The sequence below is a fragment of the Cinclus cinclus genome, chromosome 1 (assembly GCF_963662255.1).
Source record: "Cinclus cinclus chromosome 1, bCinCin1.1, whole genome shotgun sequence".
Taxonomy (NCBI): domain Eukaryota; kingdom Metazoa; phylum Chordata; class Aves; order Passeriformes; family Cinclidae; genus Cinclus; species Cinclus cinclus.
Window position 1 is genome coordinate 71,587,031 of NC_085046.1, and position 117,131 is coordinate 71,704,161.

The 117,131-nt window shown below is 38.7% G+C and overlaps 2 protein-coding genes across 2 annotated transcripts; one reads left to right on the forward strand and one right to left on the reverse strand.

Annotated features, from left to right (window-relative positions):
• Positions 1 to 9,739: 9,739 nt before the first annotated feature.
• C1H5orf22 (chromosome 1 C5orf22 homolog) lies at positions 9,740 to 21,805 on the reverse strand. The gene is made up of 10 exons (XM_062499509.1): positions 21,695 to 21,805; positions 19,191 to 19,336; positions 17,241 to 17,390; positions 15,119 to 15,326; positions 14,867 to 15,076; positions 14,184 to 14,246; positions 13,082 to 13,203; positions 12,150 to 12,216; positions 11,414 to 11,553; positions 9,740 to 10,243 (listed from the first exon to the last, which is right to left on the reverse strand). Exons 1-10 carry the CDS (start codon positions 21,797 to 21,799, stop codon positions 10,111 to 10,113), a joined length of 1,344 nt encoding a protein of 447 aa, XP_062355493.1. The 5' UTR covers positions 21,800 to 21,805; the 3' UTR covers positions 9,740 to 10,110.
• Positions 21,806 to 22,681: 876 nt separating this feature from the next.
• On the forward strand, positions 22,682 to 92,987 carry DROSHA (drosha ribonuclease III). Its single transcript, XM_062499523.1, has 32 exons — positions 22,682 to 23,581; positions 24,713 to 25,567; positions 28,402 to 28,494; positions 29,412 to 29,643; positions 30,176 to 30,317; positions 32,691 to 32,845; positions 35,828 to 35,908; positions 37,641 to 37,727; positions 37,834 to 37,920; positions 40,800 to 40,871; positions 42,444 to 42,525; positions 43,713 to 43,787; positions 47,074 to 47,243; positions 51,869 to 51,993; positions 55,369 to 55,468; positions 58,418 to 58,525; positions 63,389 to 63,496; positions 65,872 to 66,010; positions 66,679 to 66,739; positions 68,643 to 68,702; positions 70,653 to 70,752; positions 72,996 to 73,098; positions 76,093 to 76,163; positions 77,240 to 77,284; positions 80,020 to 80,177; positions 81,725 to 81,830; positions 85,414 to 85,555; positions 86,512 to 86,594; positions 86,708 to 86,811; positions 88,833 to 88,925; positions 89,723 to 89,769; positions 92,711 to 92,987. The coding sequence occupies exons 2-32, from the start codon at positions 24,720 to 24,722 to the stop codon at positions 92,839 to 92,841; spliced, it is 4,008 nt and encodes a 1,335-aa protein (XP_062355507.1). The 5' UTR covers positions 22,682 to 23,581; positions 24,713 to 24,719; the 3' UTR covers positions 92,842 to 92,987.
• Positions 92,988 to 117,131: the final 24,144 nt, after the last annotated feature.

The following is a 117,131-nucleotide window of genomic DNA, read 5'->3' on the forward strand; positions in this document are numbered from 1 at the left end:
GTAGTAGGTTAGTTCCCCTAGAAACTTTGGGTTAGAGGACCTAACAGTTCTCCCTCAATTTTTTGGAGGTCAATGAAACAACTTGATTCTTTCTGTTTGTTGCTTGGGATGTCTTTGTTCCTGAAAGCTGCTCTAGTGAGAGTCTGGAGTCTGACTGGGCTTCCAGGCTGCATTACCCTGCTTAACCCATACGCTGAAATGCTTCTGCCTGAAAAGACAGGCATTAAGTACCATTCAACCTCATCAGGAATTAGAAGATTTAGTATGCAAAGTCTCTGCATGATTGAAGTTCTCTAACTTCAGAAATACTGGCCAATCCCCTAATTAATAGTGAGGAGCAGAAGTGAAGAGTATATACCATTGTTCAAGGGCATGAAAAGCAGGCAGAGAAATTTATGACCAAAAATGATAAAGTAGTACAAGAAATAAAACCTTGAATATAATTAATATGAGAAAAATCTCAGTGACAAGGGCACAATGCACACATTTTGCAAACAATAGCTCATTTTTCCTTTCTATTAGGAATTTAGTGGTACATGACATTGACTGTCTTAACTATAAAATACATGAAGACTCTTTTGTGAAACAATCTCAGGTTAATTCCCTTCATGGAATAGAACAATAAAATAATTTGGTTTAGGAGGAGCATATAAAGGTCTTCCAGTTCAACATCTCTGGAAAGACCAGGACACCTTAAACTTGTTCAGGTTGCTCAGAGCCACATCCAGTCTGACCTGGAAATTTCCAAGTAGGGGACACATAAGCAGTATTTATACAGTGTCAGGGTCTTTTCTGCCCCTCCCTCCACTCAACCAGAGAGGAGGCTGACTTTCAAGCAGCTCCTGAGACCCACACCACAGCTTCTTCACTCTCTTTTGCTTTTCTCTTCTCACCATGTCACACATCCTCTTCATCAGCTACCACTTGTTACAGCCCCTAAACACCACCTCTGCCTCATGTAACTTCCAATTCAGCTGCTGAACTCCCTGGACCCTCAGTTATATGAGTTACCCAGTAGAAGCAGAGCTTGGGGCATCTCTCTTTGAAAGGTCTGTCACCATTCTTAATTTGCCATATCCTTTTTATCAGAGAAATGTTAAAGTATGTACACATTTAATGAAGTGAAAAAAGACTAAAAAGAGTGCTATAACTAGTTACATTGAACTGGGAAACAGAAAAAAATTCATACCCCCTGGGTGAAGCTGCTGTTGCCCTTACAGCAAGTGCTTTAATGATGGCAATTACTTAGTAGCTAGACATCCCTAAATGGCACACCGGGCACTGCAAGTAGAAGTAAATGAAGCATTAAGCTACTCATTGAAAAGCCTTTCGTTTTCTCAAGTCAGCAAAGAAGTATGTGATTGTATAAGACCAAAGAAAGTAATTTTATCTACAGATCTAGAAGCATCCACATGATCAGAAAAGGAAAGCCTGACATAAACTAGCACAACAATTTAATACTCCAGGAGAATGAAGAATAAGTTTATATAATTTTTCTGATCTCTTCCCAAATTTTGTGTCTCAGTGTGCAATTAAAAACTAGTGGAAAATAAATTTCCTGTACATAGATATTACAGATTACTTAATTTTGTAGGAGGTAATGTCCAGCCCTTTAAAATTTCTTGAAGTCCCAGGTTTCACTTTGCAAGACAAATTGGTGAGACAACCTTTAGCAACTGTTTTATTTTCCAATAAAAAAGCCTTCTGAAGTATCAAAATGGCTCCAATTGCAAAAGGATCATGCTGGTTATGACCTTCATTTAACCCATAGAAAATAACTCGTCTGCAATAAAGAGCTGATTCAGATGGTTTTGCCTTTGCTGCTGCTGTTGCTAAGATGCCCAAGATGCATACTGTCTTGATTTTCCTCAGACATCACACAATTTATTCTCAATCTCCAGCAATGTGAAACTCATCAATTGCAGATTACCTGGAAAACACTGTGTAAGAGTCCACATTTTTTTTCTAGCATCTCACTAGTCAATTGTTAGAAAACCTCCAAGCTTAGTAAAAGTATATTTAGAGATAAGTGACATCAAAGCATGTCTTTCTCACAGGCTCAGTGTCGCATGGAAGTGTCTTATCTTGGGCAAACTGTGTTTCAGAGAACAGCTGTGTCCATTGCACATGTTGTTGCTGATCTTGATCTTAACTTTGTTTTCTGGAGCTGTCTTTGGTTCCAAAAACCTCTGGTTTGGTGATCCGTTAATTTCTCTTTCACCTCTGTTAATCCACCCCAGAATTTACTAGAAACAGATCAACAGAGCTGGCCAGCACTCATCTGAGGAAAGGGAAGATAGAGAACAACAGTCACACTCAATCCCACCATAGGGTGGTGATAAATGGTCTCATTTCTTTAGAAAGCTACACATTTTTGAGAACTTCTCTCGCTCTGCTCCAGACCAAATTGTTTCTCTTGGTCTTCTATCTATGGATGAACAGGGTTTTAAAGTGTTTATCACATCCCTTTGCATAATGGTTTATTACACAGGGCAGGTAAGTATCTCTGTCACTGTCTTTTCCTTCCAGAACTGGAGAATCATCACCAAAATCCTCTGTTGTCTTGAAATCTTTCTCAGTTTATGATGTAATTAAAGCTTCCAGACTGTAGCTGGAATTATTTTTCTTCCCCATCAAACACCAATGTGACTTGTGTGTGTGAGACTATATAGAATTCTTGCTCCTGGGAAAAAATAGAAAATTGTTTTGTCCAGAAATTTCTTCTCAGGCTTATGCTTTGCAACTGGAAAATCAGGTTTTTTTTCCAATATGCCAAATGTGGACAACATGTTGTTTTTCTTTTGTGTTTCATTTTACATTCTTATCACCTAAAGAAAGGAAATATGTTTTCCTTCTCTATAGCTATCCTTGTATGAAAACAAATATATATACAAATTGACCTTTACCAGCAGACTGATCACATCTAATGTTATTCCAGCCTCAGGAAATACATAATTCTGAAAATCAAAACTGTACCATCAAAGCATAGCCACAGCATTACAGTCCTGCTGGCCATGGGGAGAACTCTAAGAGAATAAACAAATTTAAGATAATGTCAAAGGTATTTAGTAGTCATCTTTCATAAACAGCTTATTATATCCTGTATTTTCACTGCTAAATCACAAGTACACAAAGAATCATGGACACAAAAATTTTGCAGTAACAAACATGACAAATAATGGAATTACATTTCCCTCTTCCTCTTCTTCTTTACTCAGTGGAACACTCACTGTGATTGTGAAGGTTCAGTGAAGAACAAGCTGATGAAGATTGATGTATTTCTAAAATTAGTCTTAATAAAAGATGCACTGCTGTGCACTGTATCATTACAGATTGTGAGTACAGTTACAGTGGACACTGATGTACACATCAGGGTTTGCAGTGTACAAATTCCAGCTGTGGAACTTAGCTAGAGGTTATTCTAGAACCAGACACCATTAAGCTGTTGATAACTCTTCATAATGCTTTCTATGGGCAAATCTCTAAAGACATCCATGACATACTTGTCATACCTGCCTTATGTTTGCAAGTTAAATTACATATTTACTTGTCTTAAATGATTCATAATATGCCATATAATACATTGATCACCTTCTTTGTATACCTAGGTATAAAAAGTGCTGCCACTTGCCCATGACAGGATGTGAAGGAGAATCTGGAAAAAAAAATTAAAGTCTGGTGTTGAGTTAAAAACAGTTTCATAATTATAAAAAATGAAAATATAAGGATGATAATAATAACAATCATGACAACAAAAATAATACTAAAGGAGAGGAAGAGAGAGAGACCTAAAACCCAATAGAAAAAAATTGTACACAATCCTATACACAATTGCTCAGCACCTGCTTGCTGATACCCAGCCTGTCCCTGGGCATCAATCAGACTCTTTTCTGTGTAACTCTTCCAGTTTGTATCCTAGGCATGACATTCTGTGTTATGGAATAGCCCTTTGACCATTTCAGGTCAGCTGTCCCAGGCATAGTCTTGTTCTTAGCTACTGTTTGGAATTTGTTTTTTAAATACATTTTTCTTCTGAAGTATGCATTTGGAACATTTTGATCTTATTTCAATTAATATAACTAATTTTTCAGATTAAATTAATTATATTCATACATTTCTTTAATCTTGCAAAAAAATTAGACTGCACATGGAAGCAAATACATTAAAAACATAAACAATGTTGACCAACCCAGTATGAAAAATTTTTACAGATTAATGTAATTACATATAAAAATGCAAAAGTTTCATTCTTGCCAGTGAAACAAAGACAAGGTCAATTTTTTTAGTTATTTAAACAACAATCACCAATTATTAATTATAAAATTTGGCATCAAAAATCAGACATCAAAATACAAAAGGGAGAAATGGAAATTTGAGGAAATATCTTTGGCAGGTAGGGGAGAGATGTAAGGCACAAAATAAAGAGATTATAGATCACATTTACATTTAGAATTTTCTCCTAAAATAACTTTAAGTAGGCAGAGTCTCTTTTGTTTCCAATCAATTTTCAAACATTTATTGACCTGTGCCAGGCATTTACCAGGATATCCTCAGAAACCTGATGAATAACAGGCAGCAGCAAAACCAACCATCCTAGTGGGAATTCATCCCCAACAGCATTCAGTGCTTTAAAGGTGTTTCTTCTCCATGAGTCCAGTCCCAGGTATTTTGTTCACTGAACGATCCTTCTTTTCAGCTGTTGGCCATAATTATGAGGACCTTCTGGCAACAGGCTTAAGCATCATAGCTATATAAATAGTTTCTTAGTAAGACTTCTTGTTTGATGATTTTAGTGCAACTTGCTCTGCATTGTGCACAAGGTTATGATTTGAAGAACGATACGTAACACTGGCATTAGAGGTGGCTAAAGTAGAATGCTTAATACCATAGCATTAAGGGCTTAGAGGTGTTTTGTGCCTTATGTGTTTTTAAAGCTTATTATTGATCTGCTGTCTAGAGAGAGAAAATATCAAAAGAATCAAAGGCTTAGAAGGAAAAAAGGAGAAAACCAAGGCAAGAAGTAGATTCAACAAAATCAAAGAATGAGTACGTGGGAGGAGAGGGAACAGATTTTTGTTACTAGGATTTCTAGCCTCCTTGAAATCTGACACACTGGGAAAAAAAGGAAACTGCTTCTGTACTTCTTCAATGTCTAATGATTCATGGAGTAACTTGTTAGAAAAGAAGCAGCATCCATAACCTCATCAAAGGCAGAACTTTTAATCTACAGATTTTATTCTGTCATATTTCCTATAAAAGCCAGAGTACCGTATGTATTTTACAAATGTAAAAAATGTATTGCAACTTACAAACAAGGAAACTAAAAGTCTTATCATGGAAGTATTTCTGTCTGACCTGGTATTGTTACTGCATTGACACCTCTGGACTATCTGGGAAATGGAAGTCACTAATGCATCGCTTTTGACTTGCACTTCTAAGGAGTGCTTATGAGCTAGCTTTGAGCAGTGCCATATTTACTTCAAGTAAAATAGCACTTAGAGGTATGGAAACAAAACAGGCATATTCTGACTTCAGCTACAGACATTTCTAAAATGCCACTTATAAAAACAAATAAAAGATCAGGATTTACTGAGGAGGGTCAGGCAGGTCTCAGTTTAATGACTGGCCTAGAGTCAAAGTAGGGAGTCACTCAGAGAAGCTACTGATCTTACTGTAACAAGGGAGCATCTAAGTCTGGGCAATTGGAATTACACAAATGATACCAGAAGGTCAGTGTTAGTGGGAATTGGGTAGCTGGTGACTTGCACTTAAAGTGAGAAAATAAATAAAGTTGAAGTAAAGAGAAGAAAGTCCCAAGGCAGGCTTTGATATATTGAAGTCAGGTATTTGAGTTAGATTGGCAATTAGTATTCAGAGCTGAGCAAAATCAAGCAGCAGGGCGGGACCTGGTGCAGGGCACTGTGTTCCAGAAGGCTTTTGTGCACCTTGGAGTCTTATTAAAGTTGTGTTGTCCAAAGCATATTTAGAAGCAATTACAAGAATGGCTGGAAGAGATGCTGGGTGGCAAGCAGAGTACAAAGGACATAAACACTAGAAAAGAACATAGTACAGTGATATTCAGTATAATATTTGCTCCATATTAGTAATTCTTCTGGGAGATATTTCTGGACTGTACATTGTGACACTGTACATTGAATAAATCAAAGATTTAGTACTGCCTAGGGCAGGCAAGGGATGGACATATTTTAGACCTGTTTTGGGAGACCTAGCCCTAAGTCTGCAAAAATGGACCTAATTCTGTAAAATAGTGAAAGACAAACACAAATTAGTACATATTTGTTTTGCCAAGGACATTGAGTAAAACTGTATGCTAACAATTCTGCTAAAGGCATGAAATCCACAAGAATGCAGCCCAGAAGACAGTACAATCCCCTGTGGTAGAAGATATGCAAAACCATCAGGACATTCATGGAAGCTGCTGAAAATACATAACTAGCATTTAGCAAGGGAAGGCTGGAATGATTTCTCTCTCCAGTGAGATGGCTTCTTCCTTGAGAGGCTAAGTATCCATGTTTGAAATTATTTATGCTCAAAGGAAATTTCAATAAAACTGTAAAAATAATAACCAACCACTTCACAAAATCAGACAAAAATTCAGACCAGAGCCACTTCTTGAATGCTTGGGACTATGGTGAGTAAAGCTTTCCTTTGCAGATGAAAGCTTCCTTATCTCAGGATAAGGAGAGAGGAAGGAGGTGGGAGTCCCTTTAAGTCTGCAGGGATGTGAGCACCAGTGATGGAACCCAGCACCTTCCAAAGCTGTGCTTGTGACAGAGAAGCAGGGCAGACAGTAACCCACAGCCTTGAAGACAAGTAAGGAATTAAAATACCTTTGGGGGTCTGATATGATTCTCCCTTGGAGTCACTGTAGACCTAAGCCAGACTGCCTCTCTCCCAGGACTGGTCTGTGGCTGAACATGACGACAGTGAGGGAATTTGTGCTGAAGCAGGAGCTGGGTCCCTAACTTACTATCTACACTGGGGCGTGGGAGCTGCGCTTCTGCTGTGCTGACAGAGAATTTCCTCTTGCAAGAGACACTGAAAGCTGAAGGCAGAAAGCTGATATCTTTCATCCTTCTTCCTGAGTGGTTGGGATTTGCAAAGGGTTTGTGCCACTGATGGGGACAACAGGGTCCATGAAACAGAACAGGAGGGGATCTTCCAGTGCTGTTCCTTGGATGCATAAGGAGAAAGGACCCATAGTCTCATTCTCCTTTAAATAGTTGAAGAACTGTTTAGGTTGGAAAATACCTCTAAGATCATTGAGTCAAATCATTGACTGCCAAGTTCACCATTAAACCATATCTCTAAGTGCCACATAGGCAGGGAAGGGTCTCTTTCCCCAAGACTGAGCTTGCTGGAGAATGATCTTCCTCCTCAGTAGCAGCAGAAAGGAAACATTTATGGAGTTGACACTTCAGCCCCCACAGTCCAGCTCTGACCAAGTCTAGGGTGACTGACTCACCGCATCATTACCAGCAGACAAGAAGGGACAGAGCTGCCACAGACACTGAAACAGAAGCCCCAAGGAGGGGAAGAAATGGTAACAGAACACAGTAATCTCTACCATCTGACTCATCCCCATTCATTCTTCTTGGAAAAGCTCATTTTGTTCCACAGTGGTAAGCTGGGAATCCAAAGAGCAGCTGGGGTGCAGAGCTGATGATGCACAGGGAAGGTGGAGGCTGTTCACTGTATCTGGTTTAAGGCCCTATTTCATGTCTGTTAGTTTTACTGTTTATATCAAAATGCTCAGGTTGATGGTGCATCTTGGAAGCTGAGTCACAATTACAACAGAACTATCTCTACAGCCAAGGAATATCTGCAAATGCCCTCCAGAGTGGGCATCCTTACCCCTCTATGCTGCCAAAGGGAGTAGCAGAGCAGGAAGAGGCATCTAGACACAAGAGACAATATTAAGCTGCTGACTTACATGGTGCTGCTATGCTAATATGCTCAAGCAGCTTTATTTCTTATGGGCCTTAATGTCCCATGCTTGCAGTGCTGATTAGAGGAGCTATGCATTGTGATTTCACTGTCTTCTGCAACATACTTGCTGAAATAAGCTGAGAGGAAAATGAGGCAGACACAGGGAATAGAGGATTTGTGCATTCGGTTAATAAATAAGCCATGTAGGGCAGAAGCAAGAAATGAGACGCCTGTTTCTGGCTTGGCTTGATTACTTTTCACTAAAGTAAAAAACAACCTTGCAAGTATCTTTAATGTAGAAATTAATGTCTTTGTTATTATGTGAGACTGGAGTTTTCTGGCATATACACAGCCTGTGTTAGTAAGAGATTTCAGATCACAACAATTTGACATTCATAAACAAAAACTATGCTTGAAAGGAAAATTTCTTATATAACTTAGATAACTGATAGACAGTTCAGGATGTTACCTTGATTCTGCACAACCGCAGTGAACACGTGTGCATGAGCCAGCATAGGCAGGGCACAGGAACAACCACGAGACCACAGATAAAATGGAAAGAAGCAAATTTAGTTTTGTTACCTCAGCTAACAAGGCACCCCAGAGCAGCACCCAGGCAGAGATGCAAGCACTGTTGAGTTTGGTCCACACTAAAGATTCCCCCACTTGGATCCCTCAGCCCTGGCTGCCAGGCAGTGATTTGCCCTCCCTTGCCCAGGCTTGCCCCAAGGAAAACAGGCTCTCACCTACCCACCCAGAAGGGGTTCAGCCATGCCCCACATGGGTTTATTTCATTTTCTGCAACCTTATGCAAAGTCCAGCACAAAGGACCTTTTAAAAAAACCCTAATCTTTACACAAGCAGCACACAATGTGACTGCACTTCATTGCTGTATGCAATTATGGCTCTTTATAATGTATAAAGCATTAAGGAAATTGGGTCCAAGGCTAAGCAAATCCTTGTGCCAGACATGTCACAAAAACGCAAATAAGACGGATCCATGGTCATGGAATTTATTCTATTGGAACAAATATTTTAAAGGAATAATATATTTACAATCAGCAATATAGTCTTTTATATCAACAGCAGAAGCAGTAAAAAACTGTAAAAGTACACAAAGTCTCTGTAAAGCAAAGAGTAAAGTTAGCAAATAAACTCCGTTATTTCAGAAGAAATTAATAGCAAAATTTATTCCTAATAAAAGACAGTATTATAGGTGGCATTTTGCCTTTCCTGTTGCAGTTTCATTCCCAATAAACCCTGTGGGGCTTTTTCCTCTGAAAGTGCCAGTTTTCTCTGTAACTATATTGATTCCTAAATTAAATAATTCTAAAACTGTTAGTTCTTAAACAGCAATACTGAACTGAGTGAAAACCTGGTACAGAATGTTTTGCTGCTGACTTCAGTGAAGCAAAATCTTGGTTTCTGAAGAAGCCATCAATTCCTTACAGGATTTAAAACACAGAAGCATGCACATGCACACACACTTTTTACCCTCAAAAGTATGTAAAAGTGAAAATATGAAGCCCAGTGTCTATACATTAGAGTTATTATCTAAGCCACCAATAAAATACTCCAAGGCAAAATAAGACAATATTAGTGAAACAGAAAATAAGCATAAATTATATTCTGTGGATGGGGAAGAAGCCATGAGCTGCTCTAGTAAAATGAGAGTCATCTTAAGCACAACAGATAGAAAAGATCACTATTTAGACCTAGAATTTTAAGGGCATTTTTAAGACCAGTTTTTAAGATATAATACAACTCAGGAGCAAATCTGTTACTGAATTACAAAAAAATACATAACAGAAAACAAAAATTTTAAGAAATTATATATTTTATTTTTTTTTTTACAGAAAAAAGAAATGGGACAAAACCCTTTAATTTATAGACAAAAAGCTGTTTCTCTTGCGCAAATTTTAAGTCAAAAGACAGTAAAAATAATAATTACAGCCCTAACCTGAACAAAGCCAAACAGCCAAACTGACAGTCAGTTCAGATGCAGCTGACTTGGAGACAGCAATGCAACCCAAACCCTAGCTGGCTCAGCTTGGGTTCTAGTGCCACCTGCTGAAATAACAGCAGTTTTCCCTTTGCAATCACAGCTAATGAAAAATTTAAATTAATCCTCTGCATTAGACAGCAACACATGAAGAAAGGTCATGAGGAAGATGAAGTGCTTGAGTAATCTAAGTGCACATCCAGTGAACCATACACTGAATGTAGTAAATTGAGAACCTTCCCTTGAATGACGTCAACCTGCTCTGAAGGGCAGTAGTCATCCAAACTCGAGCTGTTAAAAAAAAAAAAAAAAAAAAAAAAAAAAGTAGTAGCATGAGAATTCAGATATCACCACCATAACCACATTGTGTATTCCTGCAATGCTCTGTGGCTAGGGTGAAGCTTCTTTCAAACTGTGGCAAGTTTTGCCTCCCAGTATCCCTTTGAAGCATAGTGCTGCGCTTCTCATCACTACACTTCAATAGAAAGTCTGCAGCAGATCAGGAACATGATCTAATCTTTCTAGCTCTACTCTCTTCCTGAATCTGGCACAGAAAACACTGGCAGACTAAGTTCAAGCAAATGATCTAATTAAAGGACACGTGGAAAATTTAGATTGAAACATCAAAATGCTACTGGTAAAGCAGGCAGGAAAACTTGAAAAGCAGATCTTCACAATACCTAGCATATAGCATTTTTTACAGTATCTATTAATGAACTTCAAAAAGTACTAATATAAACCGACTTGCTGATTTTTTTTTCTGTTAAGATCTACAGAGAGACAGTTCTGGTTTCACCACAACAGTGGATAATAACCCTGCAAATGGCACAGGATATAGTTTTGTTTTATTGCAGGCATTAAGTCTAGTAGTTGTTGTTGCAAAAACTAGTTTCATATCAGCTCCTGCTATTGTTGCCAGCCCTTTAAGGGCACAATTAATATTTTTTGACTGATTAAATTCAAGTAATTTGTCAAGAGTCACACCGTGGTCTTCAAATTAGATTTTTTTCAGGCCAGTTATTTGGTTCTTGCAGGTCCCTGGCGTCAAACTCCATTCTGTTATTCTAAATAACACCCTTACAGTCCTGGAAGCCTAACTTTTACCCCAGAATAAAGTGTTACTAGAGCTTTGAAGACTATAAATGCCTTTCAGCCTACTAGATGAAAACTCATTCCAGCAAAAGTTTCACTGAAAGAAAGAAATCCTATCTGTAGTACAATAAACCATAGAGCAAGAAAAAGGAAGGTGGGATTTCAGCCCAAGCCAGCTTTTGCTCTAATTAGCTGAAGTAACACAAGTAGAGATGTATGAACTCCAGCGACAGATATCAATCCCAACACACAGGGCCTCATCACAGTCTTTATATAACCTGTGCTGAAGCACTGTAAGGCTTCCACTTCAACAGAGCTTCGTGAGCACAGCCTGGACATTTTAAAGTGAGAGTATCTGCACAGTCTTACCGAGCAATTGTCACCAGTGTGGGCTTGGGCAGATCTGTCAGTAGAACTTTAATGGATTGTATGAGGCCTTCGATCTCTTCTTCAGTGCTAACATGGTGAGGAAGCTCCACATAATCACAGGTCAGACCAGCTTGATGGACCTGTGGGTAAATTACAGAGAGATCTGATTTCTGTTGATGAATTATCGATTCAGCTTATGCATGTAGAAAGTCTTTACGTTACCATCCCTAGCCCATCAGGTAACTTGCACCTCTTCAGGCAGCGGTGTTTTTCACCCAGCTTGTTCTTTAAACAATTAAAATTCTGTAGTTAGTGTGGATTATTTCATTATCTCCAGGATATTTGTATTTCCTCCTATGAATTCAGATTATGCTGCAGCCCTTGCAGATGACATAGTTCTGATATATTATAAATAGGTCCTTATTTTAAGTTCTACAAAGATCAACAGACTGGTGAAATTTAGCCTCCATTCATGGGATGCAGCCCAAGACATCATGGTCCTGGAAGACCACACTAAAGTTGCCTAAATATAGACAGACAAGCAGACTAGAATTTTAGCAGCTTTGAAAGGAAAAGCTGGTCTACGTAATAAGACATAAAACCCAAGGAAAATTACTGAAATCGCACAAAGTCCTGAATCAAGAAGCAAGTCTGAAAGGAAGTATGACTTTCCCTCCCTGTTGAAGCTATGCTTTTGACATGTGTCTGCTTTCTGCTCTTTTTCTTTGTCACCTACCATTTCGTAGTCTGGGCTTTCCATCCTGGTTTTCAAACTGTGAACTAGTTGAACAAGTGGCTTCATTCTGGAAGTTAAAGCAAAACCAAAATTTGTGATGAACATTTGGAAACATTTATATACTTTAAGTGGTTCGGGGGAAAAAAAGGGTGAGGAAAAAAGAGGGAAGTAGAAATTATGGCCTAGGATTTGAAAAGGAAATTTGCTCCTCTGTGTCATCTTGCACCGGCAAAAATTATCAGTAATATTGTACTGTTTCACCAGGTCTTTCTTATAAAGTCCCTGTATTTATAACTGCCTCTGGCAAGTCCTTTTTGCGCTTCTTTTAGCATAGCTTCCTCGGAGGAGAAGCTGTTGTAGCTCAAAAGTCCAATGAACTTTATAGGAAATACTTCTTGTCACTGTTACAGAGGTCATACAATAACTGCTGCATTGGATGTGGAAAATGAGTGATTTCTCTAGAAAGGAAAAACTCAGACTTTCCCTGTCTCTCTTCATTTGAGAACATCTAGCTTAAAAGCAGAGTGACACAGTTTGCATATTTAGTGGAGACTGCTGCTTAGATACACTTCCATTAACTTCCATTTTTCCAAAGCAAGCAGAACCTTTGGGAGCACCAAGGAACTGCTTCTCTATGTCCTCCTTAGTTTGTTGCCTTTTTTGAGAGCTCTGCTGGTGACCAAGGTTTTAGTCACCAAATATGCCTCCATCCATAGACACTTGCATGCAGCTGTACAAGACGGAGCCTCCAAAGCTTACAGTGGTGCTGAAGAGAGTAGAATGCCTTTCCTTTTGTTTTGTCTCTTTCTCCTCTAGAACTAAAGGAAAACGTGTATACTTGCATAGATCCTACCCTTTTCTGTTATCAAAACACTGGACTAATCAGTTCTCAAACTTCTACTTGCAATTTAGGCCCCTCAGAAATCTCCTACCCAGGATATGAAGCCCATTTCTGTAGGGTTTCTTCATCGTCACTGTCACACAAATCCGCAAATGCTGCTTCCAGATCTTCCAACTGATGAACACGGTTTTCAACACAATCCAGCAACTCTTCCTTTAAATAAGCATATACAAAGGTATGTTAGGAAAAACAGAAGTAAGAACATCATGATTTATCCTATGATTTAAATTCCATAATGATTGATCTACTGGATGTGGGGAACCAGAAAAAAACAATTCATTCCTACAGCACATTCTTTTCCAAAGGATCGTAACAAACACTTGCAGAAATTGTTATACCTTCAGGATAAATCACCTCACTTTGTTCAGTTTTTCCCACCATAAATTTTAAAAAGCCACCTTTTAAATATGTACCTGTTTTTATTCCTGACTGACTAAGAAATATAAAAATCAATCTGCCAATATACAACTTATTTTTATTTCTTTATTCACATGTACTAATTAGGTTTCATTTACTTGTGATAATTAAATGTGTTGACTCTCTCTGTATTAGTGTTCAGACGAGATTATGAAAGCTTGTATTTCCATGTTTTAGAAGCATACAGCACATAACATGAAAAGTACATTACAGTGGCATAATACCATCCTTTCTACATCTGAACAAAAAGGTAAAATACCAATTACACACTCATCACAGCTCTGACAATTAAGAAAGAGCAACAAGGAAAGGAAGGGGAGCACCTGGTGGTAGGGAAAAAAAAAGAAAAAAGAACCAGCCATCAAAAAACCAAAAAAGAAACACCCCACCAAACCTAAGCCCTGTTAAGCCATAAAAAAACCCAAGTTTGCTGGTGACTTACTATATTTTCATTCCTTCCATGCCAATTATCATCTGTTCACAGAAACAAATTCTCACTCCCATTCTAAATATTTATGCAATTCACATGTTTAATCAAAACATTTAATAGAAGAAAATTCCCAAGATGCTGCTGATTAGCATTCAGCTGCACAGCTTAATGTGAGGCCACTTCATTAATCACCTTTGATAGGTTCCTTCCTGTTGTCCTAACTCATTTTCATTGGGTAAACAAAAAGAATCATTCCTTCATACATTCCACAAGGAAGCAATCATACCTCTGCTGCATTTTTATGTGGCTTCTTGAAATTGTACAGCTCTTGCAAAAGCTCATATTCTGTCTTTGAAAAAGAAAAAAAAAGAGGAAGAAAATGACTGTTCAAATGACAAACCCAGTCCTCAAAACCTTTCTTCTTCTTCAAAAAAAAGATAATTTCCCTACTCTAGTACTGCAGACAATAATGAGCCTAACTGCCTCCCATCAGGACAAGCTACCACTCTTTGGATAATCAACACTACTGTGCCTTTTGAAAGGCAGTCTCCTGATACCATCATGGCTTTCTAAGCACAGGTTATAGAGGGTAAAAAATGACAGTCTCTCATCCCCCGCTGATGAAGCTTGCTGTGGGTATTTGGAAGGTAACCTCTGGAAACCCAAACATAGCTTTTATGTCCCAAGCAACAAAAAGTTGAGCATATCCCTGAGTTTGAACGCACACTCAATATTGATTCAGAGTGTAAGAAACTCCCCCTATTTGGTGGTTGTAATTTTTTACCACATACACTCCCTTAGAAATATTTCTTTAAAAAGGATAAATCTCTTCAAAATATTACCATGAATCATTAACCATAATCAACTAATCTGCTAATTTAATATAGATGAGAGTTTCTCCATAGACATAAATACTAAGGCTGGGACACTCTTGTGAGCGGTATGAGGCTACTCGATTTCCATACTTACCTGTGTGTACATTTCCTTAAATGGATTTTTAACTGAAAAAAAATCTAAGTCGATGTCCAAAACATATGCATCCCCTTTCTGCAGTACTCGGCAGACATCTTTAACAATGTCCCTCATTGGGCATTCACTGTTTTTCAGACAGCTTGAAGCTGAGCCCTCTGCCAAGGTTTCTGCCCCGCTCAGGGCACCTGCATTTTGTATTTCTTTTTTCTTCACACTCGGGATCATGTGATCAAAGTCGCCAGGAGTCACTGAAGAGGCAGAAGTGGCACTTGCTGTGTCATATGTATTTAGCTTCAGTCTTTTAGCAGATGCTACTTCACCATTTCCTTCACGGCTGTTGGATGATTCCATAGGATTGATGAGAATGACGTACAAATTTAAAGGCTTCTGGTTTTCCAGCTGATCAGCAGGAACGTAAAGACCATCACTTAAGAAGTAATTATCTTTGCCTGTAACCCTACAATTGACAATAACTCACAGTAAATACACATGTTGGCAAAGAGTTCAGGAGAAAGCATTTTATACTTCAGAGATTCAGAGAAGAATGGATAGATATTTGATGAGTAATGAAAACAATAAAACTGTGTAGACAAAATTATTTCTTTTAAGCCTCAGGTTTAAATGATATTTAAGTTTTTTCGAGTTCTTTACTGTGGAATATATTAAAATTCACTCTATATTTTTTGATATCCCCACAAGATAAAAGAAATAGATATAAGAAAAAGATAATGCATTATGTGCTTCTAAGATTAATTTGAAATTGAATTACATTTTAAAGACAACATAATATTGCAAACCTATGGATATTTTGTCTTGGTTTTATAATTTTCTAGGAAAATTATGATAGTTGGGTTTGAAAAGTGCCCTGAAATGCATATATAGTGACTTAGTGAAAGTACAGTATTATGGATTTATAAGTAGAATTTCACTTTTTATATCCCCCAAGATTCCCTAAGTGATAAAGATGGTAACTAGAGGATAAATAGCTAACTATCAGTTGAATCCACTTAAAAATTCCACAAAACAACTAACCAGCCAAAAGCAACACTAAAACTTCTGCTTACAGTGAAAATTTTCAGTGAGAATTTTCAACCTGTATTGCAGTACATTAAATCTTAAGAATTATAAACTCAAATTACAAATAAGATTAAGAATTGTGAACTTCTGCTTGTTTATGGTAAAGCCCCATTTGAATACAGAGTATCACCACTAATCAACCACAAGGACAAATAATTTCCTAAGCAGGAGAAATTTGGAGCTTAGTTCCCCAGTGTTTTGTTGATGGATTACCCTCAGTTTGTCAAGGTGAGAGGCTGGATTACAACTCCATCTTTTTGACAAGACATTCACAGCACATCTTCCCAGAAATTCTGCAGGGTTCATCATGAGCTCATGGTACCTCAGTGTCCACTAATGAAAAGGTTGTATCTATTGTCTATCCATTTCTTGTCATCAAAACTTTTAGGACATGTTTTTATGAGGACTCTTTCCCTTTCTTCCTTCGTGGTTTTGGTAAACCAAGAACATGAAGAAAATGTACCCAACTGGCTTCAAAAGGAAATCTGAAATGTTGTTTTCATGACTGCTAAGGCCACTAATGAGAGAGCTATTCAACCATCATGAATTATTCCTACATACTGGATAAATGATTAAATGCAACAGAAAGCACCAGCTTTTTTAAAAAAACCCTCAATATAGTTTCCTTCAGGCTTCAGAATTAGAATTGCAGAGCTTTAAGTGTTTTATTTAAGGTGGCAAAACAAAGCATTTCTCTGCTGTTTTCTGTTAAATTTGCTTCAAAAGATTTATTCTGCTATGCTCACAAGAGACATGATTTGCAAATATCCATTAAAACTGCACAAAATCACAACACTATGAATATGGTGAATGCAAAATTATTATAGACGGCATCCTGCAGAATGATGAGGGGCTCTGATTCAAAGTTGAATAACAGAATAATTAAGATTCTAAGAGACAACTGAAGGCCTAGTCAAACATCTGATCAAAGTAGAACTGACTTCAAAGCTAGACGAAGCTGCTCAGGTCAATTTTCCTTTATCAAATGATGGAGAATTCACTAGCTTGAGTACCTGTTTCAATACTTAACTAGATCAACTTCAAAAAAAACAAAAAAAACCTCCAAACAAAAAAACCCACCCCACACTAGAAGAACAGTCATGGCTGATACCAAACAACAATTTTACTAGCTAGACCAAAGACTAAATTGATGTAAGTGCAACTGCATTAGGTTCTAAGAAAATTATAAATACAAATTAAATTTCCACCTTTATCCAAGAAAACAAAAAAGACTCCACTGAAAAGCTACAGAGACAGCTTTTATATTACTACTATATGTCAACAAACAATTTACCTGATTGTTGTTGTTGATACATCCTTTCCAATTAGAAAATTGTGTTCCCCTTCTGAGATCTGCTGAGCCCAGCACGGGTGAAGCCACACTACTTGGGAAATATGGCCAGCATAAACAGCAGGCATAATCCAGTTTTCAATACTTAATTCACTATAATCAGTAGAGAAAGACAGAAGATAGCAATGTTACTTTACCCATAAATAAAAATGGTCAAGAACACCACAAACACCTTGTATCTTGAAGGCTCCCATGGAAATCATCTAAAATTAGTACTCCATGTAAGGGTAACATCACCAAAGAAAGAAAGGGAAATCTTCATTCATAAGACAAACCAACAATGCCTGTAGTAGGCATAAAAAAGTTAGGACATGGAATCAGCTTCACTCTTAGCATGGCATTTTGATTATAAACTCCTTAGTGGTGGACCTGGCAGCGTTAGGTTAGTGGTTGGAATCAATAATCTTAGAGGCCTTTCTGACCTTCATGATCCTGTGATTCTACACCCTTTTTCTCTTGCTACAATAGACAGAGAAAAGTGCAAGGAACATCATCAACTTTGCTCTAAACAACTTCAAACTGAACTCACGGAAGTGTTAAGATTGTAAAATGCTCCAAGTATATTTAAAATGTCATCCCAGTAATTAAAGTGAGTCAATCCACAGGACTGACATCTTTCCTCATTATCAAGATCCTATTTATTTAGGTGTATGATGCCAACTGCATTCTGGGCTGCAGCAAAGAAGCGGGATGAGCAGGTCACAGGAGGGAATTCTGACCCTCTGTTCTGCTCCTGTGAGACCACCTGGAGTGCTGCATCCAGCTCTGGGCACCCCACATAACAATTACATGGACCTGTTCAAGCAGGTCCAGAGAAGGCCACAAAGATAATCAGAGGGCTGGAATACCTTTTCTATGAGGATGGATTGAGAAAGTTGGGGTTGTTCAGCCTGGAGGCTGCACAGAGACCTTACAATACCTTCCAATACCTTAAAAGGGACTGCAAAAAAAAGCTGGAGTCTTTTTACAAGGCATGCAGTGATAGGACAATGGTTTAAATTGAAAGAGCGTGTGTTTAGATGAGATATTGGGAAGAAATTCTTCACTCTGAGTATGGTGAGGCACTGGAACGGGCTGTCCAACCAGTTGTAGGTGACCCATGTCCAGAAATGTTCCAGGCCAGGTTGGACAGGGACCTGAGCAACCTGGTCTAGTGGAAGGTGTCCCTGCCCATGGAAGGAGAGCTTGAACTAGCTGATCTTTAATGCTCCTTCCAACCCAAAGCATTCTGTGATAAAGTCCACAAAAACTTTTAGTCATCCAACAAAGAGAACAAAAATATTGACTATGGCTAAGGTGATTCAAGTATACCAAATGCATCAGCCTGTAATTGCTGTAAATCACCGTAATACTGAAGCAAACAGTATTTATTTTAAAACAGGAAGAGTAAAACAATAGCAGAGATCACTGTGGCTTATTACCTATCTACCTTAGATGGTGGGGGAAAATATTGGTCTTTATGATTGCAATAGGAGTATCTTGTTCTACTTCACATATCCAGCATGCCAACAAAGCATGTGCTATTTCAATCTCAAAGTTGGTTTTTCAGTGTGAAGAGAAAGGATTGTATTATAACTACAGCTCTTCAGGCAAAGCGTCCATGCAGAGTGCTTTCCTGTTACCCAGAGGAACTATTTGGGATAGCACCATCACACACTACTGAGCAAATACACAAAGCAAACTCGTCCATCTTAAATTGTTTGGGATGCAATCTAACTTTCAGCATTAAAAAATAAAGTTTCACCAAAAGTGAGAAGACAAAAGATACAACTTGAATCTGACTTATAGTTCTTTAGTTCATCCTTCCTATACAGTCATGCCAATATTCACTGTGAATCAACAGCAGCAAGTAGTAGATTTAAAGTCTACTCTGATGCAGCACCCAGGACTTACCTAAAAAGAGCTTCTTTGTCAAATACGGTGTCCGCAGGCATATTCACAGGAATAAGCAGGTCTGGATGGGAATCAAGATGAACAAAACTGATGTTACTGGAAGGAAGATGCTTTGAACCAATGGCACGATAGATGAAAGGCAGCACCTAAAAAGCAACATGAATGAAAACTTTTTAATGATAACCAGTGGGCTGAAAAAGGCAATGGCTTTAGCAGCAAAACCACCAGTACCACTTTTATTCCTTTAGAATTTGGATTAGAGGGAGGAGGAGACACAAAACAATACAAAGGGGAAATAACTTCAGTGGCAAGACAACTCATGAACAGTAATCATTATAAGACCATGTGCTCCAGATGAGAAACTGCTGAAGAGTCACAGCTTTACACCCTTTTTCCTTATTTATAGGAAGTCTTGTTTGCAGTAGCTCTTCTCACTAGCCATTCAACTAATTTCCTAGATTTTTTTTTTTCCCGATTTACAACTAAGCCCTAGGAATGCCTTTCCTCTTCTGCATATCATTGCCCGTGGATTTCTTTTCCCATTCTATAAAGCTTCCTCACCATGCACTGGTGCTATGGAGATAAAAACAGTTTGCTTCTTACATTCTTTAAGTTAACTGATATAGACTAAAAGCTGACCCCACCATGATTTAAACTTTAGCTGACCATTAAATCTATTCTTCTTAAAGAATTAATTCCTAATCCCTCCATGACTGTTTGCAATAGAGATTACCTTTCTCAACTGCCCAACTTTATTCCCTGATGAAGTTCTTCACTCAGAAGTGTGAACAACATGAGGTGAGGCAACTCACCAATTTACAGCACAGCAAACTGCTGAACTGCAATAACACAGGGTGGTAAAAATGAGAAAACTGATGGCTGATCACTCTTACTCAGAGCTGCAGTACACGGAGTCTCTTCCACTGTTAGAGGGCATCAACAGCCTTGGCTGCCAGAACAAATCCAACAAGCATTGTGAATCACAGCCCTGTTATATGGGGAATGTGAGGACTGTAAGAAGCAACAAAAATTATGTGTGACCTTTATATTACAACAGCAGCTGAGCTTTTTTTTGGCATAAAACTGATTAAGATGACAAACCCTGCATACTGTATAGGCATAACCATAAAACATATGTATATTATTGCAATAGTAGATAAGATTAAAAACAACATGGATTCCCTGACCCATGGCTTTTACTTCTTTGTAAAAAAGAAGCAATCTGGCCTACCAATCAACCTACAGTATTTTCAATTAAAACTGAAGTGTCACCTCAGGTTAAGTGCAACTACTGGTTGCAAGAGACACAACAGACTAAATTCTCTAACCTTGCAAGTTCCCCTGATTTGTATTAAGAACAAAATTTCCTTCATGACAGCTGTTGTTAATAATCAGTGCATGATGCAGCTACTGACAACTTGCTCTGGAGGAACATCACTGGCAGCAAGGCTGATATAAAATTTTCTGTGAGGTTCTTACACTTTGGGACAAAAAGCCATTTATGCTTTATTCAAGATAGACCCCACACTCCTATACTGAAAACATTTAAAATTAAATATTTTGTATTAATGGAACTTTAAGATAATTGCAAACAGAAATATCGAGACTAAAACAAGCAATCAATAAGAGGCATTATCTCAGAATTCCTACCACAGTGACACTCTAAGTCCTTAGCTACCATGAAAAATCAACTATCACAGCATCATATATTCAGTGAGTCTTAGCAAAAATGAACTGCATTAAACTATTTACAAATTTGTAACATTTTAATAAACTTTACGAATATCTTCCCTTTGCAAAGAATCTAGTAAAGAAGCTGTTATTTTTGGATTAAAGCCTCAGTTTATGAGATTATTAAAAAACCCATGGGAAACCAGAAAGAGCACTTCAAAAGCAATTTCTTCTTCACTCCCTTTTTCAATGACTCCACGAAAGAAAGAAAAGCTCCAGATTTTTAACATTTCTCGCCAAGAGGGAGTCAATATACGTGTTGGGATGGGATTGTATTTTACTTATCCTCTGCTGACATGTCATATACCGGGTAGGGTTGAGTTCCCAAGCATCGCACTAATAGCTAGCAAATTACAACAGCAGTGTAACGTAGGTATTAGTTCCTTTAAACCACAGCAATTAATGATACAAATAAGACACAACAGTCAGCAATAACTACTTCAAAAGATGCCAAAATGCGATCGTGACAATAAGTAGTTTCGGGAGCGAAGATCAGGTCACCTGGGCACTGAAGTTCACTGATGCTTCAGCAGCGGAAGGGAAGGCAGGATCAGGGTTTGCGCGCGGCTGCGGAGGGCAGGGCCGCTCCCAAGGAAGCACACACGACGGGAGAGCGCATCTCCCGGGGAGCTCCCGGCCACCGCCCCGGCCGCCTCTCTTCGCTTCCGCCCGCCACACTGAGCATCCGCGCCACGGACAAACACGAACAGGAACAAACGAAACCCCTGCCGAGAGAGCCCCCATCCCCCGGCAGCCCAGCGCCGGACACTCACATCCTGGTGGTCCTCCACCACCCACACGGGCAGGGCCGGGTAATGCCGCCGGGAGTCCCCGCGGGGCCGGGACGCTCCGTCGGGCCCCGGCTCCGCTCCGCTCATGCCGCCGCTGCCTTCGGGCGGGCGGCGCTTCCGCCCGCAGCGCCTCCCACCGCTTTCCTGTTCCGGAGCCGGGGCGCTGCGGGCAGCGCCGGGCTCGGCGGCGGCGAGGGCGCCAGGTGGGCTCGGCGTGCCGGGCTGCCCGCGGAGGGGCGGCGGGGCCGCCTTCGGGCCGCTCCGCGCTGCTCGCGGTGCTCCGCAGGGGCTGGGGCCGGGGCCGGGACCGGGGCGTGACGGGGACGCAGGTCCCGGGATCGGGGGCTGGCGGGGCCGTGCGGCCGAGCAGAGCCGGGAGCGGGGAGCGGGGAGCGGGACCCGGCCGGGGGCGGCTCAGCGCTTCTCCCGCTCCGTGCTCCCGTCCCCCCGGGCCGTCGGGAGGCGGCGGTGGAGTGAGGATGGGTGGTACTGCATGGGTCAGGTCGGATGGGACCGCAGTGGGTCCTCTGGTCCAATCTCCCTGCTCCAGCAGGGTCATCCCAGAGTACATGGCGCAGGACTGTGTCCAGACAGCTCTTGACTCCACAACCTCTCTATGAAATCCGTTCAGAGCGCGGTCACCCGCGCACTAAAGTTCTTCCTTATGACCAGGTGGAACTTCCTGTGCATCAGTTTCTGCCCATTCACTCTGGTCCTGTTGCACGGCACAGCCCAGAAAAGCCTGCATCCATCCTCTTTGATACCCTCTTTTAGGCGCTGACAGACATGGATGATGTCCCCCTCTCAGCGCTCTCTTCTCGATGTGTCAGTGCCCTGCTGCTCTCAGCTGTGCATCTGCAGGGAGAGGCGAGTTTATTCGGTGTTTATTCGGTATTGTTTAGGTGACCAGTGCTGCGTTAGAGTGCAATAGCTCCCGTCAGTGCAACAAAATTCCTCTTTAGGCGACAGGGAAAGGCGAGTTTCCCCTTTTCAGTGTTTTCGAACTTAACTTTAAATGAAAGTTGAATGTGACTTGCGTTTGAAGCAGAGGGAGCTTTAAAATAATTCGGGCATGTAAAGTAGTTTCGTGTATTTTTGAATCTTTTTTTTGCAGTTGTGATTCTGTGTATTCTGAAGGGCTGAAATGAAAGTAGAACAAGAGCAGTTTTCAGGCATTGGGGAGTTCTGAGCACTAATAAGGGAGACCCTTTGTTTGAATGCTATGACATGTTAGAAAGAAACACACTTAAGGCACTGTGGTACAGCCTGTTTAAATAAAATGTGTGTGTGAATGTTAGCAAAGTCTAAAACAATCTTCTTTTACAAGCCTGAGGTGTGTAGAAGCCTAGCAGGAGAACTAAAGCAAAATTAATTCAGCATTTGATAGATTATAGTTAATAATGTCAAAAGGGAGCACTGTTACCAGACAAAATGGACATTGACTTTTTGTTTGTTTTTTGTTTTGTTTTGGTTTTTTTTTTTGAGAAAGAGCCTTTACAAAGTTGGAGGGTACTGAGCAGGTACAGCCTGACTGGGAGGAACAAGTGGCTTTATACCATCATGGGTGCTATCTCCTCAAAGTGTGGGATTCTCACTCACATTGGCCCTTGGTTGTTCTGGAGAGGGAATGACTGGCACCAACCAATTCCAGTGGCTTCTAAGCCTTGCATGTGTCAGGAGGGTCCTCTTGATTCCCGCTCTTTGATCTGAGTCCTTTTCTGCTGTGTTTCTTTTCCTCTCTCCCTCCAGTTGACCAGAAGCTGTCTACTTTCTCTCAGCAAGAGCTACATGTTTTGCTGCAGTGTCACTGGAATGCAGCTGAAAGTAGTGCTCTGAGCAGTCCAGGTTGGCCATGTTGCACTATAGCAGGTGGGAGAATATTCTGTACAGGTGCTTCAGCATCAGCGAAGCCTCTGTGAAAGGGAGGTTTTGTTTCCTTTTTCTGGTGATCTTTCCAATTACGTGTGTGTCCCTTTTCTTTCTCACTTCCCCTTACAGAAAACAGGATTTGACTTTTGGAGGGGCTTAGATATTTTTTCTCCTCTCCTTCCATTCCAGCCATAAATTTTATTAGGTGTTTTTCTCCTGTTTTTAGTTTTGGAAGCTTAACATTGTAATTAAAGAATCGATTTTAACTTTAATGAAGCACAGTGCTTTCATTTATAAACATTACGCCTTAAATACATGCCTAATTTTGAGCAAGACTTAAGCCTATTTGAAGCCCTGATAATTTCTCAAGGGCAACAGGGCTGAGAATGCAGTTGAGGGATTTTTTGGGAGCCATTATTTCAATGAAAACTAAGGAATAGCACAGTCTATGTGAAATTTTTTTCAGAACCTTTAAGATGTGTAGCCTGTTTTTCCACAAGAATATACCTACCTCACTGAAAAGACTTTGAAGGGTCTGTTGAATTCAGTCCTTTAGTACTTTGTGGAGTCAATAGTGTATGTAAATTGCTAATACCTCATTTAAAATTTATATGATTTGTTGGGCCAGGTGGCATGCAATGAGGTGTTAGTCAGGTCATTCTGCCCAAACTTTAGAAGTGTGCTCTAGAAAGAACTCCTTGTTATGCAACTTTGGATGCCCACTGCAGTTATTAATAATGAGTGATTTCTTTGGTGCAGGGTGTCTAAAGGTTTTATATCAAAGTGTCTTAAGTACTAGTGGAGGTGCTTGTATCCTTGACCTGTCATCATAACAATGATTTGTTGAAATTGAATTGCCCTGACTCTTAAAGCATGGTCCAACTTGGGTTCTGGCTTAAAGACACTAAGTGCTTTCATGGATTAGAGGCTTAAAGGAATCAAAAGGGGCATAAATGACCTACACTAAAGGTCTGAGGAGCACAAAGCTCCCAGTGAAAGTGGATATAGTAAATTTACTGCTTCTGTTAAAGGAAACTGCAGTTTCAGCACTTCAGGAGTAGTTCCTGCAAATGCATTGAGGACATCTTATAAAAATTGTGTGACACTGGATTTCTATTTTCTTCAATAAAGGTGAGCCATGTCTTTCCATTCTGGGCGAGGATGTCCCCGTGGCCAGGGGGGACCAGGAGCAAGAACTTCAACACAGACCTACCGCCCTCAGAACCTCCGGCAGCTTCACCCCCAGCAGCCCTCCGTACAGTACCAGTATGAGCAGCAAGCTGCCCCTCCAACAACCTACTCCAACCCTCCAACCACCGGTTACATGCCTCCCAGGCCAGACTTTGTGCCCTATCCTCCTCCAGTGTCCCCTTCCACACAAAATCCCATCAGCCAGTGTCCAATGAGGCCACCGTTTCCCAACCACCAGATGAGGCAGAGCTTCCCAGTGCCTCCATGTTTCCCTCCCACTCCTCCACCAGTGCCAAATCCTAGCAGCACTCCCGTGCCAGGATCGCCTGCTGGGCAGAGCACCTTTCCTTACATGATGCCTCCCCCCACGGTACCACACCCTCCCCCACCAGTTATGCCACAGCAGGTCAGCTACCAGCCCGTGTACTCGGCGGGCTACTCGCAGCAGGCCTTCCCTCCACCCGGCTTCAGCAGCTACCAGCACGGCTCCGGCTCCTTCCCAAGCAGCACTGCCAGCAGCAGCGCCAGCAGCAGCCACTTCCGGCACACGGGGCAGTACCAGGGAGAGAAGTCCCAAAGTGACCGGCGCTCCCCAGACAGGAGCAAGCACTACGACGAGCACCGGCACCGCGAGCACGGTCACGTTCACGGTGACAGACATCGCTCCGCTAACCACGGGGATCGTCGGGATCGCGGCCGCAGCCCGGACAGGAGGAGGCAGGAAAGCAGTCGGCACCGGACAGATTATGACAGAGGAAGGCTATCACCTCATCACAGGAGTTATGAGAGAAACAGGTAACTGTTATCTGCCTGCGGGGGAAGAGATGCCATCGTTGTTCTGTAGTACATGTTTGCATCAATGCTCTTCCCTTGCCCTTGGTAGTCCCTGCAGCTTGGGAAGTAGCCAGTAGCCAGGTCTCATGGAAAAATTACTGTTCAGACACCTTTCAGGTACACTGCTGTACCTCACGGTTGTGAGCTGGCAGACTTGTTGCTCTCATCCATGGAGATGGTTTCGAAGCAAGAGCTTCTTTGTGTCCCACTGAATGGATTGTTGAGTAGCACTCAATATGTTTACCTTAGAATTTTATGCACATATGGCAGGAAAATAAAGTTGGCACTCTAAGAGTGTAGAAAACTGAGTCTTACAAACAATTAAGCCCCAGCACTTTGAATTTCAAGATTTAGGTACCAGAGTTAGGGTGCCAGGTGTTACTTTGTTTCAGAAAGCCTTGCGTTTGTAGAGAAACGCTGACTTGGTGAGGTCTGATAGGGGCCCATAGCTAATACTTGCAGTGAGGTGCTTAGTGGAAAGCATGTTGTACTCAGGATGAAGACCTCAGCTAGCCAGCCTGATCTCAAGAGAGGACTGAGGTGAACATGAGCATGGGCCAGTTGTAGGCTTCACTGACATTGTTCAGATGGATGAGTGTGCGCTGCTTATTTTGGGATTTATCGTGAAGTGTCGGTCATGGACCCAGATGACTTGGAAATGATGAGCTGACCTCATGTGTCTTAGAGCAAACCATCATCAGTGAAATTTTTCTCATGTCTTAGATTTGTTCTGTTTGTAGCTTTTTATGTGTCTAATGAGCTTTGCCAAAATATTCAAAGAGCTACTGGAAAGTTAAGTATTTATCAGGGCTCCTGGATCACATGCTCTTAATTTTAAAAGCCCAGAATTTTTTCATGGCACGTGTGGAACATGAATTTATGCATAAAGCCTGTGTAAATGAAGCCCATTGATTTAGATATGCAGAGACTTAATTACAGAACTGTAGACACCTGCATACAAAAAAAACCACAAACCCTGAGCCTCACACTCAGTAAGTTTGCTTTGATTTTCAAAAAAGGCTTTTCCTAAAGCTGAATGCAGCTAGCATTAAGGCACTGGCCTTTTCTGTATGACATGCTTGTGGAGTTTTCTCCTCTTTTCTGCATAATTTCAAGCTTCAGTTTTAAGTTTTGAAGATGCATGTTTTCAGTAGCTTTTTTCTCAAACACTATTGGATTGCTGCATTACGCCAACAGCTTCCAGATCTACTTGATTATGTATCTGCTTATTTTGATTCAGAACTGTTTGCCTTACTTGAGGTTGATTTTTTTTTTTTTTTTTTGTGCAGCGTCGGTCTCCCAAGGAAATCAGATGGTATAGAGTATGCCCTCTCTGAGGACTGAAATGCATGCTTTAACAAGCCACCAAGAAGCAAGGATAAATGGGGCTGGGGAGAAACAAAAGATCATTTCTTTGAACTTTTTGTTTCATAAATTTGCATTCTGTTTCATATTATGAGCATGGAAACAAACATATATATATATATATATATATATATATATATATATATATGTTCATAAATAATTTTTACTTGTTCTGTTAACCCACCAAGCCACTTGAGGCACCTGTTTATAATTCCTAACGTATGAGCAGACCAGAAGTTTTAACATATACACAGTGACTTGCTAGCTGTTAGCAGCACAGTGTAAAAGCTGCCTTTGTGATCTTTCCTGCCTAATAAATACAGTAATTTCATAGAATAATTTAGGTTGGAAAACATCCTTAAGATCATCAAGTCCAACATGTAACCTAATGCTGCCAACTCCTCCACGTAAATGTGTCCCTAAGTGCCACATCTGCATCTCTTTTAAGTTCCTTCAGAGATGGTGGTACCACCACTTTTCTGGGCAGCCTATTCCAGTGCTCAATAACCCTTTGGGTGAAGAAATTTTTCCCGCTGTCTGAATGAAATCTCCCCTAGTTCAACTTGAGGCTGTTTCCTTTCATTCTGTTGCCTGTTACCTGGAAGAAGAGGCTGACCCCCAGCTGGCTACAGCCCCCTTTTAGGCAGTTGTAGAGAGAAACGAGGTCTTCCCTGAGCCTCCTTTTCTTCAGGTGATACACCCCCAGCTCCCTTAGCTGTTCCTCATAGGACTCACTCTTTAGACCCCTCACCAGCTCCGTTGCTCTCCTCTGGACATGCTCCAGCCCCTCCATGTCCTTGCAGTGAGGGGCCCAGAGCTGGACACAGGATTCGAGGTGCAGCCTCAGCAGTGCCAAGTACAGGGCAGGATGCTGACACAGGCCAGGATGCCATTGGCCTTTCTGGCCACCTGGGCCTGTGCTGGCTCCTATTCAGCTGCCTGTGACCAGCATCCTCATTTGCTCTGCTGGGCAGCTTTCTAACCACTCTTCCCAAAGACTTCAGTTAATTTAAAGCTCCTTGACCCAAGAAATGTGTTTGCGTTGTGAGTTTCTTTATGTACGTGTGCAAGCTGAGTCTTGCAGATGAGAGTCATAGTTTCAGCATTATGCAGACGGTCTGTGACTGTCTGGTTTCTGTGTGTGCTTGAGGTTGCTGTAAGGAAGAGAGAGCTTGCCTCAAACACTTGAATGACTGCTGTGCTTAGAACACTATTGTGCTTAAAATAGGTTTTCTTTTCCTTCCTTGAGGCATTTAGAATGGTTATATATACAATGATCTTACTCTTTGCCATTTGTAACAGGAGAAGAGGAAGAATGGTAATAAGTCCTGTGGGGAATTCATGGATGTCACCTCTGTATGGTGTGAACTAACTCTTGCTTTGAGGTAGACGGCTTTGTGACATTTAAATTATTTTTTTAACTTTTCAAGGGAGCGGGAGAGGGAGAGGCATCGGCACCGTGACAGCAGAAGATCACCATCACCAGACAGATCCTACAAAAAGGATTACAAGAGAGCAGGAAGGTAAGGCAGCATTCATGTGGTATCTTGAGCATTGGAGACACTGTGCATCCACTCACATGAGGTTTTGTGTATGTATGTGAAACCCAGAAAAAATGGGTGTCTTAAATTTAGAATCATCTACTGATACATGCAAATACCACTTATCTCAAGACCTTGTAGAGTTAGAAACAGGATTAATCTCTGGAGAGAGAGTTTCATTGCTGTGTCCTAAAGACTTTCTCTTAAGTCTTTAGTCTGTAAAGTACCAAAATTATTTGAAGTCACTCTAGATTATCTTTTAAAAGCTCTGGTTTTATTGCTGTTCCTTTCTGAATGCTGGATGGTTGAAACTGTTGCAATGTTATTGGTTTGGTAGGCAGAGGAGATTTAAAAAAAGTAGGTAGTTTCCTTACTTCTCTTTTGAAAACATTACTTTTGTGATGCACAAGAAATATCACACCTTGTGTTGTTCAAAGGTGTGTTAGAGTAACAGAAGTATGGGTTCTGTGTAATCCTTTTAATAAAACTCAAGTTCTTTTGTCATACCAGTACTTTGTGGGCTGTGCTTTGAAACTTCTTACTGTAACTTGTGACTGATGTGACTTAGCTTTTACCAATAAGTTCCTAACTTTAAAATACAATTAGAAGAAATTCGCTTAGAATGCAAGTAGGAATTTTAATTTAAAATGGCATGTATTTTTAAATTTTAATTCTTGAATGTGACTTAAAATAAAAAGCACATTGAATTTTAAGTCATTTTTATAGTAGATCAAGAATAAAAATTGCTCTTGTACTCTTTATGGTGCAAGTTAAAATCTGGACAGGCAACTGGCTTTTGCTGCAATTTATATGATAGAATGACTTACTCATCTGAAGCAAACTGTTTTTCATTTTAAAATAATAAAGAGAACTGTTTTTGTTCCCTTTCTCCCACTCAGCCGGTCTCCAAGCAGAGAGAGAAAGAAAACCCGATGGGAGGAGGACAGAGAAAGGTGGTCTGAGAACCAGAGCTCCAGTAAAGAGAAAAATTATACTGCTGTCAAAGACAAAGAATCAGAAGAAAATGCATCTGAAAAAAATGAAGAGGAGGATGAGGAATTGCTTAAGCCAGTCTGGGTTCGCTGTACCCATTCTGAAAACTATTATTCCAATGACCCTATGGATCAAGTGGTATGTCAGGGAGAGCTCTAAAATGACTGCAGACAGTCCTTTATGATACAAACCCTTCAACAGGATCATCATTTTGTGTCATTTAATTCTTCTCTTTTCCCAGTCATCTCAGTCTTTTAACCCTCTTAGGGTTCTTCCCTGTTTTCATCAGCTCCTTCTGTCTGTTAGCATTCATATAAGTGGTACATGGAAGAGTGGTACTTTTGTTTTGTCTCCAGGAGGGAAAGATCTATTTTTTCCCTATTTACACTGTGTTTAACTTGTGAGCAAAGATGCCTCAAACATTGTATATTCCTGCAAACTTGGAGAAGTGCTATACCAGCACATGAAAAAATTTCACTGCTAGTTCACCTGGTAAAGCAATGTAATCATATGCTTAAAGCCTTATTAGGTGTTCCCATGTTTCACTGAAAGATCCATCTTTCCCACCTTCTTGTTTTTTTCATGAAATGCTGGTAGACGTTGAGTTCTTGTGCTCTTTTAACACTGTGCTTTTTTTTGTTCTGTTGTTCCAATTTTTTTTTATTAACAGGGGGACTCTACTGTGGTAGGAACAAGCAAGCTCCGGGATCTGTATGAAAAGTTTGACGAGGAGTTAGGAAAGCGACAGGCAAAGGCCAAAGCAGCCAGGCCACCATGGGAGCCACCAAAAACCAAGCTGGATGAAGATTTGGGTAGGCTGAAAGGATGACAAAGCTCTGAAATGGAATAATCTGTAGTTAACCTCTTTTGGCAGTTGTGTGTATTTAATAATGTAGGTGTTTTTTAAATCCTCCTTTGTATTTCATATCCATGGGAGTTTTACTGTAGTTCTTGATGGGAGTAGAGTTAGATTCATTACCCAGAAAGCCTAGGGAGGAATGGAGAGTATCCAGCACTACCAAATACTAGTTTCTTCCATGGCATAAAAACACCCTGAGCATCATCAGATGATCAATGTCCAGAGAATGGCACATGAGAGGCTTTGAGGAGCTTCTGGTCTTGCATTTCTAAAGGGGAAGCAGGAGTAGTGGTGATAGAGCTGCAAAAGCAAACATCTGAGTTTTTCCTCAGTATTGTATTTTTGCTGTGCAACTCTGCTTAGTATGATCAGACATATGCAGAAGTACCAGTTTTCATAACATACATTATGTGCACTATCTTGTGCCACCCATATGGATCTTCTGACATTGAAATACATCCAGCAGCATCAAATACTGGGGAAATAGTGGTTGAAAAGCAGAGTAGAGGTTTTTATAGCAATTTGTCTACTCAGAAGTCAGTGAAAGCTATTTTTCTTGGTGTTGTGAAAACTGTTCTTCTTTTCATACTTCCAGCATTTCAGTGTTTCATAGTGTGTTTTTAGTAGTTGGTTTAGCTCAAGAGATTTGTAGGCATATCATAGTAATTTAGATACTCTGTTCGGCTGGCTTTTTAACTGTTGCTTCATGTTGGCCAGGTGACCTGCTTCAAACTCTCAGGTCTCATCTTAGTAACTTACTAATAAAATTCCAATGCTGAAATACAGACATAATGACATGGTTACATGCTGATGGTATAAAAGGATGCAGTGAAGAGAACGGAAAAAAATAAATACAGATGAAATAAAGTGTGAACTCACTTTTGTAAAGTAGTTCTTCACATTTTTTTGAACAGTGAATTTGCATATATTTAAATTCCTTCAAGAATCACTAGTAAAGTTAACTGTAGGGTTTTTAGGAGGTGTTTTTTCATGTGGATGAATGAAGGATGCGACTGCTACACTCAACATACTTGTGTATAGTCCTCATTCCTTAAATCTCTGCGGAAAATCGCCTGCTGCTCCAGGCTAAATTATGATAGGGTCAAGGGCAACTTCTGCATTTCTTTTTCCACTCTTTCTGGAGAACACAAAGACTCCATGTTTTCACTGTTCCTCAGGGCTAACTTGGTGTCTGTGCCAGCTTCTCCTACAGCCATGTAGTGTCTAGTAATTTGTCTTATTTTGTAGTTCATTGAAGGCTGTCTCTGTTCTGGCTTGTGTCAGCAGCAATTGTGTATTGCAGTGGGATAGCAGTGCATTCCAGGAGCATTTTTATATCATGAAAGGCTGATGATGGAAGAAATTCTTCACCTTGAAGGTGGCGAGGCACTGAGACAGGTTGCCCAGAGAAGTTACCTATGTTCTATCCCTAGCAATGTTCAAAGCCAGGCTGGATGGGGGTCTTAGCAACCTAAGTGGGAGGTATACCTCTCCATGGAATTGGATGGTCTTTAAGGCTCCTCCCAACCCAAACCATTCTATGATTTCAGTGTATGACATCAGAAAGTTCTGTGTTAGTCTTTTGAACCTCCAGCTTGCTCTCATGGGTTCTATGCATATTTTGCACCCGAAAATAGACTCAGTATTAATCAGATGTATATCAGAGAACTTTTAAAACCTATGTGTTTGTGAATATTTGTAGGAATACACATACACACTCTGTGAGGAAACTCTATTTCAGCTGAGTACAGATGACCTATGTAAACTGTGTGTTCCAAGGACATATTTTAATAGCACTTTATGCCAAATTATGAACTATGTAAAAATAAATGTAGATTTTTTAAAAAGGAAACATTTTCTTAATGGTGTTCTCTCATTTTCTCTCCTTTTTCTTTCAACTAAGGAGAGTCAGTAAAATTGTGTGCTTTAAAACCATAGTTTCACAGTATTTGAAAGCACTGACAGTATAGTAATGTATTTTCTCTTAAATCAAAACTTAAAAAATTGAAGAAACATTGCATTTTATTCCAAGAAGAAGATAAGCATTACTTGCATACTGGTATATGTCTTGGCTATTAAGGCATTTATTTAAATTTGAGCTGAGGATATCTGTGGAAATGACTAAAATAACATGCATAAGAAAGGGAGTCACTCCACAGTACCACAGGAGATTAGAGGTATTGAGATCAAGGGTTTTATGTTTGTGTTTTTTTTTTTTTTTAATATTAAGTGCAGACATTAATTCATGTTAGAGAATACATTGCTATGGAGAAGAGAGCATGTGTAAATGTTTTTCAGCCATCTTTATTTCTTCTGTGTGAATCAGAGAGCTCCAGTGAGTCAGAGTGTGACTCTGAAGATGACAGCAGCTGCTCCAGCAGTTCAGATTCAGATGTTATTGACGTCATTGCAGAAATTAAGCGTAAAAAAGCACACCCTGATCGTCTCCACGAAGAGTTGTGGTACAATGATCCAGGACAGGTAGGGTGGGAGGGAAAAGTACTGGGTGTCCAAAGGTCATTCTTCCAATAAATTGAAAATTTTGCCTTGTTGTCCAATATGCAGAGTGACTTCTATTTCAGAATGCTTTCTTTACCTCTGTTTTCCCTTTTCTCTCTCATCTTCAAAGCACTTTTGATTTCAAGAGTGTGGTTCCAGCTAATTAATCCTGGGGATTTTTCAGTTGGAATCATGTCTAACAGCATTAATAGAAATGGAATGTTAACAATGTGCTAATGCTGTCCTTTTAGCCCTGAGATAAAGGTACACAACTGAATTCTGTGGTGGAAAAAAGGCAATATGTTCACATCCATTACAGATTTTTCACCTTAAGCTCTCAGCTCGTATGATAAATAATGTTTTAAATATGCAGCTAATGCTTCTAATTTCTTGTCTAATGGTTCTTTTGTAATTGCATGGAGATTGTAGTTCTCATTAAATGTAATTGCTGTGCTCATGAATTGCTGTTTTACATGTACACATTGCATAGAAGACTAGTTTTTGTTTGCAAATTCACTGTCTTCATAGTTTTTAAATATTTTACAATCTATTCTCTCATTTCAAGTGGCACCTCAGTAAATTTCTTTTCTTGTCACTTTGTGTGATATATGAGTTTAGCATGCAACAAATCATAATGTGAAGAGATACTGGAAAGCATATTGCCATTGTGGTAATTCACAAGTCTGTTGAATATTCTATTACAGATTCATATTTATGCTTCTAGTTAAAAAAATGATTGAGCATAGCTAGCTGTTTTTATTTGTACGGAAAACAAAATTAGTGAACTGTTTAGATATTTAACAGAAAAAAATGGTGTAGCTCTTGGGCACATGTCAAAGTAATGTTCTATGAAGAATATTAACAACAAAAAAAGTGGAATAACTGTAGAAGGAATAGATTCAGGAATGTTTGGTTTATGAGTTTCCTGCTGAAAAATGTTCTTTACCAAAAACTTTCTTGAGACTGGCTCTTCATCTTTCTTGAAAAGGCTGAAATCAATCATGGTGAGCTTGTCAGTGCTGTACTACTTCTGTGTAGATTTTATTTGAAAAGGTTTGAAGTTTTTAAAGTATTTATCTGGTGTGTCAAAATGCTTTATGTCAATAAATAAAACAGGAATAATTGCCACACACTCTGACATGTACAAGTACACAATCTGACATGAAACTAGGTTTGTAGGATGGATCCTCCCAACCCTTCAGTCTGAGCAATTTGTTTGTTAATTTGGATAATCTCCAGCAGTGTCGACAGTTGCCAGAAAATAGTTAAATTCAATGCCACCGTGGTAGCTTTTGCCTTACAAATGTAATCAGCTTGTTTGTGTTGCACTGTTGGTCAGAGAAGGCATTGCCTGTATAAATTTGTGGTCTCTCACCATCATTTTACCATCAATTCATTATTTCTGTCCTGCATTTTTTTCTATGAGCAGGGCTGTTAGAGACAAGATGGGTATGTATCTGAGTGCTTCTTCATTCACATGTCTCAGTTTTCATCTCTCAGGTGCATTTAATATAACAGAGGCAGTATTCGTGCTGAACAGTAGTAAGAATTAAGGATGAGATTTTTCAAAAATATATGATGATTATTTAAATAGCCTCAGTAGATGCTTAGCTTTGGAGCACTGATGAGCAATTAGCTGTTCACTACTTTTTGAAGTCTCTTCTGTCTTGTTGCTGTATAAGCCAGTAAGGAAGTATGCTTCTACCTATGAGCATGTTCTATTTCTTTGAACATGTTCTTTCCTCGAGGGTCTCAGACTATGGGAAAAGCTGTGTGAACAACAAGCTGTCACATCACTCCATTGTTAAGATTGTGTGACTAAGTTTCCAAAGGAGTTGGGAAGTGCCCTGCTTCTTATGTTTCTTGGCATATATATGCATTGTGCCAGACTGAAGAAACTGAAGTTAACATCAAAACTAAAGGTTGCATCCCTATCCCAGCTGCCTAAAGCAAACATTAACAGTGGTGTAGTGATTCTTGCTTCCTGTGGTATCTTCACATTACATCTTATATATGGTAATGTCATTTAGCCTCACTATGGATGCTGATAATGTTTTCAGACTGCTTTTAATAGCATGAAAAGTTCTTATTGGTTTTTCTATTGCATTGCAAGTTTATTGGTTATTTGTTTGTGGTTTTTTTCATAAGTCAGAAAGTATTTTAACTTCTTGGATTCAAACTTTGATTAAAAACTGGGGTTTGGAACTTAATTTGATTCTCTGGTTTGTTTTTGGGCTTCTTTTGTTGGATTTCTGCAGTAAGCATAATGTAAGAGTAGAAGTCTTAAGGCTGTTGCAGTAGTTGATAGTCTACATTGATCTTGGTCATAAAAGTGAAAAGAAAGACACCAACTTTATTATGTATTCACAGGCCCTTTTGGTACAGGCAGTTAATGCACCCATACAGAATACTCAAGCCTGTATTTTTTCCTCTTTCTTACTGATCTGTTCATAAGATGGATTTGACATGTTCCCATCAGTTCTTTAAAGTACCAAGTAAAATCTTTGAATGGCTTGTATTTTAGAGGATAGCCTTGTTCAATGGTAGAGGGCTTAGTTGAGGATAGGTTTTCAGTCAGAGATCTCAGTGGAACTGTTTGAATATGGAGAATTCAGCATGTAAATATTGACACATGCATGTTTAGGACCTGAGTTTTGTTTTAGGTGGTCAGCATGCTGTTTGTGTGTATAAGTAATGGAAAAGAGGTATATTATAGTAGGGTAGTACAATTCTGGTGAGAGTGTTTTTCCATCTTATGCTTCTGAAACAGTGATGAAGTCCTAATGCTGCTGTGTAGTTTTCTTACATTAGTCTACAGTGTTTTGAGTTTTATTGGCTTAAGAACTTCCACTCAATCTAAGCATGACAGGCTTTTAGAAGCATCAGCACTCAGGGCATTAAAACCAACATACTTTTCCAAAACCACTTTTCAGTAAAACCAGAATCCTATTTTGTTTTTGACAGATGAATGATGGACCTTTGTGCAAGTGCAGTGCTAAAGCCCGGCGAACAGGAATAAGACATGGCATTTATCCTGGTGAAGAGGTATTAGTAATTCTGAGAATTGCAATTATGAATACAAGTTTGCAGCTGTAAATTCCTGGCTGGGTTGATTTGAGGAGGTTTTCCTGTGATTTACAGGATGAATGAAAAAAAAAAAAAACTCTTTTGCAACTTTAAATCACTTAGTTAGGTAACCTCATATTTAAAATGCAATACTTGTAATTAAATCCATCTCAAAACTGTAGAAAACTTTGGCCTGTGTTTGGTCAGCTTTGGGTTTGTTTGGTTTCTGTTTAAGTTTCTATAACATGATTACGTTAATAGCAAAGAACTTGTGATCAGAGATCTGCTATCTTCAAGTGGATGAATATGTTGTAAAGGGCCCACTTTGTGAAGTGATTGCTTTAAAAAAAAAAAAGAGTAATTCTGTTGCTGAAAGCAGCAGAAGGCTTGTCAGGAGGCATTCTTGCCTTTTGTAGGCTTTTCAATTTATCTTCATACTTTTTCTTGAAAAATTTTATTTTTCAATTGGCCTGTTTATATTTACTGAAACAGTTGTTTGTTTCTCTGCAGTTAAGGAGTAACAAACGTTTGTGTGAATTATTTGAGTTCAGAAAATCGGCTTTGGTCTGAAGCTTACTGTAAATTTCTCCAGTTCAGGATCTGTTCCTCCCCATGTTGCATCAAGTGTTCCTCTTGCAGAAAAGGGAGAAAATTTAGGAGGAGAAAACTATATAAAACTTGCTGCATGAAGGCAGCTGCTCCCTGGAACAATGCCATCTGGGAATCCCACGTTTCACAAAATCTCCTTGGATATAATACTTTCCACAGTGTCCTCTAGGTGAAACTGCCTAGTTTTCAACGAGCTTATTTGCAGCTGCCTTGTCACAGCTGTAATTATAAGTTGAAAAGCTTATTTTGGGACTGAAGAGCCAATGAAATCACCTTTCTTACTGCGTAAGCTTTTCAAAGTGGTCAAAGCAACATAGTGGTGTATCTGTCTTGCCATTGCCACAGGCCAGGTTTTGTTCTGCAGTTCAGAATAGTACCTTGCTCACTGCAGTGCTTTTATTCTTTTTCCCAGTGTATTCCAAATGGGCTGGTGGCAGCCTCCGAATTGCAGCAGGTTGTATGTAGGGCATATGAAAAATTGGTTTTGGCTGGTTGTTAAGGAGTTCAGGTCTTTACATAGGACTGCTTCAGAATAAGCTGGAGGGAAACATGAAATCGCAGGCATCTGGCTGCCTTTGGACCTCAAAGTCAAGCATTACAACCTGGGAGATAGAGTGGCGTTACCAAAGCTACCTCTGTGATGATATGCTAATACCCTCTCTTCAAGCCTCAGATATCCCCCAAGCAGATGAGCTGATACCTAGCTTGATAATGTACCTTGAGATCTTCTTGTGTGATGTCCAGGCTTCTCTTTGTAAACTTCTAAAATGTGTTTCCTGAAACAAATTTATATAGTAGAGGAGATCAGTCTGGAACGTAAACAGCTAACTGTTGTGTGTATGAGAGATGGGGAGTTAAATGGAAAGTGAAAAAAAAGAAATTCACCTTTTTTTGCTTTTGAATAGCTTTAAAAATATTTCTTAAAGTGAAAATGGAGATAAGGCCACACTTTCCTCCTTCCCAGAATGCTTAATTATGACTACCTGCTTTTATTTAATTTTTCCTAATGCATATTTCATGGCTATTTGAAATGCTTTATTCTCTCTTTTAATCTCAATTTGCCTTGACTCTACACATAATTCTACTTATCTCTTTCTTTAAGCCCATTAAACCATGTCGCCCCATGACCAACAATGCTGGAAGGCTATACCACTACCGAATTACTGTGTCACCTCCCACAAATTTCTTAGTAAGTACTTTATAAATAATTTGAACTAGGACTCTGATTTTGTTTTTGATGACAAAAGTCGTACTCTTCTTGCTTACTCCGTGGTGGTTTTGTTTGCTTTTTTAAGACAGACAGACCTACTGTTATTGAATATGATGACCATGAATATATCTTTGAAGGGTTCTCCATGTTTGCACATGCCCCACTAACAAATGTAAGTATGGTCATTGCTGCTTACTTTAGGTTTCATACAGGGGATTTCTTTAGAAGGTGCTCATTCTTCCCTGAAACAAAACTTCTCTAAAACAACAATGCATGTATGCTACAAACATCTTACCAGCACTGGGGACAGGGGAAAGATATTTGTGCTAATGAATCTCGGGTTTTGTCTTGACTGTGACTGAAGCTGTGATGTGCATGGAAGTAATGTTTTTATGTGTTTCACAGTTTGGAAGTAGATTAAACCATGGAACAGCTTGTTAAGACTGCTAATTGGATTTAAATTGTCTGAGTGGATTTATTAAGTTGGCAAAATTAAAAAAAAAACTAGCAATAATAACAAAAAAGGGTTTTCCCTTTAAGTGACAAATGAAATTTTTCAGAGATCCACTCTAAAGGGTTTTCTCTTTTCTTAAAACTTACCTAGATGTATCCAACACTTTCTAACAGCTATTCAGCTTCTTCAGGATCTAGCAAGTTGCAATTTTTGGTAAAAGCTGTAGGGATGTACAGGTGTGTAAGTTTGTGTTTTGAAAGCAGGTGTAGCAAGAAAAGGAAATGATTGCTACCTGACTGCCTGGCTTTTCCAATATTAGCTCAGTTAGCCAAATGTGAGTGGAAAATATGCAGATTCTTAATTTCTGTACATTTGAAGATTTTTTGTTATCTTGGTTATTTCAAGGTTTTCTCAAAAAGTTCAGTGTGTGTTAGTTTCTGTGGTTTTTGTACCTATTACTAGCTACATCACCAATGCCACAACTCAGTGTAAGAATGGTTATGAACACAGGACTGGGATGTAAGGATCCTAGAACTAAGAGGCACTGAGAAGAAATTACTTTGACCCTGACAGTTTGCTTACATAATGGATATAACACTTTTCTTCTGGTGGTCAGGGGAAGGGAGTCTTGTTGAGAAGTCAGGGAGAGGGTGGAGTTCAGCCTCTGGCATGGTAATGGGAAGCACTGGTGCCCAGTAGCATTAACAGCCTCAGAGTTCAAGGCAAATTTATCACAAGGCTTTACATTTTCACTTTGCAAATGATCAAAAGGGAGAAGTTTTGTTTTACTCATATTAAATAATAAAGAGACCCCCTTGTCTTTACAATTTTTGTGTCTATTTTGTGATGGGAAGGCAGAGAGTTATGGAAATCTTTAGTATACAGACAACAAGGAAAACTCTTCTTTGATATGTGTAGTTAGTGAAGCTGTTAAGCTTACTGTGAAGTACATGTTTATATGTGCTTCCAGATAGGGGGAAACGATCAGCTACAAATATCAAGCCACACTGTGGTGCCAATTCCTCTTACTAAAAGATATAAAGCCCTTTGGAAGGAATCTCTTGATGTCATGAGATGATTTTTTGGCATACAACATAAAACCTGCTCTTTGAGGGACACTTTGGAACATACTTGATAAAACAGAGGTAGCAAAAGGTAGTAAAACTGGAGATCTGAGCACCAACATCTTTGCATTAGTCAAATTTCTGTAGTGCGAAGTCTTAAGTTTGCATGGTTAGCGTTATTACTGAGTTACTGCTATTGTTACTGAGTAATTGCTGAGCAGCTCAAGTATTAGGGAAAATGGTTAGTACAGTAACAGAAAAAATATTTTCATATTATAAAAATCAAACCAGTTTTACACTACCAACCATGTGCTCCTTTAGTGTGTATTTGCTTGTATAGATGGAACTCCGGTTATGGAGGTCTTAGTTGTTGCGACTTCTCTAAAGAATTCAACTTCTAGTTTAAATTATGTGTTACAAAGTAAGCAAACAATCCCTGTGCTTTTTTTAAAGCTTCACTGATTTAAGTGTGACAGGTTTTCATCTGCTCAGATTCTAAATGGTATATTTAGCTTCCAAGGTTTTGGGAGGGATTTGTATTTACATTTAATGCTGTATCAAATTTTAAGAAATATAGTTTTGTTGGTTGATTTGGTGCAGCTTCTTAATTTGTCATGCAGATATCAATAGATTCTTGTAGTCAAAATAGTCAAATGTTTGACAGTGGGCTGTAAGAAGATGCAATCAGAATATTGCACCTCTGCTTTGTACATTGATTTCATTGCAACCCCAGTGCTGTTCAGATATTTGTGTGCTTATAAATGTAAAATAACCTTGGGTTGCTTCACTTTCACAGATCATGGAATTATTCTAACATTCTTTCATGCTTTTGTGGCCAGTGAGTAGTAAAGTTGGGTAAGAGTTGTAGATGTGTAAGGGAAAATTAGGCATTTTTGTAGTCTTTTAGGACTTCAGCTTTTTTTTCTCTGAAAATCCCATTAAAAATGAAACACCTTCAGCAAATTATAGACTGTAAAAAGGTGGAAAAAAAAGAAATTGTTTGCCTTGCTAACCGGTCAGATGAAACTGAGAATATTTATTGCATGAAATTAGTATAAAATTGTAATTTATCCCTAAGCTATCATTATGTAGCTTTGACTTAAAACTGCATTTTAAGACAATGCAGCTGACAGAACTGGCAATGTGCTAAAAAGCACCTTGTTTTTAGATCACTCTATCAATCTGACGTGTGTCACAAAACAAATTCACATGCAAATATCCAAGTAAGAGAAGATACAGGTTGACTGAAGTTTACAAGTGTACTTTTTCTCCTGAAGAAAATTTAGTCTCCAGTAGATGGCATTATTTAACCTTCCTTCACAATCTCTCCTGTCAGCACTGTGTTTTATTACTGAGGTGAAGGCTGGAACTGGTACTCCCTTTACACATGCTTGTGTTCTTGCCTTTGCGTGATCCCCCAGAGCAGCTGTTTTAGTAAGTGCCCTTCTCAGCAGACAGAAATACCTTTGCATACAAAATTGTATTAACTATGCATTTGATAGCTTTAATACTGAATTTCTCTTTTCCTTACAGATTCCTCTATGCAAAGTAATCAGGTTTAACATTGACTATACAATTCATTTCATTGAGGAGATGATGCCTGAGGTAAGATGGATAATTAGTCTAAAAGTCAGAGTGGGTCATGAGTTGTTGGTATGCTTAATGGATTAAACTCTTCAGTATCCCACCTTGTGAAGTCTCTAAGAGACTGGCTCTGTTCTGAATGAGTGGCTGCAAAAGAATTTGCACTTACAGGTACTAGCATCAATCCATCTACCTAGGCTATCATATATTAAACTCAGATAGTAAGAAGTGCTTATATCTGTAGGTTCCTTTCATTTTAAGTTATATGCAATATCTGTACATTGAATTAGGCATTTCCCTTCTCTTATATCTGACAAAAATAAGGTGCATGGAGCTATTCCTTTTCCAGGACCACATAAGTCAATGGCACAGCAGAAAATTAATCAGAAGTTTGAAGCTTTGAATCAGTACTTAATATAAGCTGTTGCTGAAACAAATTTCCTGTGGATACAAAAAAAAGCAGATTGAGTTCATAACCTGTTTGTGGTGGGATTTTTTTATTATTAATTAATGCCTTGTGGAGCTAGTTTGCAAAGTAAATTGCTGCAGTGGAGCAGTGTGTATAGATGCAGAAACACCCCTGCATATTAGCTTCAAAGATAGGATCAGTATTTAATTTGATCATATATATTTACATTTTTCTTTCTAGTTATCTTTTTTGGCTGCTCAATGGCATCTGAATATATACAATGCCTAAAAAGCCCTGAAATAAATAGCCTTGAAATGCCTCAGAAAGAATAATGTGATCAAAGCTATTAATTTCTTGTAAGAAAGTGAATGTACTATGTTGTCTGCAAATCTTGAACTGAAACAACAAATGGCCACTAAGCAAAATAGGGAAGTCACCATTTGGGGGGGCTTCTGGGTAAATAGCTACAGTATTATTTGGAGACCATCTTTATTAATGATTTTTGAAAGTGAATGTGGCATTGAGTTTGGAATTTATGGCTGATACTATACATACACAGTTTATATCAATCTGGCCTGATTTTGTTTGTTCAGGAAAGGTTATATGTTCATTCACTGAAGGAGCCACTTCCTCATTTGATGAAAATAATCTCTTTTTTCTTTTTTTCTTCCATTTCAGCTTTTTTCTTCTGTTGGCTATTTAGGTCATAATCCTCAATTTGTTTTGTACTCATGCTTGCCATGGAATTGATAGTGATACTGCAGATGGTGATTTATAAACATTTATTATGAGCATGTGGGAAAAAGTGAACTATGAAAAAGATATTTCTCAGAAATGTGTCATCTGCTTAGCTTGCTCAGGTGGAAGAGGTTTTAGTGATTGGTGGATTATTTGTGATTCATAATTTTTGCCTATACTGTTTGATTTGGACATTGAGCAAAGAGAGTTCAATACCATTCTTTCCTGACAATGCTTTCTAAAGAGAACACTGTGCTATGTTAGAGTAGATGATCACAAATATATCAATACAGTTTCCAGAATCCAATATCTAGTGGTCGGCAGATACGAAGACACTGTTTTTTGGGTTTTTTTCATTGTGTTTTATTTACCCATATATGAATGGCATTATTTATATTGCAGTATATTATATAGTTATAGTTTTGGTCTATATTTTTTTTCCCCAGAATTTTTGTGTGAGAGGCCTTGAACTGTTCTCTTCATATCTATTCAAAGATATTTTGGAGTTGTATGACTGGAATCTTAAAGGTAACATTCTCTTTGAGACAGTCCTCAAAATAGCAGCGTAACTGCTGTTTTCCATGAGAGGGTCAAGCTTCATCTATTCTTCAAGAAAATGAAATTAGAGTTCCACAGTGTGAGCTGTAGCAATGAAAATGTACAAAATTGGCACTGTATTCTCACAAGTAAACTATATTTCTGCCTTAATCCAGATTTTTTATTTTTAATCAAACAGTAAATATTACTGTATGTTTAATATTACAGAGCATCATGTACATGGTATTTTCAAAGTCAAGGTGTCAGGTAAACTGTTCTCTCCTTTTAACAAGCTAACAAGAAGTTGCTCATACAGTATTTCTCTGCAGTCAGCTCAGAAAGCAGTGTCATATAGACAGCTGTGGAGAGTTAACCTTATCATTATAGCTGAATGTTTTTGTCTTTTGACAAGATGAACATGCTTGTTTCTGTGAAGACTGCAACAGAGGAGAATGCTTCTCATGGTCTAAAAGAGAAATGAGAGCATCAAAGGAATTACCTTACAGAATCTGTAGGGTGTCTTGACTTTGTGGAGTTGCACTCTGCACTTAATGCAGTTAGACAGAGGAGCACACAGGTTTAATACATTTTGTGTAACCTTTGGTTTGATACTAAACATATTCTAATGTCAGTGTTGTCTCTCCTGTCACTACTTGTGATTGTTCTTTCTTTTTTTAACACCAGGTACTTACAGGTTTAGTTTTTTTATTTTCTTGCAAAGCCTTATATGGTGAATAGGAAAACAAAAAAAAAAACCAAAACAAAACAAAAAAAAACCCCAAAAAAACAACACTACTGTGGAAATTTCTGTGTTATCTTTGTTACGGTGAACAAAAACCACCCCACTGACTGGGAGGAGATAAACTAGTGCTTGTACCTGTAAGGCTTAGGTGTAATAATTAATTGATTATATAAACCAACCTTTTTCTATTACTGTTTTATTTAAAAGTACTGGGGTTTTTGTTAGGCTCTTATTATTTTAAAATTATTTTAGATTTCTTTTAAATTGTGTGAAAGTATTCACTATAAGTCTTTTTTTGTTATTTTTTGGATTGAAACTTTAGCTCTAACAAATGTAGTCGCTATTCACTGATTTCATCTGCAGCAAATTTGCCTCTTTTCTTCTTTTGCAAATATCTTGCTGTTCATAAATTTTCTGTATGTTTTTTGTATTTAAGGTCCTTCACTTGAAAATGATTCTGTTTCCTGTCCCAGATATCACTTCATGCCACGGTTCGTGAGATTTCTTCCAGGTAATATTTGTACTATATAGCTTTATACAAATTAGATCAACAAAACTTTTAAAAACCCAATAAAACAGAAAACAACCCCCCAGAAAAAAACCTCCACAAAAAAAAAAAACACGAAAATACCTTATTGCAAGTCAAATAGCTCAGTCAGTGCAGAGATCTGTGCTTCTACTTGTCTACATCCTACTGCCAGTGCTTGCTGGCAGTGTGGAGGGTTTACTCAGAACTGGAATTCTAATGGGAAGGCCAAATCTTGTTTCCAGCTTTTGTGTTTGTAGTAATTTTAGGCATTGCTGGGTCCTCTTTGGTGTGCTCTGCGATGGAGCTATGGCATTTGAGAAGGGCTGTTATCTAATATCACACATTTCATGTCCCCCTTGCTCTTCAGGGTACCATGTGGTTAGAACACAATTCTTGATGAGCAAGGGTCAGCATGATTGGCACAGCTGAGGACGTGTTTTTCTGATCCTAATGCAGGCTTAGACCTTGTAGCAAATACTGAAAGGCAACGGCTGTCATTCCAATGCAGTTCAACCCTGGCTTGCCAGCCAAGGACAAGATTCCACGTGGAGCATTGCTCTCATTTTGAGTGAACAGCTTACGTAGGCAGTTAACACATCCTAAGACACCAGGACAGACTTTCAGTTGATGTGAATATCATGGCTCCATTGAAAATGTGTACTGCTGAGATCCTGCCAGTGATTGCTCTAGGAGGGTTGTGTGGACAGAAGGATGTGTTACATCTGTGGGATTTAGGGTGCAGATGAAACATGGAAGAGCCTTCAGCAAGAGGGCTGTGACTGTGACCTGGAGGTGCTTTCTGGTCTGGGCTTTGAAACTTAGTTGGGATATTAATTATAACTGGAGCAAAATGAGTTTTGACTTGTTACTGTGGAGAGTACTGATGGCTAGATGACTGTATTTCTAATTGTTGTTCCTTCCTGAATGCATAGCACTGTTCAATCAGAAGCAAAGCTCTGAGGCTTGCTAGCAAACACTGATTTGGTTTTGCTGAAGCAATTTACAAAATAAGCCATCAAGCCACAGGTGGCTGATTAACTTGACCTCATCACAAAATGAGAACAAGTTTGTCCTGCCTAGTTTGTGTAGCTTGAGGGTGCTTTCCTGTTCAGGATTTTTATATGCTGATTTTTTTTTTTTTTAATTTTAGTTGAGAATTTTTCTGTGCTGTTGGGTTGTTTACTGATAGGGAGAGATAAGTCTCTGTAATATGTATTCCAGTGTGCTGCTTTTTCTTTAAGGTCCCCAGCCTTCTAACTCTTTAAAAAATGTCTTTTCCCTGATATTTCTGCATATATAGTTGCCTTTTAGCATCTTTTTTGACAGGTTGTTTTTAATCAAGCTTTCATTTTTTATTGATTATTTTTTGAAGTATCCTTGAGAAAATCTATTTCCTTTAGGTATTTTTGCAGAGCACTTCTTATGTCTAATCAAAGAAGATGTTGGTACATCAGATCTCCACACATCCATCAGCTGTCTCTTTAAAGATAGGAATGAGCTGCTGATTTCCCATCCCTTCTGCTTTTTCTTTCTTACTTTCCTAACATTGTCTGAAAATAATGGGGTTTGGGATGTCAGGTTTTCTATGTGGATTTAGTTTGAGACTGGCCTTGGGGTAGCTCTGACCTAGTCATATCTGGTTTACTAAGATGCATAGCATGCAGAACAGTTGCTGTATTGTATTCATTTTCATAGGTTTTTATGATGATAAATATATTCAGAGAGTAAAAGACGAGAGATTGAGGTCCCAAGTGCTGCATAGAAAGAGTCTCTGACTTTCATTTAGCACATTTAGTACCATCTATAGCAACCTGTACATGATCTTCAGTGGGTAAGGATACACTTATATTTTAGTGATTAGTGGGTGTGGGCTACCTGTTGCATAAGAGTATAATCCAGTTGTTGACAAAGAATAGTCTTGTAAGTGGAGTCCCCATTTTAATTTGAAGGAAAACTTCGCACATTTACAAATCTGCCCCTGTAGCTAGTTAGTAGAATTTTCTATTTCCAGTGAGGTTTGGGGTGTATTTTCCCCACTTAAGATTCCATCTTGGAGTTTGAGTGAGTTAGTTGTTTTGACAGGCCAAGTTACACCATTGCCTGACATCATTTTTGTGCAGGAGTGCTGTAATCCCAGCAGAAGTAAGAGAAGGGCTTGGCTCCTCACGTGCCTTGTAGAGGACATCATCTTACACAGTGCTGCTGTTGTGCAGCAGCTCTGCAAGGCTTTTCCACTGTGCCTAGGATCACACTCCTTGTGCTGTGGTGTCATTCCCCATATTGCTCTGAGGTTTTACTTCTGGTTTGTCACCATTTCTCTTTTGTGGGTGTAGTGATTAAACATACTCAGTGCCTGGACCAGATTGTTTCTGTTCCCTGAGGGAGGGAAATCAGTGTTTGTGTTCTGTGGGGCTGAAACTTGAAGATTCCTCCATACCAACAAATTAACACTGTTATTAAAGGAGGGAGTTAGAGATGTATATCAATGCACTGGGAACATGCAGTGACTTTTTTACTTACGTGAGCAGACATACTGAATTTGAATGGTCAGTGATCTGAGTGACCACTGAGCAGTGATCTGTCAGGACCATCACTCACCCTTCCTGTTTGCATATTCGCATCTGTAACTGGCTACCTTAAACCAGTCAGATTATAGTGTTCTATTGGTACAAGCAGCCTGTGCTGTGTGTTTTTCCTGGGGTCTCAGAGGTATTTAGTAATTTTCACATGCCCTTGATTCATTTAGTGACAGAAGACAGCATGAGGCTCTTTAGTCTTCATTACTGCAGTTACAGCATGTAAGCACTACAGATGAGTTTGAAGTGCAGGGATAGCTTACTATATTCATCCAGAAGAATCCCGTAAAATTTTGAGTGTTCTTAAAAAAGCTGCGTAACACCTAAAGGCTTTTTAACTGCTGTTGTGAGAAGAATGGTATAGTTGTGAAAAGGAAGATATAACTGGGCAACATAACAGATTGTTCTGCTTACTCATTTTGAAGTTTATTTGGGCAAGTTAGAATCTTCAAGTTTACAGTAGGAAGGAACTGTTACTCTTGCCACCATTACTGTTACTGCTTTAGTTTAGCAAAGTGTTTATGCAGGTGCAGCATTCATCAGTAAAATATTTGCTTTCATAGTTGTCAGATCACTTAAGCATTTTGGATTTTATTTTGCTCATACAAATGGTTTTTGTTCTGCATGCTTTCTCTTATGCTCATTCTTTAGGAGTGAATCTCTGAAATGTGGTGTTTTTTTATGGTTTTAAGATGGAGGAAAAGAAGTGCTCTCAATGCATCAGATTCTTCTCTACTTGTTACGATGCAGTAAAGCTCTGGTGCCTGAAGAGGAGATTGCCAACATGCTTCAGTGGGAAGAACTGGAATGGCAGAAGTACGCAGAAGAATGCAAAGGGATGATCGTTACCAGCCCTGGCATGGTAGAACAAATAAATATTTTTTTGGTATTTTGAACAATCCAGTGACATGTACATGTGTTCTTTCAGAGAGTTTGTTACAGGCTAAATTAGAATAGGAAAAGGTGACTGGTGGCTGTTGCAGATTGCAATAGGAACAGCTTATTGACCGGTTCCAACCCTGAATTGTCCCCTCTGCTGCTGTACTGATGGGTGTATTTTCAGAAGGGCACTGTTTCAGTGTGCGTGTTTAAAGGAACCTCTATATTTTATGTATGTAAAACTTTCCTATTTTCTAAGACTGTCTTTATGTGCATGATCTCATTCTCTTTTCCTAGACACAGCACCAGAGAAATAGTAACTGTTTGCTATTTACTTTACTCTTCCTCTTTGACCCCCTATTGACAGCTCTATTTAACGTGTGCTATCCTAACACTGGTGTGATAATGGAAAAGGGGTTTTCTGCCTATGTAGTTTTTTCCACATTGTGTGTTGCTCTCACTCGCACTGAGGAATTTTGTGTACATTAATTAATGCATGTATTAATTTTCAGTGCCTGGTTTGAAAACCCTGTGGCCTTATTTTTTTTTTTTAACAATTGGTATTTTAAAGCATATGTTCTCTGAACACAGCTCCTTTCAACTCCAGTGTGTATGTGAATTCAGCCCATTATTCTGACTTTCCCTTTCAAGAAATGTGGGTCACAAGAATAGATGAATGTCCACTAAATACTGTAGGGTTGTATTTGTATAGTTTGGTCAGTATTGCAAAAGGGTATCTTCACAGTAGAGGCTTATTTTGGACCTTATATTTGAGACTGCCATGCAGCTTTCTCACTAGTAATACCTTTCTTTTTCTGACTTCATTTTCCTCCTTTGCTTATAGCTCAGATTCTTAGTTTCTGAAGAAGTGTAACTTCGTACCATGTCTAAGTAGAAATTTAGTTTTTCAGCTGACAAACTTGTCCCCAGACTGCAGCCAGGGGTGACATGCTAAATATATTTTTCTAGTTCTTATTTTTAAGTATGGCAGCATAACATTAGTAAACTACTTAGTAAGCTAATAATAACTTGGGTCAGATAATTTTCTCCTTGATTTCACTCTGAGTGAAGTACAACTTTTCAAACAACAAGAAAATTAGGCTGTTTCTGGGAACATGATTTACAAAAATGCACGTGAACTCTCACTATGGAAAATTCTACCTCAGCTGCTTTAAATGATAGCTAAACCAAATTCCCATAATAGAAATTATTAGAAAACCTGAACAGCCTTAACTTGCCTGTGGTTTCTGTGATACAAGGTACATGCTGGTCCATAGGCTGTCAGCATCTAAATGCTATACAGTGACATAACTTCAGTTATTTTGCTGAAGATATGCTGATTTCAGCTAGCTGAAAACTTGCTTTTTTGTTTAGCATTAAGGAATTCGTATATGTTCCTTCCCTGTGTCACGGAACTCTAAATGTCTGTATGCCCAAAGCAGTATGATTTGTGGGCTGTAGTGTTAATTCTGAGTTCTTGTGTGATATTTTTACTGGCAAACTTTGCATTCTACAAGGCAGTGTTTTTAGAGACGTTTGGACATCAAAATATGTAAGCATAAAATAAATCTGTAGCACTTTGAAAAGTCATGTTATAATGACTTTGTTAGAACGTGTATTTTCTCTCAAGAGTGCAATGACGTTCTTCTTAGTTTGTGGATTTTTCCTGTACATTGCAGTATATTGTACTGATTATGAATGTAAGTGAAAAACAGAGTATTAAACTATTACCTATGCATTTTACAACATTATAAGATAAAACAAATCTGTTGGAGAGACAATATGAAACTGTGTAAAAAAATGACAGCTCTTCAATTCAGTTATATCCACTTGACACAGCAAAGTAAAACCACTAAATTTTGTTTTGTTGCACAGCATCTCCTCAGAAATAATAATTTCCCTTGTGATCAAATCTAGGTTTTATGTGTGTGTTTCATTCTATTTTTTTCAGTGTGAGGTGTATAGATATGCAATATGGAGAAGGGAAAAAACTTCCATAGTCTATAAATCCCACTTAAACAGCTAACATAGCATTATTAAAAATTATTTCACTTATTTGTGGTATTTCATTAGTTCAATGAAACTTTATGTTGGAATAGATTTAGAAGTTCACAAATTTCAGTCATCTTTCATACTTCACTCTTCCTAAAATATTGATGGTTTTCTCACTGCCACACAGATACGTGTATATATTAACATACTTCTGTACTACATCTGCATGCTATTTCATGTTGTGTTCTAATGTCAGCAGAGCCTTGGTTGATGAGATTTGGAGTAGAAAAGAAAAATAACAGGCCTCTGTTCTGTTAGAATTTCTTTGGTTTTGATGTGACTTTAAAGGCAAGGCTGTGATTATTGGATAGTCTATCAAAGCGCTTTTAAAAGAGCACAGGGATGAAGCTCTGGAAGAATAACATCTAATTTGCTTGCATCCTGTCTGCTGGTGCACAATTTATACTCAGTGTTTCTGTATGCTGCTGTTTGTTCATGTAACCTTCAGAAAGGGCACTGGAGAGGAGGCTGGTGTTCACAGGGAAATAAAAAAGCATAACCCAGCTACACCCCTCTCGTAACAGTCAGTGAGGGAGCAGTTGTGATTAAGTCTTGGAGAAGTTCTTTTGTCCTGCTTGCTATCAGTCATCTGTGAGCAGCTGTGTAACTGATGGACAGAATACAAGGCAGTGTCCTGGACATGGAGAGGAGTCTGGTTTTGAGTGGTCCTGAGGTCACACATTTGACACAGACCCTGCTATATGCATAGTGAAAAATGTCCTTTTTGCACTTACGAGTATCTCATTGCCTCTGTTAAGTATCAAAAAGGTGTCTGTATTTTTTAATATATTGATTGTAATTGGTATATTGAGTACAATTATTGTTTAATATTCTGTTAATTGTATTTTGCTGACCTGGTTTTCATTGGAGTGGTGTATGAAGGCTGCTTTTTTGAGGGGTGCAGAGATGGGAGAGGTTCCTCAATTTAATATTAAGAGTGGGGAGAACCCACAAACAACTTAGGAGAAGATAAAAACTTCTCAAGTTGGTTTTGTGCAACCCCCCCAAAAAAACAAACAATAATCCCCCCAAAAGATAAACTTCAACCTTAAAATTTAGGACTTTAGGCTCTTGTTTAGGGAGCAACATTCTGTCTGCTATGAATCTTGCCCTTTATTTTCTTTAGGGCTTTTTTTTGTTCTAATCCTTTTTTATAAGATGTGCTGTGGGGAAGACCTTTTCTCTCTTTTTTTTGTCTTCCTTTTTTGGTGAAACCAGCATTTTTAAATTTTTAAATAATAATTAATAATTTTAATTTTAAAAATTCAGCTAATTTAAGTAACTCATAACTAACCTAAATATTTTCTTTTTTTGTTTTGGCTGGGGAGATGTAACTTTATATTCAGTCATCTTGTCTAAAGGAAAGCTGATAAGCAGTTTTCCCTTGAAAAATATTTCTGTGCCTGAAAGTCAAGCTTTTAAGTAAGTTTTGTTTTTCTAGAATAGATTGAAATTGTGGCCATATATAGAATTGGCTTTGCTTATCCGTGCAGAAAATTATTCCTGTGAACAGTTTCACCAAGGTCATTTGGAGGGTAAAAGCTTTGTTCTTGACACAGTTTTTATTGTTTTGTGAAGGGAATGGTGGGAGCTGTTTCTGTAACACTGAAACTCATCTTTGAGTGCATCTTTACAGAGCTAAATGAGAAGTTCTGAGATGCAGGTAACTAGAAGTAATGCCCTTTTTCTGAAACGTAAGACAAGCAAAACATATTGGCCTCATCCAGCTGATTGCAAAGTGGGGAGTAAGCAGGCATGTTACAAAGCAGCTTGACAGGTAATGGAGAAGTTGTTTACTTGGAGACAAACTGTGCACCTTCAGCTGAGTTTTTAAATATGCTGGGTAAGTGATCAAAAGCTCTGTGAGCAGCATGTCTGCTACAGTGATGTGCAATTACTTAACTCTCTGCATTTATAGAGCTGAAGCAAAAGTTGCCTTCATTTGCACTGTCCTTTTCAACAATGAAAAGAACTTCTGTTTTGAACTGTAAAAAGGGCAAAAGTCTTCTCATTATACAAGACATATTCCTCCTTGTATACATCAGCCTAGGAGTCTTTTATGAGAGTAGCATGACAGATTTATTTTTTTTGTGTGTGTGCCGTTTAATTTGGTGTGATTGAATGGATCTAATAATGCCTTCATTTGCTTTGGGAAATCATGAACTAAAATTAGGGAGGTAACCTGATCTTAGTAAAATGCTCAGGCATGTGGGTTCTTGGATGCCAGAATGCTAATCCTAATTTTTATTTCTGGTGTGATGCTTGACCAGAGAAAGTTGTTTTAAGTTCTTGGAAAGAGTCAAAGTAAATTTCCAGATGTTTAAAATTAAAACAAAAAAAAGTTTTTTTGTTTTTTTCTTTGACTGTTAGGTCAATACTTTATTTGAGTTATTGTTGTTGCCAAATGTTTATTATAGTTTTAATGATTGGTTTATTGTGCATCTTATTAAGTTTGGAATGTTGTTGCTTTGTGTTTCCTGGATGGTGTGGGCTTGAGACAGTAAATTTTCTATGGGGCTGTTGTCAATTTAGTTGTATTTTGTTTTTTTCTCCTAGAAACCCAGCTCAGTTCGTATTGATCAACTAGACCGCGAACAATTCAATCCTGATGTAATTACTTTCCCTATAATTGTGCACTTTGGGATACGACCTGCGCAACTCAGTTATGCTGGAGATCCTCAGTAAGATGCTTCTTTTTTTTTTGTTCAGGAACTCATTACTCTTGTCATTTCTGCCTTAAATAGGTCTTGGTTATGTGCTTAGTTGAGTCTGATATAAAGCTTAGCACTTAGGGACATTATGAGACAAGCTCCTGCAAACTGGAAAATATGAGGAGTAGCTTTTTCTCTGGAATAAGTCAGGATCTGCTGAAGTAAACATGCATGCATGCGTGGTATGGAACTTTATAACCTGACAACAGCTCTTCTGGCTCCAGCAAAACATGGTTTCTCAAGCTCCACATTATTTCTTTGAGAGGCCAGTGGTGTGTTTTCAGAGAGAATAGCGTAACAGGAAGCCAGAGGAGGAGAAATAGTTACCCTAGCTTCCTAATGTCTGTAGCGTGTAGACTTCTGAGCTAGAGGATGGATTTAGGTCATTTCATTCAACAGCCCTGAATGGATGTTTTAAAATGTTTCAAATCACTGTTAGAGTCTTTTTATTCTACTAACAGGGAGAATATTTCAGGTAGTCACGTAACCTGTACTATTGTGCATCATATGCAGAAGTAATGATTTTTATTTCAGAGCTGCTGCTTGATTGTTTAATTCTGTTTAAGACCTGTTCTTCAGGTCTGACATCTAATGGGGAATAATATAGCCATCTTCTGTTTGATTACTTCATGATGTTTGTTTCTTGCATACTGCCATATCCTACTTAATCATCTCTTCATGTGCTTTGAAGGGTGATGTCTACATAGTGTTTCCTAGCTTGGAAGCTCTTGCAACTGTGCTACTTTTCTGTGCTTTTTATATCCTGATAGAGTTTCAGATTAATGTAGAGAAGTAGTGGAGAGTGAATCAGGACTTCAGGCAGAGCAAGAAATACTGTTTCAGTGTGGATTGATGAAGGGACACAAAAGTGATGTCTGGATTTTGTTCCCAGTTCTTTTCTTAAACTCTTGCTATTTCAGGGAATTCTTCCACTGATGGAGACATCTGCTTTCTGCATGATGACAGTATAAAGCCTGTTTCATGTGCATGTGTAAGGTTGTCTTTTTTCTCAATGCAGTGGTTTAGGAATGGTATTCCCCAATTTAGTAGTCCCACTAATAAGAGAGCCACAAGCCACTCCCTTCCCCTTCCACTGAGAGACACAAAAAGGCAGAGATCACAGGTTGAGAGAAGAATGATTTACTGGAAACAGCAGTGAGACAAGAAAACAAACACAGTACTAATAACAAATTAGTCAAGAGAAGTCAAGTCATTAGAAAGAGAAGATGATTTATGTGCAAAATGCTCAACAGGTCTGCAGTTTTGAGGCCCAAACGTTCCTGTGCGTGTGTGATAGTTGTATTCTTTTGCAACTGCTTGCTGAGAATTCTAAATCCAACGTGGCAGGAAGTGGGAACATCGAGTGTTAATCCAGATAATAAAACGGTTTGTTTTAGCTTTGATCATTAGTTTTATCTTTAAAACATATCTCTTTATCTTTTAGTTTTCTTGTCCGTAAAAAGAAAATAATTAAGACCCAAAAATATAAGAATTATCTCTACTTTGATGCTGAATTTATTAGTATTTGAAAGGTTCTAGTACTTTCCATGGAAAATAGTATAAAGAGACAAAAATTATTCTTCCCACACATTTTTTTTCTTTAAAATTTACTTGTGGGTTTGTTTTTTGTTTTGGGTTTTAACCTCAGAGCTGCTTACAGAACTTAGGTGTGTTTTGTTTTATCGAACTAAAAAAGCATTTTTTGTGAAAGACCTCTGTGGTGCCATCATAAATATCAGGCTTAATTCTGGTGTATGTGCACCCAGAAGGGATTTTCTTCTTTTGTGTCTTTTCTTTGAGATGTTCTAATACAGAATTTTTGTAATGGTAATAGGTTTATTAATTCTCAAACTTAATTGCAATAACAAAGTTTGTTTCATCCTTATCAGCACTTGTAGAAAAATGTGTATTGTACATCACAGTTTCAGGTTTTTGTTTTTGGGTTGAAACTTCCTCAAGGCATTTGTTCTTTCCGTTTTGGTTGATTTGTTCATTAACTCATTTTTCTTTTTGGGTGGTGATTTGTGAAAGATAGATGTGCTCTTCTGCAGATTGCAAAAGTGCGGAGAATGGAGCATGAGAAAAATCTATGGATTGACCATTTCAGATGTGTTTGTGGACTGAAAAAATATCAGTATCTCCAGAGACAGAGAGTATATATACATTCAAGAATGCTGCAGAGAAATAGCTAGGGAAAAATGCCAATAAGAAGAGATTTGTTTATGTGTCTGTGAATGTGGGGTGCTGGGAGGATTATGAAATAGTAAAAAAGCTGCTGCTTCATTGACTGCAAAGCCACTGACATGAAAACTTCCTAATAAAACCGCTGCTCTAAGTTGTTGCTCGGGAGGATCTTCTTTTATAATGTGAATATGCTAACTTGGGTAAACTTCTTTCCTCTGGCTTCTAATTCCCTGCTTCCTATTCAAAGTCTGCTTTATGGGTTGTCCTGAATACAGAAGTTGAATTTTGAAGGTAGCATTGTTTCCTAAGGGACACAGGGTCACTCTCATGATTTGCTTTGTTGCTCCTCCTCCCATTGTAACTTTTGAACATGTTGGTCAATTGCAGCTGAATATAATGGTGGGATGTTGTCTTCAAAGGGAGTAAATTCTTACAAATTTGGTGAAAGTTTGTGCTAGATCACTGAGGGACTCCCACCAAGGAAAACGCTGTAGTTGGCATTCATGTGTAATTAGACACCACCAAAATAAGAGAAGAGCAGATGGTTGGAGAACACTGGAAAACTTAAATATGTGCCAATCACAGAAATAACTTGAATTACTCTTTCCAGTCATCACAAACCCATAGGGAGCAAAACTTTCATTTCACTTTTCATAGAATGCATATTGCATGTGACTTGCAGAACTCTTCCTCATGTGCTTCACTGAAATGTTTGAGCCTGTGTAAGGTGTAAGGACACTTCTGAGGAAGGGTGCTACTCCTTTTTCAGTGAGTGATAGTTAAACCGTGTGGAGAAGGAGTTTTCACTTGCTGGAATTAAGGGGCAGGCAAGTCTTTCCAGCATGCAGAAGTGGCCCTTTGGAGAGGATGGGTGGGTATCTGTGAGACCTGGGGTCTGCCTCGATCTTTGTTGTTCTTTACCCCACTCCACACGGTAATGCCTCCTCTCTGGTACTTGGCCCACCCTGTTGGAGCTAATCAGGCACTGTCACCTCTCAGAAAATGCTTTCAGATTATTTTATTTCTGTAGCAAAGAGGTGCTTGTAGACATTATTTGTGTACCTTGTGTGCATTATTAGCAGTTGGTGTGTTCCTAATCACAAACAGGGAGAGACTTCTGTTCGTTGACCAAAATACTTGTTTTCTGGTTTTGTCCTTCAGATACCAAAAGCTGTGGAAGAGTTATGTGAAGCTGCGTCACCTACTGGCTAATAGTCCCAAAGTCAAGCAGGCTGATAAACAGAAATTATCACAAAGAGAGGTATTCTGGACCTTCTGTGACTGATAATTGAACACTGTAATTCGGGATGGAATACAGCCATATGACTGCCCTGCTTATGGAGACAATAGAAATCCTTTACAAATTATTTTCTTTCCAGACTCTTAACACAGATTTTATTTTTATCTATGCTTGTTGTTGAATGGAGGTTTTCCCTTTTTTCAACTGTCAAACTGCTGCAAGTTTTTTACCCAATTATAGAAATTATTGTTATGGAACCATAACTTCTTGGTAGCTGCTGCCATTAATGGTTTCAAAAATTAGCATAGAGAAGGACTTTTTATTTTATAATGTACTTGTAACTGGCTCATAATTTTAAACATTTCTCTTCTGAGATAAAAACTGCCACACTTGTGTGCATAAACCATAATTTATTAGGTGGTATAGTGACATTGCTTAGGATCTTTGACTTGAAATCATCTGGTCATTGTACAATAGACAAGATATTTTTATCTTTTTGTATTTTCCCCGCAGAGTGATGAGCAATAAGCATTTCCTAAGTGCAAATGCTTAGCCAGTTGGGAATTAAAAGCAGAAAAACAAAAGACTCCTAAATATAGCCTAAACCAACCTATCTATTTCTGCAAACACACGGACTGAAGCTTTGAATTTGTCTGACATCTGTCTGTCTGGCTGTCTATCAGGCGCTCTTAATTTGACACCTATGTAAAGAATACATAGAAGAGAAATTAACCTCTTGAGTACAGGATGGTATTTAATTAAGTGGTGTTGTGTTTTTATTTATCGATTAGAAACACTAATTATTCATGAAATCATAGAGTTGGGAAGGACCCATGAGAATCATGGAATGCAATTCCTGAGACTCCCCCAGTTTATTGGGGAGGTCTCAGAAACTGCTCTTTTGGAATTACTTTCGGTTTCAGTGTTTGATACATATGACATTGCACCTGATTTTTTTTCATTGTTACAAATATATAGTGTGCTGTTGTGTGAGCAAGTGTTTTAGTAAACATTTTATTTATGCTGTGATTAAATAAGCCCTTAGCTTCCTTACTTGAAAATGAAAAAAAAAAAATAAACAAAACAAAACACACCAAACCAAAAACCCACAACATTTGTGACTGAACTGTGCCACAGTTGTAAAGGGAAAAAAAAGATTTGTCCTTACAGGAGATGATTTGTTTGCCACAATTACACACAGAGCAAGTAGCATTTTTTTATGGACATATTTTTTTAGGGGGTAATTAACTGCTCATTTGTTAAATTGTAGCGATTGGTTGTAAGGGGTTGATCATATTTTGCTCCAGAAAATAAAATGTTCCTTTGATATTTAGCACTTGCTGTGGACTGCTGATTTTTGTTTCTAGACTCTAGGATAGGGTTTTGTTTCTAGATTCTTTTATCTAGGATAACGATTTTTACAAGTAGTTTGCCAAGAGAGCAGCATACAGGGCTGAAGCAGAAACTTTATGAGAGGATAATCTATATGTTTGCCAGTGGGGGTGTCACTAACTCAGAATGAGCTGTAGGACTGTACCTGACTGGTACATGAGCTTTTAAAGATTATGAATCATATATTATGGAGAGCTTCTAAACCAGTAGACTGAAATACAGGTCTAGCATCTTTCTCAGGAAAAACTCAATGACACACCTTTGGCAATGCACAAGGGGTGCAGTGCTGGCAGCATCTCTGTTCCCTCTGCCATCAGTCATCCACCACTGTAAGGTTGTACAATGATATTATTTGTGACAAGGTCGTGCCTGGGGCTTTGTTCCTCTAACCTAACTTTGAGCATTTACAGCAGGTACATAAATTAGGACCTGAAGGCTCACTTTGAAGTCAGTGGAGGGAGAAATGCATTTTTTAAGCCATTTATCCCCTTCACTGAATATGAAAGGAGCCAGGGCTAACTAGCGTTCTACCCTAGACGCCTCTGTATTTGAGGTGTCTGAGGTTTGATGAATCTGTGTCTGGACAGATGCACCTGTTAGAACAACTCTACTCTGTGAGTCTCTGCAAATCAGAAAAGAGGGCCTGTATGCTCACAGTCTTCAAACTGGGAGCTGGGAAGAGACAACTTTGAGCAAATGCCCTGCAATGAAAAGGAGGAGGAGAGGCAGGATAAGTGCAGCTTTGAAAAGCTTTGTATTCTGAAGAAGGCAGAGCACTGAGAGGAGTCTTTACGGTTAGTTCATGCTGCATGGGGAGCTTGCACACCCCAGGGCTTTATAGTATTGGAACCAAGATATTCTAATCCAGGGCTGATTTATCTTATGTTTTTCTTTCATTTCATTTTTTCAGAAAATATTTGCTTTTAATAATGCTGTCAAAATCTTTTAATGATTCTGACCCCTTCATGGTTTCTAAAGACAAATTGTTTGCACACCACCAAACAGCCAGTGGTAATGGTAAAACATGTTTTTTAAAAATTTTTTTGAAATAAAATTGGTAGATTTCAATCGGCATGGTCTCCAAGACTGGTGAATTCTAACCCATTTTCCAGACTGGGTATAGTGACGTAGCTAAACAGGAACTGTTGCAAAGTAGCCAAGATGACAAAGAAAGGTCTATTTTACTCCTCCTGAATGTTCAAACCAGGAGTACTCACAGTGATGGACACGAATGAAGTGGTTCTTTTGTACGTCTGGTCAAAAAAGTGCTTTCATTATGGACTGGTTTGATGACATCATACATACTGGATGTATGAATTGGACGGGTTTGTTTTGTTGTTTGCAGTAAAAAAAATGTAGTCACCTCTGTTCTCTCCTTGGTCTCCCAAAATTCCCTGTCTACACTGTATTCCAGCACATCTGCCAGTCTCTGGCTGAGAGTTATCAGATCTGTATTAGCCTTAGAAACTGCTCACCAAAACTGAACCTTACATGGGTATTGTGAACGTGCTGGTGTATGCATTGCTGTGTTTTGCTGTGGCAAGTTCTTCACAGGAGCTCTGTTCTCTCCTTGCTTAGGAAGCACTGCAGAAAATTCGTCAGAAGAACACAATGAGACGGGAAGTGACTGTGGAGTTGAGCAGCCAGGGATTCTGGAAAACAGGGATACGCTCTGACGTCTGCCAGGTGACTGAGCTGGAGAGATGTATTTTCTTTCTTGATACTTACCTTTGCAAGGGTTTCTTCTAGGCTGAAGAACCAAATGGAAATTAATAGCTCTGTAATATCTGTTGATCTAGGGAACTATTCTACTCCCTCTCTACACACAAAAAAGGTAATTTAACATTTTGTGCGAGGGGTTGATTAGTGCAAGGGAGAGAGGTTAGGAATGGTCAGCTTGAGGCTGAAAGTTTTCCAGGTGTTGAGTCTAGTGTGGAGCTCTTAATCCGTCTACTGGCTTGGTTTTGGATATTTTAATTTTAATATATTTTTCTTTTTAGATAGCTTTTAAAAACACCCCAAGTTTTACAGTAAAGCATGAAGAAATATCTTTTTACTTGAAAGAAAGTAAAAAAATCTAAAACCCCACCACAGCTAACTTTCGGATTGAAACAGGTGAGCCTCAATAGAAAGATATGTTGCAGATACTCTGTTTCATATGCATGACATCTCCAAGGAACATATCTCTGTCAGATTCTATTCTGAAGGACTTGACAGCAACCAGCTTTGTGATATGATAAAAATAAGTGCAATTTTTATTTAATTTTGTATTAGTAAAATTTGTGTAGTTGTAAGAGCCAAATAATTATACTAGAGGTATACTTGCATTATTTTTTAGCTGTTATTTTGGAGATGTTATTTAAAAGTTGAGTGCATGCAACTTAATATTAGCTTAACAATGTGAATAAATTAGGGGTGTTGCTAGGCCAAGGGTATAGGTAGAAATTCTGTTGTAATATTAGAAGTTTGGTCAGGCCAAAATTGTAGAATGAGAGAAATGCTAGAAATTGCTTTTCTTCTGTCTGAAACATTTCTTGTGATTCTACTATTGTCTGAAGTAGAAGGAGAATAGTGGCACAGTATCTCCTCACATAGCTGAGGAAAATTACATCCCTTTCCTATGTGTTCTTTTGTTGTGAACTGTTATCTATTTTTATAGCCTAAGTAAACATTGTAAATTTCCAATTTAGGTACTTTGAAACCATTCTGTGTTACTCATAATATCCGTTGTGATTCATCTCTTAATGTCTTGAATATTCCCGTTTCATTTTGTTGAAGGACAGAAAAACACCAAAGAATGATAAAAGTAAAGCTATTTCACAATATTTCTGCCCATCTGCATCTAAATCAGCCAGTTCTGGTATGAAGGTCCTTTGATTTGATTTCTTTGAGAGTCCAAGAATAGGCAACTGTATGTCTGTAAAATGAAAGATTGCTGCTGTTGCTACATGATTTTTCCGAGATTAAAGAAGACTAAAACTAAATACGCATAAATCAGCTCTGGGGGCAGAGCTCAAGTGCTGTGATTTAAAATTACAGCTTTTAAAAGCATTGCAGTTTAGAAGATTGAAACTCTTTTAAGTCACTTGTGATAGCTTATACTTGCTCTGAGTTCCATGTAGCCTTAATGACAGTGGTCTTTGCTGTCTTGAATATGAACTGCTTAAAAGAGGAGGAAAAATGGTGAGGGAAATGTTCAGAAAAAGTGTAAAGTGTCTGAGTTCTGACAGGCTCACTGGAAGTTACCCAGTGTATTAAGTGATACTTGATATATACTTGCCACTGAGCTGAGCAGCACTTAATACACAGTGTGGCAGAATCTGGCCATGCCAAGAAGACAAGCACCTCTGTTCCCCCTCTCCACCCACACCACTGTTGCTTGTGAGCCCTCAACAGCAATGTAGAGTGTTCAGCATTACATGCATTCCAAAATATTTCAGCTCACCTGTTTCCCCTTAGGAGCTTCAGGTCAGCAGCACCTGCTGTCCTGGGGGATGTTAGCTCTGTCTGAGGGCACTTGAGAGAGTCTCTGCCTTGCTGAGATAGCTGCAGTAAAAAAAGGACATGCAAAATATTAAAAATCATACATATTTTTAAAGCATCTCATCTAAAAAGATAAATACATAAAGTAACAGAATAGCCATAGTCCAAGATGAGGGATGTTGATTGCATCAGTCTATCAATCAATCAAGTAGGTTGTAGAGGAGATGAATCCCTCTGCAGACAGCCCTGCACACAGCCCCCTGGAACCTCCTTGGAGATAAGAAAAACTACTTGTTTAGAATGACTCATGTTAGAAAAATGTAAGCTCTTCTTTTTATCTTTTTAGAATATTATTGGTTAGGTTTGGTTCTTTATAATTGGTTATCCAAACAAAGAAAGATAACGTAATTGGCCAAAATGTGTTAACCCTGTTTTCCATTGGTTTACTTGTGATCCCCCCAAACCCTATAAAAGTACATGTGCGATCCCCCATCTTTGGATTTGTAGCCTGACCCCTTCATGGACGATAATCAAGCCTGTGGAAAAAGTCTGAGCTGCTCTCCCAGTCTTTTTATGCCAGCTGGAAACTACAGGTTTCTGTGAGAAGCCATGAAGCTGAGTGCCTGAAAGGCCAGCACTCACAAACCTTTTTAACTTTCCCCTGCCCAACAACTGGGCAGGGGACACAACAAAAAGTTACAGTAGGTAGTGCCAGGAAAGCAGCATTTTGTCAATGTAACTTTAAGAGTCAAATTAAAGTCTTTCTTTTTGCTCCCAGGGGTCTTTGTCCACTGCACTGCAGCTGATAAAAGTCTGAAACTTAATATTTCAGTCCTCAAATACAGGGACACATATATTGGTGTAAAGAATGTTAAATGTTGTTTGAGGAGACTCTTTCTGTCTAGTATGGTGGAGCATAGAGGCAGGGAAGCAGAGTAATCCTGTGAAATAGTTTCAGGTTTGGTTGTTTTGGTGTTTTTCAGTTAATTCCTTCCATGAAGGAACACATAGGAAGCACACCTGTACAGTTCATATGGAGGTACAGGGGATGTTCTTACAAATTACCCCAGAGAGACTCTAAATGAGTGACATGGTAACAAAATAAAACTTCACCTACACTTTCTAATTCTGCTTGGAGTGGTTTTATATTTTTCTGCCAAGGAGATCCAAGGAGTCTTTTTCTCGCTGTTAGCTGATTATTTCATCTAATAGAAAAGGACCAGGGAGGAGTTCTAGGCAACAGCCAGCTGAACATGAGCCTGTGTATGCCCAGGTAGCCAGGAAAGCCAATGGCATCCTGGCCTGTATCAGCAATTGTGTGACCAGCAGGAACAGGGCAGTGATTGTCCCCCTGTACTTGGCACTGTTGAGGCTGCACCTCGAATCCAGTTCTGGGCCCCTCACTACAAGGACATGGAGGAGCTGGAGCTGGTGAAGGGTCTGGAGCACAAGTCTGATGAGGAGCAGCTGAAAGCACTCAGGTTGTTTTGGCTGGAGAAAGGGAACCTCAAGGGAGACCCTACTACTCTCTACAGTGGCCTGGAAGGAGGCTGTAGCCAGGTGGGAGATGGTTTATTCTCCCTGGCAGCAAGTGACAGGAGAAAAGGAAATGGTCTCAAGCTGTACCAAGGGGGCTTAAAATTGGATATTAAGAATAATTTCTTTGCAGATAAGGTGATCAAGGATTGTATTAGGTTGCCCAGGAAAGTGATGAAGTCACCATCCCTGAAGGTAAAGATCTTTGGGACATGGTTTAGTTGATGGAGTTTACAGTGTTACTGTAGCAGTTGGACTCAATAATCTTAAGGGTCTTTTCCAATCTAAATGATGCTGTGATTACCTTCCAGCTCTGTGTTCAGTTCTCAGGAATTTCAGTCTTTTACTTAAACAGAAAGTCTTGCCTTTGGTTAGTCTTAATTTTTGATCTTTTAACAGTCACCAGTTTGTATTTTCTGCTGTTCTGTCATTAGTGACCTGCAGAAATCTGTAACATCATTTATTCTGTAAATTATACATCATTTGCTTTGTGTGCTTGTTTTTCTTGATTGTCTCCATGCTAAGCACTCATTTCCTCTAATCATACACAATCCTCTTTCTGAATTAATTGTGACAGCCTTCAGATTTTAATGCCCTTAGAACTCACCTTTATTTTGAATATATTCATGTCATGTCAGTAACAGGAACGATTAGAAAAAATTAGTTCACAAATGGTCACATGCATAAAAGTCTTTAAATCCTGCATTTCTCCTGCTCCTCTTTTCATTCTTATACAAGAATTGTGATGTTGATATCATGCTTGCTATACTACTCTACTGATAAACTATACTACTTGCTTATTTCAACCCAGATGCATCAGAAGTCAATGTTAGTATAGAATTCTTTCTTTGAAACACTGAGAGAGGGGGACTGTCATTGTTGCAAAAGAGTTGTTGTTTTTTTTCAATTTTATTGACATTTTCCCCAACAGAAAAATATTGTATGTTTTATAAGCAAACAGCAACCTTTCTGATATTTTTTAGCATATTAAATATGCCAGACTACAGCATTTCAAAAATGCCATAGTTCTTCCTCAAAAGGAAGTGAAGCAAGGCACAACTGTGCTTGAAAATTGAGTAGCTACTGTTGTTTGGTGAAAGCTGGCTAAAGTGGTGTAAAGTGTTTCTTCCTTAATGTAATGAGGCAGAGGGTAGTGGTGTTTCTTCATTTTTGAAGCAGGGTGTTAAATGAAAAGGTACAAACATATGGCATTGTATTCAGTCATGGCTTCTTGAAATTTGCTGTTACTGGTGACCAGACATTTTTACCCCATTGAAGTTGCTGAAGTTGAAAACTGGGTTTATGTGTTTATTCCTTTAGTCTGGGCAGGGCTGTGGAGATAAAAACGTATTATTAATTAAGTGCTTTGATAAGTGAAGGATGGGAAACTGCAATTTTTTTCCCTCTCATTTAAACCAAAAAAGTAAACTAAATGTAACAGTTGGGCAGTGTTTGTATTTTTAGCTCAGTCATCTGAGTTCTCTGTACACTGAAGTTGAATGTTTTTGCTTATTGCATTTGTTTTTTCAGCATGCAATGATGCTTCCTGTCCTGACCCATCATGTGCGCTACCATCAGTGTCTGATGCACTTGGACAAATTGATAGGCTACACTTTTCGAGATAGGTGCTTACTGCAGGTAAGATGTGAAAAGAAAACCCCAACCTCTTGCTAGTTTCACTTTGTGATATTATTGAGCTCATCCTAGTGCTGAAATGCACAGCATTGCCACAGCTTGATGGACCTGATTACTTGTGCTGCAGATCTTCCGAAAGTTTGTTTTCCCAAGAAACTTCTAAATAGAGATAGCTGTTGTCACATAGATGTTACACCTGCCTTTGCTCCCATGTTAGATCTGGATTTGCTTGTAATACGTAGCAAGACAAAAATGCAGTCATTGAAAAGATTGTCAAGTACTCATTTCTGGGTAAGTTCATTTTTTCAGCTATTTATAGAGAAGACAATGTTATTCTGCAGATAAGTGTATGTCCCCTGCTTCTTGTTTTTATAGCCAGTTGTTCCAAAAGTGAATAATTAAAACATTGCCCCTTTTTTACATTTGTAGCTAGTGAATAGAAATTTGAAAACTTCTGTTCAGCTCTTGATTTCTGCAAGTACATGATGAAATTTTTTTATTAACAAGCAGGAGCAGGAACTGGAGAAGAGAATTTCTTACTTGTTTTAGATGCATCCATGTCACGTAATCAGCCTTTTATGTTAGTGCATATTTCAAACTGATTACCTCTGAGGCTGATGCTTGGCATGGTGGCCCCTTTCCACTTAAGACTTTTTATGAATTTGCTGAAGGACAATGGGGACTTCTGTTCGGAATTTCCTTCTGAAGTAAGTGTCATCTCTCTCCAATGACTGGACTAAGTTCAAAACATGGAAGTTTTTGTATTTCTTCATAGAGATTTTACTCCCAGTTTATTTTAAGGAAATGTCTTTTCTCACAACTTGCCTGTTTTCTAGAATTTGTTTTCCAGGCCTTTTCCTACTGCAAGTTATATTAAACATTGAGCATCTTCTAGGATTTGGTTGTTGGCAGGCTGTCTTTGTTTTAATGTCGAAGATAAAAATGCCGTGATGGAAACTTTCAAAGAGTTGAGGCCAAACACATAACCCAACAAGTAAACTCTTCAAAAAGAGATGAAAGCATAAAAAACAAGTGTTTGAGCATTAGGCATGTTTGGTTATAGCAAATGTGCTTTTTACTGCTTTGTCCCTACACTCATTTATTTCAAACCTACAAACATTTTCCGTAACAGGAAGAGTTTTTTTAAAAATGTATATAGTATCAGTCATCTGCTTGAGCACAGGCAGTGTTAGATGTATAATTCTGCCTTTGTTGTTACCCATTTTTATAATGGTGTATTCTTTTTAAAGTACAAGCAGGTTAAAAAAAGATTACACTAAGTTACCTATTCAGAAAAGCTGTAATGTGTCATCTAGTCCAGATGGAGCAGAATTTGAGATTGTGCAGTTATAATAAACTTAGTAATACTATCAAGGAATTAAAAAGGACTTGGAGAAAGTTCTTGATGTTGATTAAATATAATTTTACTCTTTAAGGCTTGTGTTTAGAAAGCAGCAGACTTTGTCTGTTTGAATGAATTACTGAATATCTTTGCTCACAGTCTGCAGTAGCAGTCCTTCATGTGTATCGGAAGTAACTTTCCACAACTTGCATTTTCCAGTGTTTGCTCTTCTTTATAAACAAGTTCTGTGTGCGCATACTTTTATACAAGCACAATATTTTGATCTATGTATATGCAAAGAGGGAGAAAATGTGTGAGTTTGCAGGATGGAGTTCTGAAGAACAAGCTGTAGTTCTGTTTGCTGCTGCCATTACTGCAGTGGTGGTGTCAGCAGCAGAGTAAGCCCTTGGCAATCCTTAGTGGTAAAACATGGGACCAATCCTGTAATTCCTCTTCTATTTGAAGAGTGAGTCCTCTGTAGTCATGAGGAAAAGAGTTCTTCTGTGATTAACTCTTCCAGGAATGAGTATATATATCATACTTGTTGTTTCGGTTTTTTTGAGCTAGGAGAGTTTTATAGATATTTAAGTAATGGAAATATGGATGGTTGAGAAGTTCTTTTAATTGCTTATATTTTTAATATGAATATTTATAGATCAGTGTTAGCGTGAGTATATTTTTAAATAAGCAAATGTATTGAAATCAGGTCAGCAAAGCTGGTAAGCAGAAGTCTTGAGGCAAATTGACAGTTCATGCTTTTCTCTTCTATACTAATTTTTCTTTAAAGAAAAAAATTATGAAAGTTAATTAGTTAAATTGATGATTGAGCATAAATGTTACTTCTTTCTGACATCTGAAATAGTTCACCCTACATTTAAATTGCTGGAACCAAGTTTCTGATTGACTACATCACTTTGTAACCTTTCTTCAAACTGAAAAATAACTATTGCTAGCTACCGGTTTAAAATAATGTTTTTCTTTCATTTGCAAGAATACATTTAGTACTTTTTTTTTTCCTGTATGTGTTACACAATAGCTTGCAATGACTCACCCAAGCCATCACTTAAATTTTGGAATGAATCCAGATCATGCCAGAAATTCCTTATCCAACTGTGGGATTCGACAGCCTAAGTATGGAGATAGAAAAGTTCACCATATACACATGAGAAAAAAAGGTATGCTATTTGCAGCACTAACATTTTTCTCTTACCTCACACTTAATGAGTAAGAACACCTTTTGATCCATTATCATTTCCTTGGTCATTGTTCTTTTGAAAGATGACTTCAGTAGAGGATTTCAGTCATAATGCTGACACTGGTGAGGTCTTTCTAAAAGACTGCAAATTAGTCAATAAGTAAAGAGCTGAGAACAATCAAGGGTAATGAACAGGAGGATGTATTTGCTTAGATTTTTGGCAAGTACTGTTTCCTTAATTTGCTGCTCAACATGGTGAACAAACTGGAATATATTTTGGAAATGTGTCTTACTAATGTGACCATGTGGTCTCTCTCCTGCAAAATATTCCTCACCCCTTTAAAGCATATTCAGTGATAATGAAGTAAATTGTTTGCTGCTTATGTAATGTTTAGAATGTCCTTTTCATGCAAAGGTGGTATTTATCTGGCTCCCTGAATACAAAAATTCAATACTGTTGTAGTGGAGCTGTGGTCAGTTAGGCAGAGAGCATTGGTAAGGATTATACTTGATGCAACAGACCCTGTAAACAGCAGGATAATTTTGTGTACAGAAGTTACAAAGTGACATTTTGAGTAATTGTTTGCTGCATTTATTCAAAGTGAATTAGTGGCTGTTTTCTTAATAGTGCATTGTTTATGTTTCTAGGGATAAACACCCTGATAAATATTATGTCCCGTTTGGGACAGGATGATCCAGCTCCTTCCAGGTAATGAAAATAGTTGCTTGCAAGTAGGGAAGCTGCTACAGAGGGAGAGAAACACCCAGCTTACTGTCAGTGACAGCTTTGGCAAATAGTTGAAGTGAAAAGTGATTTTGAATTGACTTTTATATTATGAAGGTGTGCTGAACCTCCATTAGCAGTGGCATAGTAAATGTTTGGTCCTGCCTGCAGAAAACGTCTGAGGAGGGTTTTAACAGATAATTCTATCATTTTTGTTGATCCCTGAAATGAGGAGGACTAAAGGGCTACATTTTTGCTTTCTGCAGAATGAAAAATAAAATTTGTTGTTGTTGTTGTTATCAGTGCCATAAATTGGATTCTTCATCACATTTTCTCACAGTACCTTCCTGGCATGGCACCTTGTTAACAGGAGTGTGGTGCTGAACATGGGCTTTGTTGATTTATTGTTCCAATTTAAAGACAGATGCAAAACCCATTAATGCTGTAGTGCAATAATCCGTAAATGACCACTAAGAATTCTGTGCATATAAATACAGTTTGTGGTTTACAGCCACAGGCGCCATGTTTAGTTGAATTTGAATACACATAGCACACAAGGCTAATGCAAAAAACAGTTGCATGTGAAATCTCTTAAATGCATGAACTAGATGGCAGTGTGTATTTTAGTCAGCTAGTGCTTTAGCTGGACCTTTCAAGAGCCATCATTTCAGAAGAAGTTTGGGAATAGGAGAAATTTAATTCTGCATAAATTATTATCGCACTGTTCCCTAAAGGCCATTTCAGCTAGACCATGGGCTTTTCTCTTCAAGCTTATTTGAATCCTCTAAAGGCAACATAAGGCTGAATTGCATTAATTCTTGTGAAATAACATAAAAATATTAAGTCCCATTTCTGAGAGAGATGTGTTTTCAGTTATAGGGCTACACAGAGCTGTTGTAGATTTGCTCACACGTTCTGTTTTAAACAGCAGAGATACTTGAATTCTTTCAGGCTGCAAGAAAGGCCTCCTCTTTCAGAAATTGCACTAATTATATAATTGTTGGAGGAGTGAAAAATCACAATAAAAGCTGCCAAACATTTGACAAGGATCTTCTGGATTAAAAAAATAAAATCCTGTGGCAAGAGCCTTGATTCTGTTGCAGTCATGTGTGAAACCAAAAATGTTGCTCCATACTTGCCTTGATATCTAGAGCAGAAATTTGTATGTATTCAAAAACAAGCTCACAGTCTTCTTCAGCTGCTTGCCCTTTTGGTCCTTTGAATATAAGCAGGTAGACAGCTTGAAGGAAATTAAACTTTATGTAAAACAAAGGTAAATCAGGACCAGGGACGAAAGAAATCAGGAAGTAAAAGATTCTAATAACTTAAAGGCATCTTTGGATGCATCTCCTAGTAAAGCCATTTTTTTCTTTGGCGCTCAGAGGAAGTTACAGAAAACAAGGCATTTAAAGGTGCTATGAAAAGTCCAAGTTCTTAGTCCCTCTGCCATAGCAGTGATCTGCTGCAGGATCATCCTGCCCTGCAGGTGTTCATATTGATTAGACAGAGCTCCCTAGTATCATGCACAAGGCTCAGAACAGACTGTTTGTTTCAATCACCTGGTGCCCTCTTATGGACAGAGAAACCTGACTTCAGTGCCCGGCAGCAGTCCTGTTTCCTTTCCCCATTTCGTGAAGCTCTGACAATAGCTCAGAACAGAATATACAGAAATTTCAAAGGTGGTGGTGACAGTCCAAGGTTTCACAATTCACGTAGTTGTTACTCTGTTTTGGAAGGGATTGTAATCCAGAGAGGGTGGGGGAGGTGCAAAAATTACTATCACGACTAATTAGCAATCAGTTATGATCTTTTTCTGTTTTAAATGTGTTGCGTAAATAACCAGCATGTGTTACTTAGGTTATGGTGAACTTTAAAATGCCTTTTTCAGGATTAACCACAATGAGCGTTTAGAATTTCTGGGAGATGCTGTGGTGGAGTTCTTAACAAGGTAAATGGGGAATTCTTCAACAGTCCTCACCTTTGGATGTTATTATTTTAATGTTGCATTTATTGAACTTCTCAGTGTCTACTTTCACTGTGTGTGTTTGCAGTCTTGCCTGATATTTAGACCTGCACATCTGCAGACAGCTCTCTTGATAATCCTTTCAGTGGTTGTGATAAAACAAGAAAGATTACAGAATAAAAAGCTGGAGTTTCTGTTTCATGGAGTGTGATTTTAAATTGATTTGGGTTAGAGATTATTTAGCTATAGACAAGTTGAACTTTGTAGCCTTTTTTTAAAGGAAAGTTATTTTTCCTGGCGTGCTATTTTGTTTCCATGGGTTCTTTTTGTGTAGTTGCAAGGGAGAAGCGTTTATGGGTAAGGTTGAATGTGTTGCAGTTCTTGTATTTCCAGTAATTAGGGTGTAGCTACCATTACATCTTAAATAGTTAAGCACAAATGCAATTTATCCAAAAGTAATTAAAAAAACCCATGGTTCATCAAAAATTGCTCCAGTTCTGGCTTGAGTATTCTGAAATCAGTGAATAATACAGGCATATAATTAGTTATCTCTATTGTTCTGCCATACCTTTGTAGAGGCAAACGGGTTGCACAGTATAAGGATAATAATCTATTTTCACCTACTTTGTTCTACTGTTTTTAATAGATGTGTAGTCTTGTTTACTGCTAATTTGCTCTTTAAGCCAGTTTGTTACATGAACAACTAAACTGCTGTTGTATCTCTTCACTAGCCATTAGCCACATGATATTAAAAACTATTAGCCTATAAAGGTCTCCACTGCCCTTAAAACTCATGGCCTTTTCTCTCATACAGCAGTACAGGCTGATAAAATGGAAGACTTGCTGATTAAAATGTCTTGCATTTTTCATTGTCATTGTTCATCAACCATCAGTTCACTTTCTGAGCTAACTTTTGTCTTGATTCAGAAAAAAAAAATGAGCTCCATTTCTGTTCAATAGAGCATGTAAGCATCTATTTAAGTCTGATTTTTTTTTCCTACCACTCTTAAATTCAGGTGTCTGCTGTTGTGAATTAGATTGCCTCTAAGTTTTACAGGAGTTTTTGTCCTTAAATAAACTTACATCTATCATCTGCATTTTTCTCCCTGTGTATTGGCTTAATAAAATATTGTAATAATTAGTGCCATACAGTGCCTTAATTGTGGAATGTTGCAAACCATCTATGTGTTTTTTCAACATGGGTTTGATAGTTGTACATGAAAGTATCCAAAATCATTTATTCATTACTCAGATCTCGATGGGATCAGTGAATTACTTGTTTTGTTTTGTTTTGTTTCTGTTTTTCGAAGTACCTTGCTAGCATGATGCTAAATATCATTAAAGGTTGTTAGAAGCCTGTAATTTTTACCTCTTTTTTTTTTTTTTTTTTCTTTTGTGGTTTCTGGTATAATGACTTCACACATTTGATAAATCCAGGCTATTGAGTTCTGTTCTTTGTTTTCATTAGCATCTGTTAAAATACTTCAAGAAATGTGTATAAACAGATAGATATCCTGTTGGCAGCAGCATCACGTGAAAGCAGCGTGTACCCACAGCACGGCGTTTCTCAAGGCTGAGGCTTTCCTTGTGCTTTATTTCTCAGCATCCTCTAGCTGTCAGCTGTGCTGAGCCCTCTGCTGCTGCTGATTGACAGAAACCTGAGATGAGGGAACTGCAGGCTGGGGCAGGGATTTAGACATTATGTGCTGCCCAGCAGAGAAACAGCACTCTTCCTCCTCTGCTGCCTGTGCTGTCCTGTAGATAGGATTGGGCATTGTTTGAATGTATGCATCTTTACCTTACTTCAAGCTGAGTTCCACTTTGGGAAGGGACCTGTATTACCCACTAGGGTTTGAGGGAAGGGCACAGTTCTCTACAGGTATCTGTGTATTAATAAAATGCTAACAGCTTCTGTTCTGTTTTTTGTTTTGCCAGTGTCCACTTATACTACCTGTTCCCCACTCTGGAGGAAGGAGGACTAGCTACATACCGCACTGCCATTGTGCAGAACCAGCACCTGGCCATGCTGGCTAAGGTACAGCTCTCTGCATCTCTGTGTTCCATATCCATGGGAAGAATACTCTGAGTGTCTGGACTGCTTCTTGAGAGAGCTGCCCGCTTTGAGCATCAATTTCTCTGCTGTGTTTTGTGTGCAAGATTTGGGATGCAGGAGCTCTTTTCAGTTTCAAAGTAGATTTTAAAGATAAAGGAGAACTTTCTGTTTTCTCCAAAGCACACTTTTGGGAAAAGTGATTTTTGCAGGCATAAAGATACCTTAGTTAAAGGTATTCCTATACCTATGCCTTTAATTTGCAGTAATGAAGTGAAGAAGAAGACTCCAACTTATAAACATGTTGTTTATAAGAGGACTTTCTGATAGTGTATGTAGGGAGAACGTGGCAATGTGGAGATAGAAAAAAAGGGGGGGGGTGGAAATTTCATCTGCTCCATAACCTATGCAGGTCCACTGTAGACTGTCAGTAGTCAGAAGTATGTTAAACAGGGTTTTGGAGAAGAGTTCTCTCCAAGGAAAAATTAAGATGTCTTAGAATTTTATTTAATTTAGTTCTGTGAACAACAGAGGTTTTTATATTTCTATATATGATACTGGTATTATGATACAGAAAGTTGATTCAATCTCTGTTCATAAATAAATAGGTATTCCATTATTCATTCTTGATTTTGTTAGCTTTTTTTTTTAAGAAACAGTCTGAGCCTTACTGATGTAATTGATTATGCCACACATGTGCACACACTATCTTGTGTGTACTGCTGATAATTTTCAAGTTGCTCTTTTAATCTTCCCTCTCTGTAATCACACAGTGCCCTACACAAGCATATCCAATCTTGGGATTTTGGCAAAAACTGCAGGATCTTTTTGCGCAGCTCTCAGGAGAGGCATAGGTTAGGCAGTGAACACAATAATTTTCTTCCACATCTTTCTTTATTAATTTAGATACGCATGAATTGATTGAAACATTTCATATCAGGGCTTTGTTTACAAATACGGTATTGCCTGACATTTTAATTCATTATACTATTTTTAAGCCTGCATCAGGAAAGCTCATATATTCTTCAAGTCTGTTCACAGCCTTTCTATTGGGCAAGGACAATTTTTGAAATATTTTATTGCAGTATTTTAAAAACTGGAGATACAGCTGTAAATATGAGATATCTGTATATTCCCAGTTTTCAGTTTACCCTTTATTCCTCTCATGTCTTGTATGATGGTCCTGGTTTCATCCTCTACAGTGTCATGTTGCATTCAGTTCACTTAATATAATTCTCAGCTTCTCAATGTCTCTTGGACTTGTGGAATGCTGTTCATAATTAAGGATCAAATGATGAGTATACGAAGTTTAAATTCTCTATAAAACAATTAATATTCTTCTCTTATGTTGACTCTAGCAAATGCTCACTGTGCATTATAAAGTGTGATGGAATACTGTAAGTCATAATTCCCAATGTTCTGGAGCAGTGAACAGGCTGCCATTCACTGAAAGTGGAAAACTCTTTTTGGCAATTGAAACATGTCTAAACCATGCATCTCAAAAAACTTATTCTCTGGCTTTACCTCTTAAATATACTCTGGGAGGATGAAGTTGAAAGTTAACAAGGAATTAATCAGTAGAAACTTACACCCAGCTGGGAAGAGCCTAGTCTCATACAGACTTTGCAAGACACACAAATCTCTTCTTTGAAAATCCCAATAATGGTTTTGTGTCAAAAAGATGAATATGTAAAGAGCATCTAGGAGCTCTTGCCTGCATTTCTACAGCAGAATTATGATATATTGTAGAAAATATCTGACTTACTACCTGAGATTTTGACTGGCAAGCAGAACTGTAGTTCAGGCAACATATGAGTGTTAATGATGCACTTTTGAATGGAAGAGGGAAGCTAGGTGGCACTGCAGATTAAAATATGAGCCTTCTCTTGCAGTGTCCAGAGGCTACCACCTGTTGATGGTCTGAGAGGTAAAAGCCAGATGTTCAGTGGATTGTGTCACCAGAGTTCCTGCTCCTCACTGTTCTGCTTTAGCTTCTTTTGGTTTGATAATTTGAATTTTTTCATGGTATCACACACCTGTTTGCCTCTGATAAACAAAGGAAATTTTTAAATTTTAGACTGTGTCTAAACTGAAACTATGGAGAAAAGCTTTGTAGTTCCTTCAAACCTAGTAGCTTCATGATGACAGTGTAATTGAGCATTGATGACTAAACAGGTACTCTTGTACTTCTGCAGCCATGGTTTTAACTCTTTCTACATATTTTGCAGAAGCTAGAACTGGAACGATTCATGCTCTATGCTCATGGTCCAGACCTTTGCAGGGAATCAGATCTCCGCCATGCCATGGCCAACTGCTTTGAAGCCCTAATAGGTAAAGTGTTTGCATTTGTGTACGTAGATGGTTACATTCTATAGGTGTCTGTGTGCTGTGTTGATTGTGGTAGAGGATACGTGGGCCTGTTGAGTGGTACTAGTAGGAGTAGGCAAGAGCAAAGCTTCTTACATAATCTCTGTCCCTTCCCCTCTCCTGCACATACAACCATGGAAATCTCGTCTCTCATATCGTGGCTCCCACACACTGAAGGTGAAGCCGTTTCATGTGACTGCAGAGCTCCACTTCTCCTGTGCCAGCATGGCCTGACACCTACCCCCTGTGTGAGGGGAGCTGTTCAGTCACCATGGCCTGCCAGAAGATAAGCAGGTTCCCTGCTTCCAGTAGTGCTTGAATAGACCTGCAGCCTCAGCCCTGAATTTTAAACTGCAGCTTGCTTTCTGAATGCATCAGGCACTCCCAACTGAATCACCACACTACTTCCTCTGTGCCCTGCTAGCCTTCTGTGAATTTGCAAAGTAAATACCTTTTAGACTTTGCATTTTTCTTACAGGTAAAAAGTGTGGCAATATGCCATGGCTGGTTTAATAAAGCTACCCTCTTGCTGAGGGTGATGGAGAGTTGCCTCAAATTTGCTGTTGGGCACCAAGATACTGCACTCGTCTGTAGGTTTATATTGCAGAGGAACAGGGCCTGACCACAGGTTCCAAGCAGAAGGGTGGAAATCTCATTGGCTGCATCTGCACAAACTCTACTTTAGATGGCATATTTTTATGAACCTTTACTTGTTTGAGTACACAAAGCAAGTTGATCTCTCTGGTTTGACTTCATATTCATTGAGATGTACTGTACACGTCACTAGCTATGAGAATGGCTTAGTCCTGATGCAGGTCTTTATGTACTACACAGGCTCCTGAAGCATTTTGTCCTGCTTTGAAAAATAGATCATAGTTGGCTTAGATGTCAACAGTTCTGTGCATTCTGCCTTGGGCCAGACTGCATTTCCTCTTATCAAGAAATAAGAGTTTTCTTTTTTACTCTACTTTGCTTTCCATGAACGCTTTGATCTTTAATTTAAAAATAAAAAGCAAACAGAAGAGGAACACTAGATATGTATCTGTGTCTTTGTTCATAGGCTTCAGCTTGTCTAGGATGTAGTGATGAAAACTATTTGGCAAGCATTGATATTTGCTGAGAGAGCAGGCTTGCTGTTTAACCTCCAATACAAAGCTGTTCAGAAAGTTAATTGAGCAGTAAAATTTGTCAGTACTGTAGCTAAAATCTGGGAGCTTGTTAAGGAACTATAAAACTATATGTAGGGTCTGGACCTCCTACTTGAGGCTCTTTTACAAAGTCTGGTGCTTCATCACAGAGTCCCTGTGATGAAAATAAAAAACAGAACTATGACCAGGCTGCCTAGGAATTGTTTAAAATTTTGTGCTCTCTTAATATTCCTCTGCAAAATTAGTCTTATAAACCCCTGAACTGTTCTTGAAGGAGTCCAAAGAAAGTAGTTGACCTGGTGGGAAATCAAAGGGAAGGGGGAAGGGAAAGGCAAGGCAAATCATGTTCTTCCTGTGTATGGGAACATGCACTCCCTTCTTTGTGTTCGTGATGTAACTGTGTATTCTATCTGCTTTTATGCTTACAATAACAAGTTTGAGGTTTTCAGAAGCTCTCCTGTAAAACATATTAGAGGACAAAATGTTGATACTAAATTTAAGAAGGGCCCATGCAGATACAGAGTATACAGGGTACACCCAAAATTTTAATATGTTATATGTACATTGTAATAATACGCTAATAATACCTTAACACAAGTTTTACAGAGCTTGTTGGAAAGGGCTAGTGAGGTCTGTGTTTGAAGTTTAAAAAAACAAACAAAATCTTCAGAAACTGAGACATGCAGAGATGCTGTTTACAATTCAGACAATAAATTATTATAAATTATTACCAATAAGGAAGAAAGCTAAAGGAAGACCTTGAGCTTTGCAATAGTCCTGACACATTGTTTATATGCCAAGTGCAATCCTGTTGGAAGTGTAGAATAAATGATGTTTATTTGCTAGTTATTGAAATGTATTTTATGGGTTTCCCTATCTGTAAATGTTTTTGTGGTTTTTCCCCAGCCAGCAGTCAAGCCCCACACAGCCACTCGCTCACTCCTCCACGAGTGGGATTGAGGAGAGAATCAGAAGGGTAAAAGCTGAAAAACTCATGGGTTGAGATAAAAATAGTTTCATAGAGAAGGAAAAAGCAATGCACACAAGCAAAGCAAAACTGCTTCACTTCACTGCTTCCCATGGGCAGGCAGGTGTTCAGCCATCTACAGGAGAGCAGGGCCCTGTCACACATACCAGTGACTTGGGAAAACAAACACCATCACTCCAGGCATACTCCTTCCCTGCTTCTTCACTGCAATTTATATACTGAGCATAATGTCATATAGTCTGGAATATCCTTTGGTCAGTTTGGGTCACCTGTCCCCGCTGTGTTTCCTCCCAACCTCCCAAGCACCCCTTAGTCTCCTCTCCAGTGTGGCAGTACCAAAAGCAGAAAAGGCTTTGACTCTGTGTGAGCTCTACTCAGCAATAACAAAAACATCTCTGTATTATCAACCCTGTGTTCATCAAAAATGGAAAACATATCCTTGTACTAGTCACTGTGAAGAAAATTAACTCTATTCCTGGTGAAACCAACGTAGTTGTCTAGTTAGCTGTTTAGTGAAAAGTACTTTTGTAAATATATTGCATCTAGGTTAATTTGTTTAATCTTTGCTCTTTGGATATATCATTTTTTATCACTGTTATAATTATGTCAGGATTTTCTTTGCATTTTATGACTATTAATTTATGCTGGTGTTTAACGTGCTTTAAATTTCTCTGCAAAACGGGTTTTGCTACAGAAAGAATGCTTTTAAATATGGATGTGTTGGAGATTAAGAAGTCCAAGATCTTTGACTTTCTCATGCTTAGTAATTTTCTAAGTATTAATTGCATTATTGACCTTTGACATATTGGTCCCCTCATGTAGGAGCTGTTTATCTAGAGGGAAGCTTAGAAGAAGCAAAACAATTATTTGGACGTTTGCTCTTCAATGAAAAGGTATTTATGTAATTTCTTGATTTGTTTTCCAGTTCAAAAATAAATTTATGTGCTTTCCTGTGCATTGTTTTACTTAAAGATTACAAATAAGCAGAAATACTATTTTATGTAGTTCCTGGAAATTTAATTAGGACAGCAAGCTGTACTGATTCAGGCAAAAAAAAAAATTATGGTGTTTTCTCAGGTGTGCTTTAGATTGCTTGTCTTGGGGTGGGAAAGGTGGGTGGTGTGGGAAACCTGATGGCTTCCAGTCAAAGTGCTGCACTGAAAACAGAAATGGGTGCTGAGGATCCAGGCATCAGGCTCTGAGGGAATGATGCACTTGTCAAGCAACTATTCTGTTTCATCAATACAATCATCCTACCCTACAAGCTTCAAACATATAGTTGGGGAAAAAAAGAAAGGAGTATGTTTCATTCAGCATTTACCCAATTTCACAATTACAGTGTGCAAGGATATACAAGGATAGATCTGGCTGTATCTTAGATGGCTGCTAGTTAGAACATGTGCTTTATAAAAGTGGAGGAAAGTACCTACCACTGGGACAGCACACGTGGCAGTGATGAGAGGATGAATTCTGTATTATTTTCCTTCCTCTAAGTCTGCGAAATGACAAAGCTTATTAGAAATAAAAGTATTTGGAAGCCTTTTGTAGCTCAGTGTTTATGGGCTGCTTGGTGACTGTAGTGAAGGAAGCCTTTATGAAAGAGAAGAAAATAAGTGGTTTTTTTTCTTTTTCAGTCTTTGCCTTTGAGAAGTCAAACTTGCTACTGAGGAGTACTTGCAAATAAAGTTGGTCCTGAGGCTTAAACAAATCTTCTTCTTCCTTTAACCACTTTTTATGTGGTTCAAGGATTTTTCCACCTCTTTGACACAAGCTAATTGGGAGAACTACAGGCAGTTTGAACAGCAAATACACGATTTTAAAAATTAGTTTGCCAGCACTATTGAATTTGCAATAAGCAGAGTCAGCATCTGAAATAGTTCAGTATTTCAAGTAATGACATTTTATTTAGTACTGTGGAATTTGTTAAATGACTCCCTTGAGCATTAAAGGCATCTCTCAATGTTTGCAGGACCTGCGGGATGTATGGCTTAATTATCCACTACACCCACTCCAAGTAAGTGTATCCCTTTCTGTAATAAATTTCACAGTTCTGTTTTATTTTCAGGGATGCTTTTCCATTTCCATTTTCCATTGTGATGACATCTCAGAAATTGTGCTAAAGAGTAGCCAAAGGAATATATATATATGTTTTCCTTTGTGTTTGGTTTGTGATTTGTTTGGTTGGGGTTTTTTTTAAATAAGTAGTGAGTTTCTGCCTCTCTGAGAATTAATCATTTACCTTTCCTTGACTCATGTTTGTTGTATAACTGTTCCTATGCAGTAAATCCAATGAGAGGTAATGTTTTGATAGCTTTTTGTTTGTCTTCTGTAAGTTGGAGGAAAAGGGAGCAAAAATAATCTATGAACATATTTTCTTTACCTGAAATTAGGTCTGAAACCTTAATTGTAGGAAGGCACATTAATTGAATGCCATAAAAGTTTTGATTTTATTATATTTTGATTTTGTTTGTGTGTACTCCTGCAATGATAGTGTGGTTGTTTTAGTGATTGCAGTAACTTTAGTACCATGAAAACACTAAAATTATGAAAGGGTCTGAAGGTTAACTTATCCTCCACGTATCAAAGGACACAAGTTCACAAGCTGTCTGTTCATGAGACTGGAAGTTGGGAGACTGATGTCCCAGTCCATTCCCCCTTATTGAAGTCTTGGACAGACATAAAGCAAGTCTCAGAGCCTCTCTGCACTGTAGTTCCTTGTCTTCAGTGCAAGCAGGAGTATGCAGGGGTGCTTCAAGAACAGCAGTGTGTGCACAGCCAAAATTTTCAGCAACAAATCTGTGCATGTGAAGAATTTTTGCCACATCCCTCTTGAGTGTAAATACAAGATACCCTGAATAGGAAGATAACATTTTGAGATACAGCACTAGCTATCCTGTATGGTGGCACACATAGCTCCAAAGAATATTGTTCTTACTCTGAATTTCTTTTCTTTCCTCTTACTTTATTTTAACCTTTTCATCCCTGCTTGTTTTTCACAAAGAAAACTTGCACTCTACTAGAAATTGGCAACTGTCAGTGTAAGAAGCTTATAATTTCTTACTACTGCCTTGACTTGTGTGATGAAAATTGTTTTCTTTCACATCCCAAAACCATCCTAGGGGTTTTTGTCAGCAGGTGAAACACAGACAGCTCATACTGGCCTGTGGGCCTGAAGAATGGCATGTTTAAAAATTCCTAAAAATCACTCTAACAATATGCCGAATGAGATCCCAGTCAGTAAAAAAAATAGCTCTGAGTAAGATAACAGATTTGCAGATCTTCAGTTCTGTGTTTTTGGCAGTAGCGAAGTCTGTAGAAATGGTTCTAAAAAATAATTAGTGGTCATCTGGATACATACGGACTCTTTAAAAAGAGTCAACATGTAAAGACGAGTCCTACCTCAGAGATGTATGGGAAATTTTAAGAAACAAAACAGCATGTGATAATGCAGAAGGTACTGTCTGGGGTTTCTTGAGAGGCTGTTGGAAAGTCAGGAAAGGCTTTTAAAATTTTTACCTTTTTTTTTAAGAAACAATAAAGAAAAAGCAACTCCAGTGAAAAATGTTAGTCTCTACAAGATTTAAAGGAATGGATGAAACATAAGAAATGAAGAACAGGAGTGAAATGACCACATCTTGCAAGGAATGGTGATCACCGGCAGATTTCCCTCGGGATGTTTGCTAAAGTACAGGCTGTTCTCATGGACAGTCTAGGGAACAGGATGAGCAGTGAGGTGGCAGTTTGTTGACAGTACCAAATTATTTCAGGTAGCAGGGACAACAGTAGACTGAAGAATTGCACTCTGGTTGTGAGAATGCAAGGGTGACTCACTGTGAAGTTTAAAAAAAGCAGAAGAAATTCTGTGTAGGTAAATAGGAAGGGCTGTACATGAGGAAGCAAAAAGCAGTCTCACCTCCACATGCAGCTGAACTCCAGAATGACAGTTACCACTCAAGTGTGGGATTTTGGTGCAAGGGTGTGTAGCTCTATAGAAGTGTGAACTGAAGACTCAGTACAGAAAAAAAGACAAATTGAATGTAACCAGTTAAGAGAAAAGGGGTAGACAACATCTGGATAATTCCTTCTCTAAAGCATTACCATACCAAAGAGTTGCCCAGTGTAGGTGGAGGAAATGCTTAAGCCATTTCCCAGCTCCACAGAAATGGTATTTAACAGTGTCATTACATCAAGGACATCAGACAAGAAACTGATGAGAAAAGATACTGACCCAAAGCAATAATTTTAATTTTCTTGTGTTAGTGTGCCCTTTTGAATTTCATATTCAAAGTATTTAGTCTTGATCTTTGATACGTGAGGAAATTGGGAGAAATTGATTTGGGTTTTGTCTTGTCTTGACATGCTGTCAGCCTGTCAGTCCTATTCTAATAATTTTTGAATAGGTTGCTCAGTTGCAAAAAATATGGTAATGTTAGAAAATGCAGAAATGTACAATTGTACATGTTTTGTGAAAGTTTGTAGCATGCTACAATTCCTCATCACATAGAGACATACAAGTGATGTGTTTAAATGTCTCAGCTGTTAAAAAAACATACATCAGAGCTCATCTCTTCTTTGAGCAGTAATTATCCAAGACCAAAAGGCAGAGGAAACTTGATTTTCTCAGTTCAGCTGTCCACAGAACTTGTTCATTGTGTTCTTTGCCCTTGATTCAGTGAAGGCTTGCTTTTCTCTGAAAATTTCTGCAGCAGTCTGAGTTCATCATTACTTACACTTCGTATTTTTTTGCAGCTGCAGGAGTCCAATACTGACAGGCAACTCATTGAGACCTCTCCAGTTCTTCAAAAGCTTACGGAGTTTGAGGAGGCAATTGGAGTCATCTTTACTCATGTTCGCCTTCTAGCACGTGCATTCACTCTGAGGACAGTAGGCTTTAACCATCTGACTCTGTGAGTTCATAGCAAGGGTCCTCATGTAGCTTTGTTGGCCTTAATGAGTATTCCAAGATTGCCTGGTTTGTAAACAAACTATGTTACGTCTATTTCCTGGAATAGAGCAGCTGTGTTCACAAGCCCGCCTGGCTAAGTATGCCACCTCTGACAGTAGTCAGTAGCAAATACCTTGGGAAAGACTGTAGAAGGTGTTAGAGACCTATCCTGATGTTTATTTTGATCTTTCTGCATCACTGATATTTGTACGTCACTCCTGAGACAGCAGCAAAACATACCTGGACGTACATTTGGGCAGAGAAATAAGTAAAATTTGCGTTCTTTGGTCCAAGCACAGCCCTTGTGTTCTGTTGCTTGCAAAGCTGCCAGACCCTGTTTTCAAGCAAACAGTACTACAGAATATGCTGAGTTGGAAGGCACCCATCAGGATCATCAAATCCAACTCCTGGCCCTGCATAGGACACCCCAGGAATCACACCATGTGCCTAAGAGTGTTGTCCACGCACGTCCTGAACTCAGGCGGGCTTGGTGCTGTGACCACTTCCCTGGGGAGCCTTTCGAGTGTTAAACCACCCTGTGGGTGAAAAACCTCTCCTGACTCAGCTTCATGCTGTTTCTTTGAGCCCTGTCTCTGGTCTTGAAAGTGAAGTGATTGGTACCTGCCTCTCCATTCCCCTCTGCAATGAGCTCACCCCTCAGTCCCCTCCAGGCTGAACAGAATGACCTCAGCCGCTCCTCATATGGCTTCCCCTCAAGACCTTTCACCCTCACAATTGCTCATCTATGGATACTCTCTAACAGCTTAATGTTGTCTTCATGCTGTGGAGCCCAAAACTGCACACAGTATTCAAGGTGAGGTTGCCCCAGCTCAGAGCAGAGCAGGACAATCTCCTCCCTTGCCCACCTGGCCATGCTGTGCCTGGTGTCCCCCAGGACAGGGTTGGTCCTCCTGGCTGCCAGGGTACTCATGTTCAGCCTGCCATGAACCAGGACCCCCAGATGCCTTTCTGTGGGACTGCTCTCCAGCCTCTCATTCCCTGCTCTATACACTCAACTGGGGTTGTCCCAGGCAGAGAATCTGGCACTTGCCTTTGTTAAACTTCATATCACTGGTTACCTCTCCGGGATCTAAGTATGAGTTTAAACCCTGATCCTTTTCTTTCTTGTTAATTGACATTTTTCTCTGTTTAAGTCGTTGCATACATTAGTTCATTTTCTTAAAACAAGTTTGAGGTAGAGATCTTATCCCATTACAGATTTGATGTCAATTGCTCTTCTTCATTTTGTCTGTGATCTGTAATCTAATGATTGTGTTTATTTGTAGCTATCCTGATTTGCTTTTTTGCCTGTAAGATGGTGTTACTACAGTAATGAGCTGTGTTTTCATCTCACCTGATTAACAGTGAAAAATTGTCTTAAATGTGTTTGGAAATGAGCAAGGCTCACTTTCAGATCACTCTTCATTTTAATTTGTGTGTGCATGCTGGTTTTGGTTTTTTCCTCATGAGTGCTTATTGATTTTGCTGCACTGATGTCTCATTTTTCAGAGGCCACAACCAGAGGATGGAATTCCTGGGTGACTCTATAATGCAGTTGGTAGCCACAGAGTATTTATTCATACATTTCCCCGATCATCATGAAGGGCACTTAACGGTGAGACTGCCATCAATCATATTCTCCATAAGAGCAAGAGTGGGATGGAGACTGAAATTATCGGAACAGCTAGTGAATTGTTCTGAGTTTGATTAATAAAAGAAGCTTCAGCAACCACTGCTCTTAATAAAACTTTGTTAATTTTAAGTCATATGCACTGCAATGAATAGAAAATGGTGATTTATGAGCCTGCTGCAATAATTTCTGTTCAGTCTGTAAAATGGATCAAAAATTTTAAAGATGTCAGCAATGAAATTGAGGACTAAGACTAGTTCTTCTTCAAAGATGGATGTGTTAAACCATTTATTTACATAGATGCATCATGTGACTTTTTTTATTCCTGACTTCTAATCTGTTGAACATGCATACAGGCAGTGTTACACATCCTGATAAAAAGTTTTTGCAATTTATCTTGGTCAGGTTTTCCTCTTGTCTTCAATCTGGAGTTCCTGGGGGTACCTTTTGAATTAAATTTTACTGTAGTTATAGTCATCTGTTGATTGCTATAGCCTTTTAGCCTCTCTTATCTAGGATTTTTGATGTTTGGGGATCTTTCAACAATTTACTGTACTTTAAACACAGCATGATACTATGAGCAGTTTTTTCCTGATTGATTCATTTAGCCTTGCAGCTGGAGAGTTGTGGCTTTGTTTGCAAATAACAAATTTTCTTGGGCTTACTAAATTGTCATAGTTTACTTCAACAGCAAAGCAATACATGTATCAGGAATGTGATTCAAGTTTCTTAGTTAAGGTTAGGAAGTAGCCTAATTCTAGAGTGCTTTCCTCAGATCAATAAAGGGATGACAGTGCTAAGTCTCTAGCAGACAATGTGTTATCAGGAGTATGATTCTTGAATGTTTTGGGCTAAACCTGTTTGCAATAGAAAAAAAATTACATGCTGTGGCTAAAAGTAACTTGAGTTTTTCTTCACCATTTCTTAAGTTTCAGTTATATTTGTATGGATTCTTCTGCACCATTCAGGAGACAGGATATAAAGCCTGGTGCGTTTTTTTGCTTTCTACATGACATTTAAGAATGTAGGCATGTAGGCATTCATAGTTTTATAGCTCTTGCAAGAACTGTTTGGCAATGAGTATATGAAATGTTGCTGCTAATGGGTATAAATGCTCAGAACAATGTCTTTTTGTCCTTTAATGTAATGATTAGTGAGTTGGAAAGTACAAGTACAAGCACACTTCAGTTTTTAGGCAAAACTGCAAAGTTAGAGTGGAGTGGATGCTGAAAACACATGCAGATATGAAGAAGCAGGCAATGGCCTAAAATAAAATTTGAACTCTGATGATGAGCGTGTAGAGAAAAAGAAAAGTATCTTAAAATGTTTTTAAATTTGATGACAAATGAAATGAGACGTGAGAAAGGAGACTGATAAAGTGGAATCTGAAGAGAAACAGCAAACACTAAGCTTTTTCTCCTGTTATCTGTGAACATACTTAAATTTGAAGTAATAGTAGAACATCAACTAAGTGGTGTCTTTTGTGTTGAGGGCAATTTTGGTCAAAGATTCTACTTGACTGGCAATGCAGTGGCTTCCCAGTGTGGAGTGATTACTTCTGGAGAGGTGTCTATAAATTAACTATATTTAAGGGAAAAAAAAAAAAAAGGAGAGCATAGTCTCATCTACATACTTGGAGATAGCCAAATAATGTACCAGAAAAGAAGTTGATATTTTGTTGGATGTTGGAAGATACAGCTTCTCCAGTACTGGGTTATGGATACATTCTTCTGGTACAGTCATGAGTAGTGATATGCTGGGTGAAGATGGAAGAATTGGGAAAAAAGCTGCTTTGTAATTAGAGTCAAGCTCCATATGTCACAGCATCTGCAGTGATACAGGCTGTGTGTTATCAGTGTAGAGACTAACTCTAAAAAAGCTGCTGGCAAGGCACAGGGACTGTGTCTTCTCTGTATCATTAAGAAGAATTCAGTTTCTTGCCTGATCACACTTGTAGAGGAGGCGAATTCTAATACAGAGGAAATGGATAACCACAGTCCTAAGAGGATAACTGAGCTTATTTTACCTCTCTCTAGTTCACTGGGTAGTGTATATGTTGCTCTTTGTTTTGTGACACTACTAATCATGATTATGGATCCCATCAAAATAAATAGTCTGCAAACACAACAAAAGAAATCCATCTTCTCCCATTTGAAGAAACAGATTTTTGTCATGGGACACTGTACTTCTGTCTCACAGGTTACATATTCGGATATTGTACTTAGTGTACTTAGGATGTTGTTGGGGAAAGTACAGTTTATTTATCTTAAGGACATAAAAGGAACAAATTTTGAAAAGGAATAATATATAGTAGTAATAAATAGTAAATGATTTTAAACAAAGGTTAGGGAGGCAGGTAATAATGCTATCTGCAGTTTGCCTAGTTTACGAAGATCAGGTTTTGAGTATCTGCTTCATACATCATTGACAAACAAATTATGAACATACTGTTCTGTATTTATCTGTTGTGAGAGATGAACTATCAAGTGCAGCAAATAAATCTTGATTTTTCATAAGCTCAGTTGATGTGCTGGAGCCAGGTAGCATATAACTTGTATCTAATAAGCTGAGCAAATGTGATACGGAAGACAAAGAGAGGAAAAAATGTGTGCATAGTGTCTCAACTCTAGATTGCAAATAAACTGTGGAAGAGAGACATTCTTCACTTCTCACCCCTACCTCCCATAGTAGATCTAATTTCTTTAATGCTGTTCTATTTAAAGCAAAAAAAGCAAACAAGCAGAAACCTTGCCAAAAGTTCAGAAATTTTCCCTAAAATTCCAAAATACTCCTGTAAGCTGTGTGGGAGCTTCACGTCTTTGTTAGAGCTCTGTGTTTTTAAGTAATCTGTCTGAAGCAAAGGTAAAATATTTTCATGGCACATCCTTGACACTGTCATATATGGAACATGTTAGGGCAGAAATTTGTCTGGGGTCCATTGGTTCGACTGTGCTGCCTTCTAGCAGAGCAAATAGTACATACAGGCTGTCCATCTGTGTGGTTTTGTTTCTCTGGCCAAAAGAATGGAGCAGCTTCCTCATCTGCTCGTTCTGAAACACAGAACTATCTTGCTTTATTGTGTACTTGTTTCATTCACCACCTGTTTATTATTTGGTGGACACTGGGGACTTTCCAGGGACTCCAGAATATTGTTTACTTACACTTCATGTGGGAAAATGTGTACAACCGTGTATTGTATATGTATACAGCTGTAGAAAACTTCAGATTAGCTGAGAAAGTACAGGACTCACGAAGAGATGGTGCATAATTGCAAGGAAGCTCACAAACAAGCATTTTAAATGCATGACACATATACAGAAGTAATGTGTCCACAGAATAAGTAAAGATTGGTGAGAAGAATTGAAACAGAAAGAAAAATCACCAGTAGAAAGAGTGACAGAGTGCGTCTATATAAATCACTTGAGGTGTCCTGAATCAAAATGTCAGTAAACTGAGAGAAGTGAGAAACCTCAAGGTGAAAAGTCACTTTTTCTCCCTAGCTCTCCTAGGTTTTGAAGTTTGTTATTGGCAAGTGTTACTTAAGGAATGGAATTTCTTTCTTTTGCAGCTGTTGAGAAGTTCATTGGTGAACAACAGGACACAGGCCAAGGTGGCGGAAGAGCTGGGCATGCAAGAGTTTGCCATCACTAATGACAAGACAAAAAGACCTGTAACTCTTCGAACTAAGACTTTGGCTGATCTCTTGGAATGTAAGTTAATTTGGTTACAATAATTTAGTGCTTAATGACTTCCTTTTCCTTGGGGCTTGTGTAAGAAAGCCATTAGAAATCCCCTAAATTGCTATTAAAAATGTATGTTCAGATTTCCAAATGAATTATGCCTATACCTCTGAAAGCCAGATTTTTGAAGACTAGCCTAGATTTTTGAAGTCTGCATAAAAGCATGAAGGAGGCATAAGTGCAGATAGAAATTGCAGGGTTGAGATGACCAGGTCAAAAGCATGTCTTCAAAGTTAAAGCTTATACTCTGAGTTGAGCTACTTAACAGCAGTTTCAGTGTTTAATTAGTATGTTCTTGACACTGTTGGAAGGCAAAATAGTTCCTTCAGCAGGTGAATATTTCTGTGGTTCATTTTTTTGCATTTGAGGAGGTTTTAAAATAGTCACTCCACAAGAGGGAAGGCTACATAGAAATGAAAACTGTTTCTAGTTGATTTTTTGGAAGTTTGTGCTACCTTCTTTCCCATGAAATGGAAACTGTGATAAATATTCTGCAAAGAAAGTTAATCCCTGTCTTATATATTTTGATGTATTTTCCAAGCCATTCAGACCACTTGGCTTTTTCAAAATCCTGTAAACAAATGGAAATAGCACACAAACAGGAGTGATTTATATCTAAATTATTTTATGGTACCCAGTAGTGATTTATTTGTAAGGATTCATGGTCTCCTGGTTAAAATGTGAGATTAGAGCAGAGTGTTGTATCTAGCACTTTAAATGACTGGGTGGATTCGAGTAAATCACTTAATCTCTTGGTCAACTTGATTTCTTTTTCCCCGAGTATGCAGGATAATACCCTCATCAGATCACTGCTCTGAAACATAATTGAATATGGCTTTAAAGTACTCAGAGATACTTGTTTCTAAAAGTGCAAACCAATAATGCTCTACTTGGATGAGTGACAGTTCCTTTTCCCCCCCACACAGCCTTTATTGCTGCCCTGTACATTGATAAAGATTTGGAATATGTTCACACTTTCATGAATGTTTGCTTTTTTCCACGGCTAAAGGTAAGATCAGTCGGGTTCCTACTTTCCTGCCACTGTGTTTTAACACATTGTGGCATTTGAGACTCTTACTACAATCTCTCAATCATAAAAGCATCTTTGTGGGCTTCCTACAGGAGTTTATTTTAAATCAAGATTGGAATGATCCTAAATCTCAGCTTCAGCAGTGCTGCTTGACTCTCAGGACAGAAGGAAAAGAGCCGGACATTCCTCTTTACAAGTAAGATCAGGCATCTTATGGATACCAGCTAATTATAAATTTTCCTTGTATATGGAGGAAGATGTGATCAGTCACCCTACATTTTCCCCGTAGTTTGTTTTCACTGTCATTATCCAAGCCCTCTAGTCTCTCTTTGTTTGAAGATGGAAAATACTGTTTTCTAAGGTTTAGGTGTTTTAAGCTATTACAAGGAAGAGTTACTAACCATTTTACCTTTACAGTTGTAAGGGAAAAACATAGTTTTAATTTAGAGTATTTAACTGGCATAATTCTGTATTTGTTTTTCTTTTATTGTAAGGAATGGAAGTTGAAAAAAGAGTTGAAATTGTTGAAACTGAGTTAAATTGTTGAAAAAAGAGTTAAACAAATGGCTGTTTTGTTATGAGGTCAAGGTATCTCGATTCTAGTCTAAGTAACAGATGAAGTTTCTTGATGATATTATGCAAACATAATAATGCCTTATGTTACACCTCCTGATTATAGACACTGTTTCTCATCCACAGGCACTGGCAGGCACTGAAGGGCTGCACAAGTTTTGGACATTTTTGCTGTGCAGTTCAGCTCACAAATGTTCCCATGTTCAATGACAAAGAGCTCAAGGCAGTACTTGTACACCTCAGTTAGATACCTGAAGCTGGATGGGATGGATCTCCCTTTTCACTTCCAGTTGCTAAATAGTGTAATAGCTGCTTCAAAAGAAAATAAATAATAAACCTTAGGCTGTTTATTGCAACTAAATCCATTCAATTAATGTAGGAAAGGGTGCAATGTTAGCCCCAAAAGAAGAGATAAAGACTGTGAAAATTCAAGGCTTGTGTTGTTGGGATTATTGTATCAAAAATATATGAAGAATGAAAGTGTAAGTGCATTTGTCACAGGTACTGAAGTAAGGTTTCCAATGCAATGCAGCAGCTTAGTGACAGTGACACACATTGCACTTCAGAAGTGCCATCCCCTTAACAGTGCAGCCAGTGCTCTGCAGGTCTGACTCCTCCATGTCTCTGTGTGAGGGTTCAGGGCTTTGTCTTGGGTGAGGGGGAAGAATTCAATAAAAAACAATTTCCCATTTTTTTAAAAACCACTTAGTATCAAGTACCAAATGTTTGTTTTGTGTTGCTGTGATGATAAATTGATTTTTATAGTACAGCTCAGACCTAGTAATATGCTGTTATCTTCCTATTATCTTGTTAAATTTCTTTTCTTGGGATTATCTGTTTCACTGCAGTCAGTACTATTGCTTTTAAATTGAGGATAAGTTTTATTTGCTCTTGTCACAGTGCACGAAGAGATAGAGTACTTAGTTAGATACTTTAAAAATTGATGTGAAATTCATGCTCCTTCTAAAAAGAAACAGGTAGTGGACAGAACTTGATCTGAAAGTGGGGAGAGATTTCAGACAGCAGTAAGAAACTGCCAGAGAAAAGCAATTCATTGCACATCTAGGGAATTACCTTTTCCCTTTTAGACGGTTGTTGAGGTATGTCCTAGACTTCAGGTCAAATGAAAAGTTTGTTTTGTTTTGTTTTTCAAAGCTGATGGAAAATTTCTTTCCACTTGATAATTCAGTGTAGAGAGGTACTATGTTAATACAAAGTCCTTATAAAACCTTGCTGCCTGCAAAACTCTCAGGGACTAAACTTCTGGCACACACGTAATTGTATGGCTGTGTTTATGTGCAATTGCACAACTATACATAATTTATTACTTTATTATGAAGTGTTCAAACACTGTGAAAACACTTCTGTTGCAGTTTGCATTTTTGCTTATAGGTTAAATAAAGTTTTAATTTTCATGTGGTGCTCCTGAGTGAGTCTGGAGTAATAAATGTGATCGATATAAATACTGTTCCAGTAATCTCTGGGTTTAATGTGATCTATACAGACATCCTTCAACCTTTGCTCTACATTTTGCATTAATTGCACTGTATGTATTGACCAGACTGAAAGCTCGGTGAGCTATGTGCCACAAACAGATTCTGTGTTTTAATGCTCCCTGCTTGAAAAAAATATTTTTTCTTTCAGGACCTTGCAGACAGTGGGACCTTCTCATGCCAGAACATACACAGTAGCTGTTTACTTCAAAGGGGAAAGAATAGGATGTGGTAAAGGTCCAAGGTATAGTAAAAAATTAATCACATGGTGTTAGAGTGTGGTGGTGTCTAAATGGACTAGCCATGGAGAAAGATCATTGTATGGTCTGCCTTAGAAAAGGAAAGCTGTAGAGCCTTCTTCAAACTTCTCTGCTTCAGGAATACCTGAAGGGTTCTATGTTGGTATAATTTTGGACCTTAAGCTTTTTTTGGTGAACTTGCCTTCAAGGTGGCTGGCAGTGCTAACTATTTGTGGCTCTCGGACTAGAAACTGCAGAACAGCTTCCACGTCTTTATCTTGGTATTTGCTACTGGATTGCTATGCAACTTAGACTGGCAAGTTAAGAGTGCCACACTATTATGCTAATTTTTTTCCCTGAACTTACTACTTCTAGGCATTTTGGAATGGTTCTAAGGGTTCAAAGACTTCAGCTATGAAGCCCAGAAACCTATTTTATGCTACCAGATCTAGTGGTGGTTATGAAAATATCATTGATTTATTTTTTTTTAGCATTCATGCATTTGTGTTTTTGTTCCTTTTTTTTTCTCTCAAGTAAAAGCAAATACTTTAGTGAAGAATGGACTGGAATATTTTGGGTTTTTTTAATTGATCTGAGTTAAGAAATACTCAGTGGAGCTGTAGTACTATTGCTCACATATTTATGGAAAAGCTGATATATCATACACTTTGGGAATTACTAGCTGCTGGTTATTCAGAAAGTTTCATTACAAAATAGTAACTAGTGCTCCCTTTGTCAGAAAGTTTAGTTTATTCTGTACAGCTTAGATCTCATGTAACATGTTTTTGTTTGGCTTCCACAGTATTCAGCAAGCAGAAATGGGAGCTGCAATGGACGCACTTGAAAAATGTAAGATATTTGGGCAACAGAGAATTCATAGCTTATTTCCTTGATCTTTAGTGAGCAAGGTGCAGATTTTGTGGGGGATAAATTTTGAACAGAACACATGTGCTAAGTGCTGTCAGCTTCTAAGCAGCAGGTTTTCCTCTTAGTACTTTCAAGACAGTTTTGTAGCAGTTGAAGTTAATATGATCCCAACAGGTATTTGTTAATAGGAGCTGATCAGCCACAGAGGATGCAACTTCAAGGGATCCCTGTGCAGTAAAGTTTCATTGAGGTTTTTCATGCTTATGCATGCAGTGGGATAAGACTGCATAGTCTCTGATGCTCGGGTTGCCTCACCCTTTAATTCAAGGAAGGAGGAAAGTGTGACGTTAGAAAAAAAAATTTGATCTCAGGTAATCAGTAGACTAGGTTAAAATCTAAGAGGTAGATCCCAAACAGTTTAGATCAATATTTATCTGTCAAGAAGGGCTAATATCAGCTGCAGATCCAGGGATCTGTGTATACATCTCTCTAAATTACATGCTTCCTAGCCAGCATGGGAGCAGTCCTTCATTGAAATGCTGTCTCAGATATGAATGAGTGTGGGCGAGCTTCTTATATGAAATAACTTCAGTCTGTTGGGTTAAAGTGCCAGGTGTGGGTGACTTGTAAGCAAATAGATTACAAGCATTTTATGCAGCAGAAATTCTCTATTGAGAAGAACGTGGAAATTCCATTTTTGACATTTCATTGGAAACACATGCAGTTCTTCAGATGTCAAAGGTTTTTAATCTGTTATCTCTGCATCGGGAAATTCAAGAGCTTAAAAATTCAGAAGGCAGTGAATCTGTATAGTTCAGATATGTTTTTATATCCATCTGCTTAGCATATACTTCTCACCACCAGTAAATTTGACAAGTAAAAAAATGTAGCTTCCCTTCTCTGCTGAGTATCTGAAAGATGTTACTGAAATTTTCTTTGAGTGAATTTTCTTGTGACAGTATCACCACTCAAGAGAGCTGTGAGTTTCATGGCCTATCAATCCAAGGACTTCACAGCTCTCTTCTGACATGTATATTTGTTTAAATAGTATCGAACTCTAGAGGTCTGTGCTCCTGCTGCCCTTCAATTCAAATCGGAGCAAACTTTCAAGTTAGTTTCTCTCTGCCTTGCCAGTCAAGTTTTGTCTTTTGGGATGGAGGTTACACAACTCTTAAGGGCCCCTGTTCTATTATGTATGTGGTTGTGCAGTGGAGTTCTGTGGTTTGGTTTGTTTGTTGTTTTTTTTAATGCATAAGTAGTTAACTTGAAGTCGGTAGTTTTCATATACCTATTTATATGATAGCCATGATGAATTTATTACATGAGTTGCTTTCTTACCATCCTAAACATATTAGAACAGGTTTCTACCAAGCTGAGTTCTTAAGGAATCCTGTTATAGACACAGTGCTGAAAATCTGATTTTCATTTTATGGGGCACATGAGCAACAAAATATCCCAGAACTCCATTAAACAAAGCACTAGTGTTTTTAAAAACAACAGCAATTTAAAACCAATTTTGTTTAGATTGCTCTCTGGTTTAAATAAATATACTCTCCTATGCCCAAGTTGTAAATAACTGATGAATAAACCTTTTATTCCTGTGGTACATGTAATAAAGGACACAAATTTCACTGGCCAATAAAACAAAGCAGTAGAAAGTTATTCTGCTCTGCCACAAACTCCTGCAGTTTATGTGGCTTCTGCACCATAATCTCTAGCTGAGAACCCATGCTGCCTGGGACCCAGAAAAAGGAGGACAAAGCTTGGTGCCAAGGAGGAAAGAAAAAGCTTGGTGCCAAGGTACTTGTCCTGAGAAGCCTCAGCTGAATTCTCTCTCAGTAGCCAGCAAGAGAGAGAGCAGTCCTTTGCTGAGACATCTACCAAATTTTTTTATGATTTTAAAGGTCAGTGTAGTAACCTTTTGCATTCATCTCAGACTGGGTAGGTAGCCAGTGCTGATCCCAGAGCTCTGTGTAATCCCAGCAGGATTTACCACCAGCTGCAGCCTGTCACATACTCTACCAGTCCTTAGCTTTCTGAGTGGCTGGAGGGTGCAGGTCTCCACAGCACAGACACATGTGAATGTCAGCACCCTGGTCATGCAGAAAACATCACATTCTGTGAGCAGTGCACTTAAGTGAGAGCAATTCTCTTCAGTTATATAAGCTGTTTTTACAGCCTCTGTTCTAATGTGTACCTACACATCAGCCAATGGACAAATGCCTGAAAGCAGAAGCATCCATCTCCCCAGCTATTTCTCCATCACCTCAGCCTTGTCCAGTCTGTTTTAGGCAGTCTTCACTCATCCATGCTCTTAGACTACACTAAGGCTGTTTTCTGATGCATAGCCAAACATTAACTTTTTCAGGAACAGACTTAACTGCATTCCCTCTTGCTGCACTATTACTTTCCCATTAGGATCCCTGCCATAGTGTGGGGCATATAGTTGATTCTGCATGGTCTAAAACAATAACAAATATAATGGAAACATCTGTACAATGCTTGAAAACAGTGGCTCATACTTTTTTGGAGTGAGAACAAGACAAAAAGCCCTGACAGCATTGACAGTAGTTCCACATTCGTTTTTCATTATCGACCACCTGTTGCTAAGGGAACAGAATGTAAAATACAGGTAATACCTGGCCACGTTGCTTTACCAGGATTTTATATTTTATTTTTTGTGAGTATATTAGATTTGGCAGTGCTTTGTAGCAGGAGAAACAGATGTAAAGAAATCATAAAGAAACCAAAGTCTTATAACACAGTCCTGGTTTACTAGGTATTACAAGAAATAAATGAGTAAAAATGGGAACAACATTGTCCCCCACTACCTCTAATAACATCAAAGTTTGAAACAAAATGAGCTGAGGCTTTCTCTGTTACCAGTTTGTTTATTAATGTAAAATATTTCTCCTTGTGTCAGATAACTTTCCCCAGATGGCCCATCAGAAACGGTTCATTGAACGGAAGTACAGACAAGAGTTGAAAGAATTGAGGTGGGAAAGAGAGCATCAAGAGAGAGAGTCAGAGGAGACTGAAGAAGCAAGGAAATAAAAGGATGGCACAGAAGCAGTGGCATATTTACTTACTTAATAACTCTGACTGTGGCCTATGGAGACCTAACCTAGTTTCTTGCAGATGATGAATGAAGAGTGCCTGTTGATATCAAAAAGAAAATTGTAATCTCTTCCTTTAAAAGTGTGTGCAAATGTAGTATTTCTTTAGTTTGGTTTTAAGTTTGGCTTTTAAATAAGATTTGGGTTTAAAACTTTTTAATTTTTATGAAAAGCTTTTGATTATTTTTATTATTTTTACTGTCTTGTATGAAGTAATAAAGTATTAATTTCAAAAGCTAATAGGAGGGAAACCTGTTTAACAATTGTCTCCTATGTCTAAGTGCTGTGTTGTCAGTGACCCGCAAAGTTACTGCATGAACTCTACTGTGGAGGAGGAAAGTATTATGAGAAACTGATTCAGCTGAGCACTTAAGCATGTACCTAACTTAAGTTTTGCAGCTAAATTTACTTCTTGAGTGTGCTAAACCAGAGCTTTGAAGTTCAGACCCTTTTTACAGAAAATGGTACAATAATTAAAAGGAGATAGTCAGTTTTGCTTTGAACAGTGGATGACACATCTGAAATGTGACATAGATGTTTATGAAAGATTGAGGTATTTTGCTATTAAGTCACTGTTACAAGACTTGAAAATAATTATGAGGCAAGAGAATGGCAGTTTTTGTATAGAATATACATGTAGTTTACATTAATAAGTTTAGTTTCTTTCTCAGCTTCTTGTTCTATCAGACTGGTGTCTGCTTTAATGAATTTCTTTGACAAGAAGATACCAATGTGGCCATTGCTGTGAAATAGTGTACTAGAAACTCTGTCTATATGGGTGGTGTTCCACAGGGGCTCATTGAAAACACTTTTTGTCAAAAGAAGGGCAGAATTTGTCCCCAAAATAGAGTTCGAAAGTGGTGTGCAGTTTTAAGTCACCCAGTTTCCTTGATTTTTTTGGTGTCTGTGGCCTGTATTAGACAGACAGATGCTTCTTCTATAAAAATTCTGAACAGCACCAGAAATGGCAAATCCACTGTGTCTGTTGGTATTTTTTCCCACTGGTTACTAGCATTGTTTGTTCTTTTAATTTTGCTGCTTCAAGCCATTCATTTCCATTAAGCTGTTCTCAGTTAATAGAGTCCCCTTGGTAGGTATTGTGTAGTCATTTTTTATCTTTTCTGATAAGAGGAACAGATTGAACCCTTATTTTCCTTAGCTGCGCGTTTTCTTCCTGAAAGAGAAAAGATGCTTTTTGGCCAGTCGTTTATGCATGTTCTGATGTCCCAAAGTTGTATGTGTTAAAGTATGGGGCAGCATGCATGCACGAGTCCAGCCCAAGGAATTATTGCAGATTCATGGAAGAAAGCTTTTGCCTGACAGCCACACTACACTGAGCAGCTTCTTCAGCGATTGCCTGAAGCACCTCTCTGTAGGTGTGGGATGGACATAAGGAAAAACACTTCATTGCAGGTGCCAAAGTAGGCACCAAATGAAGCTGAAAAATTCAGACTACACAAATGTCTTCCCAAAGTTTCGCTTCTGAGCTAATCAATATGTGTATTTTCAGAAGCATACTTTTGTACACTTGCAATGTGAAATGCACTTAAATAAGGGGGGGGGGGGGGGGGGGGGGGGAAGCAGGGTTGTTTTACATTTGAGCCCACAATACTACCTCACTTCTTCTAGCCTCTATGATTTGCCTTTTCCTAATGGATTGATGCTTAAAATCCATTTCAGAGGATGAGAGAAAAGAAAAAAACAAACACACTCTGTGATTTAGAGAGTGATAATAAACCATTAAAATGTAACGGAGGGAATAAAATCAAGGTAAAAGCAGGGAGCTGCTCTCTGCTGAATGCTGCTGCCATTTGACTTTTGAGAGGGTGATCGTAACTTCTTACAGCCTCACTTCTTAAATAACTGAAGTGCTTCTCAAGAGTAGGAAGCTTGAAAAGCACCAACTGTCCACAGGACTTTTGTATTCCGAATTCTTTTGTATAATTGCCCATCTGCTTCTAGCAGTAAGATGAAATGGTGCAATGCTAGAGGGTCAAGTCTAACTGTGTAAACCATTATTTTATTTTTTCCTTTTAACTGTGACCAGTTTCATATGTTTAAACATGTTTAATCATTTTTAGGTGTATGATTGCTTAGCAAATTTCAACGTATTTGACATCACCAAAGTACCCTAGTGGAATTGTTAGCTCATAGTTTATCATTATTTTCATTATTCTTATATATAATTTCACTTTTCAGCTGTAAGAAGACTGCAGTCTTATTCAAAAATATTTTCATTAAAATAGATTTAATTTATCAGATAGGTTGTTTTGGGGTAGGAAGCCACGACTGTTTTTATTTTCTTCTTTGACCCAGAAATTGTTTGAAAAAAACAAAGTTTTAAAATAATTCCTACATTCCAGTTACTGCAGTTAATGAATTTTAGGCATTCCTCAATAAAATTTAGATGATAACTGTGTTTTTACAAATTGGCTATTTTCCCTTTCTTTGCTGCTTAAGTGTGGGCTAGGAAGACTGCCTGAAGCAATTTTATTTTCCTTGTCTTCAGAACAAAAGGTTAAAAAAAATTCTGTTTCCTTTATTCAAACTGCAGTGTCTGTGTATGGGCTGTCCAAAAGCAGTGACTGTGAATGTTCCTGTTAATTTCAGGAGTTGTGTAGAATGTGAAATGTGAGCACAGTCCTTTACAAGAGACACCAGGGAGGGGAAACCTCTTCAATTTGCCTTGGTAAAAATTATCGTTGAACTTTTGCTGATCAGTGGAACAGCTGTAGCTTATAACTAGGCAGCTTGTGCTGCTCTTTTGTAAGTGTGAGGGGGTCTCTGGTTTTCTGATAAAGTCAGTCCGTTCTTGCTTCTGAGCCCGAACTGTTCTCTGAACTAGAGGTTCTCTTGCAAGATCATTGACTCGAGTTGGATAAAAGTAGATGAACAGAGAACAAGGCAGATCTGTGTGGCTCCAACAGATCCTGTGAATATTTTTAATGTGAATATGTACAGAGCATTTAATAGAATTGTAGCTGATTTGATTGGGGTTTTTAACTGAATTTACCTAAAATCCATGATGTTATTTGTAGATCCTAAGTTTGCTTTGTAAGATTTCAGTTTCTGGAGGATTATTTAACAGCAGTACTAAGAGAACCTTGGTCTCTAAGATTGTTGTAAACATCGTTGCTAATAAAGTTTCCCAGAAAAGACTTCAGGCATACTTGTTACTTGCTAAAACAATTTGGAAAGATCAAAAGGCAAATCCTGATCATCTGTCTCATCCCTACTTCAAAGACTCTGATTATACAGGCTACATATTTAAATGAAGTAAGTGGTTCACTTGTAAAAAGTTTCTTGTTGGTGGAGTTTGTAAAGCCCTCTAAGAGCTCAGGGAGTTCTTCATCTGCATAATTTACCACTGTGTATTGTCTTTGATGAGAATGGTATTGCAACAGAAATGTCTGTGACCTGTACATCCACCCTGCTTCTCTGCTGCCTGCCCACTCCCCACGTCACAGATTCACATTCTTTCTGGGGTGCTAACATTAAATCAGCTGCATGCTCCAGCTGTGCATATTTCTCTGTCCATCAGGGAGCAGGCTTACCTTAGAGGCCCTTTTCTTCACCTGCCTGCTACAGGTGGCAAAGGGAGCACCAGCTTGCACTCAGATTCTTCCTAAGTATATTTCCCTTTGCCTCAATCATCACTGCATTCCTCAAAATTATTTCAGAGCCTTTCTTGAATGAGGGTATAAGTGATTTGCCTGTGCCTTACAATACAATTGTACTTGAATGTGTCAGTCGTGTCATTTTGTTGCTCTTCACAGCACCTTTGTGGAGGGACTATTTATTCTTTTACTGAGAGATGAAAAGGATGAAATTGTCACTGGGGGCCAGGGCTAGGGATGTCTGTGGGAGGGCAATGATGCCTCATCCAGTGGATGCCCCAGTCTGTGGCTTTAGAATCATCCTTGCAATCCTGCTACAGTTCTCTTGCCATGCCTGAGAGGGTCTCCAAGGGAGAAAAAATAACTCAGCCATGCAGGCTGGGCACTGGCACCCTCATCAGCTTTTCCTGTGGAGACTCAGAAAACAGTGATCAAGAAGATTGGGGACTTCACTATAAGAAACCAGAGTCCAAACAGTGCATTGCTTGTACACCTCTTTAGAAAAAAAAATTTAAAAAAAATAAATAAAACCTTCCACTTCGAGCAGACCTTTCAAAAGTAATCCATTAGCAAAGGACAGGCTCTTGAGCTGACAAATTGTGGACTTTCACTGGTGGCAGAAGCAGCACATACATCAGTGGTCCAGAAGTGATGCAGCAGTGATGGATGGGTAAGTGTTTGTCACTGGAGGTGGCTTGTTACTTATTTAAAGGTGGGGATGGTGGTCAGGGGAACCCATGGGACCCCACTGATGCAAGCTCAGCCAACATTTCTATAAAAAAATAAAGTTACTTCTTTCTACAAAAATACAGTTACTTCCCTGCAGGTTTGCTCCTTCAGTCATTTACTCTGTCAGTACAGTTCTGACGTGGTGACCAGTTTTTGCTGCCAACTAGAATTACAATTAAAATATTGCAGCTGTTTCCAGAGGGATACTTGAACTGACAAATAAAAAGCAGCCATTTCTCAATCCAGCAGCATTTGAAAATGCTAATACTATCCTGTATCCAATTATAAATTTCTTATTTATATTTAAAAAAAAATTCTGTAAAATAAGAATTTTTAATGACCTCATTGAGTAAATCATCCAAAATTGCTGCTCTAACCTTTTGTTTTTTGTGAAGAAAAAAATTGTCAAATAAATAAGTGTCTTTAAACTTTATTGTTAAGAAAAAATAAATATCATGTCATCTGAAGGGGAAAAAAAAATCTTTTTTTTCCTTATCCTTGATGTTAAAAAATGTTTGTCGTTCAATGCTGCTGTCTGATTCCTTCTTCCAAAACCCAAACATTTTAAATGTGTGTTCCACCTGTCAGAATGTGTCAGATTTTACAACCAATATTCTATCTCAGTTGATATCTGTACATTAACAATCAAAATCAATCTATATGTTATTGCTTTCTGTTTTTTGAACCAGAACTTGACCAGACATCCAAAATAATGTGACACTTCCAACCTCATAAAGCATCAGAACTTTCAGAGAAAGTGGCTTCAGCCCAAAACCAGTTTTCAAGGCTTCCCATTCCCTTTTCTCCCATTGCTTATATTTTAATAATTATTATTTTCAATGTTTTCATTGTTTATTTGTTCCTAATGTGGTCTGTAACACTACTGTCTTCTGTTTCCCTGACCCTTACTTCTGCTTAGCAGATAGGGCAGCAATTCCTTGCTCACTGAGACTAGAGAATAAATGACCTTGAACTCTTTGCTCTTGCAAGTTGTACCTCAACATTTACATCAAAAAACAAGTGCCCACACTGAGAACAAAAACCTCACTGCAAATCCATGGAAATAAAGTACTGAATCTTTCCAGCACAATTTCAGGGATTCTGCCAGACATTTTAAGAGAGGCTGAGAATTCTTGAGGCATGCAGTGATGTACTTTTTTGCAGCTTATGTTGTGAATTTATGCAATTGGATTACATTTGGCATCTATTTCAACTGGAAGCTTATAAATGGACATTTATACGTGTAAGTGAGGAGAGAGAGGTAAGAAAAGGCAGAACAGATGCCTAGAACACTAGAAAAAAGCTTATTTCAGCACTGGCTGCTAAGAAGCAGATTGATTTGGATAGAGAAATGTTAACTGCTTTCAAATACAGACTGAAAAATATGAGGTTTCATTGTAACATAAATACAATTCTGTGTCATGGGTCTGTGATAATGATGGCTTTTAAAAATGCATTCAGAGTTGAGTTTTATGCAAAGCTAGAAAATGCATCTTATTGATAAGATATAGCAAATCTATCAGAAGTGAGATGAAACTAATATCTCAGAGATACACAGGTGGGAAGTCATCTTGTGAAGCTGTGATGGTTTTCTAGGTTTTAGTTAGGAGCACAGTTGAATATATATGTTTGGTATAAATGCAGGTATGCCTGTATATATTTATTTACTTAATGAAACATCTGAAGTTTTTGCTCATTGCAACATGGTACCTTTTTACCAAGGAAAGAAAAAGGCTTTTCTGTGTTCTTTTTTTTTGACTGGTGTTCAGATATTGGTTTTATTGAAGTAGTGTCCAGAGATGTTCACTATGGCTGGGGCTTTTCATACCAGCTGCTATGAACACAAAATGCTAGGCAGTCCCTGACCCAGAAAGAAACAGAAAGGAAGCAATGACTTACTCAAAGTCACCGAACAGGTCAAGGGTAGAAATGAGAACAAAACCTGAACCTGTCAAGTCCCAGATGAGATTTGTCCTCTCCTCGTACTGCATAGCTACTTATTTACAGCATTTGGCTTTAGATGTTGTACTTGGTTTATTTCTGCATTAATGTGGGTATTTTAAATTTCATGCACAGCAGCCTAGAATAGGGCTTTACCTAATCTCTTTCATACTGAAATCTTATAAAAGTAATTTTAAAAAGTGAAAGAAAACTCAAACAGCTGGTCCCGCATGATGGGAGCTTCTCTCCACAGCCAGCATGTTCACATTTGCTGCTGAGCTCCTGCTTTGGCAGCTCGAGCTCGTAGCCCCAAGGCCACTGCTCAGCACCTTGGGACAGTGTGTGACAGGCATCACTCGGGCAGCAGCAAGCAGGACTGTCACGTTGTGTTGGAGCTGAGGTTTGGCCCTGTTATACACATGCAGGAGAAAGTAGGTCTCCCTTCTGGATTCACAACCTGGTGTTAATGCCTGTAGTTTTGTAAAGACTGTATCCTCACCAAATCCGTTAGAGGTTAGTATGACTCTAAGCACAGGATATATTTCCAGCATGGTGACAGAAGCAAATAAGCATACAAACAGCTGTGCTCTCATCTGTGAAAAGTACTTGGCTTCGAAGTGCCTAAGTTACTTCCTTGGTTCCTTGAAAATTAATTGCTTGAGAGATTTTTTGGGCTGTAGATAGGTAGAGTTGGCCGTGGGTAGACATCACAAAAAGAGAGAAGCATCCACTCTTAGTCTTGTGCTGCTGTGTGTGCTGGTTGCTGCAGGAGGATGGGTGGCTGCTGGCTCCAGGGCAGCAATGGAAGGTGGAGGTGAGGGCTGCAGCATGATCCTGGGCTGGGAGTGTTGCGTGCCAGTAGCAGGGCTGGTGGGAATACATCCTGCCTTTTCAAGCAGAGGAGTGAGAATGGGGTTTGGCCCAGCCTCAACTGGCAGAAACTGGTGAGATGGTAGTGAGAGCTGGAAGTAGAAACAGGTTCTCCACTCTACAAGCTGTTGTTAATCCCTGACCAAAACAATATTTCCTGCAAGGCAGTGAGGAGTAAGGCTAGAGATCCAGAGGACAGTACGCGGGCAGAAGGGCTCAGTTCCATCAGCCACTGCTTCCATGCTGTTTGGTAAAGGCCTGTCTCATGGATTCCCATGTTTTGAGGGGATTTTTGCCTGGTCCCCTGTGTGCACCCATTGTACAGACATATGTGTGCATGCGTGTGTGGAGTGAAACACAGGAGAGCAAGTGTGTGTGTGTGTGTGTGTGTGTGGATGTGCAAAGAAATTTGTGACTGTGCAAGTGTGGAAATGAAGGAGGCCCATAGAGAACAGCTGCATGACTCCTTTCCCTCCTAGGCAGATCTGTCATTTCTGGCTCTAGGATTGGTTTGTTTATTCTGTTTAATGATGCTGACCTTTGTGTTGGATAAGTTGGCCTGTTGCAAAGTGAGATTTGTGGCCTTTTGGGACCTTGGTTGTTTGGAAGCCAGGATATTTTTTACTAGATTGGGTCCAAAGAGAATGAATTCTGATGACCCAGCTGCCCTGATAACTCATTCCTTTACCTTTTGACAGACAAAGTGACTTCAGACTTAGTCATATGTTAGAGACTGTCTAAATTTGAAGAACATCCTTGTAATAAACAATGTGCAATGGCAAAGAAAAATTCAAAGTTCTTTTGAAAGTTCCTATTTTTACAATGTGTTGCATATGCTTTCTTGGGGAAAAACTAATCTTGAATTTGCAGTGTGAGTTGTAGAAAGAACTTATCTGGAAAAGTAGAAAAAAATAATTTGGATACACTGGGGGAGTATTGCCTCAAAATGTACTGTCTTCCTCAAGAGATCTTATGCTAATTTATTGGTCTCTGTATTAATAATCAGTTTCTTCACAAATTGTCCCCAGATCTTACTTGATTTTGGGCCCCTCAATCTGATTCCAGAATCTATTTTAGCTAAACTAATTGCTCAGGATTGGCGCAGAAATCTTCACACCTAAGATGTTTTAGAGCACATCAACCAATAGCTTCATCGGTTTTCCAGTCCCCAGAATTTTAATGGCCATTGTCCTGCAATCCTTATGCCTAAGATTAATTTTAAGCACATGATTGTCTGTCTCTGTTGAGCTGAGAACATCAGCTGGAAGTGGGAAATCATGTTATTTTCACTTGCCATCAGCGGCAGTGGCTCTGCAAGCTCTGCTGGCAGCTACAACTTCACTGTTGGCAACGGGAGGGTCATGCTGGTCACAACCCAGAGACCCACAGGCTGCCCAGGTGGCCCTGGAGCTCAGCTGACTGTCACATAAATACAAGAGCCAAAAATCCTGACCTGTTTGCTTTCCCCTGGCTCCACTAGCTGTGCTGGGTGGAAAGCAGGCAAGGGGCAAAAGGGAGATTTTAGTACTTTTCATGGTAAGTTAAGCAGCACTCTTTCTGATTTCTTACAGGAAAGGGATCTGCTGAGTAAGAAAGTGCTAATTTCACATCGTTGTTTTTCGCAGCAGAGCTACACTATAAGTTCCAACCCCGGGAGGAACAAAAGCACAGTCAAATTAATGAAAAATAGGTTATGAAGATAAATTATTCAAGTGGTTAAAATTACTTTGGGTTTGGAAGACACTGAAACTTAAGGGCCAAATCCTTTACTGGTATAAAAAGATTCAACTTCATTTCTTTCAGGGAAACAGAGGGAACTTACCTCATTCAGTTAAGGATCTGCCCATGACTGACAGCATAAGCAGTCATTTAAAACTCAATGGCATATATTTACTCTACTTTGGGTGACAGCCATAAGGTGAATGCTTTAAATTCTGACATGGCATAGCCTTTCTTTTGAGATCTGCAGTGTGATTTTAAAAGGGATGAGATAAAAGCTGTGCCTCTCCAAAGGCACATTTTCTCTGATGTTAAAGGAAACAATGTAAAAATATGCCCACTAAATAAATCATCAGGGACTTTCAGAATAGATCACATCCTTATGTCTTAAAACTTGTAATACAACTGAAGTTGTTCACCTTAACTCAGTTTCTGTTGTTCAGCAATTTTTCCATACAAGGAGGCATGTGTAAAGAAGGCAAGTCTGGAGGAGACACTCCTTCGGAAAAGGTTCCAGCGAACAGAGATAAAGAAGCTTCTCTTTTGACTTCTGGCATGGCACTATCAGAAATTTAATCCTTCTTAATCCCAGTCACATTTCCAAGGAGGTGAGAGTGGAGAACAGCTGGAAGGCTTTTATTCTGCTCAAGGTGAATACTAGCAAGCTGAGTGTACCTGGCTCTGCAGAATGGCCTCTGGTTTTAAAGTGCTTTAGCCAACATAGGGGTGGAAATGTGCTGATTTGGCTTCTGCTGCTCTAGGATGAATTTTCGGTGACATTTTCCTTCAGCTTACATGCATGTATGCACACAGAGTGGTGGAGAGCACAACCAGCTGTTACAGGCCATGTATGAAGTTAGAACTTGCAGTTAGTTGCACCTGTAGATAAAAACAGAAATCCCTGAAATCAAGAACTTCTAGTAAGTTCTTTTTTCATTCTAAACTCTAAGGCTGAATCACATCCTACCAAGAAGCAGACACTGAAGTCACAGCTATGCACCCCCTCCACCCCAGGCCCCTGCTGTGATAAGTGGAGAGAGGAAGCCACATCTCCAGACTAGCTCATGGCTTAGGCAGGATGAATCACCCCCTCTTGTCTGAGAAGCAAAGGGTGACACCTCTTTTATCTTTCTGAACAGTCTAATGCCCATAGTTATATGAGTTTAAACTAGGCTTTAAACATTTGTGGCATATAGCTATAAGACACAAGTGCTCACATTAAGCCAGCATGGCATGGCCTCCTTAACACTTTGCATAGCCATTGCTGTGAGGAGAACGCTTCTTTATCCCCAGATGACTCTTTCAACCATCCCCTTATGTGCAGATGTGAAGAGGACTGACAGTTTCTCCAAAGTGAGAGTATTTTCAAATGTCAAGAAGTTTTATTTTTTAATGTGTGAAACCATATAAAATCCCCAGCTAATATAACTCATAAATTAAATGAGACTAATTAGTTGGAAAGTAATGAGAGAACATTTACAGAGGTCACATCCTGAGGTCCAATAACAGCTATGGAAAATCTGGGAGAGGGCTAAAAACTGCAATCTACTTTGTTCCTGTAGCACTGGCATTCATAGTTGTTAATTAACCCCAGCAAGGGCAACTTTAGAATGGCAAAAGGAAGAGAAAATTGTTAAGGGACTGTGAACTTTGTCTTTCCTTTCTCTCCCCTTTGTCTCCTATCAATGTCCCTGGGCAGGCACAAGCTCCTTACTGCTGAGCCAACCTTGCATCCATAGAAGGGCTATGGCTCTTTCTTTTTATTACAGCCACACTCCAGGAAACTCTGGTTCAAGTGCTCTTTCCAGGAAAAACTCAAGAGCTACTAGGACACCATGAAGTTCTTTTGGCACAGGTCATCAAAGTTATGTAGCTGCCCAACTCCTTCTTTAAATGAGACTCTATCACCTATCTGGAAAGGCAGAAGGAGGCACTTCTTGACTTTTGGAATTGGAAGGGTAAGTCTGTTATGGATTTTTGAGCTCTTGCATACAAAGGTATGGAGACTTAAAACAGACTGTGGAATTGGAATACTATCTGTGACAGAAGAAGTGGATGCTCTTGTACTGATTGCACAGTAAAGGATCCAAATGGCAAATTTATGTTCAGGGTTATTTAAGCTTGAATAGAAGTATAAGGTCTCTTTCTTAACTCATCTGAGTCAGTAGGGTTCTTTCCTTGACTTTAATGAGCATCTATATTGAGCTGAAAATCGAACCTTGAAATAAAACCTTGGCATCCAGTTAACTGAGATTTTAAAAACATGAATTTACAGTTTGTCAAAACATCAAGGAGATACTGCTGATGAAACAGTATCTATGCTATGTACAAAATCATAATGTACTTAGTGATACAGATGTCTCTAGAAGGAAAACGCCTATTGAAAACCAGACCCATGTTGAACTAGGGTCATGCATTTGCACAGTCACCACAGTCATTTTAACAGTCACCTACAACTGAACAGCTACAGGCTCACTCAGAACAAGGCAGAATTCAAAATGTTTATGGCAAGTGCAACTGAAGGAGCATGCAAATTGTTCACTGCAAAAGCAGCATCTGTGTCTATAGAATGATTGAAGGAGATGGATGGAAAAGGGAAAATATGATGAGAGGAGAAGATGCCATGGCTAAAATAAAATTGATGGGAAGTCAAATAAGAGAAAAAAAAAGAATAGTACTGATGTCAGCTGTCACGAGAAGAGAAGAGAAGAGAAGAGAAGAGAAGAGAAGAGAAGAGAAGAGAAGAGAAGAGAAGAGAAGAGAAGAGAAGAGAAGAGAAGAGAAGAGAAGAGAAGATTATAAACAAGCGGGTGCCATGAGAAAACAGGTCTGTTGCAAGAAACACAATTTAATCACTGTGCCAATCTAAAGTTTACCAGGTCATTGTGAAGAAAAATCACCAACAGGGTGCCAGAGAACGCTTTCTTCTTTGTTTCCCCTCAACGTTAATGGATGCGTTCTCTTAATCTTTTTATTTTTAGTCCAGTCTTCTTGAATATGTGCATTAATTACACCTCAACTACCTTTGAATTTTTCACTAGCCTAATTACTCTTTGAGTTTTGCTTATGTTTAGGCTGAACTTTTTTTCTTTGCTTATGGCCATTACCTCTTTTTCTGCTTTCTTCTGAGACTTGGTGTAATTTCCTTCCTTCATTTGCATTGTTACCTTGAAGATATTTACAGGGAATGCTCATTTTCTTCCTGAGGTTTCTCTTTTCCCCTGTGTCAAACCCTTCAGTTCCATTCTTTTTCCTTCTCTCTCCCTAATTTGTATGCTCTTCACCTCTTATTACCAGTACAGCTAACATTCTGACTAATTTTTCATGCCATTTTTTCTCATGTATTTAAGATTAATGGCTAAGTAGCAGAACTGACCTTAAAAATCTGTGAGGGACATTTCCATAAAATATACTGAATAGTGTCTCTTTTTCACACTGCTTCATGCTTTTAATGTCCATCAGCAGCAAGCTTGTATTACTAAGCCACAGTTACACACACATACACAAATAAATATCTTTAGCCTTCATTTTTTTGCAAGTAGGGTTTTATAATCCCATTTCTTTAATAGCTCACCTGTCATCTTGTATCCAAACTGCCCAGACCTGCACAGGTTCTGCATAACTTGTGTTGTTACATGAGACTGGTTTGTGCATTGAAGAAGCAGAGTCTGTGCTCAGCTAGGAAAGACTGGAATGGCATTCAGTGGGCATGTCCTCCTTCAGATGTTTCTGGGATGCCAGGTAATGTTTACAGTTTACATACTTACAGTATATAAGTGTATATAAGACCTACACGTAAATGTCCAACAGAATTTTCAGAAGTGACTGGGCAGGCTGAGCTCCTCATTTCCCGATTTTTCTGGTTTACATCTGAATTCCTTCAGGTGTTTGCTACCTACAGATTGCTGGGGTGGGAGCTGCCATTTTATCCATGCAGTACTGAGAACAGCAGAGCCCTGCTGTTACCAGTTCCTCAGCAGCACCAACATGACAGCACCTAGCAGCAGCAAAACAAAACCAGAGCAGTGCCCAGGGTACGTGCAGCGGGAATTAGCATGAAGTAGAAGGAGCCAAGTAAAAAATCAGCACAAAACTGGTTTATCTGATGATGAGGGAGTGAAGAAATGAGGATCAGAAGTAGCACTTAGCACTTCAAGGTGAGGCACTGTCTTTCTGTTCTTTGCAAACAGACTGATTAAAAATAACCCAAATAAAGGTGTTGGATGTATAGAAAGTGCAAGAATGTAATTTTTCCCTGAAATCCTTGGCGTCACATTTTTTTATAAAAATTATCTAACAGACAGAGAGATGCAACCTGAGAATGTGACTGTGAAGGTAATATAGTGCCAAAGAATGGGAATCTCGAGTCTGTCAGAAAAAGAATTGTGTTCAGCAAGGCACAAGCTCAAGAAGATACAGTTCCTTTACCCTGAACCCCCTGCTGTCACTGGCTGCTGTCAACTGGAGGGTTTGATTTCAATGTTGTGAGAAACCTTAGGCAATCTCACACAGTGCAAGTGAGAAAATGACAGCCCTGTGATGATGCAGCCAGTTTTCCTGATCAGCGTGATTGTATGAGAGTGCTGTACTTAGTTATATCGATTTGTCTCTGAGAGCTCTTTCTGCCACATAAATCTCATCGAAAATCTTTAAAGATCTTGCCCCAGAAGGCCACTATGTTATTTTTTTCTGTAAAAAGAAGCAGAGCCAGGAATTCATTTCTCACTGTTTTAACTAGAACGGTCCAGTTATGAGGAAGGTGTGAATTCATCTGTTTTACATTTTGAAACATCTAAAAAACAGCTCTGCACTTTATGATTAACCTTTACTTTGAAGCAGTACTACAAAGAACAGTATTTATCTCCTCTCCCTTTCTTTCTTGGATCAAGAGGTTTGAATAAAGATAATCACCTTTCTATTAGATGGGGAATTGGAAAGAGCATTGTGCCTGTGCTTATTGTAGCTCAAGCCTTAAGTACAATAGGCACTATGTTAAAAAGATACTATTTGTGCCACTTTAGTTAAAAAGACTGATAGTGCTTCCCTTATGGAAGTTTTCTTTAGAGTGACTAAAATGATTTTAAAAATAAATTGCCACTTTAAATTAAGGATCATGTCTTTCAACTCAGCCAGAGCTAAGGAAGCTCAAAATACAAATTCACATTAAGTCTCAATAGAATTATCAACATGTCTGAGACATAAACAGTGTCTTTATGCCTGACAGACTCATTTCTTCTAGCATATATAGAAATAAATATGAAAAAACACAAGAAGTTTGATTTTTTTATAACTTAATGCAACCACTGTTTTTAAAAGAAGTCACTCTTGAGTTTGAATTATCTGTAACACAGAAAGAACCTGTGAGTTTTAGGCTGTTCAGGTACAGAGCAGATTGCATGCAAAGGCTATAAATGTTTTGGTAACACTAAATATTTGGTAACATCAACATTTTTTTCTCTTTGATAGCGTAGTAAGTTATTCCTTGCCTTGCTCTGTCATTCTGCACAGATACAGTGATCTGTGCACATACTGTAACAGGAGACCAAGGACTTAATTTCTTTCTTCTATTTTCTTCTAAATAAACTAACTCCAAGGCCTTTTACATCCAGGATGTGCCAAAGTGTCATTTATTCATTTAAACTGTACAGCCTAGTGCAACTTATATATAATTACTGCACATCAGAACAAAGTTAACTTCATAAAGCCATGTCATGGCAAGCAACATCTGAGTAGACAAGCATCCTCCTACAAGTGCAGAACCATTGGCAGTAAAGGAGTGCACTGCATTAATCCAGGACAATAATAGCAATTAATCCCATATCTACAAACTTGCTCCATTTGGGAGGGGACAGCTACAGTGCTCATTTCATTGAAATTAGCTTAATACAAAAATACTGGTGTACTTCCTCTGCAATAAATGACAAAATCATGTTCTGCTTAATTTACTATTATGTCCTAGAGTACATTCACATTCGTGAGTTCTCTCCAAATCTTCTTGCTCTAGGTATTCTTGTTCTGACCTTATAGTAAATGACTTGAAGTTGCTACCACAAACAGATGAGAAGTCTGATGCAGTAAAGCAGCAGGGTTTCTGAGGACTTAAACCAGCAGTGCCTAGCAGTATATTTGTTACAAGTCTACATTTAGTCACAAGTACAATTCTTGTACCTGAAGCATATCAGCATAACTTCACCAGTGTGGAAGTGTTTTTTTAAAGTGACAGCTCAGAATGATTAGAGTTTGAATCCACATTCCAGCCCTGAAGAAAAACAGTGCATGAATCTTGCCCAGATTGATTTACATTTCTCACTTTATGCACCAAAACTAGTGCCTTTAGTTTCCATGAGCAGACAGACTAAATAATCATCACATGCAAAGACATTTGAAGTCAATTTTTGAGCCTCCATGTTGTAGAAGCCAACATCATGTTTTTTTTGAGCAGTCTTTAAATCTCTGAGCTCCCCTTGATCCCCCCTGGCCCTGATACTAATGGTTCATGTTTATGGGAGAGATGTAGATATGGTCACTAACACTTTATGACAGTCCAAGTTATATTTCTGTCAGAAGCAATGTTTCTCTAGCTGCCCCTCAACACTGCTTTACATTTCCTTCTGTGGCAACCCTCTTTGTACTTAGGTAAGACAAACACAAATTCTTGTCTCCCTCTTCCATGGCTGATTGTAAGGGAATGGAGGGGTAGGAAGAGAACACTAGCTGATGGCTGTGTGCATAGGAAAAAGGTTTTCCTAAAGCTACTTATTGGGTCTTCCTTTCAGTGTTGGAGGAATGATATTTGTGTCTTTCTTCCCTAAACTCAACACCCCTTACACCAAACAAAAATGTGTGCCTTATTTGCAAGGAGCACAGAAAGTGTTCTGGTGTCCTCTAAACTCACTGCTGTCCCAGAGAGACTGGGCAGTGGGAAGGCAGCCTAAATGGGGAAGTCTTTCCCCTTGAGTAATCAAAATATCTTCCAGAGTTTGCATTTTCTCACTTCATCACAATATTAGCTCCAGCAAAGACAGGAGTAACTTGTGCTGACAGCACTGGACATACAGAAAAGGGCTTTTGGAGTTTACCAGTTATTAAAGGGCACCTAGTGAGTGCCCAGAACTGTCTGTGTCAATGGAATATGAATAGTCTATTCAAACTTGCAGGAGTAAATCAAAGCACGGGCAAAGAACTTGTCAGGATTTCAAAAGAGAAGAGAAAGTAAGATAAGACTGTGCAACCATTATATATATATATATATATATATATACATACATACATACATATATATATATATTTATATATATGGTATAAATGTTTATGAAAGTATGTAGGTTACCCAGAGGATAAAAGAAAGGAGACGTAAGAATAAGAGCTCAGTGAAATAAAAGTCTGCAGTTCAGCTTTGGTCCAGTTGGTCTGGAGCCTGGGGATGCAGGAGGGGTGACCAGAGCTGGCACAAAGCAAGCACTGCCTGCAGGAAAGACATGACATTCCAGTGGAGACGAATTGAGAGAGAGAAAGCAGACAGCTGACAGGGTTTGATGATGTCTCAGCTGACATACAATGAGAGTTTTGTTTTGGTTTTGCAAGGTAATGGTAAATGGGCTATAACACAGAATGCTGACTGTTGGGTGCAATGTTTTATCCGTCACGACCGTCCTGCCAGAGATCTTTGTTAAACACATGTTTCTTTTATTTCATAGTCCTCAGGAGCAACATGTACGACCTGAATCCCTTTTTGTCCTCTGCTGCACTTTGTGCTGGTCATCAGACAGTTAATCTGCATTGCCTTTCAGGAGTCCCATCTCCCTTCTGCCAGGATCAATGATATAATTTTGACTGTGAAAGTGAGAGAGCCCATGGGCCAGATGGATATTTGGTAGCAAAACATTTGAAAGGCTCTTTTTGCAATAAAGAGCTACACGAAGTACTTGCTCTAAAGACAAGCACAAATATCTTGTCTCCATGGTATTTGTAATCAATATTATATTACAGGTTGATTAAATACGAAGATATTAGAGCGGTGAATCTCAAAAGTGTATTTTTGACTTTTCATTGTTTCTCAAAAACAACTGAAGAAATTATTTAGAGAAATGTTGACAATACCAGAAAACAACAAAATAAAAATAGCATCATAATCAATATCTCTGAACATGCAATCTTGGCAAAAGGGAAACACTCATCATTGGATCAGTACATGGCAGATGCTGCAGGTGGACAAGAGTATTACAACTTCATGGCTTAAAAGTTTGGCGCATTTATCCTGTACAAATAGATAGTATAACTGTGGAAATAGACAGTATAACATAGAATAATTTCTCCACATAGCTTCTTAGACTAGTATCCAGTGTGTGCATAAAAGGTGGATGCCACTCAAAAAGGTGATGGCATCTCTGGGAAGCCAAATAGAATGGCTTTATTCTGTCATTTTCACAGATGTGTAATGAAAGATATATCTGGTGTGGATTTGACACTGGAACACAAAAATGGGCAAGAAAGAGAGTGAAGGCCATGTGAAGAGCCATGGCTAACCAAGCCATAACTTGTAGCAGGAGAAGGTGACTTGGCCCTCTTGTCTCTGGATGATTTTTCTCTTTAGGCTTTTTGTCTTTGGCAAGAGTGGTTAAGTGGATATCTGTTTGAACACGAGGGATGAAGTCTGGGAGCAGTGTGTGAGAAGGAGGAGGCAGAGAGAACCTGGCTGTGTACTTGAGCAGTTGAAAAAAGCTTGGCCATCACAATGCCCAGTAGTGACAAAACAAAGATGCACCTGCCTCAATTTTTTGTTCTAACAGCTACACCTTGGAATGTGGGACATAAAAGTATACAAAGCAGTGATAGGCTGAGGAGTGTTCCCTCAGTGAGCTCCCAGAGAAAACAAACTTAGAGGTACACTGTTGGAGACCAAGCCAGTCAGACCCACATCATCTCCTCACATTCCTATACCAGCTTACTCGCTTTTCACTTACCAGGAGCTCTTTTATTCAGTTCTCTTTTTAATGTCTTGTTACCAAAGTTTAGGCTTGTCCTTTGGGGGCATTTTGGGGGTTATTTTATTAGAGGAGGTTTGAGAGTTTGTTTGTTCTAATAAGCTGGAGTTGTAATTGGGAAATGGGTTAAGCTTGCTTCCAATTAAGATAATTGACATGAAATACCCAATTGCACTCAGAGAGAGAGAGAGAAATAAGTTCCCCAGCTGAGCTGTAGCAGAGAGCAGCTTTGTCTAAGGTAGAAGCAGATGTTTAGAAAAACATGTAAAAGCAATCAGGAGGGGATTTATACATTTGATTATTAATTAAGATGCATGCATGAGCAGCCAGACAGCCGAAGTTCTGAGTTAAGAAAGGCAAAATTCCAACAAGAGCTACAAGGAAAGCTGTATTTGGGAGATTCTTGGGGTTTTAGGTTTTTTTGTTTGACTGGGGGAGAGGAGTGTTGGCTAGGCTTTTTATTTGTTTGTTTGTTTGTTGTTTTGGGGTTTTGTTTGTTGTTTTCTTTTTTTCTTCTGTAAAGGAGGAACAGCCCCAAAGGTTTTTTGAATTCTCAGATTAGCATGCCCCCTTGCATATAATTTTTCTGACCCTGTTCCCTTGATCTTGGTAAGTTTGTTTCTCTTGCTTAAATAAAGTAGAATATGATGATAAGGTCCTATCAGGCCATGAGCATCTCCACAGCTAGTAAAAATGTAAATGGTTTTGTGCACTCTGTGGTTTGCCAGGGTCAAAAAATGCATAACAAGTATTGGAGCAATTAGAAATAGTGAGTGACTGAGGACTTCTTACAATGCTCATGTTTGTTTCTGTGGGGCCAATAAGGGAAGTAAAATCAGCCTTTCTAATCAGAGGGACAGAGGTACTTGAGGATCTGATGTGGAGACTGGCAGCTGCTGAAAAACTCTTAGTTGTAGCAGTCAGTTTGGAGAAAAATGGAGAGAATGGGTCTGTCTACAATCAGGGAAAGATGTACTAGTGTTGGCAAGAAAGAGGAAAAGCTTCAAAGATTTTGGATAAGAATATGTTTTTTGTTTTTTTTGTTTTTTGTTTTTTTTAATTTGTGCCTTATCCAACAAACTAAAATTTCAATTACACCATCAAAAGGAATGTTATGTTAGAGTAAGATTGGAAGAACCAACACTGAATTCACTTGGCTGCTCATTTAAGGGATAATTTCTGCAATTTTTATGCAAGCATTAAATCACATACTTTTTATGCAAGCATTGCTCTTTTCTTTGGTTCTCTTGTTTGAGCTGTCCTTGAAATTCATAGAATCACAGAATAGCTTGGATTGGAAGGGATCTTAATCTAGTTCCAACGCCCTTGCCATGAGCAGGGGGCACACCTTCCACTAGACCAGCTTCTCAGAGCTCCATCCAGCCTGGCCTTGAACACTTCCAGGGATGGGGCATCACAACTTCTCTGGCACACCGGTGCCAGTGCTTCACCACCTTAACAGTAAAGAGTTTCCTCCTAACATCTAACCTAAACCTACTTTCTTCAGTTTGAAGCCATTCCCCCTTGTCCTTTCACTACCTCCGCTTGCAAAAAATTATTTTCCATCCTTCTTGTCCCTCTAGATCCCTTCAGGTACTGGAATGCGGCAATTAAGTCACATGCTTTCTGCTCCAGGCTGAACAATCCCAATTCCCTCAGCTTTTCCTCCCAGGAGAGGAAGTTCATCCCTCTGGTCGTCTTGGTGTCTCTTCTCTGAACTCACTCCAACAGGTCAATGTCCTTCCTTTGCTCGGGATTCTAGAGCTGGATGCAGCACCCCATGTGGGGTCTCACAAGAGAGGCAGAGGCAAATTCAAAAAGAACTTTAAAGAAGTAATTGGCTTTAATGGCTTGTCTAGCTGATTTATCTCTGTGATGACTTTGGTAGTATTAATGAAAGATGAATATGTGCAGGGGATTGTGGTTAGTGTGTTGCTTGTTGTGGGAGGAGTAATTTTACATAAATAAACCTGGTAAATTAATGTTGGAAAACCAAATACATTTTTCTGGCTCAAATGGTACCCTTTAGTTGAATTTTCCTTATGACTGAAGTGCTCTTTGGTATAGTAAATCAAATAGGAGGACAAGAAATATGACAGATTCTTCTATCATGTAAATAAAAGTGGTTCTCCTCTCAGTACATGTGGAGGGTTGCAGAGTCTGACCCACCTTTCAGCAGGTGGACAACCAGGATGTCTTCTGCTGCTGCAGCCATTATTTAGAGGATGAAAAGCTCAGTCTGATGTTTTGTGAATCCTGTAGGGCTGTGCTGAGGCACAAGGTAACAGAACCAAGAGGTGGGGTCCCTGCAGCCTCTCTCAGGTGCTTGCACCTGTGAATGTCTCTGCGTGTGTGTGTGTGTGCGCGCCCGTGCCCCTGCTGAAGGGTGTGGGTGGGCAGCAGATGCATCCTCCTGCACAATGCTTGCTTGATTTCCCTGGCTTGGTGTTCAGATAATGAGGTAAAAAACCCTGTAGTTTTCTGTATTTACATCCTTGTGATCTGTTGTTTTAAAAGCTGGGGGGGTTTTGGCTATTCATACAGAGGTTTTCTTCTGGAGGTCCACCAAAGATTGCAGGTGGATATTTGGGCTAATTTCTCATCAGTTGCAGAACTTTGTCCTTTCAACCCCATATGGGTTTTCTGTGCTAAACTGTTTGATTTTGTGCTGCATTATAATGCTTTTAATGAAGTTCTACTTTGCTGTGACCTTTGCCACTCTTTTCTTTGTCCTTGTCCTTTAAATATGATGGAATTTCTGGAAATATAGACAGCTCTTAATACTAAGGGAGTATTAAAATGAGGAATTTTCTCTGGAGGTTGTTCTTCTTATGTAAAAATATACAGCAAATGACATTTGGACTCTCTATAAGTGCAATGAGACTAATTTTTTTTTAATCTCACATGATGAAAGACAAATAACTGAACAGTGCTATTATAAATTATGTGATCTTTATATGCTTAAATAAAGGCATTCTGCATACTTTACCTTGACAAAGCTTCTGCTCTTCCTGGCAAACCTTGGCTAGTCAAAATTAGGCTTGTGATCATAGACTAATGTCCTCCTTGTAATAAGCATCGCTAAATGATACCTTCTGGAATTACACCACTATTGGGAGGCCTCAATGATCACAGAATAGTGATCCTGCTGCTTTTATAGCATGGTGCAAGCCAGGCACTTATGAATGGAATTTCAAAGACTGAGTCAATTTAGCCCTTTGTCTTAAAGTGATTGAAGAATCTTTCCAAAGGTTTATCTTTATGATAGTGTTGTGAATACATAACATAGATTGAGAGAATTAGAAAAAAAAAAACAAGTTAGAAAAAACAATTTATTAAGTAATATCATATAAATAACTTGTTACAAAAATCAATTTGCAAAAAGGCAAATTCACTCTGTCCGTGAGAAAATGTTGTTCAAATTGTTTTCTCATCAAATCCTTAAATTTCATTTCCCCCTGGCCCCAACCCCCAAAAAAGAAGCCAGTACAGTGAACAGGAAATATAAGGGAGAGAGTGCACGTTTTCCATCTGACAAAAACAAATTGCCCATCCACGCTGCAGAAAAGATAATCATTCCAGCATGGGTTCCTTTGCAACACAGGGAAATTCTAGGAGAACACCCCTTGGGTGACAAAATTGTCACACACAAATGTCCCTCCTTGCTGAGCAGTGACCAGATCCATCCAATGCTGAGGTCCCCTTGGCACAACCAGGGGATGACATCACGGGAGACTGTGTGGCTGGAGCATGCCAGCAAGTAAATCTTCTCAGGTGGAGGCATCATTTTCAATTTATGTTTGGAAGTATTCTTAATAAAAAAAAAAATCAATACCAAAAAGCATTTATTTTAAAGGGTTTAAAAAATCACAGATCGCAATAGGAGTTAGCCAGATTGATTTCGCTCTGTAACACAGTTAAGATGCACATAGCATTTATTATAAGGCCTTTCTTTTAATTTTTTCAAAGCAATGAAAGTAACCACAGAATTAAAATAGTACAGTGATTCCAAAGAGCTTTTTGTGTCAAAATCCAAAACAATCTTGTGTTTGCAGTGTTCCTTCTTTGTTGTGTTCACCTGAATGCTTAATAGTTCTATAAGTTTGTATCTTTAATAAACACTAAAGTAATAGATCATAGAAAACTAAAAGCTTATAGAAAGCGTCTCCAAGTATATATACATAAATAGTGCAGTCTCATAGGAAAAGTCAAAAACTCATGGGAATGGAAAGGATTACTGTATTTATGCCTTGTCAAACTGATGTTGTGATAGGAGAAATTTAAACATAGCAGCTCATTTTTTCTTTCTTCCTTTTTTTTTTAATTTATTTTTTGGGAAAGCAAAAGATACATGAATAAAAAAGGGATAGGGGCAGGTTCTGTAAAAACTTCTTTGAAATCCAGTAACTCTACACACAAAATTATAGCTTTGTGGCTTTTAAGTGCCATGGGCCTGCCTTGCATACGACTGACTACCTGCCCTCACCCCCCGTGCAACTCACCTCCTGTTCCTCTTCCTGAAATGCTCAGTTCTCTGACACTTGTACTTCCTGTAACCCCAGCCACAGCTTTTGGAACTAAAAAAAAATCAGTGGAACCTACCACTGAATTTTATGAACTGCGCAGGAAACTATTTTAGTGTATGACAAACACAAGTCTGGGCTCAAAAGTGTAACATTGCAAAATGATGGGCAGGATGAAGATTATTTTTGCTGGCTTAAATAAAACTGCTGAGGGTAGAGACTGGTGTTAAAGCATCGTGTTGGAGTTCTGTGTTTTTTCTCTCTTTCTGGAGCAGCAAGTGATTCTGTAGACATTAAATGTGCTTTTGTTCCTCTATAAATACAGAACCTATCTCTGAGAAAAGAAGTCTTTCAAAGACTGAACTGAAAGCAAAAAATATTGTGGTTTTGACATTTATTGGATGAGGCTACTGTTCCATAGGTGTAGATGGGCTGGAAAAATCCTGCCTTTCACAGCTTATGGCATAGTTCATACTCACTGGAAGTAGCATAATGACTGCTACTTTGTCTCATTTGATGAGGAAGCTCAGACAGCAGAGCTAATTGAAATGCAAATAGGAAGGGGATGGCAGCATCCATCTCAGACAGAGGCCTTCTAAAACATTTCAATACTTCTCGCAGCTAAAGGAAACACGGAGTGACCTCTGTAAGAGGTGGTGGCAGGTAGAGCTAACACACTGGTGGTTGCAGAGTTACCTGCTCAGAACCACTGTCAGGAATTCACCCTGCAGAAGACCATCAAGATAGTTCTGCTGCAGAAATTCAACATGTGCCTTTCCTTCGGAGAGATCTACATGGAAATGGCCTGAATTTAAGCTGCTTGGGCTAAAAATTATCTTTCTCCCTATCCATGCAGATCTCGTTCAGGTGTGTCAGTAAATCTGAAAGTGTTAGAAGTCCACTCTTGCTTCTGCTCAACATGGATAATTCTGATTTTGAAACTGTAAATGTGTAGATGCACATTTCTAAAGCCATTTCTCTCTGCTATTCTTCTTTATGACTGCTCTGGTTTTTTATGGTACTGTAGATATTAATTTTCTTGGGTTTGTGGCATACTTTTTTTTGTTTGTTTCTGTAACAGAGAAATGGAAAAGCTCTGACTTTTAATGTTGACTGCTACTTCCTAAAGTGGATTATTTGAAGGTTGCCTCTTCCATCTACATTTAACAGTGAAGTAAAACCTGTCCGTATAATGAAGCAAGACAAGAAAAATATATCTGTTCCTTAGGAAAAATTTAGAAAATATTTCTGTTGGTACAGGTGACATGTTCTTCTACTACCTATCTTTTCCAGCACATTTTAACAGAAATAACTGAGAAATGCAGATAATATGGTTTTCTCATGGTTAGATACAACTCCATCTATGTCAGGATTGGGAAAACATCTCAGTCCTGTGATAGTGCTGGTAGAGCCTTGTGCAGAGCTCTCTTCCAAGCACTTGTCTGCACAGAGAGATGTCCTGCACAGCTGCAAGGGCTCTTGTATCTCTCCGCACTCCTGTGGGATAAAACTGGGTTTAATCTGAAGTAGTTCTCCTGGGGTAAAAAAAAACCAACCCAACAATCGCAAAACAAAAACAACTCCCCGTCAGTTTTCTGGGGTAAAGTGACTATTTTGGGAGTTGAGATGAAATAGTTGCTGCAGAAACTCAATTCCCATTCAAGTGCAGAGATGTTATTTTCTACAGTAACATGGCTGGAATAGACTCCCAGTTCTCTCCTTCAAGTTGACTCCACTGAATTCCTTGGCATCTTTTAATATGTTTCCTGTTGTTAGGTCAGATGCTTTTCCAAATTAAAAGCCAACTGCATTTTTATCTCTCTACCTGGCTTAGCTAAACTGCCT

What these genes read in the sequence shown, in the direction of transcription:
- C1H5orf22 (XM_062499509.1), bottom strand. Translation starts at nt 21,799, where the DNA reads ATGAGCGGAGCGGAGCCGGGGCCCGACGGAGCGTCCCGGCCCCGCGGG. An exon ending in GTATCAACAACAACAATCAG is followed by an intron (nt 15,327 to 17,240) that starts GTAAATTGTTTG and finishes TGTCAATTGTAG; the next exon opens with GGTTACAGGCAAAGATAATT. An exon ending in AAAGCCCAGACTACGAAATG is followed by an intron (nt 11,554 to 12,149) that starts GTAGGTGACAAA and finishes ATTTACCCACAG; the next exon opens with GTCCATCAAGCTGGTCTGAC.
- DROSHA (XM_062499523.1), top strand. Translation starts at nt 24,720, where the DNA reads ATGTCTTTCCATTCTGGGCGAGGATGTCCCCGTGGCCAGGGGGGACCA. An exon ending in CACCTCCCACAAATTTCTTA is followed by an intron (nt 37,728 to 37,833) that starts GTAAGTACTTTA and finishes TGCTTTTTTAAG; the next exon opens with ACAGACAGACCTACTGTTAT. An exon ending in AGAAATTATCACAAAGAGAG is followed by an intron (nt 55,469 to 58,417) that starts GTATTCTGGACC and finishes CTCCTTGCTTAG; the next exon opens with GAAGCACTGCAGAAAATTCG.